At 35.1% G+C, this 144,179-nt stretch overlaps 9 protein-coding genes and 2 long non-coding RNA genes across 18 annotated transcripts; 2 read left to right on the top strand and 9 right to left on the bottom strand.

Moving 5' to 3' along the window:
* Positions 1–6,648: 6,648 nt before the first annotated feature.
* On the top strand, positions 6,649–10,872 carry LOC113781320 (pentatricopeptide repeat-containing protein At4g31850, chloroplastic). Of its 2 annotated transcripts, none has more exons than XM_027327238.1 (2): positions 6,649–10,245; positions 10,488–10,872. In XM_027327238.1, the coding sequence occupies exon 1, from the start codon at positions 6,823–6,825 to the stop codon at positions 10,168–10,170; it is 3,348 nt and encodes a 1,115-aa protein (XP_027183039.1). In that variant the 5' UTR covers positions 6,649–6,822; the 3' UTR covers positions 10,171–10,245; positions 10,488–10,872. The 2 variants fall into 2 exon arrangements, with proteins under 2 accessions (XP_027183039.1, XP_027183038.1); XM_027327237.1 differs by having other exon boundaries at positions 10,448–10,872.
* A 2,329-nt stretch (positions 10,873–13,201) lies between these two features.
* Positions 13,202–16,338, bottom strand: LOC113779571. 3 transcript variants are annotated; one of them, XM_027325186.1, is made up of 3 exons: positions 16,152–16,338; positions 15,302–15,418; positions 13,202–14,185 (listed from the first exon to the last, which is right to left on the bottom strand). In XM_027325186.1, exons 1-3 carry the CDS (start codon positions 16,225–16,227, stop codon positions 13,461–13,463), a joined length of 918 nt encoding a protein of 305 aa, XP_027180987.1. In that variant the 5' UTR covers positions 16,228–16,338; the 3' UTR covers positions 13,202–13,460. The 3 variants fall into 3 exon arrangements, with proteins under 3 accessions (XP_027180987.1, XP_027180988.1, XP_027180989.1); XM_027325187.1 differs by having other exon boundaries at positions 13,202–14,225; positions 16,152–16,240; XM_027325188.1 differs by having other exon boundaries at positions 13,202–14,174; positions 16,152–16,240.
* An 8,849-nt stretch (positions 16,339–25,187) lies between these two features.
* Positions 25,188–37,395, bottom strand: LOC113779332 (probable protein phosphatase 2C 60). Of its 5 annotated transcripts, none has more exons than XM_027324891.1 (11): positions 37,321–37,395; positions 36,298–36,423; positions 35,412–35,475; positions 34,239–34,347; positions 31,939–32,092; positions 31,196–31,321; positions 30,818–30,941; positions 30,526–30,602; positions 29,825–29,877; positions 27,167–27,248; positions 25,188–25,904 (listed from the first exon to the last, which is right to left on the bottom strand). In XM_027324891.1, exons 2-11 carry the CDS (start codon positions 36,412–36,414, stop codon positions 25,653–25,655), a joined length of 1,158 nt encoding a protein of 385 aa, XP_027180692.1. In that variant the 5' UTR covers positions 36,415–36,423; positions 37,321–37,395; the 3' UTR covers positions 25,188–25,652. The 5 variants fall into 5 exon arrangements, with proteins under 5 accessions (XP_027180692.1, XP_027180690.1, XP_027180694.1 ...); XM_027324889.1 differs by lacking the exon at positions 37,321–37,395 and adding an exon at positions 37,211–37,277; XM_027324893.1 differs by lacking the exon at positions 37,321–37,395 and adding an exon at positions 37,211–37,277 and having other exon boundaries at positions 27,194–27,248.
* A 15,966-nt stretch (positions 37,396–53,361) lies between these two features.
* On the bottom strand, positions 53,362–57,314 carry LOC113781539. Its single transcript, XR_003469629.1, has 4 exons — positions 57,003–57,314; positions 55,087–55,177; positions 53,770–54,006; positions 53,362–53,641 (listed from the first exon to the last, which is right to left on the bottom strand). It is a non-coding gene; the product is annotated as an uncharacterized LOC113781539 (long non-coding RNA).
* A 10,174-nt stretch (positions 57,315–67,488) lies between these two features.
* Positions 67,489–69,021, bottom strand: LOC113780535 (pentatricopeptide repeat-containing protein At3g29230-like). The gene has a single exon (XM_027326332.1). It carries the CDS (start codon positions 69,019–69,021, stop codon positions 67,489–67,491), a length of 1,533 nt encoding a protein of 510 aa, XP_027182133.1.
* Positions 69,022–70,260: 1,239 nt separating this feature from the next.
* LOC113779331 (probable phospholipid hydroperoxide glutathione peroxidase) lies at positions 70,261–77,428 on the bottom strand. The gene is made up of 6 exons (XM_027324888.1): positions 77,023–77,428; positions 75,260–75,336; positions 75,039–75,100; positions 72,714–72,832; positions 72,444–72,611; positions 70,261–70,764 (listed from the first exon to the last, which is right to left on the bottom strand). The coding sequence occupies exons 1-6, from the start codon at positions 77,299–77,301 to the stop codon at positions 70,735–70,737; spliced, it is 735 nt and encodes a 244-aa protein (XP_027180689.1). The 5' UTR covers positions 77,302–77,428; the 3' UTR covers positions 70,261–70,734.
* A 3,279-nt stretch (positions 77,429–80,707) lies between these two features.
* On the bottom strand, positions 80,708–83,162 carry LOC113781379 (pentatricopeptide repeat-containing protein At2g02750). Its single transcript, XM_027327297.1, has one exon. The coding sequence runs from the start codon at positions 83,025–83,027 to the stop codon at positions 81,162–81,164; it is 1,866 nt and encodes a 621-aa protein (XP_027183098.1). The 5' UTR covers positions 83,028–83,162; the 3' UTR covers positions 80,708–81,161.
* Positions 83,163–84,407: 1,245 nt separating this feature from the next.
* Positions 84,408–87,946, bottom strand: LOC113779245 (probable LRR receptor-like serine/threonine-protein kinase At1g14390). Its single transcript, XM_027324778.1, has 6 exons — positions 86,130–87,946; positions 85,874–86,007; positions 85,520–85,763; positions 85,236–85,420; positions 84,977–85,135; positions 84,408–84,864 (listed from the first exon to the last, which is right to left on the bottom strand). The coding sequence occupies exons 1-6, from the start codon at positions 87,373–87,375 to the stop codon at positions 84,628–84,630; spliced, it is 2,205 nt and encodes a 734-aa protein (XP_027180579.1). The 5' UTR covers positions 87,376–87,946; the 3' UTR covers positions 84,408–84,627.
* A 3,113-nt stretch (positions 87,947–91,059) lies between these two features.
* Positions 91,060–95,101, bottom strand: LOC113779184. The gene is made up of 2 exons (XR_003469451.1): positions 94,791–95,101; positions 91,060–91,344 (listed from the first exon to the last, which is right to left on the bottom strand). It is a non-coding gene; the product is annotated as an uncharacterized LOC113779184 (long non-coding RNA).
* Positions 95,102–100,039: 4,938 nt separating this feature from the next.
* Positions 100,040–105,749, top strand: LOC113781525 (probable folate-biopterin transporter 6). The gene is made up of 4 exons (XM_027327477.1): positions 100,040–100,750; positions 100,896–101,000; positions 103,470–103,640; positions 105,129–105,749. Exons 1-4 carry the CDS (start codon positions 100,043–100,045, stop codon positions 105,726–105,728), a joined length of 1,584 nt encoding a protein of 527 aa, XP_027183278.1. The 5' UTR covers positions 100,040–100,042; the 3' UTR covers positions 105,729–105,749.
* A 31,679-nt stretch (positions 105,750–137,428) lies between these two features.
* LOC113780534 lies at positions 137,429–138,241 on the bottom strand. Its single transcript, XM_027326330.1, has one exon. The coding sequence runs from the start codon at positions 138,239–138,241 to the stop codon at positions 137,429–137,431; it is 813 nt and encodes a 270-aa protein (XP_027182131.1).
* Positions 138,242–144,179: the final 5,938 nt, after the last annotated feature.

The raw sequence follows: 144,179 nt of genomic DNA, 5'->3' as shown, positions 1-144,179 counted from the left end.
TTGTATATCTCCAAAATACATTTTTAAATTCTATAGCTGAAACCAATATCAAACATGTCTCATTCCAATGTATAGGACAAATCTAGAATCAACTTTCTTGGAAACAAAAAATAAAAACTTCCTCGAAGACAAATGAAGCTATTTTTTTATCTTGCTGAATTCATTGAGGCGAGACTTTAAATGTTTAGGTACTTAATCCCCTCCCTAACAATATCAATCGATTTTCCTATTTGACTAAGGTCATCTTGTACCAAAAGATTAAGTATATATGCACAGCAACGAACATAAAAGTATTTTTTTCCCAATATTTAATTGTTTTCTTAACAAAAAGTCATCTTTTAACCTCCCAACACACACATCATTATACAAAGCATTATCCACAGTAATAATACAAATTTGTTCTCAATGCCCTATTCAATAAAATATTAGTTAAGAGGATCAGCGATAATAACTCCTGTATATGGGGGAAATTCAATACATGCTTTTACCGCACCCAATTCGAATCAATAAAGTATCTATTTACAATCATATATTGAATTTTCTGGTTTGATTTCCATAAATTTGTTGTGATACTAACTTTATTGATCCCCTTTAGTAATGACATCAACTTCGTCTTCTCCAATTCATAAGTAGAAATGGAGCCTTTCTTCATAGTCTATCTACTAATTTTTACATAATATGGAGAAGCAACTTTCATGAACTTGTTAAAAATTTCATGATCCAACATTGCAAAGGGACATTCATATGCCAAAATCATATGGATGCAAGTTCCCATACTTTAGCATAATCATATCTGAAGTTTATTATTGAAATCATGCCATCCAAGGGTGTTTCTGCTGTGAAAAATAGAACTTGTTATTGAATCCTCTTTTTCCCCTCATCTTCTAGCTTCTTTTGTAGACAGTTCTTTAAATGCCTACTGCAAGTAGTTGTGGTACCACTAGCATTCATCTCCCATATCTCTTTGCAATGCTTACATATATTTTAATTGATCCATCAGTTTAAGTTTCTCAATCCATGTCATCCCATACTTTAGATTTCAATGCCCTAGTTTTCTTTTGAAATGGTTTAGTCATTTTTTTCCTTTATTTTCAGCAAGTATTTCAATTTCAACATCATCATTCATCTCATCATCTTTCTCATCACCAATGACAAGCATCACATCTTCATTACTAGGATCCATAATAGGACTTGTGGAAGCACCTTGATTTGAATTATAAGGGGAACTTGACATACCCTACTTGCAATAGGAAAAGAAATAATTAGATAAATCAAACTACTGATCAATGAAAAATTAAAGAAACTATATTAGTATAATTAAACAAAATATGTACTATTTACTAATGAATTAACAAAGACGCTATTAACTGATAAACAATAATGAATTCGACATCTTCTAACACAACACAAAAAAATAAAATATTAATCGCTCCAGAAACTAAATTTTCAATTTAAAGGTAAAAATAGATAATTGAGCTCTCATTCTAAAGTTTAAGAAAATACAAATAGAAATATCCAATTACTTGTATTTTTAACAAAAAACCAACTGAGATAAAAAATCAAAAGATATTTGAGCAGAAAATAACATAAATAGTCAACAAGTGGGATGTGGTTAGATCTTTCTCTGATAAACGAGACTTTACTAGATTTTCACTGTCAAAATCACTAAACTTTATATTTAGATCCTTACCTATTATGATTTCCGAAAATTGATTAGATTTTCACTGTCAAACCTTACTAGACTTTGCATTTAGGTTCGTCTTCAATGAAGTGACAAATTAATGACATAATTTTATAAGCAACTTGACTTGCATGTCTATCTAACTCGACATTTTAAAATTTTTGAAAATTCTAACAAAATAGGCAACAAGAAGAAGATCATAATGGGCAACAGAATTTACAAGATTTTTCTATGGTTCTTAAGCTCAACAAAGAGAATAATTTAGTTGTTACTAGCATTGTAGAGGATCCAAAATTCAATTCTCGAAGTCAAAAGACATTTGGGAAGAAAATAAGATAAATAGTCAATAACTAGTTTAGAAAGTAACCCTAAAATTGTTAAAATTGAAAAATCTAAAATTCAATAAATTAGAGTTAAACAACATCAAAGTTTTAAGCAAATAAAATTAGCATACCTTAGAGAGATAGTGCTAAGCACCTCGGACCCTCGGTGATGACACTTGTAGCAGTAAGGATCGTGGCCATTTGTAGAAGCCTAAAAGGAGAAGGTTTGGTGGTGTGAAATTGAAAGAGAAATTTGGGAAGGTTTGGTGGTGATGAACTTGATGATAGCTAATGGACGAGTGGTAGTGGTGGCAAGCGACGTCGGCAATTAGGAAGAAGTGAAGATAAAAAACTTTCAACTTTATGACGTTGGACTATTCGAGCTAACAAAGGCTAAAGGAAAGTGGAACAACTGGAAAAGGATAGGAATTAGAATAAAAATTGTAACAATACTAACCCTAAATTTTGTGAAATGACCATTAAGCCCATGTTGACGAACGATTGTTTAAACTCGCGACCACGCTCGTGTTTATTCGATTACTTATCGAGTCAAAATATTTGTTCAAACTCGGTTCATATATAATTTTGAGCGAACCCTTATTGAACACGAACGAGCCTAAGCGAGCTGAGCTAACAAACAGCTCGATTCGTTTAACTACTCTAATGAGAATATATCTTTCAATTGCAATGACCACACTAGTATGAGACAAAATTATAGTAATACATGTGAGGGACCACAAAAACACCATTACTACTTAGTTAACATATAGTACTTAGTAAAAATAAGCTTAAAGCACACTAACAAACAATGACCCATGTTCAACACAATATAATCTTGTAAAGAATCTTATAAACAACCCAATTATTGCATCAAAACGACAAAAAACAAAAAATGGTCACAATCAGCCCGACATTAGACCAACGTAAGGACCACATGCAATAATGCCCCAGTTTGAAAGGTGAGTTTTTTGGATGTTTGTCTAAAACTTTACTATAGGTTACTGTAGAAGTTGTAAGAAAAATTTTTAGGATGAAAAACTTTTTGCTTTCTTTTTCTTTTTCTTTCTTTCTTTTTCTTTTCTTTCCTCTCTTCTTCTTCTCCCTTCCCCCTCCCTCGGCACCTCTGCCTCTGACGAGAACCAGCAGCCATGTTTCCAATTTTTCCCTTTTTCTCTCCCCCTCTTCTCCCTCTCCCTCTCCCTCCCCATTGCCCTTCGACGCCAGAGAATTGCAGCCATGGATTTTTTTTTTGCTTTTTCTCTCCCCCCTCTCCTATTCCTTTCCCGCCACCCTCCCTCTCCCCCTAGTTGCGATCTGGTCGTCTCGCAGCGGTCTTGCAATTTTTTTTCCTTTCTCTGCCCCTCTTCTCCCTCTCCCTCTCTCCCTCTCCCTCTCTCCCTCTCCTTTCCCCTCCCCCTCGCTCCGACGCCAGAGCTTGCAGCCATGGATTTTTTTTTTTTTTTAGCTTTTTCTCTTCCCTTCTCCTCCCCTCCCCTCCCCCTCTGCAAGTCTAGATCAAGATCCCCCAAATCAGCATGGCCTCTTTCCTTTGCACTCGCTACCTTGTGGCCACCTAGGTCCCTGGCTTTGCTTTCTTGTCCGGAATAGAACCAGCTTTAGTTCCGAGGACGAAAGCCTTTTTTTCTGGTTGATCCAAATCCTAAGCTTGGGAAGGGGTGCTTCACCGTCTGCCTGATTCAGTCTTCCATTGAGAGATGGGTGATCCATCTTTGAATTCACATTCACCATTTCCGCTATCTGGGCTTAAGCTTTGCCAGTCATAATTGCTTTGCCCTCCTGAGACAGCGAGAGCCCGAAGTAATTCATCCAATCTTTGAAGGCTTGAGAGAACGGCGACCAGATCGCAGCTAACGAGAGGGGGAGGGTGGCGGGAGAGGGAGGGGGGAAGAGGGGATGGGAGGAGAGGAGGAGAGAGGGTGAGGGAGAGGGAGAGAAAAAAAGAAAAATGAGGAAGGTCGGCACTGATTCCAGTGCCGGAATAGGTGACCGGCGCCGGGAGCGGTGGTGGAGGTGGTGGCTGGCAACGGAGGACGTGGTGGGTTGGGTGAGGGGGGAAAAAGAAGAAAAGTTGAAGGAAAATTTTTTTTAAGTGTGTAGGTTAAAAATTTTGATAAGTTTTTTGGGGTTCCTGTAGCAAAAGTTGTTAAAAAACTAGTAGCATACAAACTTGTAAAAAACTTGGGGTTCCAAACAGGGCCAATATATTCTACAACAACCATAGAAATACGCATTCTAAAACCCAAACTACAAGTACGAACAAGCAGATCCACATAAAATGGTAAAAAGTTGATTAAAGAAAGAAAAAAGTAAGGCTTTGCATAATACCTAATTTGCTAAATTTCTATAAAGATTCCACCTTGATTTAGATTCTTCAAAGCGTCATTTTCTCACTTTTGGTGTGCCTTTATAGTGATTCCTCTTTGCTTTCTTCGTCAATTGCAAGAAAAAAGAAAATTTTTTTGCATACTCAAGAATGGAGGTTATGAAGAACTAGTCCCCTCTTTTCTTTTGCCCTAATTCTAAACAAATATCCTTTTTCATCTTCCTACTCCACACGTCACAATGGGTCCCCACCAAAAGGGTGTTTTTGTTCATTCAATTATTACTTGAGGATGCAGTTGTCATTTCAGTGGTAATGTATCAAAGGAGTTAGAGTGCAAAGTGCCTATAAACATATTTTGAAGTGTATTGTGCAACAGCTATAAAAGTTCTAGGGGTTTTCCGCATTTATCCCTTTCTCTTGCTTTTGGAATAGACCCAAATGTCAAGGTCAGTAGATGTCATTCCTACATCCATTCGACCTATATGAGGAGAAAAGCTAATTCTCCATAGACGATATAATCATATAATGGCTATCACTGTAGAAGATATAACCTTATATGTAGATAATTCTCCATAGAAGATATAACCACAAAAGCCAATCCTCCATAGAAGATATCTATGACTAACATTGTAGTACTTTTTGTGATATGATATACATGAGATAAAAAGATCGATTAGGGATATAAAAAGGTGTTTAAAAAATATGTTTATCATGTAAGTGAAATTTTTTTTGCAAATAAGATGACATCCAAACAAGCCAAGTATTTGTCTTCACTTTTATACTAATCGAGAAAAAAAAGGACAAACTTTACTTTGCATCCTTGAACTTGTATCATTTTCTCACCTTACACCCTAAACTTCAATTTTAAAAACCTTTGCGCTCTAAATTCTCAATTTTGGACATCTTACATCTTGAACTCTCAAGTTTGTCCTATTTAAAACCAGTCAATAGCAATTGTTGCAAAATTAATCACATAGAGGATCCAATAAGTCAATAATAATGTCCTGAAAGTAATCAAAAGGTGCTAAGATATGATAGCCCAAATAAAATAATATATTATCATTAATTTGCACCATCCTTCATCTCGTTAATTTTGCTAACAATATTAGTAATTGAGACCATATGAATAAATGATAATATGCTAAAAACAGTTCAAAAGAGTTAAAAGATCATAGTTGGAACAAAAGGATAGATCATTATTAAATTTCATTGCCCTTTATCACGTTAATTTTGCGAATATTATCATTGATTGAATTTAAATGGGAAAAATTTAAGAATTTAGGGTGTAAAATATCTAAAATTAAGGTTTAGGATGCAAAGTGAGAAAGTGATACAAATTCAAGAGTGCAAACTAGAGTTAATCCAATAAAGGAAAAAACAAAGATTTTAAAGCTACTTCATATTTTGTTTTGTATTGAATAACCAAAAACATTAAATTGAAAATAGGTTTGATTGTGCTTTACTCCCTTGAACCAGCCTTCTTAGTTGGGGGAGAAATGAGTTAAGTGTTTCAAATGAAAGAAATGTAAGTGAGAGGCTAGGTTCGAACATTTTCACTTATACTAAAATAAATAAATAAATAAATAGAACCTTCTTAGTTTCACTTTACTCACTCAACCATATTAATAGAAACTTTTAATCTCCTTTAAAGATCACATCAACATTTACAAATAAAAAAGATGACATGCATTTGTTTTGGACACAAATGGCCTTTATAGAATTTCGCATTTGATATCTTATCTTATTTTATTTCTAGTCACTCGCCCTATCATTTTGATTATTTCTAACTTTTAACGATATGAATATTTTTAGAATTGTTGCATTTTCATTTTGAAAAATATGTTTGTTTGGATGGTAAGTTATTTGAGATTTTTTGACTGTAGCACTTTTTGTGATGTGATGTATGTGAGATGAAAAGGTAATTGGGAAGGTAAAAATGTGTATTGGAAATTATAATAATGATGTAAGCAAATATACTTGGGGAAATAAAGGCCAATCCAAACAAACCAGTTGCACACCCATTTTTGTTAATTATACTTTCATTATCATTTTAATCGTATAGATTTCATTTATTAGATTATATGATAAAATAAATAGTGAGAGTGGAAATAACAAAAAAAAAATGGGATGACAACATTTTATTTTATTTTTTACAATTTATGTACTATTTTAGAGGATATTATACTTGACAATGACAATTAACGTCCACTTCTTAAATTTTACAGCTAGAAAACTTCCATTCTTCAAAGATATTTCCTCTTCGGAGTCCTTCATAGTTTCCAGACACACATTCAAGGACATCGGTAAGCAGATAATTCCCAGTTTCCCATCTTTAAAATTTCTACTACTTATCAGCTCTCTCTTAGGCAATTCAACAAACATATAGTAGTCATGCAAGTTAATATATTTTTGCTATGATTTCCCCTGCATTTCACCACTCTTATGTTTCTTGAATTTCGTCTCATAATTCCTGTATGGCTGTGATTATAGTCTGCTCCTCAACAATTTGTTGTAGTAATTTCAGTTGCAGAGGTGCAGCTGAGGCTATACCAACTGTCAGCAAACCATACGGTTTAAGTTACAATGTGCCTTTAGGAGGGACAAAGATTGGAACTTCGAGGCTTTTCCCATGTGGGTCTATGTTGAGGTGGAAGAAAATCATGAAAAAGCAAGTGGGTATTTCTGGGTTTGGAATAAAAAGTTCATATGATGTTGTGGTTGTCAATGGAAAACTCAAAAAGAGTATGTCTCCTGAGGAAGTTTTGGGGGTTTTGAAGCCAAAATCTGACCCAAATCAAGCCTTTTCTTTCTTCAAATTCGTTGCTGAATTGCCTACTGTAGTTCACAATACAGAGACATGTAATTACATGCTTGAGCTTTTGAGGGTTCATAAAAGGATAAATGACATGGCTGTGGTGTTTGATTTGATGCAAAAGCGGATAATATATAGGAGTTTGAATACCTACTTGACTATATTTAGAAGTCTTAACATAATTGGAGGGATTCGGGAAGTGGTGGTAGCTATTGAGAGGATGCGAAAAGCAGGGTTTGTGTTGAATGCCTACTCGTATAATGGATTGATACATTTGGTTCTTAAAGAAGGGTTTTGGAGGGAAGCTTTATGGGTATATAGAAGGATGGTCTCAGAAGGGCTTAAGCCTAGTCTTAAAACCTACTCTGCACTGATGGTGGCATGTGGGAAGCGAAGGGATACACAAACAGTCATGAGGTTGTTGGAGGAGATGGAGAGCTTAAAATTGAGACCCAATGTTTATACTTTCACCATTTGTATTAGGGCACTGGGAAGGGCGGGTAAGATCAATGAGGCATATGGTATTCTTACAAAAATGGATAAGGAGGGTTGTATGCCTGATGTAGTCACTTACACGGTTCTTATTGATGCTCTTTGTGATGCTGGAAAGCTTGACATTGCAAAAGAAGTTTTCGCAAAGATGAAATGTGGAAGGCAAAAACCTGATCGTGTAACTTACATCACATTGCTGGAAAAATTTGCTGATCATGCTGACCTGGAATCTGTTAGGGAATATCTGTGCAAAATGGAAGCTGATGGTTATAAAGGGGATGTTGTTACTTTCACGATACTTATTGATGCTTTGTGCAAAGTGGGAAATGTTGATGAAGCATTTGCCACTTTGGAAACCATGAAGGAGAAAGGACTAGCCCCTAATCTACACACTTACAATACCTTGATTGGTGGCCTTCTGAAAGAAAATAGGTCTGATCAGGCATTTGAGCTATTTGGTAGCTTGGAATCATTAGGCGTGCAACATACTGCATTCACATATATCCTGTTCATTGACTACTATGCAAAATTAGGTCAAACTGACAAGGCTCTTGAAACTTTTGAGAAGATGAAAGCTCATGGAATTGCTCCAAATGTTGTCGCTTTCAATGCATCTCTGTATGGCCTTGCAGAATTGGGTCGGCTTAAGGAGGCAAAAGATACTTTTAATGGAATGAAAAGGAGTGGACTTGTACCTGATTCCATCACATATAACATGATGATAAAGTGCTTTGCCAATGCAGGAAAAGTTGATGAGGCTGTTCAGTTTCTGAATGAGATGATTGAGACTGGCTGTGATCCAGATGTTATCATTGTCAATTCTTTAATTGACATGCTTTACAAGGCTGATCGTCCAGATAAGGCGTGGGCAATGTTCCGCAGAATGAAGGATATGCGGCTTGCTCCTTCAGTTGTTACGTACAACACTTTGTTGGCTGGACTGAGAAAGGAGGGCAAGTATATAGCAGCTTTTCAGTTATTCGACAGCATGAGTGCACGTGGGTGTCCTCCCAATACAATAACATTCAATACTGTTTTGGATTGTCATTGCAAGAATAATGAGGTTGACTCAGCTGTGAAGATAGTTTATCAAATGACAGAAGTTAAATGCTATCCTGATGTTTTTACGTACAACACAATCATTTCTGGGTTAATTAAAGAAAACAGGTTGAGGGAAGCATTCTGGTTCTACCATCAAATGAGAAAAGTGTTGTACCCTGACTCTGTAACTTTGTGCACTCTCCTTCCTGGTATCATGAAAGAGGGTTTGATTGATGATGCTTTTCACATTGTCAAGGATTTTGCTCACCAAGTTGAAAGTACATTAGACAGATCTTTCTGGGAAAATCTAATGGAAGGAACTATTTGTGAAGCTGAATTGCATTACTGCATTTCATTTATGGAAAAGTTACTTTCTGATTGTCTGTGCAAAAATGAATCGATCATGGTACCTATTATTAAATTTCAGTGCAAGCAAAAGAAAGTCCTTGATGCTCATAAATTGTTTTTGAAAGTCAGAAGGTCATTTGGGATATTACCGACACTAGAAATACATTGTGTCCTAATTGATGGCCTTCTTGAATTTCATCATAAAGAATTGGCTTGGGAACTTTTCTTGGACATGAAAAAGGCTGGTTGTGCTCCTGATGTTTCCATATACAATTTGTTGCTTGATTATCTTGCGAAGTCAGGAATGATTGATGAACTTTTTGAATTGTATGAAGAGATGCGTCATAGAGGATGTACGCCTGATACTGTAACGCACAACATACTCATCTCTGGTCTTGTTAAGGCTGGTGATGTGCACAAGGCCATAGATTTATACTATGATATGGTAAGTGGAGGCTTTTCTCCCACTCCCTGCACCTATGGTCCTCTTCTAGATGGTCTTCTCAAACTTGAAGATTTGGATGGAGCAAAGAAATTGCTTGAGGAAATGATTGATTATGGATGTCTACCTAACTCTGCTATATACAACATCCTTATCAATGGATTTGGTAAGGCAGGGGATGTGGAAAATGCAATTTCATATTTCAATAGAATGCTTAGGGAGGGAATAAGACCTGACTTGAAATCTTACACCATTCTAGTTGATTGTCTTTGCATAGCTGGAAAGGTGGAAGATGCAACTTACTATTTTGAGGAGTTAAAGTCATCTGGCCTTGATCCCGATTTGGTTTCTTATAACCTTATGATTAACGGACTTGGAAGATGGGGAAAAATTCATGAAGCTTTGGCTCTTTTTAGTGAGATGCGCAGCAGAGGAATTTCTCCTAACCTATATACCTACAATTCTCTAATTCTCAATCTTGGAGTTCTGGGGATGTTGGAGGAAGCAGGAAAGATGTTTGAAGAACTAAAGGTAGCAGGTCTTGAACCGAATGTTTTCACTTATAATGCTCTCATTAGAGGGTATAGCATCTCTGGGAACCCGGATGGAGCATATGAAGTCTTTGAGAAGATGATGGTTGGGGGATGTAGCCCTAACAGTGGGACATTTGCTCAGCTGCCTAACTAAGTCCAGATTACATGCTTATAGGCAATGCTAATGTAGCTTACTTTTCATCTCCATCCCTGGGGACACAGCTGCAAGGTATTGCAGCTCCTTTGAGTCTCTTTACATCGTGGCAACCTTTGATCAGTACACCAACAAGGAAACAATTAAAAGGACATTACTTCTTGTGTTCTGATTGAATGTATAGATATGTGTATTCTACTTATGCGATGTAGTCAGCTAGTTTGACTTCATCTCATTTAAAGTTTGTTTTATCTGTATACTTGTGTTATTGATGCAGGATTTGAAGAGTATACTTGTACAGCTTCATCCTGATACAGGATTTGAAGAGTATACTTGTACAGGATTTGAAGAGTAATTACTGGTTGCAAGCGTGTTATGATTTCATCCTGTTGCAGTCAAATCATACAGCTTCATTCTGACTCTATTTGTTGATTCAGCTACAATGCCTTGAAAGGTTCTACTGCACAGTCATAACTATAAAGTTGATGTACATTTTGATGGTTTCTGTCCATTATGAATATCTGATCCTGTAAAATATACACCTTAATTCTCTGATGTAATATGCAAAATCTGTTTTCTTGTCTATACTACAATTCATGGCTCAGGTACTGTCAGTCTGCATTTTCAGTCTTATTTCTAGTAGAAGTACTGGGCTCTGGTTCTCTGTGTCATAATCTTCATAGCCTGAAGATATTTGTCCCAGTGAAGTGTGTCCTTGGGCTTTGGTTGAATAGTGATATAGATCTACACTCATATTAGTCACTGGAAAATGATAGTTATGATTTTAAAAATTATAGTTTTGTTGCTCGGACTTACAATCGCTTAAGAAGGTTTTCTCTGCTTTAAATTTCTTTTGTTGCCGAAAATTTTTTGTCAAAATAATTAAAAAAATTTTCCTAAACTTTTGTTGCCTGAAATAATTAAGCAATTCATCAAAACGAGAACCCATGTGGATCTGAACAAGACTTGCAGACCAATAACCTAAATCCAGCGGTTCTTGAAAGAAAAAGAAAATAAAATGCACGTATATGCTGCTGTCAAGAGTCCTATGCCAATCTCTGGTTCCATTAGAATAGGACAGATATTTAGATGTACTTTGTTTGTGCAAAGGAAAAGAATAGTTTGACTTTTGTTCTATTCTGCCAATACTTCGAGCATGACATGATATTATTGTATTTATCTGTTGCTTTCATGGTACAGCCATTAGCTTGATAGGACAAAATGCAGGTATAATTTTATCTCTGGCTGAAAATATGAAGATAGTAAAATCATGTTCAAGTAGCCTAAATCACATGCTCCAGTCGGTGTATGATCAGAGAGGAAAATGCACAGTTTTTCACAACCCAAATCTGTAATTGCGATTCAGCAAGATGAAGTGAAGAAACCAGAACAAAAATTGAGCTTCTAAGCTCAGTTTCTATACTTATAATAGACGTGGACTCTATTGGCTTGCTGAAGTGGTAGGAGGGCAACAAAAAATGGTCACTCGTTCACCCTTCTATATGAGTATATACTGAAAGCAGATCATATTAAACACACATGGTTTATTCTATTCTCTATATTGGGACCCTTTTTCTCAGTGTTGGAACTTCAAATCCATGTTTATGCGTCAGCATAGAAGGGGCAAGGAGGGAAATAACACATTCAGAATGATTTCCATTTTCTGTTGTATTATCCTGTCTTCCTGGAATCTATGAAGTAGCTTAACGTCAATATTTGTTGGCTAATTTCATCTGCACATGTAATTGAGCTTTTTATTCAGTTCTCTGCTACTGCTGTACTTATAGTCTCTTATTGTTAGTCAATTTCGTTCATGCCATTTACAAGTAACATACAAAAGTTGACTGAAGAATGTCTGCTTTCCAGTCCTTGAAAGACTTGGTAGTACTGGCTCAGATTTCTTTTTCTTCAGTACATTTTAGCAGGATACCTGTCGCATGTATCGAGTTCTGACAAAGCTGTGGGAGACTACTGATGTCAAAGATCTCTTCACAGCTCTGACTTGTTAGTTGCGGTTGTCTTTTTTCCTTTCTGCTTCTTCCATGACCAAAGGAAAGCTTGTAAAGGTTGCCGAGAGAGTATCCTTACCTCTCTCGACTTCATACATCTGTAGTCTGGACTTGCTTTCCAGATTACCAACCTACTTTACCCGTCATATATGGAAACCAACAATTGCTTTCTAAGTTGAGAGATGCTTGATCACTTGGGAAGGAGCTCAAAAAGGCATATGAAAGAGAGAGAGAAAGGGCGGATCTTGTTATCATTTCTGTGACTTGTAGCAACTTTTTGCTTTGTTAAGGTTAGTGATGTCCTTTTCATGTAGGACTGCATCTTCTTTGGATGAATCCATATTCAAAACTTCAAGTCCTCGTAATGAAGAACATAATATTGCATGTAATTTGAACTTGGATTTCCTGAATGAAGAATGCAAAGCAAAAGAGAAGGTGGAGGGGAAATGATTTCGTTTACATTGTTTTATTCTAATACATAAGTTCAAGTTTCAGTCATTTCAAGTTGAGGTAAAATCCAAGATAACCAAAAGATGATTGATGTCAGGATTTATTCGTTAACTTTTTCATTTTGCTTAGGATACGTACTCCCTGAAACTTATTTTAGCTTATGATGCATAATCCCTGAAAACCAACATAAGAAAATTTTTTACTTCAGATCCCATGTTCATTTCCAACCAGAAATCTGTAGTATTTATTCTGCTCGAAGGACTGCATGGTGACTAACTTTTGCCTTCAAAAAAGAACACGGAAATATTGAAGAAGTTAATTCTGGTAAGGAGAAAAGGGTTGAGGAGAACTACGTATTATCATTGTAATTTGCTTTTATTCTTTTGGTGTGGGAGGGGGAGGGTTTCCCATCTTTCCTTCCAAAAAATGCAGTGACTTTCCTGCAAAAGATCCCCTCCTAGCAGCTATCTCTTGATTCTCCACATAACATCTTACAGGTATCGAATTAAATCTTACATCTGCTACGAGGAAAGAGACACACACACAGCGCCAATTGAATCAATGCACTTGAAAGCATTACAATGTAGCTCGCATAAGCTTTTTCATCTCATTAAGAAGTATACCATCTGAAAAATATTTAGGTAAAAATTACTACATACTATTGCTGGTCAAGCTGAATTCTGTATAGTCATGTATTGCTACAAGAAACAGATCTAGAGCCATGAGCAAGAAGCGATGGCAGTGCCTAAACTGTGATGACTTTCATTCCCATTGATGTGTGGAAGTGTGGATGTGGATATCCAAGCCAAGCAAAAGATTCCCGTAACATTGTTAGTATTCATTAAAATGAATGCCACCAAGTTTCCACACAATATATGTTGTTGCAAACATCACCGTGCTGATGAACACAAATGAAAAGACAATTACAAACACATCAAATCCCCCAGGAAACTCAAACGTCCATCCTGGTTTTGGCATCCCTCTTTTGCTGTCATCAAATAAATTTGTAGGGGCTTCAGGAAGGCCAGATCTTTTTCCTTTGTCACTTTCTTTAAGAGCATCAAGCAGTTTGCTTCCTAGCTCTGGCTTGGATGCCTTGGACTCTGTATAACGCCTAAGGACCCGAGCTGCCCTAAGTCTCTCTCTTGCGGTTAATGGAGATCGTTTGATGGCTGGCGTTTGATTAGATGAAGGTGATTCTTCTTTAGAGTTTATGGAAGCTATCGACCCATTATTAACATCAGAGAGCTTGGGTACTGAACCTCCTTCAGCTTTAGATTGAATTTCATCACCCCCTTCCAAAGAATCCGCGAGTGGGAGATCTGTGGCAGAGGATTGTTCATCTGAATCTGATGTATTAGCAATATTAAACTCATTTTTACCATTGTCTGTCATGACACGATCACCATTTGCAACTGAAAGAAAGAACCTTTGTTCCAATTTCGTCATTAGACTTGGTAGCCCGCCTATTCTAGAGGTAGATGTCAAACAAGAAGACCTCATCACTGATGTCCTAAACTTCCTTGAGGCACTCGGACAGTTTGCCTGCAACTTGTCTTTGTTAAGAGCCAACATGCAACAATGTCCCAGAAAGGACTTAATGAGAAAACAAGCAAATTAATCAGACGAGATCATGAACCAGCACAAAGAATGATGAACAGATAATCATTTTTAACTTTCAAGAGCAGTTGAGAATCTCCAGAAATATCCCTGGATATCATCAAATCCTTCAAATTATAGATTGTTAAGCCACATAACAACAGTAGCTCTATCTTCGATTTCTAATGCATCAAATTTACAACTACTTATTCAGATAAGGCATACTACAAAAATGTCTTAATTCTTTCCCTGGAACATGCAACAAAAACGTAGCATGCCCAAATTTCATAGACAGGCAAACTTTCTACTGCAGAGTTAACCCCTCAAAATGGGTCAGCTAGAACAAAGTTAGATGAAGATAGAACCAATTTAAGAAATTCATACCTGAGGCTTCTTTCATTAGACAGGATCAATTTCACATACCTAAGACTCAACTTACTGAGAATTCAAGTCTTTATGTTAATTAAGCTAGATGGCAAATTAATATTACCTTTAAACACAAATTTACCAAGAAGCAATAAAAGTACAAAGAAGCACTTGGACGAGATAATGGCCTATAATTGGCAATGATTGTCAAACAAGCGCTTCAGTCAAGAGTTGAACTTGTCTTCAATAACCTTATACATGTTCAAATATATCTCAAATACTGTACTTAGAAAATGAAAATCAAGATGAAACTCTGCAGCAATAGATCTAAGAGGTCCACCGATTGCCTATAATATGCAATCCCAAAAAAAAAAAAAAAAGCATCACAAATTGAAACCAATGCTATCAAAAAGAACACTAATCAACAACCAAAGGAGTGACCTAAGCAAACCATCTAGGAAACAAACAATAAAGTACAGTATTTGATATATCAAGTAACAGATCACCGAACACTTGTTAAGGTTAAAGAGGTCTCAAGTAAAATTGGGACAATAAAGTAGATGCTTCACCTAACCTTCAAAAAGAAACTCAAAACAACAGTCATGCAACCAATAAAGATCCACCTGAAATATAGTGAAACATATGTACATAAACTATTAAGGACATATTCTGGCACCCCGATTGTGTTTATTTGAAATAGAGCTGACCTGCAAATTGAATAATTCGGTGCTCAAGTTCTGAGCATTTGATAGAATGTGAATCACTTGAAGCCCCATATCTCAGATGAACCTTGCCAAACATACAAGATATGAACAGCAGCAATCCTGTACATGGACAAAGGATGAATAAGTAGAAGTGAAGACATGGTTCCACCAATGTCACAAATCTGAAACTTTAGGAGGCCATAAGTACAAAACAAACAAAAATCCTTCAATAAACTGTTCCCAAAAAAGTGGAATCTATTAAATGAAAAGTTGAAAAACTGTTCCAACTCTATAAACAAAGTAAGTGACCATAGTAGGAAGGAGATGGAGCTTTAAACCAAACAAACAAGAAAACTTCAATAGACAGACAAAATCACTTAAGCAGGCTAGTTTGTTTGCAAGAAGAAACAAGAATGAATAAAGGTTGATATCAATACCATTTCCAGTTCACTCAAGGAAAAAACTGAATCCTCCACCCTTTTTTTTTTGGTCAGAAACATGCTAAATGATTAGCTATACATTATTAGGTAATACTACTTTTCAAAGTTAAAAAAAAAGATAGAGGTCAAAACATCCCATCTCTCCATCAGTCATCAGCACCGACTTGATAGATATATATGAACACTACATTAGAACTGAACCCAAAATCCCATTTTTCCTATCAAGTATCAAGAATTCATTTGCCAAGTAAATGACAAAAGTAAAAAAATAAATTCAAAATCTTCATAGCATATAGAAACTTAGCAAAGACACAACATTGACACACTATAAATCATCTGGCCAAGAATCTCGCAAAAGAGAAGTTTAAAATAAAAAAAGCAACAGGAAAAAAAAGGACAAGAAAAAAACTAACCAAGAAATGCAAGTTTGAGAGGGGATGGCAGCACCAGGGGAAGCTGGAAGTTGCTCCCTGGAACTGGCTGGTGCATGAAAGACTCTTCCCCCTTCCCTCCCTCTGAGCCCTTGGCGGGAGCGTGTTAGGGGGTATAATAGATAAGGGGGGCTGGACAACCACAGTTTAGTGGTCAGAAATTAGCCTGTCTCGACCAATAGGGGGAGGAACAATCACAGTAGGCAAAATGAATGTATTCATCGCTCGCTTTTTCAAGTACTTATTACCAATGTTTTCAGAACCGGACCGGATAGCGACTCGGCCGAGGTCAGGGGTCAGGGGTCAATGGGTTCGACCGGGGGTCGATAGGGGGTCGAACCGGATGACGTCATAAATAAAAATTATTTAAAAATTAAAATATTATATATATAATATCTAATAATATATTGATATTAATAAAGGTATATTCATATATATTTGATGTTTCAAATATATTTAACAAGAAAATACAAAGAAATTAGAACAATCAAGTAGCAATTTATATTATTTAATAAATATTAACAAGTTTAGAATTAAAATTATGAATTTAATTGAAAAATAACATCAAATTTTAGGACAATATTTATAAAGTATCAAATATTTGAGGTATATCAATAAGTTTTAACAATTTAGGGGGTCAAAACATAATATTAAAAAGTTTGAATTTTTTTTTTAAAAAATTACTGTTGAACCGGAAAAACCGGTTTTTGCCCGGTCAAACCCGGTTTTTGACCGGATTTTAAATTTCCGGTTTTTTAATATGGCTCGGACCGGCTACCTGGCCGGTTCCCGGTTCGACCGGCCGGTCCGGTCCGAGTTTCAAAACAGAGCTTATTACCCTTTCCACGTTCAAATCAATGCAAAATTACCCCTTACATTCTTTAAAATGTAACAATTTAAATTACCTATTTTGTGCTTTAAAATTTTGAAAATTTTTTCTTTCTTTTATATTTAAAACGATGTATCATCACTTCTGATATCTTGAAAATGTACAAGTTTCATTCTAAAGTAATTGTAATAAAATTTTGGGTTAATTATAGTTAATCCCCTTAAGGTATACCCTATTTCTCACTTTACTCCTTAATCTTTAATTTTTGTCACATAACCCCTGTAGAACAAAATGAGCCTTCCATTATTTTGACTTTTCATTTAGGAAAAAAAGTCTCAATGACCCTCCAACTTTTATTCAAATAAAGTTTTAGCCCTCTATCAATAAAAAGGAAAGTTTTGGTTTTCGATCTAACAAAAAAGCATATTTGTGGCCTTTTTATTAAGCCGGGCAGTTAAGATTGACGGAAACCATCGTTATGTGAGAAACACGATCAAATATCAAGGATATTATAGTCTATGCAGGAGCGTTTACCGAGTAAAAAGGCAGTAAAAGTACTTTGACCATGGAAAATCACACAACTCCCACCCCTTTTGCTTCAAAACCCTAATGTGAAAAATCAAACAAGAAGATCCAAGTGCAGCAAAAAAGTGATTATGGCCGGAGTGGCTGTGAAGATGTAAATGGAGTGGCAAATGCAGAGGAGATATGACTACTTTGATATATATCTCATTTACGGTAATTCAAAATCGTGTTTACTAATCCATTTGTGTATAAGATTTGTTTATATGCATGTGTAATTGAAGGGAAATAAGATTTGTTTATATGTTTGGGTATGGTGATATTGGGAAGCTAGGTGATCCAATCTGGGGGTTCCATAGTAGAAATTAGCATTCAAAGTTGTGTTCCTACCTTGTTTATTGGAAATTGACCATGTCAGACAAAAGGGGTTGTATAGAAAGTTATATATTTTAATGGCTGAAAAGTGACGACTTTATTTCTTTAGGGTCTTTATTTTGGCTGAATTTGACTAATTGACTATTTCATTCGTGAGTTTTTATGTGTTTTTTTCCCTGTGTTGTTGACCATTTTATCCCAATTGCCATTATAGAGCCAGATTCTGAATTGTTTATTATTCAAATACATCATGGGGGTAGAATTCTGTGGAAACACTATGTATGGTGTGCTAACAGAGAGGTAGACTATGTAGATGTTTGTGATGCTAAATGAATGTTAACAGTTGAACTAAACAAAATGGTAAAGAATTTAGGACATGGTAGAGTTGCCATAATGTACCACTACCTTGAACCAAACAAGGATCTAGCAAATGGTTTAAGAGAGTTGTACACCACTGATAATGTTAACAAACTTTGTGCCTGGGCTTATAAGTACAAGGTCATGGAAGTCTATTGTAACCACCAAACAGCTGAAGAAATTAATAGTTACAAGTCTCCCTTAGTGGTGAAACTAGCACAGAAGAAGAAGTGTTGTGTTTTGATTTTAGGGTTGGATGAAAAGGGAAGTATAGTAGGGGAACCATCTTCTCATGTAGTTCCTAAAAGGAGGCTATTCATTAGGGACTCAAGTAGAGGACAAAGTAATGGTAGAAGAGTATCCAAGAACCAGCAGCATGTAGGAGGCTCAAGTGGTGGACAAAGTAGTGATGCACAAGCAGTTAACAACCAGCAGCAGCACATAGGAGGTTCAAGTGGTGGTCAAAAGAGTGATGCACATGTATCTAACAACCAATAGCAGCATGTAGGAGGCTTAGGTGGTGGACAAAGTAGTGATGCACAAGCATCTAACAACCAGCAACAGTACATAGGTGGCTCAAGTGGTGGACAAAGTGGTGATACACAAGCAACTAACAACCAGCAGCATGTTGGTGAGACAGATCCACAATAAGACAGATACACAATAAGAAGGAAGGAGCAATCAGCAGGCTATTGAAGATGAAGGACAAGATGGAGATGATGAAGATTCTGGATCAAAAAATAACTGTGACAGATTTAATGGTGATGTAGACTATTGTGGAGATGAGGCACCACTGCTTGATGATTTGACATTTGAGCTAACCCAATGTACAAGCACATTAGAAGAAGAGCAAACTAAAAGACCTTCACAGCAAGGAAGAACTTCAACTCAATAGGCTACCACTGAACAGGTTCAAACACAAGAGTCATCGCAACAGCAGAATCAGCCCAATGCATAGCAGCATCAAACACAACACAAAGAAACAAGTAAGGAGAAGGAGAAATACACAACAGCAATAGCAAACCCAAGAAGGATTTGAAACATATGCATTAATTGGGAGAAGATATAATCCCAGATCATCTAAGTAGTGATGATAATTCATCAGAAGAAGATCAAGAAGTTGATCAATTTGCTTGGAGGTATAAAGATGTTTCATGGGAAAATTTAGAATTGGTACCAGGTTCGAGTTAGGGTTGAAATTTGAGGAAGGCTACTATCTAGAAATATGGTATTAAGATAGGAAGGCCAGTATATACAAAGAAAAATGAACCCAAGAGGGAGAGAGACAGGTGTAAAGATCCATGGCCATGGTATGTGTTTGTCTTAGTTGAAAAGGCACTTGGCACGGCAGATTTGCTAGTGAAGACCATGTATGACAAGCTTAAAAACTGCAATCATGCTGGAAAAATGAAAATTTGAAAGCCAATTGGTTGTCAAACAGGTATATGGAGAGGATTAGATCAAATATTCGTATGCCAACCCGAGAGATTAAACAAAGTGTAAGTGAGGGGTACAATACATAGATTTCTAAATCGGTGGCTTTAATGCAAGAAAAATGGCTCTCAAAATGATACAGGGATTGGTTGCAAGAAAAATGGCTTCCAAAATGACACAAGGATCGACTGAAACACAATACAAGAAAATTTGGGAGTATTGTGTTGAGATAAAGAAAACTCATGAAGAAAGTACAATGGAAGTAATGTTTACTCCAATTAGAGAACTTGGGGTAATCCAAAATTCATGAGGTTGTACTACTGGTTAGGGCCATTGAAGAAAGGATTCAAGGATGGCTGTAGGCCAATAATAGGCCTAAATGGTTGCCATTTAAAAGGGATATATAGAGGGTAGTTATTAACTGTCATTGCTACAAATTTGAATAATGGATGATGGCCCATTGCATGGGCATTGTAGAGAGAGAAGCAACTAAGCATTGGGCTTAGTTTTTGAAATATTTAAGTAAGAACTTGAAAATCAAAAACCAGTTCCACTATAACTTTATATCAAATCAGCAAAAGGTATGGATATTAGCAATTGCTTAAGCTTTTAACTTTTTCCTTAAAAATTTGTAAAACTAACAATTTATTGAAATTCCATTGCAAGGGCTAGACAAGGCACTAACAAAATTCGTCCAAACTGTAAGCACAAGTACTTTGTTAAACTTTCAAATTTATATATTTTTATCAAGATTTTTCTATTATACTATGTAAATTTTTTTATTTAACTTTGTGGAACTTTGTGAGGATAGATATTATGTCCAACGTATTTTCGCAATTTCAAGAAAACACATCCAGGTTTGGCAGGCAAAAAGAGGTTGTGGAATATAGTATGTTGCACAACAATGGAGTTATACAACAAAACTATGGAAGAACTTCAAACTTTTGATAAGGAGGCATATGAATGGGTCAAAAAGCTCCTCATACTTGATATTGGTGCAAGGCATACTTTCCAACTCACACAAAGAGTGACACAATAGTGAACAATTTATGTGAGTCCTTTAATGCTCATATTATTGATTCTAGAGACCAATCTATCATCACAATATTGGAAATGATAAGGGAGTATCTTATGCAGAGGATATAGAGAAAAAGAGCTGCAATGGAAAAATATAAGGGGCCCATTGGACCTTTGATTTCTAAAATAGTTGAGAATAGGGTCAAACATTCAAGTCAGTGGATGCCAATTTGGAATGCACTACATGACTACCAAGTCAAGGGTCCAAAAGGGGCCCAATTTGTAGTAGATATGCAAAAAAACTATTGCACTTACAAGTTATGGGAGGTTAGTGGAATTCCATGCTATCATGCTGCCACCTTATGGGAGAAGAGGTTCCTCACAAGTACCTGGATGGTTGTTATAGCATGGGGTTTTTCTTTAAAATTTATGAGAACGTGTTGCATCCAATTAGTGATGAGGATCATTGGCCCCCATCCATCACGATTGTATTGGATCCACCAACTCAACCTGGTAAGCCTAAAAAAGCCAGGAGAAGGGATGCAACTGAGGGGAGAGATCATGGTAGAAGATTGATGAGGAACATTGTCATTCACTATAGAAAATGTGGTAAGGTTCGACATAATGCAGCTACGTGCAAGAAGCCTCCCAATGAAGAAGGTCAAGAAGGTGCTAACAGGTTATCCGAGCTTATTGGTGACAAGCAGTAAAGGCAGCTACCAACCAAAAAAAGGAGGACTACAGTGAGTGTATCATATATCTGTTGATTTTTCACTATTATCCTTAGTCATGGACTTACATATATCTATTTACAAATTGGTAGGAACCAACAACCAAACCACTCTTCTCAAATTTTGCAACAAATAGAGTAGTCTTCTCAAATTTTGCAACAAACAAAGCAGTTCTCTTAAATTTTGCAGCAAGAACCTCGACAAGATCATGATGAAGCTGGGCAACAACAATCACAATAAGGCCAACAACAATCTCATCCATAGCAGCAACCATCTAGAAAACCTCAACTAGAAAGCCACTTACTGATGCAGAAAAGGAAACCATCAATCCTAACTATACTTATTTGGGTAAAGAACCTCTATTCATAGTTGGCAACTGGAGGGAGAAATGGAGTGGAAGAGACAGGGGCAGAGGAAGACAAGCTGGAAAAGGAATAGAAAGAGGAATAGCTATTATTGGGAGGGGAACTCAGCCAAGATATTTCATCTAGAGAGCAGTATTCATGGACACTTTTTGTCTTATGTTGTGTAAACTTATGGTGACTATTCATGACCATATGGGAACATGTTTTTATGTCTAGTAGTTTCTTTTTGTGTCCAGTATTTCCTTGTTAGTGACTTACTGATTTTGTTTTGGATTGTAACCAACTTTTGATACTTAGAAATGTATGGACATGTCTAGTTAATACGATACAATGGTCTTTATCTACTTCATCTTATTGCACTATTTTTATGATATTTTTCTAGCTACGATAAAAATCAATTCATTGAGTTGAGTAAATAAACTGCAACATTTTCAATTAATAAGAAAAGACAGGAAGATATTTCATTCAGGCAACCAAAAACACACATTTCATTACAAACTTTGCGAATACATCATACAATTATAAGGAAAAAAATTTACATAACAAGGACCAATTTGGTTCATCTTCTTCAGATAGAAATTCAATTCAACTTGGTTCATCTTCTTCATAAGCAACCTTCTATTTGCTGAAAACTAGCAAGGTTTCCACTTGCTTGGCTCCAAAAGTCAGCATCGTGTTAAAAAAAACAATCTTAATTGCAACTTGTTGACCGATTTCTTGCAGCAGATTTTTTTCCAATTCTTTCACTTTCTCCCTCAACTTTGCTACTTTCCTTTCATTTCTTCTTGCTATTTCTTCATATGCACCTCTGTCCTTTTCAACTGCATTAATCCTTCGAAGAAGATCAGGTATAATCACCGCCAATTGGTAGCATATCTCCTTGTCAATCCATGCCCAATATATGCAACAACAGTCCATGCACACAGCAAACTTGCGATCAGGATTCCTTGAGGTCCACGAAGTTATCACCCTTGTCTCTTTGTCACATCTACACACGAGGAGAGGAACACTATTCAATCTTCACATTTTTAACTCTAGCTTTAACAGCAATGAAGATTTTTCTTACTCTAATATAACTAGGGATTGAAGGTAAGGGAAGAAACTGCCTTTTTACTTAGTAAATGCTCCTACACAGACTATAATGCCCTTGATATTCGACCGTGCGTCTCGAATGATGATTCTCTCTGTTGATCTTAATTGCTTGGCTTGACAAAAATGCCACGAATATGCTCTTTTGTTAAATCGAGGGTCAAAACTTTTAGTTGTTGGAAGGCTAAAACTTTACTTAGATAAAGTTGGAGGACCATTGAGACTTTTTTACCTTTCATTTATTCTTTTTCCTTACTTTATTTCTTTTTCCCTTTCATTTTTCTTCTCTCTTCCGTCCTTCCTAATAGAAGACTTCATCTCAATAGAAAACTTTATCTGGATTTTATAATTGGGTTTATGGGTGAAGCTTGGAAAATGCATCAAAAGTTAATTTCAATCTTTTGTACAATGCCATGTGCTGCGGATTGCAATTAATAATCATTAATGAAGGGGGGGAAAAGCAAAAGACTTGAAAAGTAGAAAAAAAAAAACTATTTTAGAGAAGGGTCTTGCATACTTAATAACCATTTGAGATGAAGTTTTTTGTAGGAAAGAGGAAGAAGTAAAAAAAGAACAAAGAGACACAGAAAATAAATGAGAGAAAGGGGAAAGAAAAAAAATACAAAAGAGAGAAAAAACAAAAAAAAAATGAATTTAGAATAAAGAGAGGTAATTTTGTCCAATAGGGGATAAAGTGAGACAAGAAAAAAGTGGCGGGTAAGGTGAAAAATAGGGTATACATTAAGCGATTAATTGTGATTAACCATTAAAATAATGTAGACGTAGCTATGGCATGTCAATCTCAGCTAAATCTTTTTTCTCCTTTTATGTAGCATTTATTTGTCATTTCATATCATATCTAAGGGCAAATTTATCTGGATTTGAGGACATGATTACAATTATTCATATTAGTCAAAAATGTATTAATTAGTGAAGCAAAAAGGTCTTGTTTGGATTGCGATTTTCCGTCGGAAAATTACGTCATTTTCCGTGATCACATTTCCCTATTACCTTTTTCCCTCACATACATCAAATCGCTACAGTAATTTTTCCATGAAAAATCATGAAAAATACAATCCAAACACATTTGTTCTTTACTTTTGCATCATTGGTTGACTAATAGTTCTAATGTGGCATAGAACCGGCAAGGGTGTAGGATTCTCATGTTCAAAAGTTGACTAAGAATTGGTTTTGGGACAAAAATGCATTTTCAACATCTTAGGGACTTATGCATCCTTTTAAATGTAGGATATGAAACTTTTTTTAAAAAAAAAAAAATGGGAGGGATAAAATTGGTCAATTTTGGAATAATTTTATCTTTCCTTTTTACCCCTAATACAATAAGTATGTTAGCTATTAGCTAGAAAGTTGATCAATATTAGGGTCTGGGACGACATATTGGTATGTTTTTCAAAATATAAAGGATGATTTTGCATTGTTTTAAATATGGAGAGCCAAAAATTATGTACTAAAAAAGTAAAGGACGACTTGGATTATCTTTCCGACGTAAACACTAATCACCAATATTTTAAAACTTGGATTGGACAATCACTGGGGTGAATACGGTAGTTAAGGTCAACGAGTTGGTAAAAATTCAGTGAACTTGATGACATAGTATAGTATTTAATATTTTAGTCATACATAAAATAAAAAAGCATTCAAAAATATCTCTGAAGATATCTCTTTTTTTTATACATACATAAATAGAAAAGCATTCGAAACCACCCACTTACAATTTTTAAATATATCTCTTATTGTTTATAGACTTTAAGTGAACAATAACAAATTTATAACTAAATTCATTATTTATGTCGTGTCCAAAACCCTACTTAGTAGAAAAACAGGACAAGTGATCACACAGTAAATGATTTGACTCTCTTAAGTCATCTCCTTTCTTCTTTTTGCTTTTTCCTTTATAAGATTTAGAGTTTCCCTTGAATAAAAAACTCTCATTAAACTTATTTGACAAAATATGGAAATTTAGAAAAAAAATTGAAATTAAAAAATTTCACGAGAGTATTTATAGTTGTCCAAATTATCCAAAAATAAAAAAGGAATACTATAAAAGTTTTGAGTATCAAACTCAAGTCAAGAGAATTTAAGGAAAACATTAAAACAAAGTCAAAAAAGAAACAGAAAACAGTGCACAAAAAAAAACAAAAAATGAAAAAAAAAAAAAACCCTTTTCCTAATTTTCTTTTTCTGGTCAAATCCGATTTTTGACATCAAGGCACAACATCTATACACTGGGCATGTAAAAATCCCCACGGACCTTAGCCATATAATTTCCTGCAAGGTGTTTAACTAAAATGCTGAATGGATATGTGCAGCATGGTACTCATTTTACTTTCATAGTATCTATCAAGCTGTGTCCAAGTAGTATCTTCCAACAATAGATACTAGCACCATAAACTCATAATATCAAAATCTCATATCTCCAAGGTTGACTTGCCAACTTTAATCCGGTCTTCATCGAGAATTCCATTTTGTAAAGCCAGGAAAGGACAGATTGCTCTTATATTCCAGGCAAAGAAACAGATCATATCAGAACTGTATCACTCGTGTTCAAACTTGTGTCAATCCTCTATACATTTTCTTCTTCTCAACGATCAAGTTTCAATTGGGTAATGCACAAAGAAGAGCACAGAAAGCATATTCTGCATGTCCCTTTTCAGCACTGGCAAAAATCATTTACAAGTTACAGACTAAAGTTTCTGAAGAATGATTCAGAGGTTTCAAACCAACGAAAACAGAATTGCAGCCATTAACTCGATCCACTCTGCGCTGGTTGTGATTCAGTGCCAACTTCCTCAGGAGCCAAGGAATTTTCAGATGAAGGTTGTGATTCAGTGCCAACTTCCTCAGGAGCCTTTTCAGCTGCTGGTTCATCTGATTCGACTGATTTCTTGAATTGCACTAATATCATTGTCATGTTATCACATCCTTCACCTCCAGCTGTAGATGGCGCAAGACACCTATCAAGTACCCTTTCACATACCATGGAAAGCTTCGTCTCCTGCATAATTTACATGCAGTGTCAAACAGGACATCTTGAAACTCCGGTCCAAATTGTAATCAAGATCATGCTCAGCGATAAGATTTTGATGAATTTTAAGAAGCATGAACAGCTGTACTGGTTCAAACGCCAATAGAACTAAAATCCTACTCTACATTTATCTCCAGCATTAAGACTAAAAAGTCACAGTATATAGACCAGGAAAGATATTGGTCAACAACTCAAAGCACCTTTTGAATAAACACCAAATCAAGGGTAAAACACAGTAAACCCCCATAGACTATAGTCCACTAACCTTATTAAACTTCTAATCATGTCAGTTAACTCTTTGAGGTTATCATTTTGTCTTCAAATGTCTAGCTATTCAAAAGCATCGAATGTTTACCAGAACCAGCATGTGTTTTACGCACAAAAATTTTCGAAGCCAAGAACTATCTGATAAAGTTATTGCCATCATCTCTGCCATCTCACTCATTCTCTTCCAAAAACCTTGGTAGAGACATTAACAAAGATACCACTAAAGCCTGGGAGTTTCACTGAATCAGTAATTCAAAAATCGTCAACTAGTGGTGGTGTTTAATGTATTGCATCCTATCTTGTAGAAAATTCAATTGGAAAGTAAAAAATTGAAATCTTATTTCTGTAATTTCCTTGGTACTTAGAATTGTTGAAGTTTTTTTTTTTTTTTTGGCAACAATCATAGTGATTTTAGGGATTTTTAGGGATTCTTTTTTGTTGTTGAATTGAGAGTCACTAAGTATATCTGTAGCAATTGCTGGTTATTCTAACAATACTAGTACTGATTTTCATCAAATTTATTGTAACTTTGGCTAAAAGTTATGTGGTGAAACTGAATTGCGGGCAATAAAAGAAAGTAGCTTTAATATTTGGATTTGCTGACAACTTTGCATCCAAAACAGAATGAAAGAGACAGAAATCAAAAGAAAATTGACAGGAAAGACTGCTGGAAAACATCAATACTAAAAAAAAAAAAACCAGCCAGAATTCTCTGGATTTCTTAAGGCTGAATTTCGGTCCTGTTGTATGGCACTCTTGACAGAACTTGGATAGGACTAATTTGAAGCAATTTGAGAACTCAAAAGGCATATTAACAGAATTAGAAGTTCAAGGGGGCATTGTGGTAGTGGCCTCTAATTAAGGGTGGGTTACTGTATTCCACCCATTAAATTAGTCCTAGCACCATAATGAATGATGTTGCTCAACTGAAGTTCGATAGACATGTAAACCACAAATATGCGCACATTTCCAGAAGCTGAGAGTGTACTCACTGAACTCAGCTGTTCATGTATGTAATCTACAAGTTGCTGGTTTGACATGCAATCCCTGAGGAATATCAAACAAGAAGAAGGTGATCAACATGATGTACAAATGCCAATCGTGTAAACACCAAGCAGTTGTTGCATGCATGAATAATGCTTATCGCAAAGTAATAGGTAGGAAATATCAGCACAAGGAAAAAGGTTTCGCCTCTCTATCTCCCTCCCTCCCTCTCCCAACCCTCTGCAGAAAAAATTCAAGTCCAACCTGAAAAAACATTCAAGATGGCCAACTGCTTGCTCAAAAAGTTAGTAATATAGATTAACTAATGTCTCTTCAATTGCCTCTGCCCTTCCTCTTTCTTCCATCTGATCATCTCTCCCTTAAATTCGGAAGGTAAATATGGGAAACAAAACACTAGCTTTTTTACAAGCAACATGTCAAAGTAGAATGAGAGCTTAAATTACCGAATTGTAAATTTGTACTGAGTGCATTCATCAGTCAGTGTAAGTCTCTTTTGTGATAACATGCCAAGTCTTGTTGGTCAGGTAGGAATAGTTAAAGAGTCTTCTGACTATCATTAAGGTACCTCTTATCTTTGATGTCATCAATACTGCTATTCAAAGGATTCATTAGCAAAATTCACCTATTCATTTATACAGAACTCCAAAGACATTCCTTCAAAGCCCGATCTAAGTTCTCTATCCAGTTGCTAAATTACTTTGCATTCTCTACAGAGTTTCTGGAGAGTTAGTTAATCTTGTAGACTTGCACCAGATCTCACATGCAAAATTAGACAGAGCAAAAATGAACTAATTAATGAAAGACTAATCGTTATATAGATGGGTCCAAGAAGAAGTAAACTTCACTATTTGAGGTAGGAATCGAGAATTGGCAAGTCAACTTTCTTACTGTAAAATAAACCTCGGAGACATTTTACTACAATCATTTCAAGACAAATAAGTGGCAGTAAAAGAAAAAAGGCAGTACATAGCTGTCTCAAGAACAATATGCAGCCCGTGCAATTATATAAGCTGCAATAACACAGAAAGAAAAACTAAAATGTAGGGTACTCAGTCTCAAAGAAGGCTTTGAACTATCATACAAAGTTGATACACCTGTAGCAGGGAATACATAGTGATCGTAGATTTGTCAGCTTAAATTAAAGGATGAGCAAATAAAAAAAAAAATTTGTCATATGAAGTCAACTTTTGTCAGAGAACCTAAAGAACATGACGTATTGAGATACTTATGGTTGATATTAGAACTTTTATTGAGTTGTTCTTTTTGTCCCCTCTTAATAACACATCAAGAATGTCAAAATACATTCCAGACTGGTGACTATATTTACCAAGAAAGTGATACTATAATCTCATTGTTCAAGAAATAGTCACAACCTATGTTACTCGGACTCTTCATTTGACAAAGAACCCGTGTTGACACGACACGACACTGGTGCTGGTATGGAACACTTTGAAAATTTTTTGGACACTTTGACTTTTGTGAGGTCTGACGTCAAAGCAAGAGGAGAAGACTTGGGTGAGAAAGCTCATAGATGTAGAAGACTCGTTGCATTGGAGTCCTTATTACACTAGTATCCTTTTGAGCTATGACTTGTTGGTTACTTTAGAATTCACAATCCCTTTGTGAGCTATGACTTGTATGTTGGCTGTACTGTATAATTCTTATATTGTCTAGAAATTTTTGCGTACCCACGTACCCATGTCTGAGTCTTCAGAAGTGTCCCTGTATCCTGACCTTAGATGGCTGACAAATTAGACACTTAGACACGTACCCGAATCCGACACCCGTACCCAAGTCCGAGTAACATAGGTCACAATCCAGATGTCTGACCAAACATATGAAACTCAAATAACTAGAACTGGTGTCTCTCACCACTAAATTCCCCTCCCCCCCCCCCCCCCCAACCCAAAAGGAAAAAAAATCCTAGAATAGCCAGTACTCTTGCTCTCCCATACTATTAATACACAAAATCAGGCAACAGATGACCTTTCATATATACTGTAAGCAATTGCAACAAAATGAAACTCTGCTAATGGAAACTTATGCATACCACTTTTTATAAACATGTGTGTGCGCATTTGCACAACCAGAAAATGGGAGACTAAGAATCCAAACACATGTATTTGGAAGGTCAAAGAGAGAAAACGGCATATACCAATAGATAAAATAATATGAAATGAAAATCAGCATGTAGAGCAAATCTATTATTTGCACCAAAGTATTACAAGCTTCTCAGATAGATTAATAAATCTTAATTAGGAATTTAAAATACTTCTAAATTCACTGTTAGAACTAGCTATTAACTAATTCAAGGGTCACGAGCAATATAAAATTAAATCAGTAAAAATGTGTTCCACAATCTTGACCCATAAACTCACACAAGGATGACTGAACAAAAATTCAGGCAGTAAATAGACTTTTTCTTTTCTTAGAAGCATTCACTCCTTAATAAAACTTTATGCTAAAACGATAATAAAGAGAGAGAAGGGGGGGGGGGGACACTAATAGCTCATCCAATCAAGAAACCAACCTGGGAAGTATCGCTATTGAGTTTTCATGAAGTAAACATATTGGAATCTAAAATCTTAAACTAAAACAAAAAGGTTCATATGGCATACCAAACACCATCACATGCTAGCACAACAAAATCATCATCTTCACAGAGCTCCACCTGATCAGAGAACCAGGAAACTATCAACACTCATCATTATAATCTTGGCAAAAAGATTTGATACATTGAGCGGTAAAATAATCAAAAAGTGACCACTAAATTACAAACTGAAACTGCAGGTCCTTGAAAACAACAGACTCCCCCTCTTTGCCCTACCTCTAACACCCAGTATAATCACCTATAATCCTGGAAGTTCAACCAAAAGAACAAAAAAGGCACAGCTATTGATCAACTGGGGACCAATCATAACATAAAACAACAAAAACAACAATGATAATAACAATCTTGCATATTTTACTTTCTTCATGGTCATGATATCTTTATTACACCACACCACACTATCTTATTGGGAACACTTCAAGAACAAGTCATACTACAACTTGAATAAAACATAAACCAACAAGATTAAGCATATCACCAACCACCAATCACATTTCAAACAGACAGACTTTCAATCTGCCAAGCTTTGCATCTGACTCTAGTTGAGAAGTCGGTACTGCTATCCAGAACCATGGCCATGAGGATAATAAGTAAAGTTGTGCAGATTGTTTTATAAATAGCTTTGTCTTCAGAACCATAGCAATAAGAAAAATGCATTAAAATGGTGGAGCAGAACAAAAAAATGCACTCCTAGTTAAAGATTCTTACAGTATTTATATCTGGATTAGCAGTTACAATTTGCTTTTCAGCAGGCAAAAATTTGTTCTGCTTGAACTCCATATCCCCTGCAACAAATTAAAAAGTGATTGTTTCATCCAGGTTTTGCAGGTTGGTAATGAAACTTTTAAAACCAACATAAATACTAGATTCAGTTTTGTACTATCAATTGGATATAAAAATTCCATTTCTCATAGGCACTGGAAAGGCAGCCAATATTCTATGTATTGTGATAGAAAATATTGGAAAAAAACATCAACTATAGTTGTAAACAGGATCATACCTATGGCTCTTGCAAGATTCAGACTACCATTAACACGCCCTGCATGAATAAAACCTCCTGCTTTTAGAATTCGCTCCCTTTCAATTTCAAGATCAGGTTTATGGTCCCTAGAAAGATTGTAGGCCTGCACGGAGGTAAAGCATCGAAGAGCAACAAATTTTCTGTCATAAGCACAAAGATGCAAAAAATTGCATCCACAAAGAATAAGTAAATCCAATGTGCAAATTAAGAGCAATATCAGGTGCCAAGTCACTGCTCCAGTAGTGAAGGCACGAGCGACTGACATGTTTTAAGGTCTGTTTAGCAGTATATATATTCTCTTCCTGTAAATCATTTGTAAGCAAAGCTTGTAAATCCAACATCAAAAGTTGTAATTACCTGACCCTTACGAGATATAACACAGCGAGAATCACCAGCATTTGCAACAACAAGTTGATTATCCCTAATAATTGCAACACATGCAGTGCTTCCAGAAGTTGGACCAGAAAAATCAGAATGCGGTCCCTGATTGCAATGGGGAAATCATTAGAAAAAACCAATGACAACGTGCCAGTACTGCCTAATACACTAAAAGAGCAAATAAATAAGAACCAAGTCAAGATGTGATGAAAAGCAGCATAAGGAAACAGTACACGGTTTATGGCCAACAGATCAATACTCAGAACAAAAAAAGAATAAAAACAGAGCTTTAATTACAAGCATGGCTTAGTATTTGGCGTCTTTGTTTTTACCAAGTTTGATAGAGACAGTAAGAAAAAAGTTATGGCAACTAAATTGCAGAACAATGTAAAAGTTTGTCAAACAGTCCAGCTAACTTGTTCCAGATATTCTTAAGGTTAATTAACTTCAACAAGACCAGTGACTTTGTATTAGTAAGGTGTGTAATAGTAGCAGAAAGAACTATTAAACAACAATGGTTCTGACTAATTTATCTCCTAAATGCGCAATAAAAGAGATCTTATAAGTATTAACCCACAGCATATGGACATCAATTGGTTCATTGAACCATATTTTGACCATGCACATTCAGATTAGCAGCTTCCACCAGAAGAAGCATATCGTAATCAATATCCCATTATCAAAAGATATCAAGAAATCTAACAACTGGAATGCAAAAATACCTCTTCGAAAGCCCAATCATCAACCTGGTCATGTCCATCACTACTTTTTGGAGACCATATTAAACCTTCTATCATACCAGTGAATTTGTTTATTTTATCTCCGAGAACAGCTAACTCCCTCCAACCCCTTTGACCACGCATCATTTCATCCATTCTGCACCAGGAATTGAACAGCAGGTTTAAGCCACACAGAGAGATCTAAAAACTAAATTTTATACCCAAACAGTCAGTAACTGATTTTGTCACTGACAATGATATGTAAATTCTATTTCAGCAATGTCTCCACATGCATATATGACAAGAGATGAAGTCAATCCTCAATGAACCATGACTAAAAAAACAATGAATCGCACAAATCACAGATTTGTAAGTAAAAAGCAGGCTATAGGCGACTCATGAATTCAATCACAAACATTGCTTTCTACCCTGAAAGGCAACGGTGTGACTTGACTTATACATTGACCAATGCCAAATGAATATAGTTCTGAAAGGAATCTCCATAAGAGTTTAAATTACAATTAAGTCAATGAGATTATCAGAGCCAATCTTGAAATTAACAAAATGTGCAATGCTGGTAAGTTTCAATACATAAGCTCAAGAGGAGCAACATAGAGCAGTTGATTCTCAAAAGTCAAAGAATGCATAAAAGAAAGTGTCATATCTTTGATGAAAAAGATATTTATTCTTGGCTCTGCAACAAAGTGAATGCAAAGGTGAACTTTAAATACATAAATGACATAGTATACTTTAAGATATGGGAGCCTAGATCACATTTATGACATAGTATAAATTGAGATATGGAAGCCTAGATCACATTTTTGGCGTGTACAATCAAGGTGGCATAGAATCTCTAATAACAAAAGGGAAGGAAGGATGTAGATTATACTTGATATTTTAAAGGTGTCCTGGAATTTGTAGAAATCCTTCATACATCTTTATATGAGCATCTTTTTCTGATACCTTAAATTCCTATATATTACCTTAAAATCCTATATGTATGTGTGTATATTTTCAACATGTTTTTATATGGCAGAGGGTGAGGATCTGTTCTTTGGGGGGCTGAGACCCATCACAGAACACTTTCTCCCAGACTTTATAAGTAGAAGAAAAGTGAAGAGTAGGCAAACTGAGAGTTTAGCCTCCGTCTTTTTGCTGATTAGTTTATCTCTAATGTGCTGCTACAAGTTACGTATTTACTTCATTGAGCTGAATCATAGTCCCAATGATCTAGGTTTGGAAATCACAAAATTAAATGGAACGGCATTCAAATGCATGCATAAAAGTTGGGAAAACAGTTCTAAACAAAGTCCTTTGGCTCCCCCTGGAAAGTATGCCAACTCAGCCCCACGACTCCTGTTTACATACACCTTTGCACCAACTTGATTAACTCTCGTATCCAGACCTCTGACAGCAAGCAAATGCCGGTTTGGGCCACATTGAGAGATAAAGCAACTCTAGATTCATGAGATCATTCTATTACTAATAAATAGGGGAAATTGTTCATAGTGATATAAGCAATTACCTTGTAATGGAGATCCTCAAAAAAATTAACTAGTTCTATACATACAGAGAAACACTAGTATGCACCAAAAACTACAGGGTAGATTGACCAAATCCATCCAAAAGGTAAGTATATGCTGCGCAGTCTGCATTGCAATCGCATCCTTTTCCTCTAGCCTTGACATTTGCACAGTTAGTAAATAGGCATCGTTCTACATCTCCAAAATGACCTCTAGGAGAAGTTACAACATCAATGACTTCAAGATCCTCGAGAAACTTCCTTTCAGAATTTGAACATGACAAACAAACATCACAAGAAGAAACAATTACAACACCAAGATGCATAATCCAGTTCTTCTTTCACCGACTCAACTCCTCGTAAAAAACTAGAAAAATTGTGCTTCAATAAAAGTAACACACAACACAAGTCTTTGAACATCACAAACAAACATCACCAGAAGAAACAATTATAACACCAAGATGCATAATCCAGTTCTTCTTTCACCAACTCAACTCCTCGTAAAAAAATAGAAAAATTGTGCTTCAATAAAAGTAACACGCAACACAAGTCTTTGAACATCACAAACAAATATCACCAGAAGAAACAATTATAACACCAAGATGCATAATCCAGTTCTTCATTCACCGACTCAACTCCTCGTAAAAAACTAGAAAAATTGTGCCTCAATAAAAGTAGCACACAACGCAAGTCTTTGACATTGACAGTTCCATGTAATAGCCACAGCAATTACCGAGAAAACAGTACATGGGCTAAGATATTCAAAGTTTAAGCCGATAACCTGAAGAAAGCTTTCTGGACTGAAGTTCCTATGTCACCAGCTGCATATGCTTCATGCTTACACACTTGTTGATGGAGATACTTGGCACAGAACTTAGCAACAACTTTACCTGAAATATGGTAATCATACTAGAAGTTCCATAAATCTAATTCCCTCTTTTTCCCCCTTCAATTACAGTTTACTTAATATAGTCAGGCACTAGCATATAGTGTCATCTACTTAATTAGTAGGATCAGATGTCAAAGCTTTCGACTAAAAACCAATTTCAGAATCCTAGGAAGCTGAAAGCTAAAGCAACGCAGAGAAAGGAAATCAGAGTACTTCCTAACGCAAACACATTGGGGTTAAGTTGTGGTAGCAAGAAAATCAAAAGATATGGGATTAATATGCATGGAAATTAACAAAAAACTATGTTCTTTTCCTACTCATCAGGATATGAACTGCTCAGAGAATTAACCAAACAAATATAGATTGAATAATTAATCTCATGAGGAAATATCGGCAGACATAGTTAGGCCACTCTTATGTTACAGTGCTTAAAATCTTAGTTACAGCAGTGGTAAAAGGTGGTGCATCATCTGCTGCAGCAGTACAAATCGGAATACCATAAAATGCAACAGAAATAAAAAAAGAGTATCAAATGTCTTAACTGCATTCCATAACGTTTATTTTGGAAAGAAATCCAGTCATTTAGGACATTCCTTGGTCTGGCATCACTCAACTCATGCTATTGGGCATTAACAGATATTGGTCATCAGAAAGCAAAAACTTCATTCCCGTTCAAAACAGCCTGTCTCAATTTTTGTCTTAAGAAGCAATTTCTCCTAACCATTTTAATCTTACACTTTACTTGAATGTCATCTGTCCTCCAAAAATAGATTAAAAAATCGTACATCTTGTATATACACATATTTTCCAAAATTAGTAACTACAACAAGCTTATGTAATTTCGTATCAAAAGGTACCAAATTAGAAACAAAAGAATTCCCTGGAATTGTAAAGCTTGAGCAAAGAAAATAAAATAGAAACAAAAGAATGTAAAAGTGCGGACATTAATCTAGAAGCAATACAGAAAATTGAAGATAGCCTTTCCCATATCAAACATAATTTGTACAAGTACTTTTCCATTCAAAAAATCACTCTGCTAACCACATAATCAGATGTCAAACTAACCTCCATGACCATCATATACGCCAAAAAATGATGTATTAGCGTCAAGGTCAGTAATTGCTGCATGCTGAAGAAAGAAGGATAGTATGGTTAGATTACAGTCAGTGCCAATTTGCTTTAAGCAAAAATATGTGCTCATGCGGACTTTCACTAATGTATCAGAAATGGATGTTCTCTAACACGGCAAGTATAAAGTGAAAGGCACAAATTAACGCATATGAGATGGAACATAGAACAAAAATGTCGATATCCAGTTTCAGAGCACATCTACAGGTAGTGCTCTAAGTTCTTGAATGATAGATTAGTGGTAAGGAAGTAATCAATTAGTTGATAAAGGTGTTACAGGCCCTTGACACCAATTCTTTTCCCTTTATTGCAGACTTTAACAGGAAGAGAGTTGCAGCAGATCATTGGACATACAATCAGCAGAGCCACATAACATTCAACCTTAGAAATACTGCAAAACAAATCTGAAAGATTCAAATTTTCTCTCATATGCACAGCACCTTTTGTACTTTTCCACCCGATTTTCCACCACCCCAAAAGATTCAAAATTTTTAGAACCGTCACCTACAACAAAATGCCCTTTGACCTGTTCAAGACCAAAATCACATTCACTTCAAGGACAAATTATTTTGAAAACAAACACACCAAATCAACGCTAAATATACCTTTTCAGCAACCATCAAAAGCTGTGAAAAGTTAACTGCCGCCACTGACTACCAGAAAAGTAACTTTAGTATCTAAATAGTACATTTAGGCCAAAGATATCCCAATCAACATCACACTGTCACAGACAGACAGCAGAGCAATTATCTAGAGTAACATTCCAGAAATTCAAAATTAAATCACATGACAGCAGAGAAAGGTTAGCTGATTGAGCACTCACAGCATCTTCCATTGTTGCACGCCATCCTTGCATGGATGATAGACCATACCTAAGTCTTTTACTGTCCCCATCTTCAGAAAACTTTTCAGTCTTTGGGGTACTAAGGTATATACCCATCTCTTACAACTGAAACAGAAAAATTGCCAGTCACGAACCGACAAACCCAAAGATCAAGACATAAAATGATTAAAACCAACAAAAACAATTTACGTAAAATGTTAGAGCAAAATACCAATCCCATTTAGTTATAAAATGACTCCAATTTCCAAGAAACAGGACTCCTTGAACTTTAATTATGTATTAAAAAAATTCTCCAGAAGCTCCTCAAAACAAATAAAAGAAGAAAGTTCTTTGACCAATTGAAATTACTATGAAAAATCACATTTATGAAGTACGATCCTCACATAAGTAGAAAGAAATGAATAGTCAACACTTGTAGACAATATAAACGCGTATATCATCCCTGATCAACTTATTTTCTAGCTCTCAACCTCTAATTACTAATTGCAATCCCTCACCAGATTCTTGATCACCAATTAAACATACTAGATCAAAAATTGATATTTCCAAGAAAAATGTTCCTGAGCGGGGAAGTTAAGAAGTAAAGCAACAGAGAAAAAAAATCCAATGATGAGACAAAGAAAACCCACAAGCCAAAATACAACTAATACCAAATCCACATCCAAACTGTTAAAATCAAAATCAAGTTCAAATGGATAAAAGATCAAATAAACCCAAAACTCAACATATATACAAGAGGTTAACATTAAAAGGGCTCAAAAAGAAACACAATTTCCCACTTGGATTCTTGAACCCTTTTAAGTGAGACCCAGTTGAGGGAAGAACCAACGAATCTATCTATATCAAGATTGAATCTTTTACAGAATTAGCAAAAAGCCATAATGATTTTCACCTTTTCTTATGGTAAAAGCAAACAAAGGGTAAAGAAATGAAAGAAGATAAAGACAGAAAAGGAATAAAAGAGAAGGGGAGCACGTATGTAGACTTTTGAGAGAAAGAGACCGACTGAATGTGTGAAGATAATCTCTCGGGCACTGTGCTGTGAGATTCTGATTACCGTTTGATTTTTGATTATTCTTCTGAATCAAAAGAATACACTGGACCCTAGTCCCCACAGGCACAGAAACGGACACAAATAGGAGCTTTCTTCGGTTGTATCAATCGAACGAAAGGGGAAGAAAAAAACGATTTGTGCAGTTTAATTTTGGCTCGCCTACTCGCATTAAAAAATTATACTATAAAACACAAATGGAAGTAAAGACAAAAATAAACAAGTTTTTTTTTTTTCAATTTTTTGTCCTAACACGAAAAGAAAGAGCTGAAGTGAAGCATGGAGGAAGAGGGATTTGAACAAAAAACCTTCAAGGAGCTGTTTGATAATTCAACTTTCAATTGAAAATTAATTCATTCACAATTTTTTGAATTCAACATGTTTCATAACTGAAATGTCTAATCACTTTAATATATTAAGTAGTGCTTAATATGTTTAGAAAAGTTTAAGTGAAAATTGTCCCCTATTTTTTGAATTGATCATCATGTATATATTACACCACTGACACATGTAACACACTCTCATCCATGATCTCACACAAATAGTACATTTACGCTCACTTTCCTCGTACATATACTTGCAAGCACACATATAAAGACACACACTTAATATTATCCCTCAACTTATTTAATTACTTTCTCTCACGCAAAACTCTTTTCTTTCTCTCCAAATATCCAAATAAAGATAATTTTTTTAAAAGATAAAAGTATAATATTTGTGCAATATTTCAATTCAATGCTATAATTCCCTTAGTTATCAAACACATATAACTTTATCAATTCAGCAACTTAATATTTTCAACACTTAATTTTCAAATTTCAGAATTCAAATTTTAAATTTTAGTTTTATGAAAACGGAGCCAAAGTTAATTTTCAAATTTTAAATTTTAGTTTTATGAAATGGGGCCTAAGTTTTAATACATTAATCTTAACTATTAGATTAAAGCCTCATTGGTAAAAAAATAATAACTTTGGTTATTTGTACAATATAAACATGGGTAAATTTTTCTCCTGTCGGGGGTTCAAATTCAAATTAAGATAATGTAGTATCCATCTCGACAAGCTAGTGTATACGCTTCAGTGTAGAAAAAATTAATCCCATCAATATACCCTGCAATAATTCAAAACATTTTTTTAAAAAAAATCCCATTTCGAAAGCAATTGCCATTTTAACTAAAATTTTGCAATAGAGAGTCATGGTACTTTTTGTTAGGTTTAGAGGTAAGAAGTTTGATTGTCTCTAGGAATGTTTTCCCTAGCTAGTTTACAATGGAAAAGGCAAGATTTTGCAACTGGGGGCCAACTTTATTATTGAAGAACTGTACATAAGGGACATAATTTTGGGTATAAGTTTAATGTTTCTTATTTTGCCTTTTGTAAATATATTACTAATCTTGATTGTCCATTTAAATAAGTTTAACAAAAGAAATTTGGTCTATTGTGTTTTAATGCAATTATAATTACATTCCAAGGAATTATAATTACAAAAGAAATCTATTGTGTTTTGCAAATTAAAAGACAAAATACCCCTGATGAAATTTTATGTACTTCTCTTGCTTTGCATATTGGTTTGAAATTCAACGAAGTAAGCTTGTTTAGGGGGAAAAAAAAATGTAGTGTCAACCAAACTACATTTGAAGAGGTTAACTTGGATGCTGCAATTTCCCAGGTTACCTGGGATGGCGGGATCACAGAGGTATTTTTATCGCTAGCTTAGCAAAGCAATTTCGTGACATTATTATTACTCGAGAAGTGAGCGGGGCAATTGCGGAAACCATCTTTATGGCAAAAATTGGTTCATCTCATAATTAATTGTTCTTTGAAAGTGATGCACTGGTAATTACTCCCTTCCTTTTTTTATAACTGACGTTTAAGAAATTTGCTCTTAAGTACTTTTATCTGTCGTTTTATTATCCTCATGCAGTATTAATTATTTTTTTCACAATTTTACTCTTTTATCTCTCTTTTCATAATTGGTGGGAGTTAGTTTGCATTGCTTTTGGCCTAGTAAAACAGCACCATTTAATACTCTAGTGAGAGAAAACATGGGTGAATTGGACAATTAATGAGGGTACAGAAGGAAAGTAGTGCATAGATTTAAACAATGAAAAACTTTTCTTAATTGGTGTGCAAAACCTTAAACGTCAGTTATAAAAAAAGGGAGGGAGTATTCAAAGTTTGAGCCCTACTAATGATGTCCTTTCAGCGGCAGAGTCTTTGATCGATGATAGTATTAGAATAGCTTTATCAAATCATAACGCCATTGAGTTCGTAAGAATGCGAACAAAGTAACTCATAAATTGGCTCTTTATACCTAATCATCTGATTATGTTGAATCTTTTTGGAATTCTCCCCCGACTTTTATCAATCATTTGTTGCCGAATGATTTCTAACAATCTTATTAATAAAATTTATTTTTCTTATTAAAAAAAACCCTTGATTGGACGAGACGAAAACACGGGTTTTGTGAAATCAAATCTCTATTTGAAGAAGAGAGAGGATATTTTACAAAGTAAAAGCAAGGGACAAGGACATATAACACAATTTTTGGGCAATGGGGGGCAAGGACATTGGAGAAATTAGACGATCTCATGAATGCTTAGACTTGAAACGAAAGAAAAAGGCTAATGCTTGCTCATTGAGCAAGTCAATCACTTATCTTGAAGCTTGGAAGCTTGACAGCATGGGCAAATTTTGTTGGTCCCCACTCCCCATATCATATGTTGATTGCAATTGTGCAATAAGTGGGAACTTGTGTGCACAAGAAGTATTGTTTTGGCAAATCACAATCTTAAGCGTAGGCAATGGATGTTGAATGTGGGAAAATTGCAAAATTGTAAAGACGTTGACATTGAAAGATACATACCATATTTAACCATTATTTATATTTGATCATGGATTTTGCTAACGAACACCCACGTTAAAAAAAAAAAAAAAAAAAAGAGGACCTCAGATATTGATTGTTTATAAAAATATATAATTAATCAGGAGAATTTCTAAATGTAGCTAGCAATAAATATGAATGTGTCCATTAACATTTTAAGATAAACATACTGACGAGTTTATTATGGATTTGACTAACGGATGTCCACATTAAAAAGGCCCCAGGTGTTGGTTTTTTATAAAAGTAAAATTAATTTAGTAGAGTTTCTAAATACGGTGGGAAATTAATTATGATTGTGTCCATTAACATTGTAAGTTAAACGTTATTATTTAGGGTAAATTTTATATACACTGACAGTGTATACACTATCACAGTTAGATTCATGATACATGTGCGAAAGTTGAATTTGAAATTTAAATTTTATATAATTATCATTCATCCAAAACTGACAAAATCTATACACTGTCTTAACGTAGGAAAGATTAATCCTATTGTTTAAGTGCACTAACGAGTTTGGACTGTACAACAATTATTATAACTAGACAACTTGTCCATTCTCTTTTGTTATCTCTAATCTTAGACACATCCACCTGTCGATTTACGGGAGGTCAGAAGATTTAGGGATATTGTAAAGTATCACAGGGTCGAAGATTAACAACGTAGACTTTTGTATTATTGATATCAGAGTTTATGCGATGCTACTATTGCTCTTCAAATTAATATTTCGTAGCTCAATAAAAAAGTTGGACATGGAGCATTATTTATTTAGTTTGCTTTTAGATTTGACTTTGGCCCTCTTTCTCACTTTCATTCATCGCCGTCTTTTTACCTAAAAAATAGTGTAATTAGTAAAGTTTGATTTTGCATAGAAGCAAGAAGATTGGATATTTTCACAAGTAAAATTACAAGCTTCAAAAATTTTTAAGACCCAAAAAGTAGCCTAAACTACTATAACCATGCTTTCAATACTAAAATAATTCTACCCATTGTATTATTAGGATAGCCATAGACTTTTTTCCCGCTTAAATGCTTAGGGTTGTTCCCCATTGTAAAACTCTACTCCAAAATTATGTGCCAACCCTAAAAGTCTAATTCTAAATGCTTGATTTCTCCGTGACATTTTTGTTCTTCATCAATTAATGACTAATTGGTGCATTGATAAGATGCGAGCCTGACCAAAAAGACAGTATAGACAACGGACAGAAAGGGACTTGATAAATTTGATTTCTTGACAGTAACCTGTTTGGAAATGTCCTTTAGTTCCATGATATAATTTAATATAGAGCAAATTATCCGGCTGGCCATTAAACTTTTGCAATCGTTGAGTTTTGGTCACTCAACTATTAAAAGTCTGGTTTTGGCCACTAAAATGCATAAAGTTAAAACTCGTGGCCATTCTGTTAGATTTGGCCGTTAAATTCACCGATCTGTCTGTCTGCACGATTTTCAAAACAAAATGCAGGGTTAATTTAGGAAGTTAAAAATAGCATCTTCTTCTTTAGGCCAAGTTCCTCAAGTTCCTTCCTCAAGCCCAGAAGCATTGGTGATTGAAGTGGGAAAGATTCCAGAGAAATTGTTTTCCGTAACAGCTATTAGTTTCAGATTTGGTAGGGTGAGACCCACATCAATTGGGAGATTGCCATGGAAGTCATGGTATGGAACTCCAAGTAGTCCTTCCTGCAACAGAGTCAAAGCTGCCGGAATGCTGACTCTCCTAGTCAATAGGGCTATTGAAACCAATCCACCCTAAGCAGCAGCCACCCAAGAGATCCACAAAGGACCGCCATACCAAAGTTGACGACCGAGGCAGGCGTATACGAATGCCGGCTGCCTGTGCAGCTAGGGTTTTCCAGTTGACTCGAGAGCTAGGTCACAAGTCCGACGGCGAGACAATCGAGTGGCTTCTACAGCAAGCCGAGCCAGCCATAATCGCCGCCACCGGCACGGGAACCATCCCGGCTAACATTTCAACCCTCAACATATCCGTCAGGAGCAGCGGCTCCACTCTCTCTGCTCCTCCTTCAAAATCAGCTCCTCATTCTTTCCACAGCGCGCTAGCCTTAGCTTACCACCCCTATGAGGAAGGGTTTTCCCACATGTTGGGTTTTTAGCAACAGCAGCAGCATTTGTTAGCAGCAAATCAAATGACGGAAGCGATTCCCAGCGGAGACGGTGGCGGAGATAGCGGTGGCGGCGGTGGGCAAGATGCCACGGAAAGTTATTTAAGGAAAAAATATAGGGAAGATTTGTTTAAAGAGGAAGGATCAAGCGGCCGCCAAGGAGACGGCGCAGATGAAACTTCCCCTTCTCCTTCAAATAAGCAATTCAAAGTAGGAGGTGGTGGTGGTGGCATGCAGATACCGAAAACACAAGATGTTGGAGGGATCTTGGGCTAGCACGGGCTGTAGGCACTCTTTGGGCGGAGCTCTCTCGATCCACTAACTGGCTTGGGAAGATAGCAAGAAGTCTGAGCCTTCACAATTCTGGCCAAATCCTTCATTTTATTCTTCCGAAATCTACTGGTGGCGTTGCAGGAGTGATGCCTGCGGTGGATGAAAAGGGTCTGACGAAGATTTGAAGAGGGGCAGGAAGAAGAACAACAATTTTTGAGAGAAGCATTGAATGCTATATTGAATTCCTAAATTAACCCTACCTTTTGTCTTGGAAATCGCGCGAACGGATGTATCGACGAACTTAACGGCTAAATCTAACAGAATGGCCTCGTATCTTAACTTTATATATTTGAGTGGCCAAAACCAGACTTTTAATAGTTGAGTGACCAAAACTCAACGATGACAAAAGTTTAATGGCCAACCAGATAATTTGCTCTTTAATATATGTACAGATGTTTGGAAATGTTCTCTAGTCCCATGATATAATATATAGATAAACATATAACGGACCGGGATTTTAGTTTGGGAGGAGTGCGAATTATTGAAGATATAATAGCAAAAATATTCTAGAATAAATAAATCTTACTAAATATGAAATAAAAGTTCAATAGACAAAGTACAAAGAAAAATGTGAAAATTAGACTCTCTACTGTTTTATTTACCACCGTAGTTGAAACTTTTTCCGTTTGTCTTTTATTTCCTACATAACATGTATAGTGTTACCTTAGTTGTTATTTTAAAGTTATAGTAATTAAAAAAATTAATAGTTGGTTTGTTATAAGAAATTTGGTTAAAAGAAAATTAATGCTTTTGCAATTATTATTTAAAAATAGTACTAATCAATTGGAAAAGCAAATGCTAATAGTATACTTTTATAAGGAAAGTAATTGTTTGTTTGGTATATGATACCTTATCAAAAAAAAAAGTTAAACAGAGTTATGAAAAAATTGCTGATAATTATTTTTAGGGGCAAAAGTAATATAATTCTAATTTGACAACTAAAATTGTAAAGAGGATTTTAAAATTTTAAAAACTTTTGAGGTTCGTTCCCTTTGTGTTCACCCCTATATATATATATATATATATACACACATATGTGTATATATATATATGTATGTATGTATGTATAAAAATTCGAGTTTCAACGTACGTAAATTTGTTCTAATTTTGTCCTATATATATGTATGTATGTATGTATATGTATATGTATATACACAGACTTTGCTTGCATACAATTCGAAAATTGTATCATTTAACTACATAATTTTTATTTGCTTGGATAGTTTAATATTTGCATAATTATATTTGTTTACATCATAAATACATTTTTAACTATCATTTTATCTTATATACATCTCATCAAAAAGTATTATAGTATTTTTCTGTAAAAAAATTATTTCAAATGATTTCCTATCATTGTTTTGTTGCATTTCGACCAAATTCCGAGTCTAGTTGACCACAAGTTTTTGATCATATCCACAACGCAGTGGTTTCTAGATACTAAGATAATTAAGACGGAACACATGACGCAACTGTTCTCCAGAAGTTTTCTTAGGCCCAATACTATTGTGCCAACTGGGTATGTGATTAGTGAAGTCAGCAGATGGGGTGCCGGTTGGCCCTATTGTGACTGCTGTCTTATTGTGTAATTTCTCGTAAGGTGAGGGTGAAAATTATATATATTCATTTGCAGCATAAGTTAACTACGGATGAGGGGCAGATGGACCGCTCCTGAGCTATTCGCGATCAAGATTTGATCCAAAAATTTATACGGTTCAAATCACTTCTTATATTTCGTTTATAATAAAGTGTGTGGGACTCACAAAAATTTATTTTAAAGTTATACATTATGCAAATAAAGTTACGCTGTGTGTAAACAAAGTTATGCAATGTGTAAAATGCACAAAATCGCTAGCAACGGTTGCACTGCCCGTGGTCCACCAACTACCAACCTGTCCACACCACTTTAATGCTTAATAATTAGCTTTCATTTTCGGTTGGTAAATTTGGCTGCCAGTACGCCATCATGGGTGTTCTAAATTTCCCTTATTCCACTCCCACAGGAATAAATTTAAGCTTGTGGTTAACTTTTGGAATAGAAAGGTAGGGGTGCATTTCAGATTGAAGTGAGTTTGAGGTTTAACATAACATAATTTAGCAGTTGCTCAAATTCGAGCTCCTAATCAATCATTTATACGTAATTTGGTTCTAGTTTAATAATTTTCCATGTTTTTCGCTAAAACCCGCTCTATATAAATTTTATGGATCTGCCTCTGCTTTTAGGACCAAAGTATTAAACCCATTTGAGTTCTTTGATTTGGTAACGTGATATTTTAGGGGAATTGTCCCACCAACTAATCAACCATTCTTGAATCCAAAATATCAAATAGAATCTGCTAGGATTCTTCGAAAGGCATCATAATACACATTAAAGTTATAATGTTTATGCAAAATCATATTTACGAAAAAATCCACAAAATAAATATGTTTACTTTCTCACCTCTTTAGTTGTCACTATTTACACACAAGGAGAACTCAAAAATCTCTTATTTTTCAAATCACAATAATTAGGGGCTCACTTCATGGATGGAATATTTTATCATAGCAAAACTTTAATTAATTTCTGGCTCATGTTTTTGCCTCAATATGTCTATTCACTGTGGACCAAAAGAATTGCAATGTATTTAGCTAAACATCTTGGAGAGCCTTGGCTGACAGGTGTTGTTCCTTACTAGGTTGACAGATACAATTCTCTTCCTATCTAGCATTGGGATTTGGAAGACGGATGAGACGGCAACTGATATGCGTGTAACATTGTTGTAAGAAATTATATGGGATAATTTCAGAAACCCTCCTAAGGTTTCTAATAATTTTACTAACCTCCCTTAGATTTTGAAAAATTAGACTAACCTTTCTTGAGATTTATGATTTAATAACAAAATCAATCCATCTATTAAAAAGTACTATTAAAAAATTACTACCAGTAGAGAGATAAAAAATTTGTTCCACAAATGCCCCTATGCATTTCAGTCAAGGTGTATTAGTAAAAATAATTATCAGTTGCAAATAATTATTACTTAAGGTGTATTGTAGTTATGATTGTCTTGAAAATTTTTATAATTTTCTACTAAAATTATAACTTTTAAATATTAAACTCAGAATAGTAAAGATTGTGTACCTGATTTAGGGTATGTTTTTTGTGTTTTTGCACAAAAAAAACTTCTAGTTTTACCTTTCTTCTATCTCTTTCTTCAGCCACTTCCACGAAATTATTCTGATACAAAAGCCATCTCTTTAGTTTCTAAACCAAAGGGGAAAAAAATTTTCAAGAACAGATTTTTTTTAATATATTTTTCCTATGTTCTTTCTTTGTTTTACTCGAGCCTCTTTTATATACGATTGAAATGTGGTCATGTCAATCACAAAATGGCGCCAATTTATATAGCAAATTGGCTTCATTTTGTATCTTCGACATTACTCTTTATGCTATTAATATATAATTCTGTTAATTAGTTGATTTGTGCTATAATTACTTAATTTTCATATTTTAGTTTCTAATCTCAAATAATATGTTGGGGTACATGAGTAATTTCACGTTAGGTGATGTTAGCAAATGAGCCCCTTATTCTGCCAAGGGAGATCAATGTAATTTTCCAAACCTCATGTAAGGTCAACGAAATTGTTAGAAACCTCAAAGGGATGTTTCTGAAATTATCCCAAATTAAACTTAGAGAGCAAAGTTAATCTTGATGACACGGAAGGATGATTGACAAGTCCAATTTCTTAATCACAAAATGGTATTTAAACATGATTTTTCAAAAGATCAACTACAAAAAATGATCTTGGCATCTTGACTTTGTGTGCCTTATGTTCATTTTGGAACCAACAACTGCTATAATCTCATAATATCTTATAGATAATTAGTCGTACATGCTTAAATTACAAACTAATGTGTGATATCTTTCGAGTTGGTGTAAAGCACCTGGTGAGTAAACTTGTTAGTAATTATTCTAGTAATAAAACCCTTTTGTTTTGAAAAAGAACAGAAAAAGCTCCCACCATGTATTACTCCCTACTAATTGATTAGTAAGATAACGTAATATTACCTAATGATTGCTAAACAATTTACCTGACTGAATCGATAGCCAGAAAAAAGGACGTAATCACCAATTTCCTGCGGGTCTTTATCATTTGTCTTTCTTCTCCGCCATTCTCGCCTTTCTTCTTCGTATCAAGTCAATCAGCAGAGACCACTTAATATGTGACACGTGCCAACTGCTAACTTCCATATACTTTCTCATAAATTCTAAAACTTTTTTCAGCAAAGTAGCTTGCTGTATAATGCAATTATTGTAGCATCATCTTTGTCACAAGTGGTGCAGCTCTTCTCCTTCGGGAAAGTTGTGTGTGTTTTCTTTTTTTACTTTTTCTTTTTTTTTTTTCACCTCCAAGTCCTCCTCCACGGCCGTATTGATTCCAGCTTAATGATTTTCCATCTTTTTCTACCAAAACTTACTCTACATAAATTGTGTGGATCTGCCTTGCCTTCAAGCCCAAAATATTAAATCCATTTGGGTCATTTGGTTTGATAATGTGATATTTTAGGGGAATTATCCCACCAAATAAACAATAGTTCTTGAATCCAAAATACCAAACAGAATCGAAGAGAACCTATTAGGTAGGCACCATAATCTATATCTATATAAATTGCAGAATGGGTTTTTAACAAGATAAAATCAAAATGCTTCTAACTTCTTATTCTCTTTTCTATATAATTTTGAATATTTTTAATTGATGTCGATCCTTTTATGTCTTTTGAATTTAAAAGTAAAAAGTTGATCCACTTATATAGGATTTTGATTCGAAATCTATTAATCTGAAGGTAAATAAATAGGAAACATCACCGAACTTACTAGAAGTAAAATAAATAAATAACAATATTTTATCCTTCAACTTAGTAATCCTAACTAAAAGGGCAAATTATATAGAAAACAAAAAGAAAATAATACTCATTGGTCATGGATTTAAGAAAAATAAAAATAGTACCATTCATGAAGTCTAAATTATGAAATCACTAAAATAGTACCATTTTCAAATGCCAATACTTGCAATTGTTGTGATAATTTTCAATTTTATATGGTTTTCATGCTATGAGAGCTAAAGTTAAATATATTGTAAAATGTCAAATCAAATTGTAGGTTTATGGTTTTCTTTTTTTTTTTCCTTTTCCTTTTGCTTCAAATTTTATCTTTTCAATTTTATTTTGAAATTACAAGTATAAGTATACGTTAAATATGTAAAACCAAATTGTAAGTTATGAATTTTTTTTGCTTCAAATTTTAACTTTTCAATTTGGAACTTGAATATGGATTCAACCATAATATTTCTCCTTTGAAAATTAGAAATCATTCAATTCAAAATTAATATGAAAAATAACTAAATTTGGTGTTTTTGTACCTTTGTATTGAATTTTCATTTTCATATTTACTACCCAAATTTACTTTATAATAGTGTAACATTGACAATATGTTAAGTGATATTTTGAAAAAATAATGGAGAAATTAGGAATCATGGACTAATAGAGGTTGAAAATACCAATTGCAATTACTACTATTTAAAAAAGAAATTCCAATACACATGTGAGATATCATATATACATGTATATATGCAATTTTTATAAATATATAAGAGAAAACTATACATTTTTTTTATAGTACAATATATCTCCAATGAAAACTGTGATATTACTTTAGGGATAGGAAGCTAGATGCCCCGGGGGGAAGTGGCGAGAAAAGTTGAAAAAAGGTTGGATAGAGATATGGGAATTGTGAGGATATGGCAAAAAAAATAACATCGTTGTAGGATGTACAAAGGTCATAAAAGGCTGCAGTAGGGGATGGAAAGGGTAATAGTTTTCAAGTTTTCTGGAAATTCTAAAAACACATCTTACAATGATTTTCTAAATGTATGTTAAAGTTTATGAAGAATACTATTCTACAAGCACTCAACAATTTTAGGGGTGCAAGATGGGAGAAAAAGAATTTTCTAAAATCGAGAAAAATGAATTAATTATAATTTATATTTTGTTTTATAAATTGATATATGAGTATAACATGATATATTGGTAAATAAGTTTATAATTGTTCTATCATGTAAATCATTATAAAATAAATTATTGTTCTAAATAATTGTTCTATCATGAATTAGTTATAATATATGTTTTTTATTTTATAAATTTTGATATATGATCAGTATAACATAATATATTGGTAAATAAGTTTATAATTGTTCTATCATGTAAATCATTATAAAATAAATTATTTTATTCAAAATGTTATCATATATTGACAGAAAATAGGTAAGCAAATTTTGGTTTCAACTTACTCAAGATATTAAAATTAAGAAAGTTCATTTTATGCTCAGGAAGTAAACTTTATTTTTTTAAACACGTTAAGCATACGCTTTTTTTGAATTTTTTGCCTTTTTCATATACTTTATACTATACTATAATATATAAGTATATATATATTATTGTTTTGAATTAAAATATAAATACATGGTTCAGAATGCTAGTACACATTAAGTCTTAATGTTTATGCATAATCACATTTGCGAAAAAATCCACAAAATAATATGTTTACTTTCTCACCTCTTTAGTTATCATTATTTACACATAACAAGGGTTCAAAAATTTCTTATTATTCAAATCAAAATAATTAGGGGCTCACTTCATGGATGGAATATTTCATCATAGCAAACTTCAATTAATTTCTAGCTCATTTTTTTTGGCCATATATGTTTGTTCGTTATGTACCAAAAGAATTACAATGTATTTTAGCTAAACTAAATAATTACAATGTATTTAAGCTAAACTTCTTGGAGGGCCTAAGCTGTTCAATATGTCGGTTCCTTGTGTACCAAAAGATTTACGATGTATTTTAGCTAAATTTCTTGGAGAGCCATGGGCACAGCCATTTTTCTCGAGTGAACTAAATACAAACTACAATTCCAATCTTCCAAACTCCAATCCAGCAGGTGTTTAAATTTTAATTCACCAGCTAAATGCTTATTAAATAAGAAGATTAGACTATTACCAGAGTAATTCCAAATCCAACATATCACCATAAAAAAAAAAAAGGAACTCGGCAAAATAGGTTTGAAATGCTCAACATCTTAAGTCATAAATTCATTACCTACGGATTTTTTTTAAGCAGGGATTCATTACGTAAGGAAATTAAAATAACTCAAAACAACAAATTAAATCGTAATGGTGTCTCAGCAGTCAAATTACACGTCGATCATTTAGTTTTCAGTTTTTACATAGAAATGGCAGCCAAAAATATCTTTTCACTTCCAACCAAAAAAAAAAAACCAGCAAATCATCAGTGAAAAATCATATAAGCTATGAGTGCTAATTCATCTTTGAATTCCGAGGTGCCAATTCCAGCAGCTAAGACAATTCATCCCTGGCAATTGAGACAACAAAATATATGCTAATAAAGCAATATTCTTTATTCCCAAATGGCCAAAAAACCCAAAGTGTAGTATATCATGATTGATACCATACTTGACTTGATCCATCTTATACTAATATATCAGGAGATTGGAAGCCAAAACTATTTGTTTTTTGTACTTCCTACAAAATGCATGTAAATAACTGAGTAGACAACAAAATAGTATTTTTTTTTTTTTTTTTTGTATAACCCACAGATATATGCATCCGTTTCATGGTTTGCGACTAATCTTGTTCGAATCGGATCAAACCCCTTGTGAGAGAATCTTTTCCAACGTTGTCCTTTCTATTCCCATGAATTTCGAACTCGAAACCTTATGATTAAGAAATGCAAGCCCCTTCCGTTTGCACCAACATCCGTTGGTTCAGAAACAAAATAGTATCCTTTGAGTAAAGACTTTTACCTCACAAGCAAAGTTTTCCTTTCATCTTCCTTTTTATCCCATGACGTTAGATGTCTAAACAATTACTCTTCTCCACAGATTAATTAAGACCCGGCACTGTCCCAGAGATAGTGAAACTGGATAAGCATCAATAACCCTTGTAATAGCACTAAATATAGCCTCATACACAACTATGCCTACACGAATATCATATGTCACCTAGGAAAATATAGTGTGTATGCCATCCCATGCATCGATCTTACCACCACTCCAAACAATCAAGTTCTTATGGAATTAAATAACTCTATGCAAGGCTTATCCAAATTGTTTGTGGATTCAGGCTTCTTGGGACGCAATAATCACTATTTTACTTGAGTATCAAGTTACAGCCCATTGATTAGCTAAACGCCATCCTGTCTGCTAGAAGAAACACCTTGTGCATTCTTAAGCTGCCAGTTCTATTGAGAGCATTGGCAACAAAATACTCATTATAAAAATCAAAGATGGCCTTTGTAATTTTTTCTATTGTTCTTTTGGCCTTCATGAGAAGGACATACTCTAGGAAAGCAGCATAACTAGAGTGTCTAGTTATTTAGGAAAAAAAATTTCTAAGCGAACAAATTTTTCTAATAAATTTTCAACACCTACTATCTATGTGCTTGTCATTAACCCTAATAGGAAAAAAAGAAAAAAAAGAACACCATTTCTCTCCAAAAGAAAGCTATTTTAGCCAGAAAAAAAAAAATCCTAACTACATATAGAACTCATACTAGAAGTCCATGTACTTAAATATTATTAGTTAAACTCGTCTATTGGCAATGACATCTAGTACACCTAACCTAAATTTGCTCTTTGGAGAATAAATAAAAATGTTTGTGTGACTACATATACACACGCGCACACACACGTGTGTGTATATATGTATATATATATGTATGTATATAAATGTATGTGTGTGTGTATGTATATGTATATATGTATATATAATATTTTGCAGTTAAACAAGACAATGAAATCACCATTAGTAGGTTTTAACTTTATTTTCTTTTTCTTTGAAGGTGGAGCACAAGTAAGGCAAGGAGGATGTAGTAAATGGAAAATGACCTTAATCTAAGATGAGGAAGCAAAATTCGTTAATCACTTTTATTCTTTCATTCTCTCCATGAAAGTTAAAATATATAGATGCAATTTCTTATTAATAGAACTTCGGAATTTAAATGATAGAAAAGTAATGTTACAGGCTTCGCCTAGCACTTGCCTAATGAGCATCTATAAGGGAGTTTGAAGTATTAGTATTTTCAAGAAGCGAGTTTAGATGAAAAAATATATGAGTATCAAATTGCATAATACTTTATCTTTTGTGCATTTAAATGGTAAATATTATGTTACTAATCGATCAAAAACTAGTCGAAAACCTAGGTAAAGATCAAATTTGACAAATGTGAATTTATAAGGGACGTAAAATTAGACTTTTAAAAGTAAGGAACAGAAAAAGTTATTTTGTAAAATGTGAGGGACGTTTTGAACAATTTCCTAAAATATATTTGTAATTCTATATGGATATGGAAAAATTTTCAAAAACTTTTTTGTATTTGGAGTCTACAATAACAATTTCAAAAACAACTCAAAAAACACAACTAATTTCAAATTTAACTTATAAAAACATAGTAAATAAATAAACCATATCACATTTTCTTCTTCCACTTACCACCACCACGCACCACACACCACCACCAATCACCATCAACACCCTCCAACCCTCCTCATTCCTCCTCTCTCCTACTTATCCTTCCTCCTCTCTTTTCCCTACCATTTCCTCCCTCCCTTTCCCTTTCCTTCTGTAGCCGCGACCACAACCAAATCTGTTTGCAACCTTCTAATCTCGGCCAGAGGAAGGAAGGGAAGGGGAGGGGAAGGGAGAGGTAGGGGAAGGGAGGAAGGAGAGGAGAGAGCAGGAGGAGTGGGGTGGGGTTAGTGGCATTGGTAGATGATGGGTTGTGGCATTCAATTTTTAAAAACTATCTAAAAAAAAATTTAAATTTTAAAAATATCCTAAAATACTCTCAAAAACACCCTGAAAACACCCAATCATTTATTATAAAAATTTTTCATATACACTGCTATATGAAAATTTTTTGAAAAATATCCTAAAAACACCACTACTACAAAAATGTCGTTTTACGACATTTAAAAGCGTCATTATAGCTCGATGTAATGACGTTTGATCTATGATGACGCTCTGCTAGAAACGTCGTCCATTCCAGCGTCACTATAGGTTTATGACAGTTGTATGAGTCCTAATTTGTAGTTCTGTTGGCATTTATAAATGTTATTATTTATCGTTTTAATGACACTTTTAAATGACAAGAAATGCTGGAGAACAGGTAAGGTTATATGAATCTAAAGTGACACTCGATGCCTGTCATATATTGGATCTATCATGACGCTTCTATTATGTAAGTACAATAAGATATTATGACACATTTGCAGTATAAGTAAAATGAAATATTATTACACTTTTATGGTGTAAGTACAATAAGATATTATGACACATTTGCAGTATAAGTAAAATGAAATATTATGACACTTTTATGGTGTAACTAGATTAGGTTGTTCTGACACTTGTTAACATGAAAATTTGTGAATATTATGAACTGCAAAACTCGAAGTGGTGACACTTTTTAGTGTCAATACATCATATTGCATTAGCCCTGTGTACCATCCGGATTTTTATACCCAAAAGCAGAATCACATTTCATCCTGCCTGCACAATATAGATTCTAATTTTTGGAATAATAAAGTTATTAGTACCATCTTATAAAGGAAAATCAAGGTGATTTACATTTTCATAGTAATTAGTGCAATACAAGCAGCCAAACTGGTGCAAAAGTACATCATCCAAGTAACTTACATGGCTACTATGTCAACAAATTACATGCCAATTCAGAGATTTTTCAAAAGTTATGAGTATTGCAGTAGTATTGCCAATACATATCAAAGAAGCAATAGTTCAACAAGAACTCAACAAAAAACGCATTGACAATGTCTTCAAAATATAGCCATTTGACCCAAGGATCCTTTAGTTTTCTTCAAGAATCACCTACAAGTGTCATAAACCAAGAAATAGGAGTTACAATCACATCTACAGCTCTTCTTTTACAGTTTTAATGTTAGAAAATAAATAAAAATTAAGTTAAACAAATGATAAAGATAAGATAAAAAGATTACCAGGTTTATTGGCCAAGCAATAGCTACTCCAATTGCATCTCCAATCTTGCGAAAATTATGGTATGGCCTCATTAGCTCTTCATCATTCTCCACAGGCACATTCACATGGATTTCACACCAATGTGATCCCAAAGGTGTGTCACCAACTTCAGAAGTTGGATCCAAATTTCTAACCACTCCAACAGCACAAATTTTGCTCGAATCAACCATGGTTCTTACTGTAACTTTATCCCCAACCTTAAAAACAAATTTTATAAAACATATAACCACATATAAGAGAGCAAGTCTTGAACAGATATTCAATCACAATACCACAAGAATCAACCCAAAATGACAGCCACAACAAATACCAAAACCAAAGTGCAGTCCATTACAATCAATAATGATATCCAAAACAAGAATCTCCACAATTAACATAAAGCAATTACAAACATGTTCATGAAAACCATTTGTGAACGCAACATCTAAAAAAGGTCATAATGTGAAGATGTATGATGCAAATTCGAAGATACCTCTCCATGAGCTAACCATTGAGTATATCCCTTAATAAACCCTTTCCATATCAAGTGTGATTTGGCCTGCTCTCTCGTGACAAATACCCCATTCCCGCACCTAATGCATGGGCATAAAATCATCTCCCCTATACTTCCATTTGTAAATGCAAAATCAAGAAAATCTTCTAAACCAGCTTTATACTCATCACTTGATCGTGACATACTCATCCATCTTTTATCCATGTTCACATAGATTCTAATTATAAAAAGAAAAAAAGCCTCATTAGCATCTACAAGAGAATTCTACCTAAACTATTACTGATTTTTGCATGAAACATTTACTTAGATAAGAAAACTAATTTCAACAGGATTAATAGAAGACACAAATCACTCATGGAATATCTTCTAAAGTAAAGCTACCAAAAGTATCAAAACTATGTTGTAAGAACTAATCCAAGTGTTCTAGGCAGTTCAAAACAGAATGTTCACATATCCAGGTGTTCTAGACTTTTGAGTAATAAGAACTAATCCAAAAGTATCAAAACAGAATATGATATCAAAAGGAAAGATAGCAAAAGTTCAATTTCAGATTGTAAGACACAAACTATCGAACAGATGGTAGGCACAAAAGAATAACAGTCTACGGAATTCAAAATTAGTCCAATAATATAGCCAATATCAATTTGAGATAGAGAACTTGGACAACATATTAGCAACCCAACTAATCAGCAATAGAATTTCTATACAATTGAAATAATTGCCTCGAACTATAATGTATTGGCAACCTAAGAGTAGCAGAAACATAATGTATATTTTTGGTTACCAACAACTCCAATTTGCTCCAAGTGGAAAGGGAATCAACGATCAGTGCTCGCTAGATGGAATCGAAGATGATGGCCGCTACAAACTTGAAACTGCATTGATGGAATAAGCTTGACTTAGTCACCACTTGATATATGCTATGTATGTAAGATGCACTTTGCATTAGAATCCTATGGGCAGAGCATTCTATATCAAGTTCAATACCAATGATGCAAATGTTAGTGGTAGGAAGTTCTAAGCCAATTTACCTACTTCAATTTTGGTCAAGTTTTGCAGCAAAGGCAGAAGATATTTAAAGAGAACACCTAATTGCTAACCATTTTAGGAAATCCTGGAGCTCCCAAAGAAGAAAAATGGGGTGACAAGGCTGGAGTCAAGCTCACGCAAAAGGGTCAAGTAAAAAGTCCTATTCTAGTTATTGCAAAGAAACTAGTACTGGAAGGCACATGAGGTACTAGCCAACTGTTAAGTTGTCGGATGGCCTATGGGCAGCTATTCCTAATAGATATTGGCGTCTCAAAAGTTGGAGAAAGACCAACTGCATTATGGGTCAACAACTATGCAGTCCAAGAAATTTTCAAGCTACTTCAATAACAGAAATTTTCAAGCTACTTCAATAACAGAACAAGATACAAATCAGGATCAATGAACTAGTAAAATGAATTCAGGTCCTACCTACAAATCCTAGCGTAAAAGCATTCTGGGTAATTTGATAACCATTCAGACAATGAACTAGTGCAAAGATGACTAAAAAGCCACTCTTCTTCACAATAAACTCAATTACAGCAAGAATTCTTGTAGCCAGAAGAGAAGGCACATATTTGTAAAGAAAGTGAAATTTGAAAATGCACCATAAAATAAATAGAACCAGAAAATTCAGCAAGAAGACAGTAAATGCAGTAAAAAGAAACCCAAAAAGAAAGTAATAAAAAAAATTTCAAGCGATCATCTAAGTTTTTCCTTGCCAGAACTCCTCTTGGCTGCCGCCTTAACCTTCTCGATATACCCTTCAATAGGAGGTGAAAATTGGCCATAAATCAATTCGCCGGAAAGGGTGTCAAATTGGGGACCAAAGCAGCAGCCTTCAGACCCTCGGGTAATGCCTCAATAGCTTCTTTCTTACACCTCAAGAATGCAGACTCAGCAGCCTGTCTAGCTCTATGCTTCCTCATCAGAACCCTGCTATACTCCTTGGCAAGCCCAGCGTAATCAGAACCCTGCTATACTCATCAACCAAGTGTAATCATTACCTTACTTTTCAGCCCCATCTTTTCTCTCTCAGCTTCCCTAGCTTTTTCCTTATGCTTCAAGAATCTGATTGGGGAAGTCAAAGCCAAGCACTCGTCGACCAATTCATCAAATTCAGATTTTTTTCTAGGCCCACCTTCTTTTTGATTCGAATCACCCGACCCAGTTCCTTTATTGGTTGTTACCTTCGATCTCTTCAATGGCTGTGATCCTTTGATTTTAGATTTCCCTTTTGCAGTTCCGCTGACTAAGCATCTTTGTAGAGATTGATAACTCAAAAACTCCAAACAAGCGTATGATGAGCCTAAAGATCTCATTTTTCTAGCCTCAGCTATTCGCACCATTCTTTTGCAGTTACAAAAGGTCCAATTTTCTGGGTCTAACGGCGGCGAAGGGAATGAGGAACGGCAATTTTGTTACCAGAGTCGAGGTTCTCTGAGGCAGCCGAAGAGTGGCAGAGGAATGAATCCAATTAAAATTTTAGTTATAGGGGGCAAAAAGAGTAGCACCCAAAATGAATGTCGAGTTGGGTGATAATTTTTAGCAAGGCACCGCCTGGGCTACCCTCTGTCACCCATCTTGCTCCTGCCCCATGTCCCACGCCGTCTCCGGAGAAGAAATAGAGTAATAAAAAAAAGTTATTAATTTTGTCTAAAATGTATAGGTTACCTGGTAGTAATCTTCCTTCAGATGTTGTTGTAAGTAGAAGAACAAGTCCTGAGAGTTGTTGGCGATTTCCAATGAACACCGTCCTCCACCGTTGCACTTCGGGCTGACAGATCTCAAATATTACATTTTTGTCTTCAAATTGGGGAGAATTAAAAATCGGATAGAAGAAAGGGAAAGAAACAAGGGATTCGGTTGTTAGAGGGGTGAAGGATTTTGGCTTTTTTCAGAGAGAGTTAATGTGATTGAAGATTTTAGGAGAGAGAACTCGGATGAACAAAGAGTAAAGTTCAGTGGGTTCATTGGAGTTGTTAGATTTTTTCCCCCAAAAAAATGGCGCTGAAGTGTAGCGCCATTCTCTTTCCCGCATTTGTTTTTCACTTTTTACTTCTATTTGGACGAATTAGAGTGATACGACGTCGTACTTGTCATTTTCTTTGTCACTGTAATGACGTTCCCTACTGCATGTTACATTAACTTTCTGTTGTGACACTTCTAAGAAAATGTCATATTAAGTGTGTGACTAAAGATCATTTTTGTAGTAGTGCACCTATTCAAAAAAAAAAACTCGTCTATTCAATATGGAGCCAAAAAAAAAAACTCGTCGGGTATGATTTTTGCGAAGGCAACAATGCAAACAAATTACTACCAAGTTATCTAGTACGGATATAAATGACTAAAAAAATTTTTGTTCACATTTGTTCGCCTTGCTTCCACCAAATCCAGATCCAATGGGGGTCTAAGCAAATATTAAAATATTAGCTGGGGCAGTTCACCAACACAATTGAGAGACGTGTGAAGGGAAGAAACCCCTCTAGCTTTTGTCGGTAATTGACAGCGAAACTATTAGCTCGTATTCATTGAACCAAATCGCCCCTAACAATCATTATATAAACAAATGACAATAAAAGAAGACTTTTGGCTTTTAAAAAAGGGCAAATTATTCAGGTAATCATTAATTTTTTATATAGTCGAGTTTTAGCCATTTAATTATTAATAGTATATTTTTACCCACTAAACTATTAAAACTGTAAATTTTAGACCATTCCATCTGATTTCACAGTCAATTCGGTTAAATTTAACTATTAATAGTATATCTCGTAAATCGTGTGAATCCTTAAATCTAGTAGAGCTAACGGTGGAATTAAACGGAATGATTCAAAATTCACGCTTTTGATAATTCAATGGATAAAAACATATTATTAATAGTTGAGTGGCCAAATCTTGACTATTAAAATAATTTAGTGATTACCAGGATAATTTAATCTTTAAAAAATGGGGTAACTGGCCTTTTCCGCTTGTTAAAAATGCTTTGATTAATTTATCTGTCCCTGAGAAAATATGCTGCATGTTTATGTTAGTAAAACTTATAGGTAAATCTAACGATCCAAATATCTGTTGCTATACACAACTCTTCATTATTTGGAATAACGTCTAAAAATAATGTTATAAAATATGATGTATGTAAAATACAAAAATAGTTGAAAAGATGAAAAGTTGATCCGGTGATGCAACTAATTTTTTTTTTTCTAAATAATGAACTATCTCCTTTTTCAGTTTTGCAAAGTAAAGTTTACAAAGCTGGTGAGAAGTTAGTTTAGATATGAAAAATCAAAAGTTAGTTCTCCCACTTCTCCCTCCCCGCTTTTTAAATCCTACCCATTTCCTACTAAAAAAATTTATTACAAAAAAAGGCTGGTGTAGATAAACTAACTTCAAGATAGGTTGGTGTAGAAAAATTACAAGCAGAAAAGACGCAACAATAACTTTTAACAACGACTCTATTATGCAACTTCTAGCTGAAGCTTCAAGATTATAGTTTATCAAATTCGATTGGCTTTGGAACAGATTAATGTTCAATCCAAACACAAAAGTGTTCACGGGTATGAGTTGAATTTCTAAGTGTAAAATTAATTATTTTTGACACTTAGGCCCCGTTTAGCAAGTGAGTTTTTAGGGTGTTTGTCTAAAATTTTACTGCAACTTATTGTAGAAATTGTAGAAAAAATTTTTGAAGTGTGTAAATTTTTGGATATTTTGAAGTGTATAGTTTAAAAGTTTTGAAAAGTTTTTTGAGATTACTGTAGTTAAAGTTGCAGACAAACTTGACCAAAAACTTGCTTGCCAAACAAGGCATTTCTAATGTAACAGTAGTTTTACGTATTTAAATCTGTGAACCCCATTTTATAAAATTTTGGTGCATATATATCTTTTCTGTTTTTTTTAGCAGAGCAGCTTTATGTTTTGACCAGATGATACATAAAATTTTCCATACAAATATGTGACTAGCATATTTTTTTCATCCAATATATGCCAGCTATAGCACTGTAGTTGACAGAAGTATGAAAAACACATCAAGCACTAAAACAGCACTTGATAATTTATGCTGAAAGAATCCAGCTATTAAATGAGTTCATTTTCAAGATTTTTAAGCATTTTGTTCATCGAATTATCAAAGGATTCAAAACTAAGACCATATATAAACAAATACAGCAAGAATTTCGTGCAAGCCAAAATAATCACTATGAAATTCCATAGTAAAAATACAAACTATACAATGCCATGATCACTAATTAGAGTTGAAATCCTTTTTATTTTATAGATAGTATAGTTTCTCTCCAGTACCACTCAATACACATTTATAGACCACGACGATAACTTTGGTTTAATTTTGGATTTCGATGGGATACCTTTTCATCAATACAAAAACTTTTAGACACATATCATAAAATAAATAAATGCTTATTTCTTGTTTGATTGGACCGATATATATATCATCACTCTATTTCTCCAATATAAACATATAGAACATGAAAACTACTCAAAATTTTTTGATATATTTTGTGTTGCAAAACTTATTAAGGAAAAATGGGGCCTTTGGTCTAAGCCTACTTAGTTGGATATGTTGGACAGAATTTGTTCTTTTTTGTTTGGGACAAAAACTGGATATGTTGTTGTCCATCTTTGGCCCAATACATCTTCATTAATTTGGAGCCCATACAAATTGTAAACCCACCAGGCCTTGCAACAGGGTTTGGAGCGAGGGAGCCCCACATCCCCCGCCCATTACCTAAAATCTCCCCTGCTCCATCGCTATCCCTTGCCTTGAATTGCGAATTCCTGCCATCGCTCCATTAATATTTTATTTTTTTATGTGACTTTATTTTTATATATGTATAACACTAATAATAAATTTACTAATTATTCTTTTGAATATTTGATAAACAATTTAATATAAGATAAAATTTAAAATTATTTTGACCTTGTGTATCTGTTTCTTTATATTTGATATTATATAAATTCTAAATCAATTATAATTATTTTTTAATAAACAATATGCCATAGCAAAAAAAACAAACAAACATAACAAAAATTTTACCACAAAATTTAACAAAAAAATTATACTATATTCCACCAGAAAAATAGTATATTCTTCATTTTATATTACATATATATTATTATATTATATATTTTATACACTATTAGTATAATTTTTTTTTTATACAAGTAGGTTTAGATCATGCTACGTAACATGAATTTAAATTTGAAATTCAAATCATGCACATGTGACATAAATTCAAGACTGTTAGTGTAAAAAAAAATCACTATATTGTCAGCACATAAAAGTTAATCCTGTGTATTATATATACATAATATTAAACTAAGACAGGGGCTGAGCCAGGAAGGATTCCCTTCGCATTTTTTCTCGCCCCATTGAACTCACCCCGCGAACACCTACCCCTGTTACCATCCCTAACCCCAATTTCTTAATTCTTAAGGATCGGCCCTTCATCATGATCACAGCAACACCTATATGTACCAATGATAAAGTAATCTTGACAATGGGTAACTCATGGCAACTGAGCTCTCCAATTGGTTTAAAGAGGACGAAAGAGCCAGGCACTCATGGCAACTGAGCCTCCAGTTGGTTTAAAGAGGACGAAAGAGCCAGGCACATTTTAATCTCACTAGTATTTGTAAGTGACTAAGTGGTGATTGGGAACGTAGATGAAATCATTTTTGTAGAGAGAAAGGGATTCTTATGCATATGTTCTTGTGCAGATGAATTTCAACATGCTACCTGACTCAAATTATTACCGGATCCTCCTGATGAGAGGGCATTAGTACTATCCTCATATTATTGTATGGATTGACTCATCATCGTGTTATTTCTTTGTAGTTTTTAGCTCTAGAGCCTCCATCTGACAAAAAAAAAAAGAAGTAATCTTGACCGGTTCAAAAAAAATGATAAAGTAATAAAAAATTATTTTAACCGACTAGGGCAAATCTACTTCCTTTTTGTTTTCCTACCTTCTGTTGTGACTGAAATTCACGTGGAAATGTAGCTCAGGTCAGTTGCAGTTAGTTAGGCCACGTCAGAGTTAGTGCCAGCTAGGAATTGCTCCATGCGGATTGGTTGGGCCATGCAGGCAAGATTGAGTGGGCCATGCAAGTTAGTTACGCCAGCTGGATTCTGTTAGGTTGTTACCAGAATGGAAAGTCGGCTGATCAGCTTGATTACGAATAAGGAAGGTCGGCGCATGATTTGTATAAAAGCAGGAGAGCTAGGAGGAAGAAGGGGTTCTGAATCATTTCTTTCTATTGTATTGCATCTTGTATTCCTTTCCCTAATTCTCAATACATCAATTCTCTCTCTCTTGGATTGGCTTCCCATTCTCCAATCCCTGATTGAGAACCACTATCAGTTGAGATTTTTACTACCTTTCGCATCAGTGGTATCAGAGCTGGGTAAAACCAGCTCAAGTAACTATGGCGGAAGGTACTAGATCTCAGGATAACAGGAGGCTAGAGGAGAGCGTCAAAGCCATGATGAAGGAGCAGAAGGAACAATTCGAGCAGGAGATGACCGCTCTCAGGAATCTGGTACTGGAGTTGCACTCTCAGAGGGGGCAATCCGCAAGGAACTCTCCCTCTGACAATGAAGTTTCCCAGGGAAGGAGTTATCAAGCTCCCACGCGCTTCTCTCGCTTGGAGTTTCCCAGGTTCCATGGAGAAGATTTCCAGGGATGGCTGTTTAAGATTGAACAATTTCTTGATGTAGATGAGACGCCTAATCATGTGAAGGTAAAGATGGTTGCTATGAACTTGGAGGGAAAAGCACTCCAATGGCACCAGATCTTCATGAGATCTCGCGTCACCAGGGAATTGCCTGCCTGGGAGGAATACATCAAGGAGTTGGCATCCAGGTTTGGAGGTTGTTTGTATGATGATCCGATGGGAAAACTGAAGGCGTTGAAACAAGAAGGATCAGTGTTGGAGTACCAGGAGCAGTTTGAGGAATTGTTGAACAGGGTGGATCTGCCTGAAGACTATGCCACCAGCTGTTTTCTCAGTGGTCTAAAAACAGAAATACAGTTAGCCGTGAGGATGTTCATGCCTAAAACACTACATCATGCCAGGACACTAGCCAAATTGAAAGAAGCTAAGATTCTAGCTCAGCAGAAGAAGGGGGTGAACAGGACAGGCTTCCATCGTAATATGACAGATAGGTGGAGAGGAGATAAGAATTTTGAAACTCCCGGGGGAAAGGAAAACAGCTTTGAACGAAATTGGGGGAGAGATGGAAAGGCACTACTGCCCACCCCTAACCAGGCGAAAGGTGGAAAAACTGCAGAAGAATACACCAAGAAACCATTTAGGAGGTTGTCATCCGCAGAGATGGATGAAAAGAGAGCAAAAGGCCTCTGTTTCTGGTGTGATGAGAAATTTGGAGTTGGCTACAGATGCAAGAACAGGCAATTATTTCGATTGGAAGTGTGTACAGAGGAGGAGGATGAGGAATTAGAGGTTGAATCCGAAGAGGAGGGAGGAGTCTCACAAGGTAATTTGGCTCATATTTCCTTAAATGCCATGACCTTAACTGCTATTCCTAAATTCAGAACAATGAGGGTGACTGGCCATGTGGGAAAGACCCCAGTCAACATTTTCATAGATTGTGGGAGCTCTCACAACTTTGTCCACCCAGATTTAGTCAATAAATTGGGGTTGAGAGTGCAGAGAGTACCACCTCTGGTGGTAGAAGTAGCAGATGGCAACAAGATCACCACCAACACATTGTGTGCTGGTTTTACTTGGAAGTTGCAGAATCAAACTTTCAAGACTGATGCCATGTTATTGCCTGTGGGGGGATGTGATCTGGTGTTGGGAGTGCAATGGCTATCAACTCTGGGTGATATCAAGTGGAATTTTGAGGAATTGAAGATGGAATTTCTCAGTGGGAAAAGGAGAGTGGTGTTAAGGGGCAAGGGTCAACAGGCTATACAGTTGGTGAAAAGAAGGACCATGCAGAGGATTCTACACAAACCAGAGCAGATTGCTTCTGCTCAGTTATGTTTCCTGGTGCCTGTACAGTCAACGACAGATGGACCAGCAGCTAATCTTTGTCAGGTGACCAGTTCTACCCCTGACTCTGAAACAAATGAGTTGAATGAAGTATTAATGGAATTTGAAGATGTTTTTAAGGAACCGACCGAACTACCCCCACATAGAGATCATGATCACCAGATTCTGCTCAAAGAAGGAACAACACCTGTGAATGTAAGGCCTTATAGATATCCTGTTTTTCAAAAAAAAATGAGATTGAAAAGCTGATTCGGGAAATGTTGCAATCTGGAGTTATTAGACACAGTACCGGTCCCTTCTCTTCCCTAGTGGTGTTGGTCAAAAAGAAAGATGGAACATGGAGAATGTGCATTGACTATAGGGAGTTGAATTTGGCGATAGTGAAGGATAAGTTTCCTATACCAGTAGTAGAAGAATTGATTGATGAGCTATTTGGATCACATTTTTTCACTAAATTGGACCTCAGATCAGGCTACCATCAAATAAGGATGTGTCCTGATGACATTGCCAAGACTGCATTCAGAACCCACGAAGGCCATTATGAGTTTGTAGTCATGCCATTTGGCTTGACCAACGCACCTTCCACTTTCCAAAGTCTGATGAATACTGTGTTCAGACCTTACTTGAGGAAGTTCATACTGGTTTTTTTTTATGACATTCTTGTCTTTAGTGCTACCTGGTCTGACCACATCAAACACTTACGCATCACTTTGGAGGTTGTGAGGCACCATAGCTTGAAGGTGAAGCAGAGCAAGTGCTCTTTTGCTCAAACACAGGTAGCTTACTTGGGACATATGATCTCAGGGCAGGGAGTGCAGGCAGACCCTCGAAAGGTGCAAGCTATCCAGCAATGGCCTATCCCTTCAACCCTCAAGGAATTAAGGGGATTTCTGGGGCTAGCAGGATACTACAGGAGGTTTATAAAGGACTTTGGGAAACTAGCTAAACCTCTGACAGAGTTACTCAAAAAGAACAACTTCACTTGGACAGATCAAGCCACAGAAGCCTTTTCCAGGTTGAAGTTGGTCATGAGCTCCCCACCTGTGCTGGCCTTACCTGATTTTTCACAAACATTTGAAGTGGAGACAGATGCCTCAAGTGAGGGCATAGGGGCAGTCCTGTGTCAGAAGGGGAGACCTTTAGCTTATTTCAGCCAAGGCTTGGCTACTAAGCACAGAGGCCTCTCTGTGTATGAGAAGGAGATGCTCGCCATTGTGAGTGCAGTGCAAAAATGGAGACCTTATCTGTTAGGAAGACACTTTATCATCAGAACTGATCATCAGAGTCTTAAATATCTGATTGAACAGAGAGTGTCTACACCTATGCAGCAGAAATGGGTGGCGAAACTCATGGGGTATGATTACGAGCTTCAGTACAGGAAGGGGGTAGACAATGTGGTGGCTGATGCATTGTCTCGTCAGCCTAACCCCGACGCAGCAACACTAGCTCCAATTTCAGTCATTAAGTCAGCATTGCTTACGGAGATCCATAACAGCTGTGTTCAAGATCCCCAGCTACAATTGCTGATACAGCAACTGCAAGATCCTACATACAATCACCAGCCTACACACTACACTTATCAGCATCAACAATTGAGGAGGAAAGGGAAATTAGTTGTGGGGCATGATACTGACTTAAGGCAGAAAATCATCAAATTATGGCATGACTCTCCTATTGGGGGACACTCAGGAGTACAGGTGACCTACAAGAAACTCAAGGAGTTGGTGTACTGGAAAAATATGCAGAAGGAGGTGGAATAGTTTGTAGCTTCATGTGATACTTGCCAAAGGCACAAGGATGAAAATGTAGCATATCCTGGATTGCTCCAACCATTGAAGATTCCTGAGAAAGTATGGTCGGACATATCCATGGATTTTGTGGAAGGATTGCCTAAATCTAATGGTAAGGACACTGTCCTTGTGGTGGTCGACAGACTCAGCAAATATGCTCATTTTATTCCTCTCAAACACCCTTACACGGCACTGTCAGTTGCTCAAGTGTTCCTGGACAACATCTATAGGCTCCATGGCCTTCCCAGCTCTATAGTCAGTGATAGGGATACCATTTTCGTCAGTCATTTTTGGAAGGAGCTGTTCCAATTGTTGAAAGTACAGTTATGTTTATCTACTGCTTATCACTCTCAGTCAGATGGCCAGACTGAAGTGGTTAACAGGTGTTTGGAGCACTATCTGAGGTGTATGTGTAGTGATCAACCAAGACAATGGTGTTTTTGATTGCCATTGGCAGAATTCTGGTATAACACTAACTTTCACTCGGCCATCAGGAGTACTCCCTATGAGATTGTTTATGGACAATCTCCCCCCTTGCACGTCCCTTACATTCCAAGCAGCTCCCCTGTTGATAGTGTGGATAGAAGTTTGGCTGCAAGGGAAGCTGCTCTCCACTTATTGAAACATAACCTGCAACGAGCCCAACATCGAATGAAACAACAGGCGGATCAGCACAGGTCTGAACGAACTTTTGAGCAAGGGGACTGGGTGTATGTCAAGCTTCAACCATATAGACAGCATTCGTTAAGGGGTCACTCTTGCCAGAAATTATCTCCACGGTATTTTGGGCCTTTTCAGATATTGGACAGGGTGGGTTCTGTGGCCTATAGGCTACATCTCCCTCCAGATGTTAAACTTCATCCCACCTTCCATGTATCTCTGTTGAAGAAGCATGTGGGTGATCAACCTGTGCAGCCACACATTCCTACTCGTATCACTGATCAAGGTTAGTTGCTCATGGAACCTGTGGCTATCTTGGATAGGAGACTGGTGCGTAGGGGTCGAACTGCTGCGACCCAGGTGCTGGTGCAATGGAGCAACAGTTTCCCTGAGGATGCTACTTAGGAGTATTGGTTTGATCTTCAACAGCGATATCCTCATTTCAGTTCTTGAGGGCAAGAACTGTTTGAAGGAGGGGGTATTGTTGTGACTGAAATTCACGTGGAAATGTAGCTCAGGTCAGTTGCAGTTAGTTAGGCCACGTCAGAGTTAGTGCCAGCTAGGAATTGCTCCATGCGGATTGGTTGGGCCATGCAGGCAAGATTGAGTGGGCCATGCAAGTTAGTTACGCCAGCTGGATTCTGTTAGGTTGTTACCAGAATGGAAAGTCGGCTGATCAGCTTGATTACGAATAAGGAAGGTCGGCGCATGATTTGTATAAAAGCAGGAGAGCTAGGAGGAAGAAGGGGTTCTGAATCATTTCTTTCTATTGTATTGCATCTTGTATTCCTTTCCCTAATTCTCAATACATCAATTCTCTCTCTCTCGGATTGGCTTCCCATTCTCCAATCCCTGATTGAGAACCATTATCAGTTGAGATTTTTACTACCTTTCGCATCACCTTCTCACCTCTTTCCATATCTAACTGCTAGCCAGATACAGGATTTGAACCTTGAACCTGACAGCGGGAAGAGTATGCTTAATTTCGCTTGCTAGCAATATTGGTAGTAAATAGGCCTTAGGTTTTCGTTTTAGTTGAGACACAAGCCACATATATAATAGTACGATTAATTTTCTGTACATTTACGTTGTACGTACCATCATTATTAGATATATGACAATTAATTTAAATTTAAATTTTATATATTTGTCATGTATCTAATTATAGTGTATACATTTTCAGTATATATGAAATTAACTCAGAACTATATTGTTAAACAACGAGAGTGAATACTATGAGATTTTTTCTTAGAACAAATTTAGACTGTATGATGTATTAGATAGAGGGTATAGAGACAAAGTAGAGGATGAAGAATGGAGTCTTTTCTTATTTTATCTAACGGGTAAATCTTTTATGCACTGATAGTACATACATTAGTGGGTCTAGATACATGTCACATATACAAAATTTGATGTTTAAATTTAAATTTATGTGATGTGACACTTATTCAATCCTATCAATGTATACACTAATAGTGTGGAAAAAATTAATCATTTATCTAACTACACTTTAGTCATAAAGTCAGAGTCGCTTCGTTAATCATTTTTTTTTTCTTAGAATTAACATGGGTACGCTAATGTAGATTAATTTTAATTTTACCATATAGGAGCCATTGGATTTCTTGAAATTTCTACAAGGCTGTGTGAGCAGCATAGATTCTACATTTGAGTCTCATTTAGATAGCATTACTATTGATCAAGTTGCTTTTATCCCCAGCTACAAATCTATACATTTCCCCATTGACCTGAATGATACTACATCCAGCAGTCTTGGTAATACCAGAAGCATTCATCATATTCATCCATCTGTTAGCCTCTTCCAGATTCTTGCAAGAAGCATACAAGTTAGCCACCATCATATACTCCCCATCAGTTAAACTTCCATTTCTTTTCAACAACAATTTCACCACTTTCTCTCCAATTTCAGTATCCCTATAAATCACACAAGCACCAAGCAAAGCACCTACAATGGATTTTCCCGGTTCGAACGGCATCGACTCAATCAGTTGAAATGCATGACATAGAAATCCAGCTCTTCCCAGAAGATCAACAATGCATCCATAGTGTTCCAACTTTGGATTTACTACATATTTCTTCTCCATAGAACTGAAAAGCTCAAGACCCTTGTGCACTAATCCTGAATGACTACATGCACTAAGCAAGCCAATGAAGGTTATGTCATCAGGCCTTAAATCTTTCCCTTTCATATCATCAAAGAGTTTAAAAGCAGCAAGTGCTTGACCATGAAGAGCAAGCCCTGAAATCATTGCGTTCCAACCATAGATATCCATGACTTGGGACTTGTAGAAAACCTGTAAAGAACTCAGAATCCTTCCACATTTAGCATACATTTCTATCAAAGCAGTTGTTACGTGTGCACTTGATGTTAGTCCCTTCTCTAGTGCAAAAATGTGCACTTCTTCACCTTTTTCGAGCAATCCCAAGCTGGCACAGGCAGATAATACATTGGTAATTGTTAAGTAATCAGGATTATATTCCTTTTCCTTCATTTCCTCAAACAGAGCAATCGCAGAATCAAAGCAATTCCTGCCTAAATAGCCAGCAAGCATTGTGTTCCATGTGATGATATTTCTCCAGGGCATTTGATTGAAAAATTTCCTTGCTCTCTCCATTTCTCCAGCATTACAACAAGCTAAAATCATTGAGTTCCACGAAATTGTGTCTCTTCTTTGAATTATGTTGAAAATATTTTCAGCCAATATCATGTTCCCACTTCTAGCATATCCAGACACCATTGTGTTGTAGGAGAAAAGGTCCTTACAAGGCATTGAACCAAAGATACTCGTTGCATCCTCCATCTGACCTGCAGCAGCATATGCATCTAACATTGAGTTCCAAACAACGATGTCTTTTGCGGTAATCTGCTGAAAAACCCTATAGGCATCCTTGCTGCATCCAAAACTTGAGTACAGATTTACCAATGCAGTTTGAACAAAAGAATGATTACAGAAAACATTTTTTATTATCTGACCATGAAGGGCTAATCCGAGTTTGTCCAGCGAAAGATTTGCAGCTGCTTTCAGCAAAATGGGATATGTAAAATTATCAGCAAAATGACCAAGTTCTTGCATATGTATGAAACTTAGAATAGCTTTCTCGTGACACCCCTCAAGCACTTGCTTCTTTATGATTTTGTTCCAAGATTGTAAAGAAGTTGGAAGAACAGGACTGCTAGAAAGCACAGCCATTCAGTTCTTGGAATTCCAGAAAAGCTAGCTGGGAAGGTTGGAAAAGCATTGCAATGCTTTCACACATATCCATGCTTGTATCATTAATTTATTACTTTCTTTGGATAATGTTCTTTCAAGAATATTATCTGTGGCTACTGACAAGCAACTACAGCCACACGCAGGCAAGTTGCAATACAGACAGATTATAAATCTTGTGAAAAATACATATTATAGGTTTTTGCAATGGGAGCAAATATAGCTTCCTACTTGAATAGACACAATTTTAAGGTGGAATTTTTGGGGAACACGCTATAAAAAACTCTTAATATGTTTTCAACTATCTTTATATCTTACTAACACATTTATAAAAAGGGCTCTTGTAAATTTCTATAAAACACCCCAAAACCACTATCCAAACAGAGACATCTTTAAAAAAAAAAAGTATTACTTTTTCTTTGTTGCTACAAGTCTCCTCCCATGCTAGAAAAATAAGTTAAGAATTAAGACATTATATTTTAGACATAAGTATTTATATCAAAATCTCATTAATTTATGTTACATTAATGCACCTCATAAACAAGTTAAAATTTCTTGAAATACAACTTCAATGTTGAGTCGGGTTAATCGTTCTAGCACCTAAAAAATTTACAATTTACAAGAGAGAAGTACTTAATCACTTTAATTTTGATGTGCGTGCACACGTCCACACGTTTAGTCACTTTATTTTGATGTACGTGCACACGCACACACGTAGGGAATACACACACATAAACTTTACAATTTACAAGAGAGAAGTACTTAGTCACTTTAATTTTGGTGTGCTTGCACACGCACACACGTAGAGAATACACACACATATTCCACACACACATATTTCTTGAGCAACTAGGGTTTGACTATACAAAAAATAAGTTGAATGTGTTGCCAAGATCCAGTTTCATCCGTTTATAGCATCAATTTTCACCACCTGAATGACTTCAACCCAAAATGTGGTAATATCATACTCGTAATTAACTAAATCTTGTCAATGGTTGTTGCTCAAGGAAATGTCTAATGGTATACTTGCTTCACATAAATAGAATAAACATCAAAGAATCCATGTAATGAAGATCTACACTGTTTTTTTTTTTTTTTTTTTTTTCTGGTGAAAGATTAACAATCCATCCCTGCAACACCATTTTACACAACAGAGAAGACGAAATAACCATCAGAGCAAATAAATGTATTCGAAAATTTATAACTTGGACAGTTTAGTTGCCATAAATTTTTGTTTCATTGCTACAACCAGTAGGCAGATATTTTACATTTCAGTTAATCTGTTCACAAGACAATCTGTTGTTCGGAAAATGTTAACAAAGCTGTTATTGTTTTTAATTGCCAAGACAACTTCTGACAAGGAAATCAGATGGTCGCGTCATTAGCTGAAAATACTAGCAGCAGCTTGTCACATAACCTTTTAAGCAATCTTGGTAGGAAAAGTCGAGCTCTTATTCATATCACATTAGCTTTACATAAAAGGGCTATATGGTTGGTGTTGAAATGGAATTATACTGTTTACCCACGAACATGTTCTACACCAGTACTCGAGGAGCATTTCATTGAAGAAAGAGGGCGGCAGAAAGTAAAAAAAAATCTCAAGGATCTAGTGCTTATTCCAAATGATGTGATACTCGAGTACGGTTATCCTTTGCCCAGTAGCTACATAGCTGGTTCAATGGAGCGGTTGAAAGCTTATGCTGCAAGTAGCTTCTGGATATCCTTCTGTAATGTTTGAAAAGACAGGTTTGTCAGTGAAATAGAATTACTTGAACTGCTGTTTAGGCGGCCCAAAAAAAAAAAAAAAAAAAAGGAACTACAAAAAAAGAGATATTTAATAAAAGATGAGGCTTGTAAGCTTATTCAACACAGATTATGCATACAATGAAAACGGTTGCAGAAGACAACAGCTTTTACAACCAGAACTATGTAAAACTTCAACTTAACTACATTAGAGGGCTGTCAGCCTCAGACAAATCAATGAAAACAGAAAATCCCACCAACTTCAAGATCAAAAGCAGCTAGATTAACTTCAACGAAGGGCTGAAGAGAGCAGGCTAACTCACCAAATATCCTTCGATTGATTAGACGTGGTAAAGAAATCTTATTACAAGTGAACTAGATAAGAGGGAAAAAGATAAGAGTGGAAATTAAAACATCTTAGCTTCAATGCCACATTACTGTATGATAAGTATAGCTATAATCTTGGTAGATCTCTCTCTCTCCAAGATCAAAAGCAGCTAGATGATTAACTTCAACAAAGGGCTGAAGAGATCATGCTAACTCCATCCATTATCCCTCAATTGATTAGACATGGTAAAGAAAGCTTATCACAAGTGAATTAGTTAAGGCAACATTATAATACAGGGAATCAAGATGTGTTTACCTCATAATGTCAGTTAAAGTGTATGACAAGTTTAGCTTCTATATTGGCAGATCTCTCTCTCTCTCCCTTTTCCCTTTGAAGTAGTAAACAAATTTTTGCTCAGAAGTTTTTCAGTTATAATACGGTCCATGACAGAATATTCTCATGATAAGGTCCACATGAAGTACAATAGCCACATATGTCAACACAAGTCCACCGGTGATTTTTATTAATCAGGAAAAACTCTCCATTTACATGTGAAAATAGAGGCATAGATCAAGTCAAAAGGTGAAGCCTGCAACAACTTGAACCACCAAATTTCGATGCACAACAACTAAAACCAGACATTAATATATGTACTGCTGCATGCACTTTTAACATGATAATAAGTCTTCATTGAGTACTATTCTGAAAGCTTTTGATGTACAGATTAAGCCTTACTACTCATTCATTAGTTTTCTCATTTACCCTCATCTGTTTATGCAATAAAAGTTACCACTTATTTTGCTCGCAAAATTGAAAACTGTAATCTGTACAAAAAGATAAAAAAAAAAATTAGATAAATACAGACTCCTCATAGCTACAGGAAGAAAGATCCAGGAATCAGACAGATCATGTAAAGGTAGGTGCTTATAGAAGTCAGTGATGCAAGAACTATATTTTTACATTATTTAAATAAAGTACTTTTTTGTTTTTGAAAAGACTTTTTCTTCTCTAATGCATTTTTATCATGCACCAGTAATGGATCTCTTCAGCATTATCATGAACTCGCCATCAAAACTATACTAATAGGGCAAAATGCCTGTGACAATTCTATTTTACTTTGGAATGACAATGATCAGACTTGCATCAGAGATGTTACATTAATAAAAGGGCCTTGCATCAGAGATGTTAATCTACAGTAGGTGAAGGAATAAATGTTCTCTCTGAAATTGCATCCTCCAAATTATGCTCTATTCACTTCTCAAATTATCAAAATTCATTTCAATTCTGAACTAGCCATATTTAACTTTGCAAAGGAGTATCACAAAGTTAATACCTCTATCTGGAAAGGAGATGTCGTAGGTGGATATCTTTGAACAACTTTGCCATTTTTATCAACTAGAAACTTCTCAAAATTCCACTTGATCAAATCACTCAATAATCCTCCAGCATTTGACTTTAAAAACTGGTAGACTGGGGCAGTAGTTGGTCCATTAACATCCACCTGTTATAGAAACCTTTAGCACTTCATTAACACTATGCCGAAAAGCCAACTTGCTTGCTTGCCTAACAAAATAGTGATGGAGAACAATATTATCCACAGTACCTTATCAAAAATTGGAAATTCTGCTTTAAACCTTGTACAGGCAAACTGTTTAATTTCTGGATTTGACCCTGGTTCTTGCCCTCCAAACTGGTTACAAGGGAAGGCTAGAATTTCAAACCCTGCATTCAGAGTTACAACGTGATCAACTAAACTGAAGCATGTAACAGATAGATATCCATCTCATCTTGATGATACCTCCATATTTACTCTTAATTAGAAACAATATGCATACGGCATTTCGCTGCTACAAACATTTCCATCCTAAAGACAAAGAGAAAACACACTACGCATAAAGAAAGAATGCATAAGGATCTTAGCGCTATAATATGAGACACTTAATTGATGAATAGTTGTGCTGTGCATGTAAAAATTATGCGCGTAAATAGGATTATTAGGACTGAAATTCACCAGAGTTCAAATTGCCACCATCATCTTTCCTAATCATATTTCTGCAGAATCCAATTAGATTACATCAAAAAGGCCTAATTTGGCAGAATTTTCCATAAGTGAAGTTCCCACAGCTCACCGATTAGGTTAGCTAATTGAAATGAATAAGATAAAGGCAGAAAAAGAAACCAAAGAGATCAAGAAATGCATCTGAAATATGAGAAGGAAAAAGAAGAAAGAAGATGAAATAACTTATTAACCAAATGGCCTACAAATTAAGCTGATTTGAAGAAAACTTTTTTTTCAACTTCGAAGTAATGATTCTACATTAATATGGCAGAGAGGAAGCAAGATAAAATCCTCACAGTGAAACACAAATATAGAATGAAAATGCTATTAAATACTATTTTTACTCTGCAAATGCCAATAGATATTTTCAGCCATTAGAGGCAGCTCTTTTAATCATCAATGTAAGATTGCAAGGAAAACATTGTCAATCTGCCTGAACCCCATTGATCTAAATTCATGGAGGGGATAAGTAAAACTAATTAGGCAAGGAAAAAATTGGTATACAAAATGCTTGGAGTGAGATCCTTATATTAGATAAGGGTAGGATCAAAACCTAAGTGATGGATCAAGAAAAGGACCATGAGTTTGATGTAAAGTGGAAAAGGACAGTGAGATTCCATCCTCAAGTTATGATTATCCAAAACAGAATCTAGGATATTAAAGCATTTTATATTCTTTTTATCTTTCACTTTTTTTGACAATCTAGAACAAAGAATTGAACTAACCTCAATGAATTAAGATCTCAACTCTCTCTGGAACTTTTCAAAAGACGGGAAAAAGTCATATTCAATAATAACACATGTTTAATGTAGTTAACAAGAAGAGCACAACTGAAGAGAAGCATTGTCAATGCAAGAAAAATGTAAGACTGCATGGTTTAACATTGTTGGCAACAATTTTAGGTGCAAATAACTGTGCCTACGTAAGGCCAGTCATCTGCAAGCTAATTTGTGATTACAGAAAAGACTATGAAGACCTTCCTAAGTAAAGAGTTTCAATTACAACAAAAAGGGGAACATTCAGATTGCCAATTATATTATCCATTAAACGAGTCAACACAATGACCAATATTATTGTTAATCAAACTATGGATATGACTGGATTAACTTGAATTGTAGGTGTTAACTCCTATTTATAGAAGGATCTCCTGCATGGTCCCAAAATCAATTTGGTTAAAAAGTCTGCAAGCACTTATGATCAAGTACACAAAAACACCTAAAAGTTTCAGATGGTGTTCTGAGATTATTTTCTTACTTTCTTCAGAGAACATGCTTTCTATAACTTAAATTTATCTATATGAAAATAAGTCATGTACTTTCATGTAGTCCATAGATGTGTTGAAAAGGAAACTGATAAGACTGAAAATCGCTAAATTCCAGAATCAGTTTTTTGCAAGAAGTGATATGAAAAATGATAAACAAGCAAAATGCAAGTTAATGATGCAAAGAGAACGCAATGAAAGAACTAAGCTCAAATTTCAAAAGACATAAATATCTTGAATTTGAAACTTTAAAAAACCTGATGCTATATTTCAATTTCATACTTGTGGTTAAAACGTGCTGCCACTGTGCTAACAGAATTTGAAAAACAAATTAGTAAGTGGCATACCCAGTTCACAAACATCACATTCTGCAAATAGCTGGATAAAATAGTTTGAACAATAGTAAGATGCACAGCTTAGTGATTTTCTGACTCATTACACCACCATATTCGTAACTAAGCAAAATTAAGAAAACTATGGACATGAAGCTTTAATGCTCTTCCTATTCATCCTATGCATTGCATTTCTAACATGATGCAAATGTCCTATGGATGTTACAGCCACAATATAAAGATCTTCAAAAAGTTCCCTCTACTAAGTTACCTCACCTTGAGTTTTGTACTTCTCATATATATGAGATAGCTCTTTGTAGTTTGATGTTGTCAAGCCACTGAATAAAATAATTACTTGTAGTCAGATAGATAACCTTCAGTCATACAACTTATTTTAAGAAATCAACCAAGAGATTCAAGATTCCAACAGAAGTACTAATAATCCCCTGGAACAGAAGAAAAGAAATGTCAACAACTGACACCAACAGTTAGAATACCATTTTGATGCTACATTGACAATCAGAAGGATCTTCCCTTTGAATTTGCTAAGTGAAACATCATTCCGATCAATATCCTGCAGAGAGCACAAAATCTAATTACCATGCAGGAAGTACGCATTCCTGTTCTATCTAGATTATAGAAGAGAACAGATTTTAACAGGAAAAATAGCATCAAACCAAGAAATGGGCAAGCTTCTTGATTATAAAGTAGCAAATACAAATTGAAACAAATGGGATTCGTTTGGCCAAATTGATTGACACTTACTGTAAGGAAAAGATAAAAGGTGTACTAGTCAGAACCATGAACAGAATACTCAACACACAAAGCCTAATCAAGATAATATTATAAAGCAACTGAACCATTTCCTAGCCAAATCAATTAAAGCTCCATATAAAAGGTCTACAATAAGAAAAGTCTTCTTCTTCTGATAAATTTGAACCATAAAATAATCTGGACAACCAAATTATTGTTATCTTATGAAATATGAAGACTTCTTCTTTCAAATCCTTGTGGGAATGTGACAAAAGAAAAACCCAAGACCAGAGTATAATGTCATAGCATTTGACTATTAAATTCCATTGATTCAACTTCAATTGAAAGTGATTACTTATTTAGCTTCCTGCTGAAAGTGTCAATCCTCAAAGTTCTGCTTGCCAGTCTTACTATCAGGATTCAGGAAGAAGTAGACTTTAGGCGCACTAATAGTTGGGAAACCAAACTCTATCAACATTTATCCAGTTTGGAAAATACATTGAACAATTTCAAATGAAAATCAGACAATTCCATTTCAATTATTTTAGGATTCATATTACATCTTTCTATAATCCAAACGGGGACTCATGTTACTGAACAGAATTTTTGCCCTGTCAAAACCAGGCCTAGGGCATCAAACAATTGCTTCAGTACAGCAAAAAGAGACAGTGTCAAGTGGTCATCCTTCGCCACTGGGCCTTTGGCCTGGTGGTGCGGGAGGTCAAGGGTTCGACCCTTGCCTCCCACCAAAAAATTGCCACATTATGTGGCGGCCTTAATTGGCCATCTTCGATGGAGTCTCTACTTACATCGAGTCCCCTTCCCCCTCCCCCTGGATTAGGCTAGATTAGGTTATAGAAATTCTACCGTTGCGACAAAAAAAAAAAAGTGGTCATCCTTCAACACAGGTGTAGGAGTTGACTAAACCAAAATAGGTATAGCAACTTCACTAAAAGATTAATTAGAAGCTAGGTTGTTCTTGTTGCTCTGCTATGGATAAATCCTTCATTTCTTTAATTCTATCCAGAAGTACTCAACATTTGAAGTACATCTAGTCGGATTGCTGACCAACCATCAGTCGATAGTATTAACGCTCATTTATATAGGAAAAATCTACATGGCCAAAAACTGCATTTAGTTGAAGATGGCAATAGTCGCTTGAAAAGCTCTCTAGCTGAAACTTCTTGCTAGATAGCAAAATTCGACACAAATCATCACAATTTTTGGCTATTTCACCTTTGCACCATAGTTAAAAACTCAATTCTGATGTTGTTTTTGCCCTTTTCTTTAAAAAAAAAAAATGAAACTTACATATCCCATTATCACTAGAACCCCAAATTAAGCATGTCCCATTCAAGAACGACTTTCTCCGGCAACCAAATCACGGTTTGAAATATAATCCAAAGCAATTTATCAACATTAAAATATTGCAAATAATGCACGAATTTTTATACAAAATCCACGAAAAGAAAGGAGAATTTGCACTAATAAGGAATTCATTCTTTACCTTCACAGTGAAATCATAAATGCTTTTCTCTGTGGCAGCTCTAGCACTGATTGTGCTGAAAGATGAAGACTTTAACAGAAACCCTGAAAGATTAGAAGATGGAAGAGAAAACCCATGTTGGAAAAAAGCTGATTTTGATGATCCAAAGTTGGTTTTGATTGATGAAACAATAGAACCCGTGACAGGGTAAACAGAGTTTGGAGTGAAGTTCAGCTTATTAGCTTGCGAAAGAGTATGCAAAGGGGCCGAAAAAACTGAAGAAAATGCCATTGGGAACATCAGATTCACACACAAAATACAGCTGAATTGAAACAAATCTTCTTCTTCTTCAGGAATCAGAAGCAATTGTGCTATTGTGAGTGATAAAAACACGCGGTTACAGGCGCAGCAACAGAAGTTGGAATTTAGAGTGGAAGATGATGATCCACGTGGTAGTTTTGAGTGCCTCTTTCTTTTTTCGGCTTTGAGTCCTTCATTTATTAAGAAATTACATCTTTTATACAAAATTAAATGCTTTCTCTATTATTGTCCTATCAAATGTGTTCATTACATCCAAGGTACCATTGAAAAATCAAAATGTGGCATAGACACCATAACTTCCTAGGGGCACGCATGAGAAGACAAATTGCTTCTTGAAATTTGAATATGCAAGAAAAGATGTTGTTGTGATAGTTTATTAACTTATCATTTTTACACCAAATAAGAAATAGGTTTTTTTCAATCCATGAAAATAAGAAACTAATGGAGAAGATAATTTAGATGAATAAGGGTTTTATAAGCATATCGTAAAACTAATTAGACAGCGGTATTTAAGTATAAGAATATTGAAAAAATTGAAGATTTGTCCATTTGGTGCTTTTTGGTAAATGTTCATGAATATCAATTCAAACATGACTTACTTTACGTAAAATTGTGTTATCATCACTTCAAAAGTAGTCAAGCAAAATAATTAAGACAAAATATTCGTCCTTATCAAATCTTACAAGGGATAATTTTAGAAACCTCCTCTAAAGTTTCTGATAATTTCAGCAATTTCTCTTGATGTTTAAAAAACTATGGAAACCTGGTTTGAAAAACTATGAAAACTCCTTTAGAAAGTAAATCTTGATAACAATTGATGATATAAGCAAAAAAAAAAAAAATCAATGAATATCCAATATAACCCTTCTCTAATATGTAAAACAAATTAAATCTTAAAAAGTCAATTATTACCATTATCTGTTTGGTGAAAATTTCAAATATTTCATAGGAAAATTTAAGCCATGTTTTGAAAGCATTCTTTTTTGATACTTTGGACATTTTTTTTGGTTAAGTAATTTTTGAAAGTACTTATTTTAACAAATGCCTCCTTAATTGGTTGGTCAACCTTTTTATAAATTGATTAATAAATCTAGTAGAAAAAAATTGAGAGTGAAATATAATGTACTAGATTAAATGACATTAGAGTTTAGGATAAAGAAGTATCACTACAAAAGAATTTTCATTTTTCTCTTTTAAACTTATTTTTACCAAAAATTTGTAAAGTCTGTGAAGATTATTATATAGTTTTTTCATAACATCAAGAAAGTTAAGTGTAATTTTTCAAATTATAGGAGAGGTGGCCTCAATTATCAGAAACCCAAAGGGAGGTTTGAAATTATCCTATCTTACAAATACAAATCTCTATAAAATAGATTTTGAACACTAACATGGAATAATTGACCAACATAATGTGAATCAAACTCCAATTAAGTTTGACTGCCAACATCATTTTAAGTGTAATTTCCTAAGACCCCTCTTCGTAATGTAACAGGATTTCTTGACCGCAGGGCCCAGTGGTTGGCCTCAACAGATTGTACTGTTAACCAATCACTGTTATTGGTTAGTTGAATTTAAGATGTTAATGATTAAATGTGCAAAGAAACTGAATAGGAACCAAAATAAAGGAATGCTACAAGTGTAATGGATTAAATGTGTCTATCTATTCTATTAAAAAAACGGTAATATTATTTGCACTCCTCATATATTAATTGCACTCCCATTATCTTATTTTTATTTTGATGAGACTGTATTACTCCCTTCCTAATTTCTTCTCCTTGCCTATGAGTTGATTTTACTAGATTTTCTCTTACATTCTAAAACCAATTAATTATTCCATTACACATTAAAATGGCTAATTTAAAATTATCACTAATATGTATTATGTATTTTTCTACAAAACTTAACAAAACTATATGATGCCAAAAATCAATCTAACAATGTAATATAAACAAATTCCAAACTTCAAACCCAAAAAAATAAAAACAAAAATCCCAATCTTCAAAGATGACCAAAAACTAAGTATAACTATAATGTCTCATAAAAATAACACTAATACTTCAAAAATTCTACTAAGAATAACTTATATAGCCACCATAGTGGGAGTGAAGTTCTCTAGCATATTTCAACAAAAGTATAATAGCATCTAGTATCCAGATGATGCAATGGAACCTCAATTGTGTTCATAAAAAAATATACGAAATTGAAATTAAAATAAGAATATGAAAAATAAATTAAAAAACAATTATGTAGATTTAGAAAAGAGAAACAAAGTTTGTGTAGATTTAGAAAAAACAGAACACAATTATGCCCAACTTCCTTACATGTGTACACAAGATAGGGTAGAAAAAAAAAATCAAGGCAAGGGTAATATAGTCTTATCAAGATGAAAATGGAGTAGTAGGAGTGCAAATAACATAAAGGGGAAAAACTAATTTTTGAGGGCAAAGGCATTAGTCCTCTATATCTCGACTTTGTAATTCTCTCTACTTTTAGTTTTCCATAATTCATTCTCCATTTTTTTAATATTTTTTTATACCTATAACTGACGTAACTATTGCACATAAATCATTAGGCTAAAATACTCAAACGAATTTAATAAAATTCACTGCTCAAAGTCTCAAGGTAGTCCACTTTTCTTGAGATGTGAGTTGTTTACACGTATCGCTTTGGTGCCTTTGCGTCTTTATCGATCGCTACGTAAATCACTTGGTGTATTTTACCCAATAGTTTTTGAACCTTTTGTTGCTGCCTGCAACTGCCTTTTTTTTGTTTTTTGTTTTTTGTCAATTATCACCGTCTACTCAATTTCTACTCATATTTTTACTTTAGCCTATTCTAAGAGGTAATCCAACTAAGTCAAGGAGGGATCCACGGTGACTAAAATACAATCGGACCATATCAATACATTACGCACTCATATGGATTTGGATACGCCACATTAGTGGCAAAGTGATGGGAGCCTGCAATGGCCATGAAAGACTAGGAAACAAGTTGTGAGCAACTGCAAGTCCCTCAAGGACTAAATATTTCTTAAGGACCATTTTTTTAAGCAGATAATTTATTTTGTTTTATTAGTACAAAAAAAAAAGAAAATAAAAATTAGGAGGGAGACCCAACTTAACCTCTGGTTATAAAAGAAAAAAAATAAATGATGAGAAACTGCTTATAAATAGGCATTAAGAACCGTAAATAGAACTAAGAGTTCTAGTTTTATCATGTTTTTTTATGTTTACAAGATCTTGTACAGTAAGAAATTCACCTGGAGGAGGATTTACCCCTTTGCAAAGATCAGGTTAGGCATTTGGTGCAACTTTAGTCAAGGTTTTAACTATTTTAACAGTTGAAAATCTTTTGTTTACTGAATAACTAGTAATGTCCAGTTTCTTGTTGATCACGAATTTCAGTGTTTAGACAACCTAGCTAATTGTTATTACAGCTTTGTAACTATACTTTAGGACACCTGAATTTTACTGTTTGGACAACCTAATTATTGTTCTCAAATAGGTTCTATCATTAGCTCAGAATACAATTGCTCTCCAGCTTTTTTCTTCTGCCGTCTCAAATAAGGGTTTCACTTTTGATAACGCACCAAGTTTTGTTAGTCATGTTGCTTCAGCACTTTTTGAACTGATCAATTAGTTACTGGTGTCAATCTCTTCTTGCTTTATCTTTGAACCGGCAAACTTCTTCGATAACAATTCTGGATTTGCAGCACAAGATGTGTTGGGCTGTTGATGCCTTTGCCAGCGACATATGTAACATTGATTGAGTAGACAGCCTTTGAACAGTTCTGCTCAAAATCAGGTTTCATCTCTGTAATTTTACATGCTATATTGTCTTCATATCACTCCTATCGTACTGGAGGCAGGGAGTTTTTTCAATTGCCTTTTGCTCATTATATCCCTAATTCTTTCCACATCCTTCCACTTTTCTAGTCCAGCATATATGTTGGATAGAATAACAAAGGGAATAGGATTATCAGGCTCTAAAGCTGAAAGCTCTCTAGCAATCTCTTCGCCCAGCTCAAAATCTGCATGCTGTTCACAAGCTCCAAGCAACGAAGCAAGAACAGAGGCTGAGGGCTCTGTTATTCCTCCCAATAGTTGTTGAGCTTCTTTCAGTTGACCAGACCGACCAAGTAGATCAATCATGATGTAGAGTTGCTCTGAAGTCGGTTGTAAACCATAGTTAACAACCATCGACCGGAAAATTTGCCACCCTAAGTCAACTTCGCCAGTATGACTACACATTGACAGCATGCAGTTGAAAGTTGCTGAATTTGGATGCACTTTTTCCTCCAGCATCTGGTAGAACAACTTAAAGCCATCTTCACTTCTGCCATTTCTGCTGTAGCCAGATATCATTGCATTCCAAAATGCTGGATCACGAGGCTTTATGTTGAATTGGTTAAAAACACATTCGGCTAAAGTAGTTTTCCCGCATTTCATATACATATCAACGAGTGCAGTGGCCAAAAATTCATCATCACTGATCCCTGACCTAAGAACATGTGCATGAATCTCTTGTCCAAAGTGCAGCGCGGACAGAGCTGAACAAGCAGTTAATAAACTTGTGACAGATTTCAGACTGGGCAAAATATTCTCAGAGAGCATTTTCCTGAAGAAGAGGAAAGCTTCAGCTTCTTGTCCCAACCGGGAAAACCCACTGATCATCAAATTCCATGTTGCTGAATCTGGCGTCAACTGGTTATCTTCCAATTGTACAAAAAGCTCAATTGCAAGCTCACTTTGATCATTCAACATCATTCCTGCAATCATCGAATTCCATGTTATTAAGCTTCTACCATTACCCAGTTCCTTAAACACCCCATAAGCAGAATCCCAAGAGCCACATTTCGAGTACATATCTACAAGTGCAGTTCCAACCTTAGTGTCAAACCTTAATAATCCTTTCATAGTAAACCCATGGACTTGTCTCCCAAAGCGAAGATATTTAAGTTTTGCGCAAGCAGAAGTAACCGAGATCAACGTAACTAAGTTCGGGTTTCCACTAGATGATCCTCTCATCTCATTAAACACATTCAAGACCTGTAAATGAGCCCCATTCTGCAGCATCCCCGACATATATGCATTATAGCAAACCACATTCTTGCAATGAATCAATCCATAAACCTTTTCAGCCGAGCCCAAATCTCCACAATTCAAGTACATTGTCAACAACGACGTTGCTGCATAAATATCGGTTTCGACACCAATCTTAATAGCTAAACAATGCAATTGCACACCCTGCTCAGCATCACTGCTCCCAGATAAGCCACTAGCTATAGTAACGGAATCCGGTCTAATCCTCCGAGAACTAATTAGCTGAAACATATTCAGAGCCTCCTTACAAAACCCATTTTGAGCAAACCCAGAAATGACGGCATTACATAGATCAATAGTTGGTTTAGGAATTTCATCGAATATCTTGGTTGCATCATCCACCAGCTTCAGTTTCATGTACACATTCGTGAGAGCAGTAGCAGTGTGCATTTGGAACTGGAACCCAGTTCTAATAATATGGGCATGCAGCATCTGGGCTTGGGAGAGAGCTTTTAGGCTGGCGCATGCTTTGAGGAGAAAAGGAAATGCGAAGTTTTTGGGAAGAAATGAGGCTGGGACTGAGGCAGAGTGGAGTTGAGAGTAGAGAGCAAGAACTTCTCTGTAAAGCCCATTTCTTACTAGCTGCGAAATTTGGTGAGCCATCCTTTACGCCGCCGTAGTCTTTCCTGGTCTGGGCTCATTTCTTGAAAATTTTCAATAGAAATTCGATTTGGGATTCTATTGAGATTGTGATTTCGTCCACTTAATTTATGACCAGAGTAAGTTTTTTCAATTGGGAGTACGAGTTCTTTGCCAGTTCAGCAATAGTTTTTCTTTCTTTCTCGCAATTGGATGGCAGAAAGTGAGAATAGACAATGATTGTCGATTCTCTTCAAAACAACCAAAGATCCTGTAGCTTGAACATATTTATCAAATTGGATAACTTTTTCAAGAACCATACATTATTTTATTTTATGACCATTGTTCTGGTTGGTTGGATGGAGCCTTCCATTTCCCCTTCTGTGGGTTTTTTTTTTTTTTTGGTTGAGGCATCCTTTTCCATGTGGTAGCAAGACTGTTAAAGAGAAAGCATAACTCGTTAAATTTTAGCTATGATGACCAAACTTTTTTCGGCATTGGATTGGCTTAATTTCTTGAGTTTTTAACCTTCGAATTAGAGCTAATTTAAATTTGAGCAAATCTTATACACTAACCGTGTATGCACTCTTATCGTTAAATTCATAATATATATGTAAAAGTTGAATTTCAAATTCAAATTGTACATAATTATTATTAATCAAATACTAATAATATGTACACTGTCAGTGTAAGAAAGATTAATCTTTTACATTTTATATGGTTGTTACATATAGGAACTTGGAATAGGGTAGAGGATTTTGAGCTTAACTGCTGAGATGCAGATTGAGAAAACAAGCCCATTTGAGAGTTGGAAAGAGATTTTTTCCCCCATATTTATAAAGGCTGATTGGGAGATCGAAAAATTGTGCCCTTGGAGTTAAGATCTTGGAAACGTTGGCAAGAACCAAGTGCAAGGAGTTATTGGACTTACCATCTTTGATTTGGAGGAAAAACGAATGTGAAATCTATACAGAGCCGTGCACCAAAATGGGTTTTCCTAACTGCTGCCATGTTACAATTTATCAATTCCTCTATCGCGATTACTTCCGCTTGTCTCAGAGATTGAGACCAGCAATGTTCTCCTTAAAAAAAAACATATGAGCAAAATTTTCAAATTTTGGTCTTTCAAGGTTGCAGTAACAGGAGCTCCCTAAGTGTCAAAGTATGTGACCCTTCCATCAGACCATTCCTACTGTCAACATATTAACCAAAACCGTGGTAGCCTCAAGCAACTCATGAGGCTCCTGTTTAACTAGTTATAAAGGTAACAAGCGACGGTGGTGAGAATGATTTCAAGCTGAAACTAATGCCTGTACTGGTCTTTCCAGCATGCCAAAATTCGTCTAACTAGGACCCTTGGCAAGTACTTTGATTAGTCATGTTCTTGAAGTTCAGATTGGATTATACAATCTATCCTTCAATTTCATATGGCAAAAGTGTTAACAGCGAATTCCAGAACATTCAAACCAGAAAATTTTCGTATACAGAGCAATGAGTTGTTGCACCATCAATAAGCTAGACCATGCTGATGCTAGATTTTCACTGCTAGTATTCCATCCTCGCTGAATTTTGATATACAGAGCAATGAGTTGTTGCACCATCAATAAGATAAACCAAGCCGATGCTAGAGTTTTGTGGCTAGATTTCCACTGCTAGTATTCCATCCTTCTTGAACTTGAACTGAATACTGCATGTGCCAAAGAATGTCTTCTATTGACGGACGCGAGCTTGATTCTTTGTTTAAACAACTTATGGTGATCTGAGCTACCGTTTTTAGTGATTCATATGCAAATGTTCCTCTAATGGAGAGGTCAGTCAAATCTTTGAGTTTCGATGGTGATTCTGCTAAACAAATTTCCAACTGTTCATTGGAAAAAGTACATTTTAGCTTTGATTAGTTGAATCATCAAAAGCAGCACGAGGCAAGTAAAGATTTTCATTTATCAATTATAAGGAAAACTGTTGCTGGTTACCTGAAGTTTTAGGTCATCTATATCGCTTGGAGAAATGATTGGTCGACCAGTAATAACTTCAAGCAATATAACTCCCAGCTGATAAATGTCGTCTTTGTCCGTGTTTTCGCTGCTAGATAAGGGGCTATCTTGTCCATTCAGAGGGCTTTCGGAACCCACCTGTGAAGTTGCAGCAACACATGATATTAGGGATGTGCTACATTTGAGACTTGTGGACTTAGTGAGAAGTCCTAAATGAACGTTGCTTGAATAGATTTACCTTTGATGGCAAGGACACGTTATAGCTGCTTATTTTTGCAGATAGGCTCTCATCCAACAATATGTTTTCAATCTTTAGATCATTCCCAATAACACCAGAGGTGTGTAGGTACTGAATTCCCTTTGCAATACTCATCATAATCGAGATTCTTTGTGGCCATTTAAGAATTTCCCTCTTTCTCCAGTCTGCCAATTTGTCAATACATAAATATCTCATTGTCTTTCAAGGAATAGGAGCTGAATCTTAAAGATACGGAGAATGATAGAAATCTAGTCTATGTTTACCAGTTAAGTGATCCCTTAGTGACCCATTAGCCACATTTTCGAGCACAATGATGACCTTGCTTGGTGTGTTGGGATGGTCCTGGTATGTGACAATACAGTGTCCAAGAACACTAACTAGATGCCTGTGTCTGAGTCTTGAAATAACTTCCATGTGCTGCTGCAGGCTTTGAGGAGAGTACTTCCGCTTTAGCTTCAAACATCTTACCAGGACAGCTGAGCCATCTCTCACCCAACCTCTGTAGATCTATAACAAAAATGATAAAACTAGGTTTTAGTTCCTAAACAGTTTTCAGGTTAAATCTACAACTATAACCAAGTAATGTCAGCTTCAAAAACGCTGATTTCACTCTTTACCTGAGCCTGAGAGACTTCGGCAACCAGGTTGGCAGCGTCAAAGTTATCTGTCGCATCTTCAATCTCCTCCAATGTGAAAACATGATACGGTGGAAGATTTAATGATACTATTCTCATTGTGCGTGGCACATGCCCTGCACCACAATTGTTTCAATGTCACATCACAAGAACAAACGCATCTAATGATCTTTGGAGTAATATTATCAGATTTGTCTGTTTAATTATTGCAGGTAGGAAAGTGGATACTACAACTTACTTCCATGAACAACCGGAGAGGTATGAGCAGCGTTCTTGTCAAAAACAAAGCTCTCGCATTTGTATTCTTTGGCTCTATTCCGCTCCAATCTCCTGTACACGACCAGGACCAAAACGCCAAGTACAGCAATGATTGCAACAACAGCCACAATGACACCTAGTACAAGGCCAAGCTTGACAGTGGTTCGCTCTTTTTGTTTTCTAGTAGGAGGCTGAACTGCTAGAGCTTCTTTATGGCAGAATGCGTATGGCCGTTGATACTTGGCACTTGTATTTTTTGACAAGCAATTAAATGAATCAATGACTTTCCTCTTTTTGGAATGTGATCCAAGGCAAGAGGGTAACATTCCTATTAAAAGGTTATTTGACACATCAACGAAGGTCAGGTTCTCGTGGCAGGATACGCTTGCTGGAAGTTCACCACTTAGCTGATTTTTGGCAAGATTTATGGATTCAATTGATGGCAAAGAAAACAGGAATGAAGGAATTGGTCCTTGAAGTTTATTAGATGAGATATCAAGTATTTGAAGACGATTAAACTTAATGAAATCTGGAGGAATTTGAGATCTCAAAACCATGCTCCTAAGATTGATACGTACCAGGTTGTTGCCTAAAGAAGGAAACATAGGTCCAAGAGGATTGTTACTGATATCCAGCTCTTCAAGCTGTGATAGGCCTTTCAGATCTGGAATACTTCCACTTAACAGATTATCAGCCAAAACAAGACTTTTCAGGTTCTTGAAAGTGGCAATCTCTGGGGGGATGCCACCCTGAATGAAGTTGGAACTAATGTTTAGCACCTCCAGAGAATCAAGCCTATCAACCTTGGCAGGTAATGGTCCCCATATTCCCAGGGATACTAATGACAGCCTTTTCAGATTGGAAAGCTTAGTTATGACTGTAAAGAATGAATCAATTGAAAATCCCTGGGACAGAGTTCTGTGAGGTATGGAAAAGTTTGCAGCAGATGGTTTTGGAACCTTTGAAGGGCTGCTTTTATTTCCAACAATAGTTAACTCAATAATGTGATTACCTGAGCACAAGATGACTAAAGAAGGTGACTGAGGGAGAGAACAAAAGTTTGTCCAGTTATTCCATCCTTTAAGAACGTCTGGATATTCAAGAAATTGTTGAACTTGGTAAAGGATTCTTGTTTCTGCAGGAACTAGCTGTGCACTAGGAGCATGAACAAGCAGGAGTAGGAACAAAGACAGCAAGAAACTGTACCCAATACGAAAAACCTCCATTTCTTGGGAAATGAAGTGCTAATCAACCCACTGCAAAACCTCAAATTTCTTCCACAGTAATATGCCAACAAGAATTTAGCTAAATCCTAGTTTACATGTAGCACTCTGAGGTGGAACTGCAAGCAGAGCAGTCAAAAGAAAGCAAAAGCATGAGATCCTAGTTTACATGTAGTATATTCAAAGTTTAACTAAAGAAGCATTAGGACCGAATCATACTCTATATTCTGCAAGATTGCAAGAAAGATTTAACGAAGAGAATGATTAAAGAATTAATGAAAAACTACAGAATTGTCCTCTCTAGTTGTTACTAGAAAAGATTCTCTGGAAGAGGAGGAGATGGCAGTTGGAGGAAGAACATGGTGGGAAGTGCTTTCAAGAACTTCAAAATGTGAAGGAAAAATTTAATGGGGTGGATAGAGTCAGAGATCTGAGGTCGAAGGGATTGAAGTTTCCATGCAAGTTAAGGTAATGAGCCCAATAATGTGGTGGTTTCGCACTCATTGAGGCTGACTGAAAGACAGGGAACCCCATTCCCATTACCCTTTCCTGGTCCTGCGCTAACAACATGACAATTGCTTTATTAAATTGCCATTGCCAGTAATATTTAAGCCAAAGATTTGCATATATAGCTTGACGGCTGTGAACTTGTGATGCAAAAGTCAACAGTAGCACTGAATTCAAAGACTGCTAATAATAATGCATCCATTTGACTGATTGAATGTGCTTAGACTCACTCAACTCTGAAGCTCAAGAAAAGGTATCCCAATTGTCACTAGTGACAGCCCACAGGCACGTGCAGTTTTCTATGAAGTTTCACAGTTCGCTTTTTTTTGATCATGAGAGGTTTCTGTTTCTCTCACGATTATGCTTGAAATAGGACAAGAATACGGCAGTGGTACACCTGGATGATAATGGGGCAGGAGATCTTTTTTTTAACCCCACCTTAAATGGGGCGGTCCCGCATTACTTAAGTAAATAAAAACAAAAGTTTACCTATGCCCTAATTATCATAAATCAGTTCTAATTAGAACAAAAGTATTAATTAGTTATGTATAATTGCAATTAATTGATTTTGTAAATAATTTTATTATGTTATAACAGTGTATATAGGATATTAATTTCATCTTTTCTTTTAGTCTTTTCTATGTTATGTCAAGCTAAACTACTAGTCGCAGCAGGAGTACCATTAGTAGTGTCGTGGTGATGATATTAGTAAATAAAGGGACATCATTGGACTAGTAATGACAATTGTAGTAGTAATTAAAATTACAGTATGCAGGAATGGCAGCAGCAGTAGCATCAGTTACTAACAGTAAAAAATTTAGTTGTTCAAGGGAAAAAATAATGAATTTACCCTATGTGCACCTGAAGCGAGACGGGAGAGGAGGCAGCTGGTAGGGGTAACGGAGGTGAGGGACGAGGCGGTGGCAGGGAATGTTTCTCAACCCGTCCCGTAACCATCCCGTTGCCATCCCTATGAGTATTATGCATGGAGAAATCGATAGTCCCAAATAAATACTCCCTCCGTCCCACTTTGATAGTTCTGATTCTTTTTTCACACAGTATAATAAAAAGTAGTTAACTTTGTTGGAACAATCAATTTAGGTAGCCATTTTTCTAAAATACCCTCACGTTAATTAGAGTACAACCTTATGGGAACTTGAATTGATGGTAAAAAAAGAATCAACTCTCATTAAATGGGGTATGTTTATAGTAACAATAACTTACATTGAATAAGGGTATTTTAAAAAAATTAAAATACAACTACATTCTTCAATTGGAAAGTGGACTACAATTTGGGACAGACGAAAAAGGAAAACAGGACTATCAAAGTGGGACGGAGAGAGAGTATATGGTGTTTGTTAAGCTTGCCCAACTTGCATCATAAAAGTTGTCAATAATGATGATAAAGTCGACAAATGAAGCCGGTACAAAACATAATGGTTTGGTAAAAATCGATCACTTTCTCACGGGATTTGTTCATATTTTATTATTAATGTGAAGATTATGTTGGTAAATAATTTCTAAAAAAAAAATTTTACAAATAATCTATAATCCCAAAATATGTTATGACTTGTAGTAATGATCGGAATCGAAATCACTCGAACTCTTTATAACAATTACTTAAAAAAAAAAAAAGAAGAAAAAAGGCAAATGAAAAAGGAGAAGTGCATCTGGGGCGGGGTTGCATTGGGACAGGGCTACAGTTCACCCATCCAGGCATCTACCCTAATCAGAGTCTGTGCCAATGTGCTTTTTGTCGGTGGGATATGACACTGAGTGTATCGCTTGCTTCCATGATGTGTGAGTTGTACCTAATCCATTTATTCACTCGGCAGACAAGTGTGTTGGTGAGCGTAGTAGCAACATTTTCCTTTTAGCCTTTTGCTTGTGGACGATAATTGATAGCCCTTTGGCAGATGCAAAGACAAGAAAAGGTTCTCTTTACTAACACACGAACAAAGATAAAAAGGTCATGCTTCTTTCCAATAGACTTATCCACCTGTAGCTTGCAATCATTAAGAATTTGTTTTAAATTCCCATCACTGAGCTGGATCTGGGTCCTCCTTATCAAAAAAACTAAAGGATTGAGATTCTTTAGATAGCTAAAGTCATGAATTTTTTTATGAATTAATCTCCTGTGTGCTGACAGCGTGAATACTTTAATCATTGAATGCATGATATACAATTTAAATTTGAATTTAAAATCTAAATTTTGCAAACGTATCGTACATCCAATTGTGATCGTGTATACATTGTCAATATATATAAAATTTACTATATTTTTTGCAAATATACGTTTCTCTCATATTGTTGTGCTCCTAAATTGGCTAAATTACGTACTCCCTCTTAATTGGTTGGTTCAAGTGATCACAAGAAGAAGATCCGATTAGCTATTGATTCAACATCTAAGCCACCATGAGGATTCTTTAGGTAGTTGTTTTGGTTTGCTTATGCTTAACAATATTTTAAAGATTTTTGGATGCTTTTTTTTTATAATGAATTAATTTTCTATACATTGATAGTGTATACACTTTTACTATTGAATGCATAACATATAGTTCGAATTTGAATTTGAAACCTAAATTATATATATATGACAAGCATCCAATCATGATAATGTATACACTGTCATTATACATAAAATCTACTTTTTTATAATGTACATGTTATTTAGATTTCTTATTTTGTATTTTCATTTAGAAAATTTCTTAAAAGGACTTTTCATTTTTGTGCAAAGGCATGCTCTCATTTGAGTTTTATGCAAATGGTAACCTTAAAAAAAAAAATTTATTTTTATTGTATTAATATATAGGATCAATCTTTTCCTACACTCAACGTTAGATGAATGACAATTATGCAAAATTTAAATTTAAAATTTAACTTTTGTACATGTTTTATGGATCCAATGGTGATAGTGTACATACTGTTACTGTATATAAGATTTACTCATATACATAATCCTGTATATCTTAGGTTTCCAGTCTAAATTTTTGCCGCTTTGGGGCATACGATCGTTCGTCAAGTGAGAGAGAATATTGCAAAGGTACTTATAGAACACTCCAGCAGAACAAGCTCAAGTTAACTATTAAAGCCATCATTAGGGAATACAACTACAATTGATAAGAAACACTGATGGTAGGTCAAGAACTATTGTGAAGCCAGTGATCAATTGATAGACAATTTAACACAAGAACACATCAAGATTTAAAGCGCCATTTACAAATACTGCATTCGAATACCACATGTCGATTGTCAAAGAGAGAATATTCCAAACACCATCATATAATGTACAATATTTACCACATGAAAAACATGATACAATTCCAAAAGACACTGACGATTAAAGCAAAAATCAACCAACACATCATTAGGAACAAGACATCACCATTATCACTCTCACGAATTAGCCTGAATAAATATTGCATCCTTTTGACCCGTTTTTCCTCTTTAGTTAGTATGCATTTTCTGCATTTCAAGCACGCCATTAGAACATAGTGCCAATTTATAAAATAATGTAATTAACGTCATCACTATGGTACACAAAATACTATTGATCCGACGTTATTGCCTCCTATTTGAAATGGGAAGACGTGCCATTTCTGTGCACATAGTAAAAGGAAACGGAAATCAGACAATGTTTTAGTGGTCACAATTCAAGTATTCAGAACCTAAATTAAGGAAAATACAAGAAACAATACCTTCAAGATGAAACTTAGACAAAGATGCCAAGAAAGACAAAACTTATTGACAAGAAAGAACAAAAATTCAGAATTCGGAAACTGGCATAAATAAAAAATGTCTTATATAGTGGCTGGTACGCCTATCTTTGACCATTCAGGTTTCAGAATTCATGATACCATTTGTATAAGACTAGTTTGGAATTTGACCAAGGTGAATTATTTTCCTCAATTTAGTTGGTACCTTCTGATATGAACAAGATTAGATTCATAGAAAGCATATCAAGATCAGAACTGGACTAAAAGGCCAAAATAACATGGATACAGTAACAAAAAACCACCAAAAACTGAAATTAGTTTCAGAAAATTCACTACAAGATGCATTTCTGAATGTTTTAAATTTTGCTAAAGAATGTTACAAGAAGCAAATAAAGTGATGTAAAAGCCACCAAAAACTGAAATGAGTTTCAGAAAATTCACTACAAGATGCATTTCTGAATGTTTTAAATTTTGCTAAAGAATGTTACAAGAAGCAAATAAAGTGATGTTGATCCTTGACCTTAAAGACAGATAAAAGTTAAGACAAATGAGTTATAGATGCAGAAGTTATATTTCCTCTGCAGAGAAGCATTGTCAGTTTTACTCAACAATTCAAGTAAACAACATCTGATGGTACCAAATAAGCACCTGAAAGGATTTCAAATCAGACAAGACGAGTGATCAGTTTGGATTTTCCTTGAACAATGCACAAGTTCGTAAAACAACTTTAGAGCACTCCTCGTAATTTAGCGAACTTAGCAATGTACAAAAAAAATAACAAGGTTTCAGTCACTTAAAGAGCAAAAAAGTATAATAGATGACTCAAGAATACTGAACATGTTCAGATTTAAAAGCTACTTTGAACCAACTTTATAAGGTCTACCATAGCAACTACACTTTCTGAATGTTTTAAATTTTGCTAGCACAGTCAGTTTAAGGAAAAAGCTCAAAAAACTGGATTTTTAAGTATGACATTACATTTTTTAACCAAAAGTACACTGAAAATAAGACTCAAACAATTCGAGTAGATTTCTATCTTGTATAGAGTGGGTAGAAGCATAACTATTGACCTTACATAGAAATCGAGCTTACATAGAATCACCCTTACATAAGGAAGACAGAGGGTCATTGGGAATGACAAGAACATTAGCCAAAGACACACTATGGATTAACAAACGTTATCTTATATGAATTTAACTTTTCAATGGTTTGTCAAGATCAACATAGCAATGGAAAGAACTTGAATTCTCACCAAGATCACATTAATCATACTTTGTGGTATTCACGGACAGTAAATATCAATACATTGTCACTTCTAGTAGTTGTCACAAGGTGAAAAAAATTCCATTTCCTTTGCTTCATCAATGGTTTCTTCCCAGTTTTTCAGAATCCTCAACACTTCATATGGGAATAAATTTAAAATGTTACCTTCAAGAAACCAAAATCAAACAAAAGCAACACTTCCTAGTCTATATATTAATCCATTCCACCGAGCTTTTGTTTTTTCATACTTTATATTTCCTTTCCTCTTTAGTTGACAAGAGAACAAGTCTAGACATAAATGCTACTATTTCAGTAGAATACTTTACTAGCTATTAAAACAGCTGATTATCTCAATCCTTGAACCCTAGATGAATTCATTTATTAAACAAGTTTAGTTATATCATTGTATCAGTTGAATGACAGAGGTTGAGGATAGGGATGAGGATATGAACCAAGAACAAGAGTGACAGGAGTTATGTAAAAAGGCTTTTTTTAATGTTATATTACAAACTGTAAATATGCAAAACAAATAACCATAATCTATTCAATAATAGTATATAGCTTTAAGATATTCCCTCCTTAGCTATCAAGATCAACCATCAAATTCATCCATATATTAACATATGTTGCTGTTGCAGAAGATGACCAATTGAAACTCTCCTATCAGCTTAGATATATATGGTAGATATGTCTACGTACTAAAATTAATACTTATTGAGTGGCACAAAATACAAATCTGCCTGCAGCTTAACATAGGTTCTCCCAAGAAAAGAGAAGCAGCAGAAAGAAAGCACTAGTTTAATCAAGCACTTTTTCTACCTTCTAGTAAGGTTTAAAAAAAAAAGGTCTTGCAACTTTGATATTGAATTTGATCATATCAGGAAAAATATCTTCTTTCTTCTTCTTCTTCTTTTTTTATTTTTTTTGGGGCATAGCTCGTGATCCTATTAATTGTAATGTGATACCGTTTGACTCTTGAATTCCACTGATTCAACTTCTATTGAAAATCTTATTAATTTAGCTTCCTGTTGAAAGTGTACTCTTCAAAGTTCTCCTTGCGAATCTCACTATCAGGATTTAGGAAGAAACTGACTTTAGGACTACTAGTTGGGAAACCAAATTCTGTCAACATTTCTCCAATTTGGAAAATGCATTGAACAATTTCAAATGAAAACCAAACAAATCCATTTCAAATATTTTAGGATTCATATTACACCTTTCTATAATCCAGTCCGGAGCTCATGTTAACAAAATGTTGGCCCTGTCGAGACCAGGCCAAGGGCCTGAAACAATTGCTTCAGTACAGCAGAAAGAGACACAGTTTCAAGAGGTCATCCTTAATGGACTAAACCAAATAGGCAGCATCAACTTCACTAAAAGATTACTAAGAAGCTAGGTTGTTCTTGTTGCTCCGCCATTGATAAATCCTTCCGTTTCTCCTATTCTATATCCAGAAATACTCAACATTTGAAGTACATCTAGTCGAACTGCTGACCACCCTTCAGTCGACAGTACTAACACTCATTTATATCATGAAGCAATCATAGCCAAAAACTGCAGTCAGTTGGAGATGGCAATAGTTGCTTAAAAACCTTTCCAGCTGAAACTTCTTACTTGAGAACAAAATTCGACACAAATTATCACAATTTTCGGCTATTTCACTTTTGCACCATAGTTTAAAAAACTCAAGTCTGATGTTTGTTTTTGGATTTAAAAATAAATAAATAAAACTTACATATTCCGTTCTCACTAGAACCCCCAAATTAAGCACATTCCAATCAAGAACGACTTTCTCCTTCAGTTAAATCACGATTAGAAATATAATCCAAAGCCCTTTATTAACATTACACTACTGCAAATAATGCGCAAATTTTAGTACAAAATCCACGAAAAGAAAGCAGAATTTGCGCTAACAAGGAATTCACACTTTACCGTCACTCTGATATCATAAATGCTGTTCTCTGTGGCAGCTCTAGCACTGATTGTGCTGAAAGATGAAGACTTTAACAGAAACCCTGAAAGATTAAGAGATGGAAGAGAAAACCCATGTCGGAAAAAAGCTGATTTTGATGATCCAAAGTTGGTTCAGAGTTTGAAGTGCATTTCAGAGTCTGTATAGGGGCCGAATAAACTGACGAAAATGCCAATGAAGCCATCAATTTCACACAAAAAGACAGCTGAATTTTGAACAGGAATCAGAAGCAACAGTGCTATTGCAACTTTGCAAGTATACAAACACGTGGGGGTGTGCACAGCAACAGAAGGTGGAGTTTAGAGTGGAAGATGATGATCCACGTGGCAGTTTTGTGTGCCTTTCCACTTTTTGGTCTTTGAGTCCTTCACTTATTAAGCAATTTTATCTTTTCCACAATATTAAATCTTTTTTCCATTATTAGCCTATCTAATAGCACATCCAAGGCACTATTGAAAAATCAACATGTGGCGTGATGCCAAAACTTTGGGAAAACGCCAGTTGTCATTTTCAAACTTCGGACCTAGACACGTTTTGTTCTTAAACACATTTGGTATCTAAACTATGAAATTTTTGTCAATTTCATCCTCAAACGAAAAATTAATGAAAAAATCCCAGTTTTCATCTTCAAAATTTGGGCCATGAACATATTTCTTCCTCAAACAACTGCATTCAAGTCAATTGCAACGAATGAAAGTTAGAATCAACGACATAGCCGAAACACATAATTTGAGGGAGAAATGTGTCCAAAGCCTAAAATTTGGGAATAATTAATTAATTTTCCATTTGAGAATGAAATTAGTCAAAAAGTTTCAGGATGAAATATGTCTATAACCAAAAATTTATGGATGAAAATTGGTATCTTGCCCCAAAACTTCCCAAGGGCATGCACGATTACGATGGCTAAAATGATCAACTGTATCTTTGGGCCAAACATATGAAGAACTGAAATTGCTTCAAAGTAGGAAGGCATTGATATAAAAAAGATTAGGTGATTTCAAGGTCTTCAGTTCGGCTTTTAAGTCTATCTTATTTTTTTCTTTGTCATCATTATAAGGTTTGGAATATCATTAGAACTAAAAATTAAAAAATAATAATAAAAAAATAAAAAAAGATATAAAAGTTGAATTAGCTTCCATCATTGCGTACCAATTTTTGGCATGGAGAAGAGATGGATTTTTTTTCCCTACAAATTGTCATTCCTTAGCAAGGTACAGACTGAATTAGGGTTGCAAATGAATAGATCTTAATCGAGCTTAAAAAATAAAAAATAATTAATTTTTAAAAATAAATAAAATAGTAATTTTTTCTTAACAAATAATAAACTAAGTTTCTTAACAAATAATATAATAAAAAATATATATATGTATATATATATAATCGAACGGCTCACGAGTTGATAAACTAAATTTCTCTAACTCAAGTTCGAGCTTGAACTCGACTTAGTCGGCTCGAACTTGACTCGAATTCGATGTTGATTGAGTTTGAATCGATCTTTGATTGAACATGTTCACGAGCGGTGGTTTCAGTTGTTTATAGCTCTAGGCTAAACATCCTCAGGAAACGACCACACCAGGAAACGACTACACCAGGGAATGGAATACCGGAAGATGAAGCACGCAGAAGTCGTAAGCAATGCTGGTGATTGAATAAACAATTGAGATTTCCTTTACATTACAGTAAATTCAAATCAATGTGTGATGTCCATCTTTATTCTCACAAGTACTTTAATTATTAATCGTATCAGTTCCATATTGATTAGTATTTCTCGCCTTTCCAGCTGAGCTGTTGGCTTCTGTTTGTTTCATTATTTGTTGGGTAATCACTAGACGTTTGAATCTTTTGGTTTCTTAAAATTTTCCCGAAAACATTTGCAGATTTAATATTATGATAGCTAATATCTGCAAAACTTTTCAAGCCTACGCGGTTTAACCAAAAACAAATAGTTCCTTTCAAGAGATTCAAAAACTATTTGATTCAAATAGAGTACTTGATAGAACTCAATCATATTTGTTTGTCATACGTAACCTATACCTTCATATAAAATACATCTCCTTCCGTGCCTTGCGGGGCCTGTGATGCAACCGTGTGGGGACTTTAATATAGTCATACAGTTGAGTAACCAAATCACCAAAACGTAATAATAATAATAATAATTATTATTATTTTTATTATTAATTAATTAATAAAAGTACTTATTGTATTTTGGTTCAAGGTAGTAAAAGGTCAACTAAATTCTCATGGTTCAAGGAGATTATTCATGTGGAGTAGTGACTTATGTTATAACTATTTGATACTCTTTAATGCAATGTTTACTCTTTAAGAGTAACTGCATTAAGCCAAATTGCAAACGAAATTACAATGGCCTATGATATTTCCTCAACACCTTTTTAAATTTCATAGCAAATTTCTTTTAAAGTGACCATGATATCCTTGAATTGTCAAAGATTTGATTCACTTATATAAGGGTGAATTTGTTGTGGCTTGGTATAATTAATTCTTCCATTCTAAAGTGACTAATCGTTACCCATACCCATTATGTATGAAATAAAGTTTTTTTTTTCTTTTTAATAAAAATTTTGGGTTGGTTTGGTTTCAATCACCACCATAGATCAAGACATATGCACTCAAAACTATAGATCACTTACAGGAATTATTCCACATCGTTCACCAACATAGTTTTCATATCAATAACGAAATTCGAACACATGATCTTTTATAAGAAAATTATCCATTCTTACCGACCCATTGTAGTTTAAGTAACCGGAGTTTTGAATTTTGGTGCATGTTTTACGACACTTTTCCTAAATGAACTTTTAGTTCCAAACGGCAAATTTGAGCTGCTAGCATAATAACCAAACAAAAGGACTTTTTCTTTTCCTTTTTTTTTTTCTTTTTCCCTTTCTCTTTCATTCACTAAATTCAGTTTGTTTGTTGCCTTTTCACATTTATTTAGGTGTGTTTCTTTAGAGGAAAAGAAGAGTGATGTACGTAATGGTTTTCAGACAGGGATACTTGCAACAACTTACATCACAGACAAGTTGGCAATCTTGAGACTTGACCTATTAAAAAAAAAATATCTTGAGCCTTGACTAGTGAACTGCTGATAATTTTACCATTTATTTTGGGCACTAAAAGATAATTTTACCACTTATTTTGGGCACAAAAAGATATTTGCCATCTCAAATAATGGTACAAAACTCCCTCTTCATGGCCGTTGCAGGCAGCAGCAAGAGACTCAAAAACTACTTCATTAGAATAAAGTACTTGTCAGAACTCAATTTTTGGATTTTCTTAGTTATACTATTCTTATACCTTCATATAAAGTACATCTACATCGGTGCCAAGCTTGCCTTGATGCAGCCATGTGGGGACTTAAATATCGACATACAGTTTTTTTTTTTAAAACCAAAACAGAAATAATTAAAAACAAAATCAAATCAGAAAATACTTATTGAATCTTGGTTCAAGAAACTATTGTCTTAGATTAAGGAAATTAATCTCAATTATGGAACACTGACTAATGATTCTGTGACGCCCTGCAATCAAAATTGTTGATGTAGTCAATTGACTCAAACCTTGAGTGTTCATTCAACGTGTAATTGTTACACATCTCAACTTGTAAACAAAGTTGGATTCTTCCATTATGCACCAACTACCGCGTGAAGAAATGAAATAAACTTCTAGTGGCAAGCTGTAAATTTGAGTCCTAGATTCCCTTAGGATTTTTTTTAATATTTTTTTGTCTTGCATATATGAGCCACCAAGATTTTGAAAACCAAAGGGGTTTTTTTTGTTTTTTTCCTCTCTCTCTTTCATTCAATAAATTTATTAAGTTCTTTTTTTTTTTTTTTGTTTCGTAGTCAATTTTTGGTGTTCTCGTTTGAGGGGAGGAAGTGTGATTTGTGTAGTGATTGACAAAGACGCAAAGGCACCAAGTGGTGATACATGTTAAAACTCACATGTCAAGAAAAGGGGACTACCTTGAGACATTGAGCAGTGAACTTTAGTAACTTCGTTTAAGTATTTTAGCCAAATAATTTATGTCCAATACATACGTCAGTTATATGTTTGTTAATGTGCAGTGATTTTGGTAACAGTAAATAGAATTAAGAATCCTAGTTTTATGATCATCATGCTTCTTTTTTCTTTACGGATTCGTGCACTGTAGGAAATTCAAGTGGAGGAGGATCTACTCCTTGCAAATATCAGGTTACTAAGAATATATCATCTGGTTCAACGTTATCCAAGTTTTTACCATTTAGTAGTTGAAAATATTATTGTTTACCAAGTAACTAATAATGTCCAATCTCCGGTTGATCATGAATTTTAGGTCCCGTTTGGACAGCCATTTTCTGCCGAAAAATTGCATCGCTTCCGTGATCATATTTCTTTATTACTTTATTTTCTCACATATATCAAATCGTTTTCAAATAGGTTCCACAAATGGCTCAAAATACAATTGTCCCTGTCTCAAATAAAGGGTTCAAATTTCACTCTTGATAACCTTTGCAGGCAGCAAGTTTTGCTGATCATGTTACACTGATCAGTTGGATATGTATTTGCTGAGACAATTAATTCTCCCCTAAGTATGAATGTCCCTTTTGCAGGCAAGAAAGGGATTTCGTTGGCAACTATTTTTGGAACCTCTTGTTTGTTTGATGTGTTAAGGTTTGATGCCTAGCTCACAAATTTGAAACTAGTACTAAATAATGATAGGGGCAGTCCGAGGATTCATTCAAGTTAAAGAGTTCTAGATTATTTACCATTTCTTCACTTTTTTTTTTTTAAAAAAAAAAGAAGAGAATTTTTAATAAAGAGTTGTTACTAATACAAGAAGATAAAAAAAAAATCCTTTGAGAATGATGTATATTTTTGTTAGACACGTGAAAACAAAAATAAAAATGATGAGCACGAATATATGACCAGTGACCAGTGAGATATAGACAAGGATTAAATCCACTTGCATTATTTTATAAGTCTTGCCAGACAATTTGCATGTCCAAATTTCAACTAGTTTGCATTGAAACCTTTTTGATTCCTCGACTATAGACGATACAGGGTATAAAACCATATCAACAGCTGTCCCAAAATGTTTAGTTGACTTTAGCAAGTCAACACTTGCCCTTACAGGAAATCCAAATTTCCTACTTTTCCTTTATGAGTTCAGATTCAGATCCATGATCTCTCATTGAAAGCCTGAATCTCCAAAATGTGTCCCTCAGAGACTCAAGAGCTCAATCCAAAGACACCGAATAGCAATATTGATGAGTCAGGACAGCCCTTAGCTGCAGCCTCAGAAGATCAAGAAAATGAAAAAGAGGAGGAGCCCTCCAACTCAAACTTGGTGAAAACTCATTCAATAAAATCTGTGATTCTTGAACCAATTGAATGGCTTCAGATGCTCTCGTCAAGACTGGATTCAACCTTTGTTCTTGGCGTTATTCTTGTCTATGGTCTAAGCCAAGGCTTCTCTGGATCTTTCTTCAAAGTAGTCTCAGATTACTATTGGAAAGATGTCCAAAAGGTACAGCCCTCGGCAGTGCAGCTATTCATAAGCTTATACTCCATTCCGTGGGTGATGAAGCCCATTTGGGGACTACTCACAGATGTTTTCCCTGTCAAAGGTTACAAAAGAAGACCATATTTTGTACTTGCTGGTGTTATAGGGGCTATTTCAGCACTGTTTTTGGCTTTGAGTGGTAATTTGGCAGTTGCATTGGCTTTGGGATTTCTGATTGGAATAACAACTGGGGTAGCCATTGCAGATGTGACCATTGATGCCTGTATTGCAAGAAAAAGCATAGAAATCAAATCATTGGCTCCTGATATGCAAAGCCTTTGTGGGTTTTGTTCCTCAGTTGGTGCACTTATTGGGTACTCCTCAAGTGGTTTCTTTGTTCACCATCTCGGAGCTCAGGCTAGTCCTTTTATTTTCTGCATTTATTGCTCTAAACCAAATAGTAACTCTTTTTTTTTTTTTTTTTTGGTTTTAGAAAGCAATTTTGCTAATGATTTACAGATTTCAATAAGCAATTTATACCACTCTCCACTGCATTTTGCAGGGGTCGCTTGGGCTTTTGGCAATACCACCGGCTGCATTGATTGCACTTGGGTTTGTGATCAATGAGTTGAAAACTGCAGATGACATCCAATTTGAGAAGAAAAAGGTGAGTAAAATAGAAAATAAGTAAAAATAATAACCAATGCGTGATTAGCTAGCTCCATTCTTGTATATTTCTTGACAATTATCATATTATTCTGCAATATTAGATGCTAGACTAAGCTAGGAAATCATCCCTCTTCATCAAGCAGTAATTCAAATAAATCAGAGTAATTTTTCTGAGATTTATCCTAAGGTCAAATCAGGAGCTAGGATGCTAATTAAGAAAAATAACAGTGATAAAATCATATTTTAATTATGTCTTTTAGAGAATTTCATCTGAATTTTAGACAATTACCATCTTAATCACGTTCGAAGGGGATAATTTTTTTTTGTCTTTTCTGAAACTGAGTAGAATTATTTAGGGGGTTTTTTTTTGGAACGGTTTTCTTATAATCTATTAAAATATTAAACTGCTTAGCAGGTTAAATCCAGGTAGCAAGTAACTCGGGAAGTGATATATTGAACCGGTTGTAGTCAATCCAATAAAGGGCGGCTATATTTTAATCAATAGACTAGGGCAATGTAAGAGCTGTCCAAAGAGGAAAACTTCAAAAAGTGAGATGATTTGGGTATTAGGATTGAAGATCGTAGAAGGAAAACTGGCCCCTTAAACAAGTTGATAAATTAGGAAATTTTGATGAAATAATGAAATACATAATGGGGAAAACATACATAAACAACTTTTTTCTTAGGTCCTCGAGCATTAATACAATAATATTAACTAGTTACATGTACGGTTCAGATTTTGATGCCATAGCAAATTTTGTCAAGTATGAGACTACAAATCTCAATTAAAAAATTATGAATTGTGATGGTATTTGATTTGACTGGATATGAGTATGTATGATATATCCGGAGTTGGTCTAGTGATTCAGATTGACATTCAGAAATTAAAATTTTGAAATTCTAATTTTCTGTCTCCTCTCCATTCTTAAATTCCAACCCCATTCGATTTGAAAAAATTGAAAAAAAAAAAAGTATGAGACATCAGCCACAAAATTATTTCGGTATTAAAATTTAAATTTTAACAATATTACTAGCCTTGCTTATATGAAACCAAAATATCAAGGCAAATCTTGTGATAGTGAAGCATGGTTTCAAAATTAGTTTCTTGAATTTATATTTGATAAATTTTAAAAATGATGAGTCCGAATTTTTGGCCTATGAGATGTACAATTACAGCTTGCTTTAAATTCTCTGACTTGCAAGAAATTTGCAGAATAATTCCTTGCCTTTAGTTTTTGACAGGTCAAATGTCCACCCCATGTTGACAAATTGTGGCTGGACGCTTGATCTTGCAATAGTGCGAAAAACGATGCAACTCGATAAGCACTTGTAAACAGTTTAAAAAAAAAAAAACTGTTTAATCAATTGAAAAAAGAAAAAGAAAGTGTTAATTAAATTGACACTAATTCCAACAGGACCTTAAAGACATTTTGGCCTGAATCCTGATTGATGACTCCTTTTTTTTTTTTTTCTTCTTTTTTAATTTATTCATTCATGAAACCAGTCATACTGCCCGATGCGGTCAAAGTAAGCTAAGAGTTTAGCGCCCCCATCAAGGTGAAGTGCCCGTCAGGGTTAAGTGGCTTATACGCCACATTTCCCCTTATAAATATAATTAGGGATGAGCAGCACTTTACCCCTTTAAATTTATTTTTATTGACGCTTTGTCCGTTTGACTAAGGGTCAAATTTTTTTATTATTTCTTCCATCTCACAAAAGGTGGTATTATACACAAATAATTTTAAATTTGAATCAATGAGCGAATCGAATAAGCTTTTAATTCATGATTCAATCTAGAGTCAGAGATTTTAATTTCTTAATATATTTTTAGCATTAAATACAAAACAAAGAAAAAAAAAAGAGAAGGAGTTAGTTTAAAAGGTCATTTTTTTAATCGATTTTAATTGGTTCTTGACTGGATTTAATCGGTTCAATCGACTTTCAGATTTAATAGAAAACTAGTGATATGGTGAGTTCACAATTTGATCGTTTGAACAAACTTTTAGTTCTCAAAACATTGGTTGTAGGTTTGAACTTTGATCTCATGCTCGAAAGAAGCCAAAATATGCAAGATTTAACCACATATTGCTTTATGTGATAAAAACAAAGGAAAATTTTTCCTAGTTGTTTTGAGAGAGTTGTAGCTATTGATGAAATTTTTCTCAAATGAAAAAGTTCCCTTCCTAAACTTAATTTTGATTTCAACAGAGGTTTGTCAAAATTCAAAATTACAAAAGAATTGCTCATGCAATATTTCTTAATCCAAAAACTTTATGATTTACCCATCCCAACATTTGAAGCCAATCTACTTCAAAACATACTGGGATTTACAATAAAAATTTCTTAATATCCTTAACCAATAATTACAAGGCCACTAGAGGGACCGTTTTAAGAAAATAAGGTCTCTGCAAAATGATCTACATTTGCATGTCTATATAATTACTTCTGCTTGTTCAATGCAATGCAGGCAATTGAGAATTTGGGAACAGCAGTGAAAGGCATGTGCAAGACAATCCAGTGCCCAGATGTATGGAAGCCATCGCTATACATGTACTTATCTATAGCTTTGAGCATAAGTACTCATGAAGGCCAATTCTATTGGTATACAGATCCCAAAGCTGGTCCAGCATTCTCTCAGGTCATCTTTATACATCCTATTTGAAGAAAAGGCTTTTAGCTTTGCACTTTTATTTGGAAAAACATTAGTAAGTTATGATGGCAACTTTTTCTCCATAACAATTCCTAAATTTAACTCTAAAGAATTCCAGAATCGAAAGTATACACCCTGAACTTGTCAATTTCTCACTGTTTAGGAGTTTTTTTTTTTGCCAAAATAACACTCTTTGCTAAAAAATATTTCCAATGTGATTCACTTTCAAATTTTATTCCCATAATGATATTATTGTTTTCATCTAGTTATCTTGATTGCCATGTAAGATAACAAGAAAGGAAAATTTTAATCTAGTTTATAGTTTCCAACATGAACTAAAATTTTAAATTTTTTTATTACAGAGGCACAAGAAGATTGCATAACTTTTATAATTTCCTTATAATTATCTAAAATAAATTCTACCATTATTGACCTTGCTATTATTGGTCTCTAAATTTTTTTAAATGTATCAAACCTATTGCATATATTTTTTTCAAAAAATAAATTTTAAAAATACAAAAATTGCAAAAAAAATGGCAACGAAAATTGTAAGCAATTACAAAAACTTCAAAGCTATCATATTTGTTTGTGTTATCCTTCCTACTCTTTGAAAAGACAAGAGAATAATCTTCATTTGCCTTAAGATTATCGACTCGAGAAGCATATTTTTTAGATGCTGTTAATATAAATATTGGCTTCTTAGATTATGTTTGACACGGGAAAGATAACGAAAGAAAAAAATGCGGGAAGGTTTAGAGAGAAAATTGGAGAAGATATTAGATGAGAAAGAGAAATGGAGGGTATCTTTATTTCCATCCTGGCACATATGTAGCTTAAGTGGCAATAAAAGATCATAAAGATAATAAATTTTAAAATTAAATTACTTTGAGTATATGTTTAGGAAGAAGAATTATTTTGACAATAAAGTCCACTGTTGAGTATCTAGACCTCTATAATATGTCATTTCAGTATAGCTAGTTAGCAGTTAGGTGCCAACTCTTGAGCTCAAAATTGTGAATATTGGTGAGACAATGATATCATTGAAGTCAAGCACTTAAAATAAATAAATAATGATTGCCTCTAAAATTTTCAAAATTTCACTTTTCCCCTTAGATTTTCCCCCAAGTAGATAATTCTCTGTTATCAGTTCTATGAAAGGATGTGTTGGACCTATTTCAAGTTTAAAATGTGTGTCTATATAGGTATGTAGGCATAAACTGGAATTGCAAACATCTGAATCCTTTTTGCAAAGAAATCATTGACATTGATGCTAAATAAGTTATGTAGGATTTTTTCTTTCAATTTCACTTTTCAAAACAATAACTTAAAATCATAAAACTTAATTGAAAGATTACTGCAACCCCATTGGCTCTCAGTCTGGCGCTTCACCGTTGAGTGAAACACCCCAAGTTTTGCCCACACTGAAAATATGCCCGTAGTTTGGCTCCTGAACTCACATTTCCTCCTGTTTTGCAGGAATTTGTAGGTATTATCTATGCAATTGGTGCATTGGCATCCATTGTTGGGGTTCTAATATATCACAAAACCCTTAAAGATTATCCATTTAGAAGTTTGCTCTTTTTTGCGCAGCTCCTGTATGCAACTTCAGGAATGCTTGATCTTGTTTTCGTGCTTCGTTGGAATTTAGCTCTTGGAATTCCAGATTACTTCTTCGTAATCATGGAAGAATGCGTCTCAAGAATCATCAGTAGAATTAGATGGATGCCAATGATGGTATTGAGTAGCAGATTATGTCCTATAGGCATTGAGGGCACATTTTTTGCATTGTTAATGTGCATTGATAGCCTTGGTTCACTTACTTCCAAATCTGCTGGAGGGATGGTTCTCCATCTATTTCATGTCACCAGAACTAATTTCAAGAATTTGTGGGTAACACTTCTCATCAGAAATCTTCTCAGATTTGGTACATTGGCTTTGATATTTCTTGTTCCAAATGCTGATCATTCAAGTCTTGTAGTTCCATCTGATATATTGAAAAAGACTACCAACAACAGCTCTAGGAGGGATGACGACAATCTACAACTTGTACCGTTGAATGAGAAATTAGAGGTTTGAGTTTTGTTCGAGACAAACAAATGATAGATGTAATATTCTTTTTGATGAAAAATATTCTTGAGATTCTCACACCTGTATATGCTATTTATCGAATCATTAATATATTCAAATGTTAACCACACACAAAATGTTTAATTTTGTTATTTCCTCTATCACATTGGCTCAATATGATCATGTACGTGCTAAATTGTTCTTGTAAATAATGAAAACATTATATCTATTTGACCAAGTTTGCTTTTCTCATCATGCTTTTTTTGATATAAAAGCAATGCTGTCCCCAGTTTGCAAAACCTTTTTCTAGTGCAAGCCCCTTACTTTTCTCCTTCCTCCCTTTAAGGCTTGAAATCTCCCATCAGGTCAAAAAAAAAAATTAGTGATGTTAAGAAGAAAAGAGTTTGGGGGGAATGTTTTTTGTATTTCACGTGCAAATGTTACAATGATACAAGACCTATATATAGGCTTACAATAAGATAAAATACAACAAATCTAAACACAAATCAATAAGATAAAATACAACAAATCTAAACAATCTTTTAGATAATTAATTGGTATACATAAAAAACAAGATATCAGTGACTAACAATCAACACTAATCAACACCCAACACCTAAGAACTAATGACTCACTCCAATTCGTCCCCTCAAGTTGTGTATAGATATCATACATGCCCAACTTGTCAAGTGAGTTGTGGAAGCTTTTAGCTGGCATAGCTTTCGTGAATATCAGTCAGTTGATCTTCATTTCATGAATGGGAATTGTATTGCCCTTTTTTGAAGATTTTGTTTAATAAAGTGCCGATACATTTCAACATGTTTGATGCGATTATGTTAAATGGAATTATAACTGATATTGATAGCTGTCCTATTATTAATTTCTGACTTTGGAGTAAAGCCAATATTGGTCATTAGCCCCTTAAGTCATATAGAAGTTCACAAATACCCTTAGCCATTCCTTTAAACTCAGCATTCGCATTGGACAATGCCATCACCATTTATCTCTTACTCCTCCAAATAACTAAATTACCGCCAACAAAGGTGAAATAGCCTAAAGTCGATTTTTGATCGATAGTGTTTCCCACCCAATTAGTATCAATGTAATCAACAATATTGAGATAGTCTTCTAGAAAATAAAATGCCTTTACCAGATGAATCCTTCAAGTATTGAAAGATTTGCATTACAACTTCCATATACCAATTACTAGGAGAATGAATGAATCAGTTAACAATACTAACAATATATGCTTGTAGAAGGCCTAGGGTCATCGCGAAGCAAATCCTTGGTACGCGGGGGACCCTATCGACACTAGCCGCGTCGAGGAGGTGGTTGAATAGGACTTGACAGGGCAAACATATATTCACCAAGGACACGCTCCACAACCCCTATTTTCTCTAAGCAACTTAAATCCAAGAGCTCCATCGGACAAGCTAAGTGCAAATAATGGTGAGCCAAATCCAAAACACCCAGATTAACCACCAAATGATTAATATAGGAACCCAATATAAGAGGTTTGTTCTTCTTAGGCAGAACCAACTTGAATTGTGTGGCCAACCAGCACCTGACATTAACCCTAATGTTATTTAACATGCACCACAAAAAGAAATACTCGAGTTTGGCCATAATGCCTGAACTGTCTTTCCTACCCAAGAAGCTATAAGTGAAAAAACGCTGAATATATCGCCAAGCGAGGAATTTAAGGAAAAGCTCTTAGATTGGTTCGGGTCATATCGCTCCCTATCAACAGATAACTCCACCATAAACCTACATGTGTCGAGAAGAAGGACTCGACATAGTCCTAAGCACTATCAATATACTCCTTCGTCTCAAATTGGGCTCTATTGATGAAACCAAAAGCAAGATTGAACTCGGTAATCGACTGCCTAAACTCCCTACCCAACAGTCGATATCTAATCACATTGGAGGTGTTGATAGTGAATTCATTAGATAATTCAAACTCGAATGTGGCGTAGAACTCCCTAGTCAACTCAACAAATGCGGGACAACGAATTCGAGTATGGTTACTCCACTCAATAATCGTAAATAACTTATCCACCTTATTGGCAATTTGTAAAATTTCTAGTGTAGGTTGGTCGATGTACTTACCAGCAATTATGCACCTCTCACAACAATTGGCATATCAACATTTATCCTCCTCCTTAGTAAAATTCAAGTTTTCTCCAAAGTGAGTTGGTGACTCTATATGTATCCCTCTATTCTGACCTAACTGAGACTTTTGCCCTGAAGTAGAGACAATAGAAGGCTTAGTCTTCTTAATGGTGGGTTGTGGTGATGAAGTGTTAGTCTTTTTCTTAGTGGTGGGCTTTTTCTTAGCCATTGTCATCCTTAATCAGTCTAGAAGGTGAACAATCGACTAACGAATCAATTAATCAGCACAACAGATTCGACAAATCACCCAAACCAGAATTTCAACAATGAACCAAATTTTTCACCAAATAAAATTACCAATCAGATTACAATAAGGACAATTTCACCCCAAAAAAATAAAGAATTCACCTTGGCAAGGAACCGTAATTAGAAATTGAAATCCCAGAATCAATGTCGATTCACCAATTCAACCAAAAAAATATAAAAATCACCAACTCACCAGCATAGAGATAGGAAATGATCAATAATTTACCCCCAAAAATTTACCAAGTCAATTGTTAGAACTGGAGCACCATACAACCAAAGAGCAATAGCGACAATTTTATTCGGTAAAAAACAAGTACCATCACTGTTTGTGTGCCATAGCCTAATGGTATCCATAATTTGAGTCATAGAGTAGATCACCGGTACCGCCAAGTGATAGAAGGGAGTCGATGACTACTACTTGTGGAGTGAAATAAAAAACCGTGGACACCAGTGAGCTTGAACGGCGGCAATGTACGGCGAGTTCTCGACTGGACGGCAGTGTAAACGATGGCAGGATGACGAACGGACATAAGCAGTGGCGGTGACTGTTGAACAACTGGCGATCGGCATTTGAAATGATGGTCAACGATGGCGAGCTTGAGCAATAGACGAACGGCAGCAACAGCAGCGAACGAATGGCTATCGACAGATGCGACTGACGATGACAAGGAAAAGAAGCTTGTGGCTCACGGCGGCGATTAGAAAACGACGAGCAAGGGTGGCAGTCAGCGACTGGAACGGCGACGGAAACCCTGGTCTTGGCGGTGGCAGTCGTGCAGTTGGAGAGGAAAAGGAAGAAAGAAAGAAAAAGAAAAGAAAAGAGAGAAAAAAAAGAAAGAGAGAAAAGAGAAAAAGAAAAGAAAAAGGAAAGTTTTTTTTAAATTTATTATTATTATTTCTAAAAACATATCTTTTTAATTTTAAATTAAAATTTTTTTTTGATCATCGCACTAGAATAAGGTGCGGGAACGTCATAAAGTGGAAGAGTCTTCTGATCATGATTTTGAGGAATTTCTTCCTAACACATGACCAGAAGGTGCGGGCACGTCATAAAGTGAAAGAGTCTTCTAATTATGATTTTGCGGAATTCCTTCCTAATACATGACAAAAGCGTGAACACGTCATTTTTAAAATTCTGCACTTGTGAAAATGATGGACCCGTAAGTTAAGTGCGGATGTACTTTCGTTCAACTACAAAACACAAATATTAAATGAGCAAAACGAAACACAAATATAAAAATGAGAAAAACACAATAGAAATAACATCAATAGAGTTGGGTTGCCTCCTAACAAGCGTTTTTTTAACGTCTTTGATTAGACATGACTAAATATCCTCAGTTTGTATAAGTTGAGTCTTCAAGTTGCAATATCTCCACCTCTTCAATTGAAAAATTTTCATAATAAAGTTTGAGACGATACCTATTTATCACAAATTTCTTGTCCATTTTCAAAATTTGAATTTTTATTGCTTCATAATGGAAAACATGAGTAACTTCAAAAAGATCAATTCAACGAGAACTTAATTTACTTGAAAATAATTTCAATCTCGATTTATAGAGAAGAACTTTTTGGTCAACTACAAAGATTTTTCTTGAAATTTGTTGGTCATGAAAAGTTTTAGTCCTCTCTTTATAAATCACGGCGTTTACATAGATTTCATTCTGGATCTCTTCTAATTCTTACAATTCTAACTTTCGGTGAATTCCGACCTCCTCTAGGTCCATATTGCATTGTTTCACTGTCTAAAATGCTTTATGTTTGAAATTCACTGGAAGATGGCATAGTTTTCCAAATACTTTCCTATAAGGGGACATCCCTATAGATGTTTTATACGCGATTCGATGTGTCCAAAGTATTTTTTCTAACCTTTAACTCCAATCTTTCCTATTGGGACGCACTATCTTCTTTAAAATAAACTTAATTTCTTTGTTTGAGACTTTCGCCTGGCCATTTGTTTGGAGGTGTTAAGAGGTCGAGACCTTATGAAGGACACTATACTTCCTAAAAATTGCAGCTATCATCTTACTATAAAAATGCATCTCCTATCATTGACAATTGCCCTTGACATTTCAAAACGTACAAAAATGTTTGACTTAACAAAATCTGAAACCACTTTCGAATTAGTTCAGGTGGTTTTAGTTTTCACCCATTTGAAAACATAATCAACTGTCAAAATAATATTGTAAGGATCGAAAACAACCTAAAAAGGGGGTGAATTAGGTTGATTATAAAACTAATCAATTTATGGTCACTTTTTGCTCAATATGAAATTTACACTCTTTTCTAAGTGATCACCCAATGAATCAATCAATAAAGGAACAATATCACATGAGAGAAGTAGAAGAGATATGCAATTTAAGGATCACAAGATAATTATAACTAAATAAGAAAGGAAAAATTGCAAACTAATTGACTACCAACCTCCTCTTGAGCTTGTAGATCAATTCAAACAAGTTTCTTCAAGTTGATGAAATACAACCAATCTTGTGTACAAAGGAAGGCTCACTTCTTCCTTGCCCCAAACTCCATTCGATCAAGATAGGAAGTTTTACTATCGCTCAGGATAACCCTCACAGAACTACACTATTGAAGTATTCACTCACAAATGAAAAGCTTACAATGAATTTCACACCACCAAAACTACAAATCTTCCTTGGAGAGTGTTTTCTGACTAAAATTTCTCTAAATCTTTTGTATCTTCAGTGTGCAAAAGTTGTTTGAAATTTCTGACCATACTCTATTTATATAAGACCAAGAAAGTGCTTCATTAATGCTTCCAATGGAGAGAAAGTAACTGAAAAGTTAACTAGCCGTTGGGAATATCGGACGTCCGGTACATCCGAAGCATGCGTCCGACAGTAAGTAGTGAGTTTGAAAAATTTTCTTCAATTCTATCGGACGTCCGGTGCTTGCGTCCGAAAGCAGATAGTGAGTTAGAAAGAATATCTTAACTCTTTCGGACATCCAGTGATGGAGTTTTTCATGCGTCCCAAGTTGTGCAATGATTATCGGACGTCCGGTACTATTTTCACAAGTGTCTGTGAGCTTTCAACTTCCTTTATCTGTTTTAAGTGCTCTTGATCTTTGAATCAGATTTGCTTCATAACTAAAAATATTTCTTGAAGAGATATTAGTATCATCCAATTGTTTTGTAAACATCAAAAGTTAGGGACCAAGATCAATATTCTCTCCCTTTTTGATGATGATAAAACAATGGATGGAAGAAAGAAAAAAAGAATTGAGCATAAACTCCCCCTCACTCATTGCATCCAAAAAAATTTTTTTTAAGTGCCAAATTTATAATCCCCCTTACGCATAGCATAATCTCAGAATAACTCCCCCTTACATATAGCTTACATATAGCATCCATTTCTCCCATTTTTTGTCATTATAAGATGAAAGAGTAATTGCCATAAAAAATAATAACAGCTGCAACCATCATCAGTCAATAACAGAAAAATCACACCAAAAGAGACCAAAAATAACAATGAACATCAATGAAACCAACATTCATATCAACCGAAATCCATTAATCATTAAAAACATCAAAGGAAACTCAGTTCAAAGTATCAGAAACATCAAAAGAAAATTACAAAAGAATATTATGAAAAAAAATCTGATCATTCTTACCAATATCTCCTACAATTTTTTAGCTTTCATATCATCTCCAAATGTCATTTTGCCACTTGATTTTCGCTTAAATTTAATGAATTGTAATGAATTACCGGTCATGTGTCTTGAGTATCCACTGTCTACGAACCACTTTGATTCCTTAATGATATTCACCAGATTCACCTACGCAAGAATTCAAGAACTAATATTTGGTACTCTTTAATTTTTGAGTTCTTGAGAGTTAGCATCATGTCTAACTATCCACATACATTTCATACCTCTTCTCATGTTCTTTCTCACAGAACAATCACTTTTCATATGACCTTTTTGACAACAAAAATTATACATAACCAAAGAATTATTTACATGAACAGGTTTAATCAATCTTACTAGTTTTCTCTTATAAACAACAAAATCATTTGCACCAGAATTTATCTTCTTCTCATAAGTGCCAAGATGAGCCTTTGATTCATTCCCTTGAAAACAGTCTTATTTTTTATGTTGAAACAACTCATTTAAATTATCCATTCTTCTTTTCAAATCACCTTGTTCCTTTTTGAACATTTCACAAAGTCTTATTTTTCTATCAAGCTCATTTTGTAAATCAATCTCACTCTTTTTCAATTAATCATTTTCAGTTTTCAGCATTTTATTTTCTTGAAAAGACGTGCATTGTTTTGAAGAAAAAAACTAATTTTGTGTTTTAATTCCTTATTTCTAGCATAAAATTTTTTCAAACTACCATGCAATTTTATAATGAAAGATTCAAGATCATCATCAGTTTCATCATCACTTTAAAGTTAAGGGTTACAAGTTGTTACCTCATTATCTCTAATGGCCATAAAAGCCAACTGAGCAGATTCTTCTTTCTTTCAATATCACCATCTGAGTTACAATTATTCCATGTGATCTGAAAGTTGTTGAATTTTGATTTTCGTTCAACTTTTTCTTCCTTCTTTTTCTTCATTAGGCACTCACTCATGTAGTGTCCAAGTTGACCGCATTCAAAACATTTGTCAACTTACTTTTTATTGGCATCTTGTTTTGCTTTATTTCTTGCATTGTTGAACTGATTTGAAAATGTATTGCTAGGTCATCCTTTTCTGAATCTCTTTTTGTTGAAGATTCTTTTGAAACTTCTTGTGATGAGAGCAAAATCATTGTCATCGACTTCTATATCTTTTCCATCCAAAGAAGTCGAGTTATCTTCATTTTGAGATGATTTTAGAGCAATGTTCCTTCTCACTTTTGCATCTTCTTTCTCTTGCACCTTAGTTTTAAGTTTTATCTCATAAGAGGTTAGAGAATTAACAAGAGATTCAATAAGTATAGAATTCAAATCTTTAGACTCTTCAATGGCAGTCACCTTACTTTTCCAATCCTTGGATAGGGCATTCAAAATTTTTCTATTTTTCTCACCTAGGGAGTATTCATTTTCTAGCACCTCTAAATCCTTAATAAGATTATTGAATTTACAATACATTTTGTCAATATTTTTATGAGGTTCCATTTTAAATGATTCATATTTGGTAACTAAAATAAATTTCTTTTATTCTCTAACATTTTCACTCCCTTCATGGATTTCTCTCAATTTATTCCAAATTTCTTTAGCAGAGCTACAACCTTTAACCTTAATGGATTCATTTGAATCTAAAGTACTATATAATACATTCATAGTCTTGGCATTCAAGGTGAGGTGGGTTCTATGTTCACCAGTCAATTCATTTCTGGTTTTTAGTCTTGATTTATGAGTAATTTCATCTATTATAGAGGCATCATATAGACCTTCATTAACAATAAATCACAATTCAATATCAATCGATTGCAAGAAGATAATTATTCTTTCTTTCCAACTCACATAATTTGACCCATTAAACATAAGTGGTCTAATTACAGATTATTTTTAAAAAAATATGGTATTGTTGGTTATCATTTTTACTCCTAAGTCGCTTGAGGTTAATTTCTAGGAGATCAAACTCTGATACCAATTGTAAGGATTGAAAACAACCTAAGAGAGGGGGGTGAATTAGGTTGATTATAAAGCTAAACAATTTATGGGCATTTTTTACTCAATATAAAATTTACCCTCTTTTCTAAGTGATCACCCAATGAATCAATCAATAAAGAAATAATATCACTTGAGAGAAGTAGAAGAGATGTGCAATTTAAGGATCACAAGATAATTATAACAAAATAAGAAAGGAAGAATTGCAAACCAATTGACTACTAAGTTCCTCTTGAACTTGTAGATCAATTCAAACAAGTTTCTTCAAATTGATGAAATACAACCAATCTTATGTACAAAAGAAGACTCACTTCTTCCTTGCCCCAAGTTCCACTCGATCAAGATAGGAAGTTTTACTATCTCTCAGGACAACCCTCACAGAGCTACATTATTGAAATATTCACTCACAAATGAAAAGTTTACAATGAACTTCACACCACCAAAACTACAAATCTTCCTTGGAGGGTGTTTTCTCACTAAAATTACTCTAGATCTTTTGTATCTTCAGTGTGCAAAAATTGTTTGAAATTTCTGATCATACTCTATTTATATAAGACCAAGAAAGTACTTCATTAATGCTTCCAACAGATAGAAAGTAGCTGAAGAGTCAACTAACTGTTGGGAGTATCGGACATCTGGTACATCCGAAGCATGCGTTCGACATCAAGCAGTGAGTTTGAAAATTTTTTTTCAATTCTATCGGACGTTCGGTGCTTGTGTCCGAAAGCAAATAGTGAGCTAGAAGGAATATCTTAACTCTTTCGGACGTCCGGTGATGGAGTTCTTCATGTGTCCGAAGTTGTACAATGATTATCGAATGTCCGGTACTGTCTTCACAAGCGTCTGACAGCTTTCAACTTCCTTTATCTGTTTTAACTGCTCTTGATCTTTGAATCAAATTTGCTTCATAGTTGAAAGTATTTTTTGAAGAGATATTAGTATCATCCAATTGTTTTGTAAACATCAAAAGTTAGGGACCAAAATCAACAAATATTAAAAAAATCAAATGACGTAGGAAAAGGACCCATAAAATCAATACTGCAAATATAAAAAATTTTAACAAAAAATATGAAGATTTGTGTATTTGATCCCTATTGGAAATATTACTTACTCTCTGATATCTATCATAAGATTTACACAATAAGCATGCATTATTGAACAGGGTAGGCCAGTAAAATTCGCTTTCTAATACCTTGTGAGCCGTCTTTTTCAGTCCAAAATGACATCGACATGTAAAATTGTGACAAAAAGTCAGTATAGATTGAAATTTATTTTCACTTACACATCTTCTCATCACTTGATCTGCACACTACTTTCACAAGTAAGGATCGTCCCAGATCAAATATTTAGCGCCACTTTTCAACTTGTCCATTTTTGCCTTGAACTATCTTGTAGGTAATTATCAGTCACTAAATAATTAACAATATCAACGTACTAAGGTAAATAAGAATTAATGAAAAATAATTGCTCATCAGGAAAAATTTCTCTTAATGGAAATTCCTCTTCGACAATGGATACACGACTCAAATGATCAGCTATTAAATTTTGTGCTCCTCTTTTATCTTTGATCTCCATATCGAACTCTTGTAGAAGCAGTATCCACCTAATTAACCTTGGTTTCATATCTTTCTTCATCATCAAATACCGCAGAACTGTATGATTAGAATATACGATAACTTTAATATCTAATAAATACGATCTAAAATTTTTTAAAGAAAAAATAATAGCTAGGTGCTCCTTTTCGGTGGTAGAGTAATTAAGTTGAATTCCATTCAAGGCCCTCGATGCGTAGTAAATAGCGTGAGCAATTTTTTTCACTCTATGACCCAACAGGGCTCTCACTGCATAGTCACTGATTTCGCACATGATCTTGAATAAGAAACTCCAATCAGGGGGTTGGATGATCGGTGGTGAAATCAAGAGTTCTTTGAATTTGTTAAACGCCATTTTACACTCATCATTGAATTCAAAGGCCACATCTTTTTGCAAAAAATTGAATAGAGGTGTTCTAATTTTTGAGAAATCTTTGATAAACCTATGATAGAAACTTGTATGTCCAAGAAAAGAGCGTATTTTTCGCACACTTGTGGGGTAAGATAAAATAGACATAATATCTATCTTGACCTTATTAATTTTGATACCTTTGGATGACACTACATGACCTATAACTATCCTGTACTCCATCATAAAATGACATTTTTTAATTGAGTACTAGGTTAGTTTCTATACACCTTGTCAAAATTAATTTCAAATTATCAAAACCAAAACCATACACACTGAAATCATCCATAAATATCTTTATAATTTTCTCCACATATTTCGAAAAGATACTTACCATACACCGCTGAAATGTGGCGGAGAACATTGGACAATCCGAAATACATTTGTCTATACGCAAAGGTTCCGAAAGGGCACGTGAAAGTAGTCTTCTATTGATCCTCCGGTGCGATTGTGATATGGAAGTTACCTGAAAAACTATTCAAAAATAATAGTAAACTCGACATGCTAACCTTTCAATCATTTGATCGATAAAAGAGAGAGAAAAGTGATCATTTTTTGTGACAGCATTTAGTTTTCGATAGTCGATGCATTTGCGCAATCCTGTGAATTTTTGAATTGGAACTAATTCACTCTCTTGATTAGCTTTTACTGTCACTCCCCTTTTTTTCGGAATCACTTGTACTAGATTCACCTACGAGCTATCTGATATATCATAAATAATCTCCACATCCAACAACTTTAATATTTCCTACTTTACCATCTCCATCATCAAAGGATTCAACCTTCATTTAGCTTGTTGCATAGGTTTGGCACCTTTTTTGAGCCTAATTCTGTGCATACACACAGAAGGGTTGATCCCTTTGATATCAGTTATAGTCCAACCTATCGCCTGCTTGTGTTCTCTAAGAACCCGAATCAACTTATTTTTCTGGGTTGATGATAATCTCATCGAAATGATCATAGGAAGAGTCTCCTTATCACCAAGGTACGCATATTTCAAGTGATCTGGCAGGAGTTTTAACTCTACAACAGGTGTCTACACAGCAGAGGATAACAATTTGTGGTGAGATTCTGGCATAAAACTGAGTGCAAACTCATACTTTGTTGTAGTGGTTGTTAAATATTGTAGTGCTCCAACCACGTGTTTGAGATCATTATTTAGTTCCATATTATAAGTTGTGTCCAACTCAAGGTATTTGATTAAAGTAATCTCTAACTCATCCCTGCCATCAATTTCGAAAACTTTCTGTAGTATAAATAGAGTTAGAAATAGAAGGATACTTCATGATCTCAAATATATTAAAGTGAACAATTTTTTCCTCAAATTTCATAGATAAAGTACCCCTATTGACATTAATTTTTATCTGACTTGTACTAAAAAGGGTCTATCTAATAGCAGAGGGGATGGATCTGGGAAATATTTATCGTCCATATTAAGGACATAAAAATCAGTTGAAAATATTAATTCATTAATCTTAACTAAAATAGTTTCAATTAACCCATCAAGATATGCATTAGTTCTATTGGCTAACTAAATTATAATTTCAGTTTCTTTTAACGATCCTAGATTCAAAGAAGTATAAATGGATTCTGACATTACATTAACCGATACTCCCAAATCTAATATGACATTTCTAATCAAAGTGCTTTCTATTTTGCAAAGGATAGTAAACATACTTGAATCCCTACATTTGGGTGGGAGCTTCCTTCATAGAACTGCCAACACGTTCTCTCCCACAATAATTCTCTCATCACCTTTCAATCTCCTTCTATTGACACGCAAATCTTTCAAGAACTTTTCATATCTCGGTATTTATTTGATTGCATCCAACAAGGAAATGTTGAACTCCACCTTACGAAATATCTCTAGAATCACTTTTTTCTTATCTGATTTTTTCAGTTTCTCTAACTTGCTAAGAAAGGGTGGTGGGTTAGATCTAACTTTAATTACAGAATCAGAAATTACCTCTAGTTTTACATTCCCTATGCCTTCCTCAATTTCTTTTTGATTCGTTCTTCATTCTTATCTTTTGGAGTCACAAGTTTGGGTCCCTCAACTTACTTCCCGCTTCTTAAAGTCATAGTGCTTATATTTTTTGGATTCATTTTGGGTTGATATGATAATTTTTCTTGAATTTGAGATTCCAAGCGGTTGATTGATATTGCCATCTGACTAATTTGATTCCGTATATCCTGCATGTTAGAGTCCGTCTTTTGCTGATACTGCAAAATGTTAACAGTTAATATTTTCATCATGTCTTCTAAAGACGGACCCGAATTAGAAAATGAGAGTTGTGGCCGGGATTGGTATTGCTGCTGGTACCTTGCTGTCTATTCTGTATGAAATTCGACTGTCTGTTTCCTCTATAATTAAGGTTCGGATGATCCCTCCATCTTGGATTATAGGTGTTGGAATATGGATCATACTACTTTTTTGGCATGGGTGTGTGACTAGCCACATTTACCTATTCAATATTCTCATTCTGAAGCATTGGACATATATCTATGGAGTGCCCTATATTGGCACAAATCCCACGCGTCTTAATTTGTGATGAGTTTTCTACAGCCAATTATTTAATAAAAAAGTTAGTTTAGATAGTTGCTGTTGAATAGATGAAGTTTCTACCTCATTCACTCTATGTGTTAGAATATCTTTTTGTGTACTAAATTGTTATGAATTCTCGACCAACCCCTCAATCAATTTCCATGCCTCTATCGGAGTTTTGTTTATTAATTCTCTCCCCACTTACAGCATCAAATAATGCTCTTATCTCTAATGAGTAAACCCTCGTAGAAATATTGAATCAGCAATTGTTTACTTATCTAGTACTGAGAACATCTAGTACATTATTTCTTGAATCTCTTACAGTAATTATAAAGAGACTCTCTTGGATGCTGTTTAATGCCACATATCTCCTTTCTCAAATTGGCAGCTCTGGATGCAGGAAAATATTTTTTTCAAAAATTTCTTCTTTAATTGCGCCCAAATTGTGATACTACCTGCTGGCAGATAGTATAACCAATCTTTTGGTGAATCCTTAAGGAAAAAGGGAAATGCTTTCATTTTTATTTGTTCTTCGATAATCCCAGAGGATTTCATACTTGTGCATACTACATTAAATTTTTGCAAGTGCTTGTGAGGTTCTTCGCTTAAAAGACAATGAAAAAAAAGTAAAAGGTGAATTAGATCATATTTTAATTGAAAAGGGATATTATCATCTAAATTTGGAAAGATAATGCATAATGGTTGCTGATTTAAGTTAGGAGCAGTCAACTCCCTTAGGATCTGAGTATTAGCCATGCCTACCTCTTCTTCAGAATCACTCGAGAGGGCTCTAAAAGAATTTGTCGATTCGGCTTCTGAATCAAGCCTCTGGGATGCAGTAATTAATCGATCTTTCTATGTTGTTTGGTCTCTTTTCTCACTCTACAAACGGTCTTCTCTACCTTAAGATTAAAAATTAATTCGTCTGTACGAGAAGAACGAGATATAAACTAAAAAAGTATCAAAAAATTAAAAATAAAATAAACTCAAAAATAGACAAATTAACTAATGCTAGTCCCCGGTAATGGCGCCAAAAATTGACAAGTATTGAGCTTGTACAATAATAAATATCTATTTGAAAAAAATATAATTTTTGTATATAGGATGGGCAGGGTCGAATTTTCAGGAATTGAAAAAAATTCATCACTTCAAAAGTTCAGAGCATTTGGGGAATTTTTATAAAAATGGAAATAATTAAACTATCAAATAAAATAAAATGAGCAAATAAAAACTAAATGACAATTTATTAAAATGGCATCAATAATAAATAACTTTAGTCAAGAAATAATTTCGAAAATGGTTTAATTGATCATTGATGCAATAGTAATTCCACTTATTAACTGATAAATAAATTATAACTGTCAAACACACAATGACAATCAACTTCTCCGTACTGTATTGATAATCAAGGTACGACCGTTAATCACTATTTTAATTAAGAAATAACCTTACGTACGATCATAGAGTTCAAATTTTCAATTGTCTTAAGAATTAGAGAAGGTCTGTTCTAACCAAATAACGCGCTACGAGAGTTATTTTAAATTAGCCCATGTATTTCTTTGACACAAATTCAATCATACTAGTTACTACTAATTTAGAGCAACTAAACAATTACGGATTCAATTGCCTTAATTGATTTTAGGTTATTAAATTAATCTAAATTCCGGACCCTGGATATTTGAATAACTTAACAACCATAAGAAAGTAAAACAAAAAATATACGAATACCAAAAAATTAGAAGAATAAATAAAATCAATTCGATCTTACAATTTTAGATGAACCAAATCCTCCGTTGTTTCTTGACTAGAAACAGAAATTTAGTGCATCTTCGTTGAGAAAATTCGATGCGAATTAATTGACTTCATCATCATGAGTATTTCCCCAAAAGTGATATATTATTCTTGGAAAAACAGAAAAGGAAAGAAAATGAAAAGGATTTCCCTCTGTTTCTTGCGGTCCAAAAAGAGTAATAAAGAATAGCCTAATCATTAGTCTCTTGCGATCGGAAAAAAAAGAATAGTCAATCAATAGTGTCGCGATATTGTTTTGTTTCCTATTTCCAGTAAACTACTACTACTAACTAAAGTCAAAAAATAACTCCAACAAATTCTATCTTGATCGAAAAGTCAATAATAATCTCTGGTGCAACATCTCTAATCCGACTTTTTTGAGACTTCGATTCATAATTGGATATTACATATCAACTCCCAAACTCCCCAGAACGTGCAAAGTCCAAACTTTGACCTAACCACACAAAACAGCAAATTTAGTGAAGAAATCACGTCTTTTAATTTCTTTTTATCCAAATCCCTACAACCAATTATAATTGCCAAAAATAAGTAGAATCCACCAATTAATGCGATATTTGGTAAAATAAAGAAGGAAAATAACCATACAATTAATTGACAAAAATGCAACATATCAATGCTATATTGGGATGAGTATGTGATAGATAAATCGACTTATCAACTAATCTTTGATATCTTTCTCTATAGGTTGACTTCTAATATGAATATTCCTCAAATCTATGGCTCTGAATAATCGGTGAGTCGGCAAGTTTGCAATCTAAAATCCAACTTCCGCCAAGGGATCAAGTACATACTTTTGTTGAGATAAGAAGATATTTTGTGCCAACATTGCCTTCAATTGGCAAAAATATTTGAAACTTTCTAAATTTTTCATCTCAAATTCAACTGCAAATTGATCTTGCAACTTAGAGATCCCCTCTTTATCATCTTCTATGATAATCATGTCATCAACATAGATTGTCAAAACCGTTACCTTTCCAAACCAATGCTTCAAGAATAAAGCATGGTTTGCATTGCCTTGCTGGTAACCATACTTCTTCATGAGTACGGTAAATAGGTCAAACTAATCACAAGATGACTATTTCATTCAATAAAGAGCTTTCTATAACTTGCATAGAATATTTTCATTTGGAGGGGTACGATGTCCAGGTGGAACATCAATATACACCTCCTCCTCAAGATCACTATGCACAAAAGTATTTTTCACATTGAACTGATATAATAGCCAATCTAAATTGGTTGCAAGAGACAATAAAACTCTGACTGTATCCAATTTATCACTGGTGAAAAAGTATCTTGATAATCGATGCCATAGGTTTACGTGTACCCTTTTGTTACAAGCTGCGCCTTATATCGGTCAATTGATCCATCAGTCTTATATATCCACAGTTTTCTTTCCCTTTGGTAGTGAGACTGCGGTCCATATTTTATTCTTCTACAGTGCTGACATTTTATCTTTTATAGTTCGGGTTCAGTTTAGATCTATGAAAGTGGTATGTACTCTATTTAGAATATCAACTGATGATACATTATGTACAAAAATCACCAAATGTTCAAACAACCTATGAGTTGTTGTCGAGCCCATTTTTAAGAAAAAATTAATTTGTTAAGAAAAATGGATTTTTGGATTATTTTTGAGTGAAAAATAAATTTTTAATTTTTAAAGAAAATGGGTCTAAATGGGACTTAAAAATACGACAATTTTGACCCAAAATAATAGTTTAAAAGGGTTTTTAATAAAAAATAGGAGTCGCCACTTGGTATTGAGTTAAAGTTTACCAAGTCACCTAAAAATGAATTTTAGATAAAAAGTAAAGAAAAACCCTTTCAAAATGACTCCAAGTCTATGCAAATCAGAAAAAGGTTAGGGAGTCACGGTTGAAGAAAGGGAAGGCAAAGATGAAAATCCAAGGCACCCTTTCAACCTAACCAAGGCTAGTTGCGTGATTTAGTCAAAAAATTTCTTAGCTTAACCTAAAAATTTATCACATTTGGATATACTATAAGAATGCAAACCCTAGATGTAATGTATCGGGGTCAACATGTCTCTTCGAATTTTAATTGGTACAAATCGCATTAATTACGATACCCAAAAGTAATTATTTGAAGAGGTCACGAATGTACAAAAATAAGAGACTCTAAGAAAAGAAAAGAAAAAATAATAATAATATACAAATATACATGATCTTAAGGAATGCATCATAACAGGTGCGGGGGGCTAAGATTCGTGACTTCAATTTTCCCTTTAATAGAGGGAATACGAGCGTGCTAAGGTTAGAAAAGCCACACTCGTCCATATCCCATATTCAAGGGTATTTTCTATCTAAGCAAGCAAATGATCTAACCTAGTTCTAATGCTTAAATAATGTAGACACCAAATTTTTGTCAATTTTTAATGTTTCCTGAAATTTTATCTATTTGATAAGTTATTATTATTATCATTTTTTTAATATATATTAATGTATGATTTTCTCATTTTTGTAGGTTTGTTTTTGGAAAAAGAAAAAAAAAACACAAAAAAAAAAGAAAAATCAAAAAATAAAAAATCACTTTCATCATTTTGCCTACCAAAACAACTATTAACCCATTCCACACTCAATTGCCATGGACCTTTCTTTTCATTCGCTAAGAAATCATCATTTTGGCAAATCCAACACACAAGCTCCACTTTGGCTACAAGTCCCTCTCGGTTCTCTAGACAGAGGGACAAGAAGAAAAAAAAAGGACTCCACCTTTCTTCATCCCAGCTCTCTCTCGGCTCTCTCCCTCGAAGAACAAGAAAAAAGAAGCCACAAAAAATTTTTTTCCCTCCCCCTCTCGGCTGACTCAAAACGGACAGAAAGGAGAAAAAAAAAAGGGGGACACTCTCTCGGTTCTCTCTTGGAAGTCAGAGACAAGAAAAAAAAAAGAAGCACTTTCCACTCCTCACTCTCTTCCTCTCTCGGATTTGGGCAGAAGAAAGAAGACAAGAGGAACAACAAAAAGGGCTCCCTCTACACATTTTCTCCCACAAAATCAAAACACAAAAAAGAAAGGGCAGCTATCGGCCAAGGCTTGGAAATTTCATCAAACTTCAACCGAAAGATTTTCATATTCATTGAGGTATCTCCTTTCATTTTCTCTTCTTTTTCCAGCTTTTTATTTTCTAATTCGTTATACTATAATCATGTGTAGACGTTAGCTTTGTTTCTTTTCTTGCTGGTTTATGTTGTCATTATGTTGTTGGGTTGCTGAATTTGGGAATGGCATAACTAGAATTAAGGAAAAGGAAATGGGCCCATGAATGCATGTCAAGTGCTTGTGAAAATGCCAAAATGGAAAAAACGAATTTTAGGGGATGTTTTGCTTTATTCTAGCCTTTTTATGTTGTTTTCTTGTCAAATTGAAATCATGGTTGTAATGTAGGAGTTATAAGAAGGGTTTTGGCATAATTTTTATGATTTTTGGTGAAGGTTTAAGAGTTATAAAAGAATAAAATCTGGACTGATTTTTTGCTAGTTTGACCACTTTGTTTTCCTTTTTGATAAAAAATAACTCCGAATATGGAATCTATGCGAAAAATGGAGTGGGGAGGTGTATTTTGAGAAATTTTGATCACCGGAAAGGTCGCCGGCGGTGGCGGTCCGGTGGCGACGGCGCCACCGGCGGCCACCATGGCTGCCAGCCGAAGCTTCTTCGGTTGGCCGAAGAAGAAGGAAAGGAAACGTATGAGGAAGAAAAGAGAAAGAAAAGAAAAGAAAGAAAAGGAAAGTGGGTTGGGCTAAGTTAATTTTTTTAGTGGGCTTGTTTCTTATTTTTTGGTTGGGCTAGAAGGTCGGAGCCCATGTTTTTTTTTGGTTGGGTTTGAGGGATAAAAAGACGGGCTGGCCTGCTCGTTTCTTTTGGGTTTCGGTTGGGCTTAGGTAGTATCCGGCCCAAATAAATAAAAATAACGGCCCGATGGCCTTTCTTCTCCCAAATCAGAAACCGAATTTTGCACTTTGGCCCCTGATCTTTGGAGTAGTTTTACTACGGCCCATAACACTTTAAATTCTTTTCAACTCGGTCCTTATAGTAATTGCACCTTGGTCCCTGAATTTTATCTTTTATTTAATTTTTGACCTCTGAACTTTGGAAAAATATAATTTTTATCCCTGAAAGTTTTTTCAATTTTTGCAATTCAATCCCTGATGAATTTTGACTCTCTTTATTATGATTGTTTCTTTTCTCTAATAGATAATTGTGTTACTTTGAATATATTTAACTTGCAATTTTTAGATATTCTTAAATTTCTTTGCGTTTGATATGTTAATGTGAATTTAGTATTTTAATTATTACTATTATTTTCAATTAAAGTGGTGCCATGATTCTTTTGTTCACTGTGAGTATAAATAGGACAATTTGACTCCATTTAGTCACCACTTCAAACGGGAGGTACCCCTATTTTTATTATTTCAATGTCAATTACGTGCTCTTACGTGCTCTTATGTGTTTATATATCTTTATATGCTTTATTTATTTGATTTAAATATTCATTCAAATTTTTCTTATATATGTTTTAGTTAATTTTTATAATGATTCGAGAGGCATTTAAATACCTCAAAATGTAATAGATAGGATAATTAGATTTGTTTCATTATATTTTTCCCTTCTAGATTGTAGTTAGGCGCTCCCCGATGTAATAGATAGGTTGCGTGTTTATGTGGCTTATGTGTTATGTGCCTTACCCGCTTTCCTTAGGATTTTTGCATCTAGATATTATGCTTATGTGATACGTGCTACGTGCTCTAATGTGTTTATTTGTTTTAATTTATGCCTACTTGTCTTATTATGTATTAAAATGCATGACGTCACTACACTAGTCCAATGCTAGTTGTGGCTTTTCTCCTCCGCTTACTTGCTAGTCCAACGCTAGTAAGGATTTTTAGAAATGGGCTAGTCCAATGCTAGACCCTTTAGGCCGTCCTGCGCTAGATTCATCTTTGTGTGATAATTCACTACATTTTCATGCATATTTTCATTTTTAGGATCTTTTTTACATTTGCATGATATTCCCTATTATATTATCCCATATTCTCTATATGTGTTAATCATGTCATTTAGAATTGCATCTCATTTAAATTAGTTCATTTGCTTGTTCATATTAGGAGAATTATTTTTCAAACATGGGAAATGGGTGATTATAACTTTTTAGTTTAAATACCCTATTAATCCATGTATAAGAAAATTATGTCACGAGTTTTTATCTCCCGTACCCTTTATGTTGCATTCCCTTTTTCTTTGGTCACTTATATATGTGTATATAATTTAATTTCTTTTATTTTATTTTAATTTCATCATTTGCGTACTCGTGACACTTTCAAGGAATCATTTTGGCCTTCGCAATTAATGCGATTGGTCCAATTAAACCCTTGAATGAACATTTTGTCCCTTTCGATATTTTTAGATTTGCATCCATGTAGAAAACATCCAAACATGATAAAATTAAGGGTTAGATTAGGAAAATTTTGACTAAACCTCGCAACTAGCTTAGACTAGGTTGAAAGGGTGCCTTAGGTTTGAGTTAATCGAACCTTTGCCTTCCCTTTCTTCAACCGTGACTCCCGAATCCATTTTCTCTTATTTTTCAAAGACCTGGAGTTGTTGAAAAGGGTTTTATTTTATTTTATTTAAATACACTTTTTGGGTAACTTGGTACACCCAAACTCAATACCAAAGTGGCGACTCCCCTTTTTTTTGAAAACCCTTTTTAGGCTAAATATTTGGACCCAAATTGTCGCATTCTTTAAAGTCCCATTTTAGGTCCTTTTCATTTATTTTAAAATAAAATTACATATTTTGTAAATACCTATTTTTATACTTATATTTTCCATCACAAAAAATGGGGCGCGACAATAAGATGCAAGTCTAATGTTATGTTTTCATACAAAGAGGTAAGGAATATACATATAAGGAAAAATATGGGATAAGGAATATACGTATAAGGAAGGATGTCATGCAAAAGAATGATAAAAGATCCTAAAAAGTAAAAATATGCATGAAAATGCAGTGTAGTCACACAAATATGATCTAGTGTGTGAATGGTTCCTAAGGGTCTAGCGTTGGACTATTCCATGTCTATGAATTCTCACTAACATTGGACTAGTGAGAAATATCGGAAAAAAAGGGCCACAACTAACGTTGGACTAGTGTGGAATCGAGAAGGGGGCCACAACTAGCGTTGGATTAGTGTGGTGACGTCACACATTAATTATAATTAACTAATCATGTAAATCATCATAATAAAAGCATGTAAACACATAATATCACATAAACATAATCATGATATCTAGATGCAAGATTCTAAGAAAGCGGATAACACATAACACACAAGCATGCAAAATACACCAAGCAAATAAAACAAATAAAGCCCTAACAATCACATTTGGGGGCCTTAACTACAATCTAAAAGGGGAAGAAATAAATAAAAAATACCTAACTATTACATATTCTATCTAAATATATTGTCTTGAACCCCCTAACTATTACACTTTGGCATTTAAATGCCTTTCAAATAATCAAAATTGAACGAAATTAAAACAAATGAAATGAATAAATAAATAAATGAAATGAAAACATTTAAAAGGCATGCAATTACGCACATAAGATCACATAGGGTCAAATAAAATCAAAATAAGGGACAAAGTGTACCTCCCTTGAATTGATGCCCTATGGAGATGAAATTTCTATATTTACCCTCCAAAACAAATAAAAAGGTCAAGGCATCACTTTAATTAACAATTAATTACACGAAATGAAAATTAAACACGAAATTGAATCAATTAAAGTATTTACATAAGATAAACCATGCATGTTCAAGAAATTAAAGCAAACAAGGACCTAATTGAAAGAATTAAAGAAGTTTTAGGGGTCAAATCATCATTATTACAAATATTAGGGGGTCTAAAATGCAATAAAATTAAATTAAAGGCTTAAGGAGAAATCTGCCAATTCAATAATAGAATTCACCAAAAATAAATGAAAACCTATTTGCTACAATTAAACAACAAAAATTACTCCAAATTTTGCTAAAATCCAAATCAAAACTATAAACTTATCAAAAATTATTAAATTTTCAAAATTTCATCCCAAAACTCGTGAATATTCTGTCTAAGAATCAAATTAAAGCATACCAAAGGAAAACAACCTGTTGAAGGGGTAAAATTGATTAGTTTTTTCAATTTATTTGGTCATAGTAGAATAAGGGGAAACTTTAAGGGTTAAAATGTAATTTCTCTGAAGTTTCCATGCAAGCTACGAAGAAAATGAGCTTCTGCAACTTTTCTTATGCTTTTAAACCTCAGCAACCTCGCGCGGCAGATTTTCACAAACATCTCAAATCAAAACCCAACCTCAAATTCTTATTCTAGGGAACAGACTCCTAGCAGAATCACTTAAAAGATCAACAAGACTTCCCCATTTTAGTTGAAGACAACAGATTTCGGGAAACGAAAGAAAGAAATGAAAAGATAGATACAAAACTGCAAACTTGCTCAACTAAAGGAAATCTAATGTTAGTCAAATCATGCAAAGCCACAAACAAAGTGCAAAATTTTTTGGAAAATTCCATACAAAGCCACGTGGAAACTTTCTTTTTCAGCAACAATGTTTCTGCAATTCTGATGCAGAAATCCCATGCGAAACTTCAAACAAAACTAGCTAACCTATCACCCAAACACCCCTTAACAACTGAACACTTCAATTAACAAATGAACCCAGCGTTGATTACAAGACTTGGATTGAGGGCATGACAAAAAGCAAGGGAAAGAACAAGGAAACTTTAAAGAGGGGGAAGCTATACGCATTCAAAATAGATACTATACCCAGAGCTATTGCCTATGAACACAAAATTCAGCAAATCACATCTTGTGGCCAAACAATGTTTCAAACAGAGCTGGAGTAACTCATGTTTCAAAGTTGCAAAACAACCACATCTTGCTGCAAGTTATTCATGATAACACATTCTAAAACCAGCAAACCGGAAGTTCATGCCAAAAGATTGCACAAAACTCATTATTTATCAACCAAACTCACATAAATTCCCCAAATCATCTATTTTAACATAGCCCAAGCATGGTAGTCTACCTTTAGTGATCCCAACAGAAATGATCCAGGCCAACAAATACAAGAAAAACAGAAAGTGCAGCAAAGAAATCCTTATCATTTGCTTGAAACGTCAAACTAAAACATTCAAGAAATCATTCTAAAACCTGGACCATGAAGCAAACAAGATGCTAGGCATTTGTACAAGAGGTTTCGAGACAACATCATGCAATCCACGAAGAAGGTTTCTTTCTTATTGCTGGCTTCTGGTTCTGCAACCTTTTTACTTTTCGCAACTTACCCAACACATAAATTCACATGCACACTCAATCAAAGCTCACGGGTTTATTAATCCAAAAACCAATAGCAGTCTCAACCCATTTGGTTAGCACAGTCTGGACAAGGTTCTTGATTTGTCAAAAAGAGAAAAACATGCAATAACAAAAGAAAAACATGAAACCAGAATCATTGAGAGCTAACTTTGTTTCGTCCAGACCACAAAAACATCAAACACTGAAACTGTCTAACCTTTTAACAAATTCGAATCAGCGAACATTAACAAAATTTCCCCCTTTCAGTCAAAGAAAGCTGGTTACAGGAACCAGAAGAAAACTGCGAACGTGCTCAAAACACAGCCTATATAGGCAAGATAACACACACAGCAGATAAACAAGAATCTAATGCTCATTTGACTCCATAAAACCATCATGAACCCACGACTAAACATGCAACAGAGGAGATTTAAGGTAGGGAGGGGTCAAAAACATGGATCTTAGGAGGAGCAAGCAGATTCTAAGTAAAATCATCCACAAAGAACCATCAGACAGCATGTAAACCAAAGAATGAACCATAAGACAGCAAAAGGCGAACAAATAAACATCGAAAAGAAGCAACTTGGACCTTGGACGAAAGAAAGAGGAAAGATCCACAGTGGACAACTTGCTGCAAAACCCGTGCTTTTCAGCGATGGTTGAAGACGATGATGGTGGCGTTGGGTTTCTTCTCTACTCTGTAGTGGCTACTGGTTCCAATCCTTCATTTCGCAGCCTTTTCTTTTCTTTTGTTTGGTTTCAATCTCTCTCAGCCTTGCTCAGTTTTTTCTCTCCTAAACCTCTACCCGAGAACCTTTTTCTTTCTTTCCCTTTTTTTTCAGTTTTTCCTCAGCTTTTTCCTTCGCCACCCTCCAAGCTCTCTTCCTCTTCCCGGTCTCTCCCTTTCTCTCTGGTTTTCTTTTTTCCTTTTGTTTTCTGTCTAACTCTTTACACTACCCAGCTGCTACCCCCTTTGTTGATCTTTTATATTAGATGAGGGTTCCAAACCCTCATCTCAAGGGTTCATATGGAACTCCAGTTCTACCGCCTATCTTTTGAGCCATTTGATTGGCTTTGTTCCTACGAGATTCTTGAGGTTTGGATCAAGGCCAGGTGGAGTGGAGCTAGAATGATCCAATGGTGAAAAAAAAATGAAGGGAAGAAATGGTAGAAAATGATGGGAAGTGGAGCTACATTTTCCTGTACGATTTCTCCATGGCTTCAGAAGCCATGGGAAAGGTTTAGCGCACGTGAACCGCACGTGCGCGTGGCTCCTTTCCACCCTTTTTTTTTTCTCAAATCAACTTAGGTAAACTAACAAAATTAATTCTTAATTGTAAATGCAACGCACAATTTCATTCATTTTAAAGAAATTAAACCTAAGATGATTAAAACCTTAACTATCATTTAATCAATAAAAATAAAATAAAATAAAATGAGAATAATAAAGCTAACAAATAAAGCAAAAATTGAATTAAATAAGAAATAAAGCTAAAAGTCCAAGAAATAAAATTTTGGTGTCTACAGCTTGCCCTTCTTTGTCTGAGTTTCGAAGAGACTCGAGACAAAGACGTAAACACCAAATACTTACCTGTAGTTATTCTGCCGTGTGTCGCGCCCCATTTTTATAATAGGAAAAATAGTAAATAGTTCGGAAAAATGAGTTTTTGGATTTATTTGAATGAAAATGATGAATTTTTGAATTTTGAGAAAATAAATAAAGAAAATGACATGGGCCTAAAAAAGAGTTTTGAAAGTCCGACGATTTTGGCCTAAATTTTAGTTTAAAAAGGGTTTTGAATAAAAATCGGAGTCGCCACTTAGTATAGAGTTAAGGTGACCAAGTCACCTAAAAATGAACTTTTAGATAAAATTATAGAAAACTCTTTTTAAACGACTCCTAAGTCTACGAAAATCAAAGAAGGTGTTCGAGAGTCACATTTGAAGAAAGGGAAGGCAAGGATAAAAAATCCGAGGTACCCTTTCGACCTAGCCAAGGCTAGTTGCGTGATTTAGTCAAAGATTTTCTTATTTTTTAACCTAAAAATTTATCACATTTGGATGTACTATATGAATGCAAACCCTAGACCTAGGATGATATTGGAGGGAGGAAATGTATCTTCAAAACTAACTTGGTACCAATCACATTATTTGTGACGCCTAATAAAGACCCTTCGAAGAAGTCACGAATAAATGCAAAAATATGAGACTCTAAGAAAAGAAAAAGAAAGTAATAAAAATAATCATAATGATACAAATATACATGTCCTAAAGGAATGCATCATGTCGGGTACGGGGGACTAATGTTCGTGACTCAATTTTCCCTTTAACAGAGGGAATATGAGCATGCTAAGGTTAGAAAGCCAAACTCGTCCATATCCCATACTCAAGGGGTTTTCCCTAATCTAATCAAGCAAATGTACTAACCTATCTCTAATATTTCCTATATGAAATGCAAATTTAATATCATGTCTCACATATAAGATTATATGAAATAGAGGATATATAAATATAGGAGGGGATACGGGATAAGGGATATATATATACAGAAGAAATGAGGGGAAAGGGTTATATGTATAAGGGGAACATGCGAACATGATAAAAGACCCTAGAAAGTAAAATATACATGAGATGAAGTGATTTTACCACATGATCATGATCTAACGCTCGTAGGGCTCCTAAGGGTCTAGTTTTGGATTAACCACATCTATGAATCCTCACAGCATTGGACTAGTGGAAAATCGGGAAAAGGGCCACAACTAGCGTTGGACTAGTGTGGTATCGAGAAATGGATCACAACTAGCGTTGGACTAGTATGATAACATGTTACATATTAATTATTACTAAATAAATCATGTAAAGCTTAATAAAAGCAAATAAACACATAAATCACATAAAACACATAGCATATAGGCATGATATCTATATGCAAATCCTAAGAAGCGATAACACATAACACATAGACATGCAAAAACACACAAAAAAAAAATAAAGCGAATAAAACCCTAACTATTACATTAGGGGGCCCTAATTACAATCTAAGGGGGGAGAGAAATAAAAAATAAATGAACTCCAAACTATTACATATCTTATCTAAATACAGATCTTGAACTCTAACTATTACAACTCGGCATTTAAATGCCTTTTAAATAATTAAAATGGAATAAATATTGAAAAATTGCAATAAATAAAACATATAAAGAAACGAAATAAAACATTCAAAAGGCATGTAACTAAACACATCAAATCACATAAATGCACATAGGGTCAAATAAAGTGAAAATAAGGGATAGAGTGTACCTCCCTTGAGTTGGGGCCCTAATGACACGAATTTACTTATTTTTCCTCCAAAAACAAAGAAAAGGTCAAGACATCACAAATAATCACGCAAATACGAAATTGAATCAGTAAAAGCATTAACTAAACAGCCCGTATTCACAAAATTAGGACTCGATTGAAAGGAAAAAGAAAGTTTGAGGGGTCAATTTGATTGATTTTTCCCATTGTTCGGGCCATAGTAGAATTAGACAAAGAATAAGGGGTTAGAATGCAATTATTGAAAGATTTTCATGCAAATCCCATGCAAACCACGAAGGAAACAAATCTCTGCCACTTATTTTCTATACTTCAGAAATCTTTCTTTTCTTCCACAACCATACTCATGCAATTTCCTCTTTCCAACATAAGATTAACAAACTAGTTAGATGACAAAACTCATTTGTGGGCTATCATGGAAGAAAAGAAAACAGCAAAAGAATGCAGCAGCTTTTTGTTCTGCTGCAATTTTTTGCAGCTTCAACTCACGTGGCATTCGTACCAAAACATCTACAGCTTAGACCAAAACAAACGAACTCACTATCAATCATTCAATTACCTCTTTCAAACATCAGATTAACTAGCAAATAAGGTAATGAAACCAAATCCACCTGGTGGTAGCAGAACATAAGAAAGCATGAAGTTCTCACGGCAAAAATAGAAGACATTTCATGAGCTATTGATTATAGGAGGAGAACCAGATTATAGGAGTGAAATGATGAGAAGAGGGAGAACTATCAGACATTACCCTCTCTAACACTGCAAGTATACTCACACTCAGACATTGACCTCAAAGTGAGAGGAAATGGGAGAGACTATGCATATTCAGAATGGAAAAAAAAACACATCTTGAGCTACTGATTTCAGCTGAAGTAACTAGCAAACACAAGTTGCTAACTTCGGCTGAATCACACCCCACTGCTGCAACAAGGTTCTGCTATGACTTTGCAGCTCAACCCATGCAAACTTTCATTTCCATTTTCACGGCAACAGACACCCAAACATCAAACAAATTCTTCAATTTTAAGTCAAGATCATTAATCAAAACCTACTAAACTTCATCCTAGTATTGTTAGCAGCATGTAGATGCATCTACCCATTCCCAACTAACATCTCTACCAAGCATCAAAACATTGCTCTTAAGCCAGAGAAACCACAACATTCAACGTCCAAACATACCAAAATCAGTCCCAAAATGCAATTTTTTCTCAAAAATTTTCTTCTTCAGTTCATGGGTTTTTAATATAATATTTTTCTGGGTTCATTCAGCATCCACAACCTAATAACAAAGTCTAAACGACAGATCCACACAAATCCCAAGCATTAACATGCTTAACATACAAATAAACAGCAAAAGGCATCATCTTTGGGGCTGTAAAACACAAGACCAACGCAAGGTAAAAGCAAACAACAATCCACGGGATGATGGAGAATATATTTACAAACTTCAAACAACTAGAAACTGATCGAGACTCCTCTCACAGAAACCAGAAATGACATCTTAATATTAAGGCCTAAACACCAGGAAAAGGCAAGAGCTTTTACCGTAAGAAAGGAAAAAATTGGCAGCAGACCAAGTTGATGCCCAAAGCTATGCCCTTCCGATGCCGTTTCTTCCCTTCCCCGCTGGTTTTTTCTTTCCGACGCCCTTTTGCTTTGTCTTCCCTTACTCTCTTGGTTTTTTTCTTCTCAAAAAACCTTCACCTTCCCTTAATCTTTCCTTCTTTATCTCTCCCGTAGCTTCCCTTTTTCTTGTTCTCGTTCTTTCCCCCAAGCCCGTAACTCTCTTTGTTTTTCTATAGTTCTTTCTTTTCTCTTGGCTCTCGAAGCTCTCTTTTCTCTACCGTCACTCTAGATTTTCTCTAAAACCTCCCTTCAGCCGTCACATTTGCTTCCCTCTTTTCTAAAACCTCACTGCCTCTTCCTTTTAAACCCTCCAACCCTCGGCTGGACGATGCAGATGAACTCCATTTTTCATCTATTTTTTAAACCGTTTGATGATTCTTGGTAAACAAGAATTTAGCATTTCTGGATGGAGGCCAAAATGGCCTGTACTACGGCAATCCAACGGAGGTAAAATAATGAAAGAAAGCGGTGATAAAGAGCTGGAAAAAATGTAGCTACAAATTCTGTTTCTGCTTCCTGTTAGTACGAAGCTTAAGAGAAGTAGCGCGCGTGCACGTAACTTCCCTTTTTTTTTTTAATAAATCACAATAATAAAGTGAATTTTTTAACAAAAAACGAAAAACAAAAAAAAATGGAAATAAAACAAAATCGACTAAAAGGTAATAAAATGCTAAAAAATTTTATGTTTGATTGGTGATTTTTTCCCTTTTTTTATTTTATTATTATATATATTTTACTAATTTTCACCTAATCTAGGTAAACAGACAACAAATTTTCATAAATTAAATCTAAAAGCATAAAAGCATATTTTTGTGAACAATTTTCTTTTCCGATGAATTTTAATGCTAAACAAAATGTCTAAAAATAAAAACTAAAAGACTAATGAACAAAAAAAAAAGAATAACAAAATCATTTAATCAATAAAATAATAAATAATAATAATAAAGCTAAATTAAAAATTTGGTATCTAAAAATGCTAAAAAATGTCTAACAACAAAATCATGAGATAAAAAATTAAAAATAAAATAGAATAAAATAAATTAAAAATTTGGTGTCTACACCGTGAATTGGAACATGTAAACATAAAAAAAGGTCAGTGGGACGGAACCCGAGCCTGCCGTAACGTTGGTCAGTGGGATGAAAAACCCGAGTTTGCCATATAAGTTGGTCAGTGGGATGAAAACCCGAGCCTGCCGTATAACTTCGGAAAGGTTTGTGTAAAATGCTAATTTTGAAAATAAAGACAGATGATTTCTTCTGAAAAATTGCCCCAGTGTAATGTTATTGAACCATTGAACCTGCAAAAAAGAAATAATTATAATGATAGATAATGCTTGCCACCATCCGATCAGCCCCTTCTTCAAAAAAATGTGTAAACGTGAGTATTTAATCGTTCTTCTCTGATGTAGTGAGAACTCAACTTTACCCTGCAAATAATGTCAAGTTTTCGTACTTTCCAATGTTTAATCGAATGTGTCATGCGGTATCCATATACTTTCAATAAATCATAGGGATTGCCGTTTGATATATCCAAAGAGACAAATGAGACCATGAAACACAATAAAAAATATTTTATTTACACTAAATGATGAAAATTATAGTAATATGAAAACAATCATCTATTTTTATTAAAAGGAAATTTATTTTAAAGAAATGAACATGTACATTCAAATTCAAAAGTTTGTGTTTGATAAATCAAAACACTTTGACCCTTTGGATATCATCCTTCCGGAGTTCAATACTTGGCAACAGAATCACAATGTAAAGAGAAATTCCAATGAACTAAGTCACCAGCCTTTCAAATCCAAGCTCCCTTCTCCTTATAATAACCCTACCTTAGCGTCCTTTCGGGTTTTCACCAAGGTTACCCCCATCCTTTTTATTTTTTATTTTCCTTTTTCTTCTTTTCTTTCTCTTTTCTTTTTTTTTCTATTTTCTATTTTTTCTATTTTTTCTATTTTCTTTTTATTTTTTCTTTTTTATTTTTTCTTTTATTTTTTTCTTTTTTTTCTTTTTTTTTTCAAACGCGCCCTTTCGGGTTTTCACCTGATAGACAGATCTTGTCAATTGTCTTCATTAACTCAGAAATGTGTTTTAAGAAATGATGGTATCAGTAGGACAATCCTTTCCTTGTAAAAATCGGTGAAAGTGTATTGACATCATTTGTCATTTGATTAGAAAATTTTCTAAAAGAGGTGATACGAAGAACAGAAGTTAGGACTTTCGATTTTTGTAATGGGGTCTAGTGGGGTGCCAAGAAAGGTTAAGGTTTGAAAGCAGATTTTATAAGTGTTTAAATCACTTGAGATCGCATCTTCATATTGACCCTATTTAGAACTAAACTAAAATTGCCCCAATTTCTTCTCAATTAAGGCTCTTTTCTTTAACTTTCTTTTCCCTCTTTGTTCCTCTATTACTTTTTACCTCTTGAAGTTTTTCTTTCTTTGTCTTCTTTTTTCAACTCAAACTTGCCCCAGTGTGGGGTTTACGACCCTCAGGGGTTGCTAAACGAAATAATTTATTTTAAAAGTTCAAAAGGGATAGTTAGGGATAGAATGTTAAATCGGAAAGGAAGAAGGCCTGACTTTCATTCCATTTTTCGTATTAACCTTAAACAGAAATTTTCATTGATCAAATGAAGAATTTCTTACACATATCCGAATTGATTGGTTGAGGGAAAACTTGTCCATCCATTTCTGCTAGAACAAGTGCTCCACCAGGCAACACTTTTTTAAGGATAAAAGGGTCCTACCAATTTGGGGCAAACTTGCCTTTGGCCTCCTCTTGTACTGACAAGATCCGTTTCAACACTTTATCCCATTCTTCAAAAAATCGCACTCTGACCTTCTTGTTGTAAGCACGAGCCATTCTCTTTTGATAACATTGACCATGACAAAAGGCATTTAACCCTTTCTCATTGATCAATGACAACTGCTCATGACGTTGTTTAATCCAATCAGTTTCATCCAATTTGGTCTCCATTAGTATGCGCAATGAAGGAATTTCGACCTCAGCCGGCAAAATCGCTTCCATTCCGTACATGAGGTTGTAAGGCGTTGCCCCAATAGAAGTCCGAATAGCAGTTCTATATGCCATTAATGCATAGGGGAGCTTCTCGTGCCAATCACGATGTCTTTCGGTCATTTTACGGATTATCTTCTTCAAGTTCTTATTCGCGGCCTCCACAGTTCCATTCATCTGTGGTTTACAAATGGTGGAATTCCGATGTTTGATCTTGAACTGCTCGCACAATCCATCCGCCATATCATTGTTGAGATTCTTTGCATTGTCGGTGATTAATGTTTCCGGCACTCCAAAACGACAAATGATGTGTTTTCTCAGAAAATCGGTCACTACCTTTTTAGTCACATACTTGTAAGATTCAGTTTTGACCCATTTAGTAAAGTACTCAATTGCCACTAGAATAAAATGATGCCCGTTTGAAGCAGGAGGATCAATGGTTCCATTTACATCCATATCCCACATCGAACATGGCCAGGGAGCAATCATACTGTGTAATTCTGTGGGGGGAGTGCGCATAACATCCCCATGCAACTGACATTTAATGCATTTTCTGACAAAGACTATACAATCATGCTCCATAGTAAGCCAAAAATATCCGGTCCTCATGATTTTCTTTGCTAATAAATGACCATTCATATGTGATCCACATACACCACTGTGCATTTCTTTCAACAGATAGTTGGCTTCATCTTCATCAACACATCTCAGAAGGCCCAAATCTGACGTCTTTCTGTAGACCACCTCTCTATTCAAGAAAAATTTGGATGATAATCTACGCAAGAAACTTTTGGCAGTCATATCAGCACTTGGAGGATAAGACCCCGTTTTGAGAAACTCCTTGATGTCGCTATACTAGGGACGGTCGTCAGAAGATTTTTCCATAACCAAACAATGTGCAGGCTTTTCTTGTAACTGAATTTGGATAGGTTCAATCACCAACTCATCTGGATGTTGAATAATTGAAAATAAAGTGGCCAAACCATCAGCAAAAATATTTCGGGGGCTTGGAATATGTCTGAATTCCAAACTTCTGAATTTGTTTGCCAAATCTAGTAAACTGCAATGATAGGGTAAGATCTTTGAATCCCGAGTAATCCATTCTCTGAGCGTTTGATGCATGCAAATCGGAATCGCTGAACACAATTAGATCCTTAATCTCCATCTCCAACGCCATTTTGAGTCCAAAAATGCAAGTCTCATATTCAGCCATATTATTAGTGCAACAAAATCGCAATTTAGCGGAATCGGGGTAATGTTTTCCTTCGGGAGATATCAGAACAGCTCCGATACCAGTTCCAAAAGAATTTGAAGCACTATCAAAGAATAGTCTCCATTCAGAACATTGCTCATTCATATCCTCTGCTGCACAAACAAACAAAACCTCCTCATCCGAAAAATAAGTGTGAAGCGGTTGATAGTCATCCTCCAGTGGATTTTTAGCCAAATGATCTGCTATAGCCTGCCACTTAATTACCTTTTGTGTGGTGAAAATGATGTCGAATTCAAAAAGGATCATTTGCCATTTGACCATGCGTCCGGTCGGCATTAGTTTCTCCAATAAGTATTTCAAAGGATCTGAACGAGAGATAAGGTAGGTGGTGTGACTAAGCAAGTAATGCCTCAATTTCTGAGCTGTCCAAGCCAGTGTACAACAACTCCTTTCAAGAACTGAATACTTTGCCTCGTAAGGCGTGAACTTCTTACTAAGATAATAAATGGCTTGCTCCCTCTTTCTAAAATCATCATGCTGCCCCAAAATACATCCTACAGCCTCGTCGAGCACAGATAGGTACATAATCAACGGTCGACCCGATTTGGGTGGCACTAAAACCGAGGGGTGCAACAAATAATTCTTGATCTTATCAAACGCTTGCTGGCACTCTTCACTCTAATACAATGACACATTCTTCTTCAATAATTTAAACAAAGGCTCACATGTAGAAGTCAATTGAGTAATGAACCTTCCAATGAAATTAATCTTTCTCAGAAAACTCTTCACACCCTTTGGTGTTTTTGGCACTGGCATTTCATGAATGGCTTTAATTTTCGTCGGATCTATCTCAATACCTTTCTTACTGACAATAAATCCCAATAACTTGCCAGCAGGGGCCCCGAATGTACACTTCGCAAGATTTAATTTCAAATTATATCTTCTCAATCTTTCAAATAACTTTTTCAAATCAATCAAATGATCCTCCGCTCTCTTGGATTTGATGATGATGTCATCCACGTAAACCTCCATCTCCTTATGAACCATATCGTGGAACAGGGTGGTCATGGTCCTTTGATAAGTGGCTCCAATATTTTTCAACCCGAATGGCATTACTCTGTAGCAAAACGTTCCCCATGGAGTGATAAAAATAGTTTTCTCCCTATCCTCTTTTGCCATTAAGATTTGTTGGTATCCGGCAAAACAATCAACGAATGATTCGATTTCATGCCCTGCGGTATTGTCCAGAAGAATATGAATGTTTGGCAACGAAAAATCATCCTTCAGACTAGCTTTATTGAGATCCTTCTAATCGACACAGACTCGTACTTCTCCACTTTTCTTCGGAACAGGTACGGGGTTTGAAAGCCAAATTGGATAATGAGACACCACGATGATTCTGGCTTTGAGCTGCTTCTCGATCTGTTCCTTGATTTTGAGACTCATATCTGGCTCAAATTTGCGTGATTTTTGCTTTATTGGCGAAAAATTCGGATCAGTTGGTAACCGATGGACCACTATGTCTGTTGAAATTCCAGGCATATCATCATACGATCAAGCAAACACATCTTGAAACATAGTTAAAAATTCAATCATCTCTTTTCTCTACTTTTTATTCAAGTGAATGCTAATTTTTATCTCCTTAACCTCGGTCTCAGTGCCAATATTAATGGTTTCTGTTTCTTCTAAGTTCGACTTGGCTTTCTCTTCATATTGTTCAAGATTCTTTAACAAAAATTCAAATTCTTTCTCGTTATCGCTCTCGTCTTGAATTTTTTATTCCAAAATTTTAAATTCGTGAGAGATATCGAGATTACAATCATCAAATTCCGGAATAGTAATATCCAAAAGGTCAATGTGTTTTATTTTTGGCCATCTGAAAAATGAGATAGATACAACAATACGTAAGTAAAAATAATTTAGAAATTAAACACTGTACATTTCATTGAATTTCAAATAAAAGACAAAACGTCATAATATGGTACTTAACCCAAGAGACGCTATTTAACATGAAGCTTGTATTAAAAGATGTTTGATTGAAAGCTATTTATAAAATTGAAAGACAAAAGATGAACAATGCATATGGTTTCTTCCAAATTTTTCAACCAAAGGCAACCCCCTAGATTTACCGAAATTCCTTTCGGAAGGGAAGAAAACCACTAGTCCAATTTGTCATTGCTTCCTTGGGGACTTCTGAAAATTTTGGATTCTCTGATGATTCACCCTCATAAGTAACCCCCACAAATAGCTTCGAAAAACCAATATTCACCTCCTCGATTGGGTTCACTTCAGATCTAATCACCTCTGCTGGATAGGAAAAAGTGCAGTACAAGGGTGGGATATTTCTGATCATTTGCCTTCCCTCCTTTTCTGCTCTCTTACGATCTAACATTTCTTTCTTGTCTCTGGTAGTTGGTTGAAATCCTAGTCCAATTGTGTTTTTCTTTCCTTGAACCTCTATCGGTTCTAGAACTCCGTGCAGGTTACGCCCGAGACCCTTGCCTATCTCATATCCCCCTCGAATCATCTCTTTGGCCATCATAACACTAGTTTCTGGCAAATTCATTCCCACCACTGGCTTCTTCTTAGATATCCATCCTACGGAGACAATGTCAGCCACGTGGTGAGGAGAAACCAAAGATTTTCTACTACCCTCCTCATTTGGCCTAGAATTAACAATCATTGTGCAATCATCCTCCGCAAATACTGTGATTAATTGGCCATTCACCACAAATCTCAATATTTGATGGAGTGAAGATGGTATAGCGCCCGAAGTGTGAATCCAAGGCCGTCCAAGTAGAATATTATAAACGCTTAAAAAATTCATGACTTGGCACATGACTTGGAATTGCGCGGGTCCGATTTATAGCACTAGATCTAGTTCTCCCATTGGTTCTCTTTTCGCGCCATCAAATCCTCTCACCACAGTGGCAGACGGCCGAAGTTTATCTTCTTGAAATCCCAATTTGACCAAAGTACTCCATGGACAGATATTTAAAGCAAATCCGTTGTCTATCAGAACTCTTGGCAACAACTTCCCATTACAACGGACTGAGATGTACAGCGTTTTGTTGTGTCCAATCCCTTCAGAAGTTAGATCTTCATCAGAAAAAGAAATCTGGTTAAAAGCCAAAACATGTTCAACTACATGGGTGAATTTGTCAACCGGAATATTTTTAGGCATTTGAGCCTCATTTACCACCTTGAGTAAAGTTTCTCTATGAAGTTCAGAAGTCAAAAGCAGGTTCAACATAGAAATTTGAGCAGGCATTTTGTCCAATTGCTCGATCACCTTGTACTCGCTCTTCTTCAACATCCTGAGAAAATTGAACGCCTCTTCTTCAGTCACCGTCGATCTTATTGGTGCAGCATTTTCTTTCGCTTTAGACGGCTCAATAACTACGGGTTCGTTTAAGATCCTTCCAGATCTAGTGATGGCAGCCCTCCAATCAATAACGTAGGCTCGCTATAATTCCACGGAACTTCCTGTAGGTTAAAAATTGACGCTTGTTCAGGCAATTCAAGTATCATAAGCTCTGATGACTCGCATTCAAAAGGTATCACGTATAAGATAAAATGATCATCATTCTTCTCGACTTCATAGGTTTCTTCCTCCAGTATGAATGACTCTCCAATGGCTCCCATTACCTCAGCTTCATCTACAATGTACTGCGCAGGTTCCTCGATCTACTTGCCAATGTCAATTACCCCAATAGTGTCCTTGTATAGAGGAAGAGGATTCTTGCTAACACTGGTCCCTTGTTCATCTTTCCTTCTCAGAACTATGTCTCCAACTTCAATCATGTCTTGAATTTTGTATTTAAGCGTCTAACAATTGGCAGTCAAATGTCAAAGAGCTCCCGAATGATAAGCGCAAAAGGTTTGGGGATCATAACCAAGTGAAAATCCTTTGGAATAGGTTTTAGGAGGTATTGTACCAATTTTTCCTGCGACTTTCAATTGTTCATATAATTGATCAACGGGCCGACCTAGATTGGTGAAGGTTCGATATGGGGTGAAATTTTGGGTATCATTGATTTGTTGTATAGTGGTAATTTGGGTTGGCGGGTAAAGTGGGTCTTGGGTTGTAAGGAGGAAGAGATCTAATCTGAAAGTTAGGCGGGAAAATGTGAAATGGTGTTGAGGATATGTTTGGGTAATTTGATCAAGGTCAGGGATGGTTAATGGTGGTATGATAGACAAGTCGAGGGCATGGTTGGTATTGGTAACGGGGTGAGTAGGCGGGGTATTGTTGGTATCTAGGTCGGAAAGAAGGATCTTGGTTCCAAACAAACAAAGTTTCTTCCTCCTTCTTCTTGAACTGAGACTTCTTACTACTGCTGCTTTGACTTTGCATTGCTTCCAGTTGTGATTTTAAAGTTGACACATTAACAATCTTCCCTGCTACTACAAACTCATCATACACTTCCAATTTATTAACAATTTCTGCAAAGGAACACCCTCCGAAAAATCTCCTCCGAAAAATCTTCCTCAGTCATAGGAGGCTCCACCTTGGCAGACAATTTTCTCCATCTCTTTGCATATGTCTTGTGATCCTCAGACGGTTTCCTTTCAGTTCCTTCCAATGTGGTCCTTGTCGGAGCAAACTCGTAATTGTATTCATACTGCCTCAGAAAAGCAGTTGACAAATTCAGCCATGTCCTCATATCCTCGGGTTTCAAATTGGAATACCAATCTAGCGCATCACCCTCTAAACTCTCAGGGAACAATCGAACTAGTAAATTTTCATCATCTATCGATTTGCTTAATTTGTTTGCAAACATCCAAAGGTGTGTATTCGGATTGCCCGTTCCATCATACTTGCTAAACTTGTGTGCTTTAAAACCCACGGGTAGTTGCATGTTAGGAAACAGGCATAGCTCGTTATAATCCAAACCTCCTTGTTTGCTCAAGCTTGGCTCTTCCTCATAAATTCATCGAACCGATCCAATCTCTTTAGCAAACTCTTGTCAATCGGCGCGGAGGATTTCCCAGTTTCAACTTTCCCTTGGGCAGCGGTGTCTAGCGTGAATGGCTCTACATTGGAATAATAATGTGGTTCTTGAGGTTCGAATGGCATGTTTATACTAATCGGCGGATAATTTTGGGGAATTTAAACGTAAGAATGATTGGTTTGGATGTTAGGTGCGTAGGTAGGTGATAGGTCATGAGTGGGATAGATGAAAACTTTTTCAAGTGAATTTATGACATGTGAAGTAACGAAAGTTTGAGTATAGGCGGTAAAAATATTGGTTGCGGTTCAGTTTGACTAGCGGGTAAGGGCTCATGTTGATCACCACTACCGTCACCAGCGACCAACTGATCTATCACACGCCATTGTGCTATTATTTCCATGCTTAGATCGTTAAATTTGTTCAAAACTTCGCTCAGTTGAGCTCTCAGGTTGACCAAATCAGCTGATGGTGCCGTTGCAGGTCTGTCGGACGATTCCGGATGTGTACTTGTAAGGATCGAAGACAACCAAGTGGAAGAGATAAACAATGTACAGATCACAAACGTAACAATAAGTAAATAGAAAGGAAAGAATTGCAAACCAATTAACTACCCAACTCCTCTTGAGCTTGTAGATTAATTCAAATAAGCTTCTTCAAGTTGATGAATTACAATCACTCTTGCGTACAAAGGAAGGTTCACCTCCTCCTTGCCCCGAACACCACTCGGTCAAACCAGGAAGTTTTACTATCCCTCAGGACAACCCTCACAAAACTACACTCATGAAGTATTCACTCACAAATGAAAAGTTTACAATGAATCTCACACCACTAAGACTACAAATCTTCTTTGAAGAGTATTTTCTCACTAAAATCACTCTAGATTTTTTGTATCTTCAATGTGCAAAAATTGTTTTAAGTATCTGACCAACCACAATTTATATAGGACCAAGAAAGTGCCTCATTAATGCTTTCAACGGATAGAAAGTAGTTGAAGAGTCAGCTAGCCGTTAGAGTATCGGACGTCCGGTAGTCTGATTTCTTGCGTCCGACAGCAGGCAGTGAGTTTGAAAAATCTTCTTCAATTCTATCGGACGTCCGGTGCAAGCTGTTTGTGCGTCCGACAACAGACAAAGAGATTTGAGAAATTATCCTGTTTCTATCGGACGTCCGGTGAAGGCATATTCAGCGTCCGATGGTTTCGTTGACTTCGAAGGATCCTATCAGACGTCCGAAGCATGCGTCCGAAATTATGCAATGATTATCGGACGTCCGGTACTGTCATCACAAGCGTCCGACAGCTTCCAGCAACCTTTGTCTTCTTTCAATTGCACTTGTTCATGGAATCAAATAACTTCAAACTGAAAGTATATCTTGAAGAAATATTAGTATTATCCATTTTTTTGTAAACATCTAAAGTTAGGGACCAAGGTCAACAGTACTCATGTTAACACCAATTCTTGAAGCTCGGCTACGCGATCGGGTAATGATGGGGCTTTTTCGTGTAGCTATATTTGCGATTACCTGATAGTAGAGGAAAGAAATCGGCTCAGGAATGGATTCTTGTATCA

The sequence above is a fragment of the Coffea eugenioides genome, chromosome 8 (assembly GCF_003713205.1).
Source record: "Coffea eugenioides isolate CCC68of chromosome 8, Ceug_1.0, whole genome shotgun sequence".
Lineage (NCBI taxonomy): Eukaryota > Viridiplantae > Streptophyta > Magnoliopsida > Gentianales > Rubiaceae > Coffea > Coffea eugenioides.
Note: the sequence above shows the minus strand (reverse complement) of the source record. Positions and strands in the feature narration are given on the sequence as shown.

Excerpts from the sequence above, each read along its gene's own strand:
- LOC113781320 (XM_027327238.1), top strand. The coding sequence starts at position 6,823 with ATGGCTGTGATTATAGTCTGCTCCTCAACAATTTGTTGTAGTAATTTC.
- LOC113779571 (XM_027325186.1), bottom strand. The coding sequence starts at position 16,227 with ATGCACCAGCCAGTTCCAGGGAGCAACTTCCAGCTTCCCCTGGTGCTG. Across the intron at positions 15,419-16,151 it reads TCTCAAACTTGCATTTCTTG|GATTGCTGCTGTTCATATCT; the intron begins GTTAGTTTTTTT and ends GTCCATGTACAG. Across the intron at positions 14,186-15,301 it reads CCGAATTATTCAATTTGCAG|ACAAGTTGCAGGCAAACTGT; the intron begins GTCAGCTCTATT and ends CTCTTAACAAAG.
- LOC113780534 (XM_027326330.1), bottom strand. The coding sequence starts at position 138,241 with ATGTACCTATCTGTGCTCGACGAGGCTGTAGGATGTATTTTGGGGCAG.
- LOC113780535 (XM_027326332.1), bottom strand. The coding sequence starts at position 69,021 with ATGGCTGTGCTTTCTAGCAGTCCTGTTCTTCCAACTTCTTTACAATCT.
- LOC113779332 (XM_027324891.1), bottom strand. The coding sequence starts at position 36,414 with ATGGGTATATACCTTAGTACCCCAAAGACTGAAAAGTTTTCTGAAGAT. Across the intron at positions 34,348-35,411 it reads CGTATATGATGGTCATGGAG|GTAAAGTTGTTGCTAAGTTC; the intron begins GTTAGTTTGACA and ends ACCATATTTCAG. Across the intron at positions 29,878-30,525 it reads CTAATCCAGATATAAATACT|GTGGAGCTCTGTGAAGATGA; the intron begins GTAAGAATCTTT and ends TTCTCTGATCAG.
- LOC113779245 (XM_027324778.1), bottom strand. The coding sequence starts at position 87,375 with ATGGAGGTTTTTCGTATTGGGTACAGTTTCTTGCTGTCTTTGTTCCTA. Across the intron at positions 85,421-85,519 it reads ACTAAGGGATCACTTAACTG|ACTGGAGAAAGAGGGAAATT; the intron begins GTAAACATAGAC and ends ACAAATTGGCAG. Across the intron at positions 85,136-85,235 it reads ACGTGTCCTTGCCATCAAAG|GTGGGTTCCGAAAGCCCTCT; the intron begins GTAAATCTATTC and ends GCAACTTCACAG.
- LOC113781379 (XM_027327297.1), bottom strand. The coding sequence starts at position 83,027 with ATGGCTCACCAAATTTCGCAGCTAGTAAGAAATGGGCTTTACAGAGAA.
- LOC113781525 (XM_027327477.1), top strand. The coding sequence starts at position 100,043 with ATGTGTCCCTCAGAGACTCAAGAGCTCAATCCAAAGACACCGAATAGC. Across the intron at positions 100,751-100,895 it reads TTCACCATCTCGGAGCTCAG|GGGTCGCTTGGGCTTTTGGC; the intron begins GCTAGTCCTTTT and ends TGCATTTTGCAG. Across the intron at positions 103,641-105,128 it reads CTGGTCCAGCATTCTCTCAG|GAATTTGTAGGTATTATCTA; the intron begins GTCATCTTTATA and ends CCTGTTTTGCAG.
- LOC113779331 (XM_027324888.1), bottom strand. The coding sequence starts at position 77,301 with ATGTTCCCAATGGCATTTTCTTCAGTTTTTTCGGCCCCTTTGCATACT. Across the intron at positions 75,101-75,259 it reads GTCAATGTAGCATCAAAATG|TGGCTTGACAACATCAAACT; the intron begins GTATTCTAACTG and ends TATTTTATTCAG. Across the intron at positions 72,612-72,713 it reads AATTTCCAATTTTTGATAAG|GTGGATGTTAATGGACCAAC; the intron begins GTACTGTGGATA and ends TTTCTATAACAG.